Here is a 144179-nt window from a genome sequence, read left to right as displayed (position 1 = left end):
CAAAAATTCATCTGGATTTAAAAAAAGACCCCAAATAGCCACAGCAATCCTGAGAAAGAAGAATAAAGTAGGAGGGATCTCAATACCAGATTTCAAGCTGTTTTACAAAGCCACTGTCCTCAAAACAGCCTGGTACTGGCACAAGAACAGACATATAGATCAATGCAATAGAATAGAAAATCCAGATATCGACCCAAACCACTATGCGCAATTAATATTTGACAAAGGAGGCATGAACATACAATGGAGTCAAGACAGTCTCTTCAATAGGAAAATTGGACAGATACATGCAAAAAAATGAAACTAGACCACCAACTTACACCATACACAAAAATAAACTCAAAATAGATACAGGACTTAAACATAAGACGGGAAACCATAAAAATACTAGAGGAATCCACAGGCAGAAAAATCTCAGACATATGCTAAAAGAACTTCTTCACTGATACTGCCCCTAGGGCAATGGAAACCAAAGAGAAAATAAACAAATGGGACTACATCAAAATAAAAAGCTTTTGCACAGCAAAAGAAACCATCAACAAAACAACAAGAAAGCCCACTGTATGGGAGAACATATTTGCAAATGTTATCGCTGATAAAGGCTTAATCTCCAACATCTACAGGCAGCTTATACAACTTAATAAAAGGAAGACAAATGATCCAATAAAAAAATGGGCAACGGACCTAAATAGAATCTTTTCGAAAGAAGACAGAAGGAAGGCCAAGAGACACATGAAAACATGCTCAAAGTCACTAATTATCCAAGAGATGCAAATCAAAACGACAATGCGATACCCTCTCACACCTGTCAGAATGGCTATCATCAACAAATCAACAAACAACAAGTGTTGGAGAGGATGCAGAGAAAAAGGAACCCTCGTGCACTGCTGGTGGGAATGCAGACTGGTGCAGCCACTGTGGAGAACAGTAAGGAGTTTCCTCAAAAAACTGAAAATGGAACTCCCATTTGACCCAGTAATCCCACTCCTAGGAATATATCCTAAGAAACTAGAAACACCAATCAAAAAGGATATATGCACCCCTATGTTCATAGCAGCACAATTTACAATAGCTAAGATTTGGAAACAGCCTAGGTGCCCGTCAGCAGATGACTGGATCAGAAAACTATGGTACATCTACACAATGGAATACTATGCTGCCATAAAAAAGAAGGAATTACTACCATTTGTAGGCACCTGGATGGAATTAGAGAACATTATGCTAAGTGAAATAAGCCAGTCAATGAAAGAAAAATACCACATGATCTCACTCATTTGGGGATAATGAAAAACATTATAAACTGATGAACAAAAAGACAGATACAGAGGCAGTAAAGCATCAAACAGACTGTCAAATTACAGCGGAAAGGTTAGGGAGAGGTGGGGAAATAAGAGATCAACTGAAGGACTTATATGCATGCATATAAGAGTAACCAACGGATGCAAAACATTGGGGGGTGAGGGCATGTATGGGAGTGGGGTGGGGGGGGGCAATGGTAAGATATGTACACATATAATACCTTAATAAAAAAAATTGAAAACATGAAAAAAGAAAAAAGACTTGTTTGAGTTGTCTTGTACCCATGGTATGGGGAAGTATATTTTTTATATCTAAAGCCAACCTAGCACCAGGAATGTTCAGGGCCTACTCAAGAAGGCAAATAATCCTTCCCACCTATATTTACAGGGTAAAATAAGATTGTTGATAGAGTATTAAATTTGACAGTAAAATAGTAGTCAAGTTCTCAGACTAATTTAAATTGGCTAATTGAAATAAGTGAATATTCTAGAAAAATTATTGGTACTGGACAAAAAGCTGTTCCTAAAGTGTTAGCTAAAATTTTTATTGGTAGTTCATCTCATGGTATAATTGCATAACATGTAATGAACTTAAAGCAGTCATATTTTAGCGCAAAAAAATAAAATTTAAAAGCTATCAAGACTACATTATAAAATTTCCAAAAGGCTCCTAATATTTAAATCAAAAAAGGGGAGATAGTAGAGGAATATCATGTAAGGAAAAATATCCTGTAAGTAAATTACATCTAGAAAATTTTTACTTTAGAAAACTAACTCTCATTTGTAATGCTAACAGCAAGACACCCATGAAAAACACACATGGTGTCTAAACAAGCCAAAGGAAAATTGTTTGGGCAAAAAATGTAAAAGGATCCCAAGTCAAATTTATAAAAAAGATTCCTTTATTAACTTTTGGTCAAGAATATGTTTGTATATTTTCAGAAAACACCTCCAAGACTATGTGGATTCCTGCAACAGAGAGGAATTGACAGGACTGCTCCAGCCATGAAGACAGAAGAGGAACAGTCCAGAGATGGAAGACGCTGACAACGGCCTCACCATACTAGCAGTCAGCTGCTGTGCGTCGCGGCAGGTTGCCCAGGACCAAACCAGGGAGGGTCGGACCTGCATTACCACCATTTGTCCACCATCTAGAACTGAAATATCATTGCTGACATGTACACATAAGGAACTGTTTGAAAATGAAATTGGGACTCAAAAGAACTGTTGGCTCAGAAAGAAACTCACTACAGACTGACTCATTTGCCTCTCTGAATAACCATTATTGCTTGTCTCATTTTCGGTTCTTATAAGTGTATTTCTAGTATCACATGATCTCACTCATCTAGGGGAAATAATGAACAACATAAACTGATGAACAAAAACAGACCCGGAGACAGGGAAGCATCGATCAGACTGTCAAACCTCAGGGGGAAGGTAGGGGAGGGTGGGGGTTAGGGGGAGAAATCAACCAAAGGACTTGTATGCATGCATATAAGCCTAACCAGTGGTCACGGACAACAGGGGGGTGGGGGCATGGGTGGGGAGGGGTTTGGGATGGGAATGGGGGGATGAGGACAAATATGTGATACCTTAATCAATAAAGAAATTAATTTTAAAAAGACAGTCTCTTCAATAAATGGTGTTGGGAAAATTGGACAGATACATGCAAAAAAATGAAACTAGACCACCAACTTACACCATACACAAAAATAAACTCAAAACGGATACAGGACTTAAACATAAGATGGGAAACCATAAAAATACTAGAGGAATCCACAGGCAGAAAAATCTCAGACATATGCCGAAAGAACTCCTTCAATGATACTGCCCCTAGGGCAATGGAAGCCAAAAAAAAAAATAAACAAATGGGACTACATCAAAATAAAAAGCTTTTTCACAGCAAAAGAAACCATCAACAAAACAACAAGAAAGCCCACTGTATGGGAGAACATATTTGCAAATGTTATCACTGATAAAGGTTTAATCTCCAACATCTACAGTCAACTTATACAACTTAATAAAAGGAAGATAAGTGATCCAATAAAAAAATGGGCAACGGACCTAAATAGAATCTTTTCGAAAGAAGACAGAAGGAAGGCCAAGAGACACATGAAAACATGCTCAAAGTCACTAATTATCCAAGAGATGCAAATCAAAACGACAATGCGATACCCTCTCACACCTGTCAGAATGGCTATCATCAACAAATCAACAAACAACAAGTGTTGGAGAGGATGCAGAGAAAAAGGAACCCTCGTGCACTGCTGGTGGGAATGCAGACTGGTGCAGCCACTGTGGAGAACAGTAAGGAGTTTCCTCAAAAAACTGAAAATGGAACTCCCATTTGACCCAGTAATCCCACTCCTAGGAATATATCCTAAGAAACTAGAAACACCAATCAAAAAGGATATATGCACCCCTATGTTCATAGCAGCACAATTTACAATAGCTAAGATTTGGAAACAGCCTAGGTGCCCGTCAGCAGATGACTGGATCAGAAAACTATGGTACATCTACACAATGGAATACTATGCTGCCATAAAAAAGAAGGAATTACTACCATTTGTAGGCACCTGGATGGAATTAGAGAACATTATGCTAAGTGAAATAAGCCAGTCAATGAAAGAAAAATACCACATGATCTCACTCATTTGGGGATAATGAAAAACATTATAAACTGATGAACAAAAAGACAGATACAGAGGCAGTAAAGCATCAAACAGACTGTCAAATTACAGCGGAAAGGTTAGGGAGAGGTGGGGAAATAAGAGATCAACTGAAGGACTTATATGCATGCATATAAGAGTAACCAACGGATGCAAAACATTGGGGGGTGAGGGCATGTATGGGAGTGGGGTGGGGGGGGGCAATGGTAAGATATGTACACATATAATACCTTAATAAAAAAAATTGAAAACATGAAAAAAGAAAAAAGACTTGTTTGAGTTGTCTTGTACCCATGGTATGGGGAAGTATATTTTTTATATCTAAAGCCAACCTAGCACCAGGAATGTTCAGGGCCTACTCAAGAAGGCAAATAATCCTTCCCACCTATATTTACAGGGTAAAATAAGATTGTTGATAGAGTATTAAATTTGACAGTAAAATAGTAGTCAAGTTCTCAGACTAATTTAAATTGGCTAATTGAAATAAGTGAATATTCTAGAAAAATTATTGGTACTGGACAAAAAGCTGTTCCTAAAGTGTTAACTAAAATTTTTATTGGTAGTTCATCTCATGGTATAATTGCATAACATGTAATGAACTTAAAGCAGTCATATTTTAGCGCAAAAAAATAAAATTTAAAAGCTATCAAGACTACATTATAAAATTTCCAAAAGGCTCCTAATATTTAAATCAAAAAAGGGGAGATAGTAGAGGAATATCATGTAAGGAAAAATATCCTGTAAGTAAATTACATCTAGAAAATTTTTACTTTAGAAAACTAACTCTCATTTGTAATGCTAACAGCAAGACACCCATGAAAAACACACATGGTGTCTAAACAAGCCAAAGGAAAATTGTTTGGGCAAAAAATGTAAAAGGATCCCAAGTCAAATTTATAAAAAAGATTCCTTTATTAACTTTTGGTCAAGAATATGTTTGTATATTTTCAGAAAACACCTCCAAGACTATGTGGATTCCTGCAACAGAGAGGAATTGACAGGACTGCTCCAGCCATGAAGACAGAAGAGGAACAGTCCAGAGATGGAAGACGCTGACAACGGCCTCACCATACTAGCAGTCAGCTGCTGTGCGTCGCGGCAGGTTGCCCAGGACCAAACCAGGGAGGGTCGGACCTGCATTACCACCATTTGTCCACCATCTAGAACTGAAATATCATTGCTGACATGTACACATAAGGAACTGTTTGAAAATGAAATTGGGACTCAAAAGAACTGTTGGCTCAGAAAGAAACTCACTACAGACTGACTCATTTGCCTCTCTGAATAACCATTATTGCTTGTCTCATTTTCGGTTCTTATAAGTGTATTTCTAGTATCACATGATCTCACTCATCTAGGGGAAATAATGAACAACATAAACTGATGAACAAAAACAGACCCGGAGACAGGGAAGCATCGATCAGACTGTCAAACCTCAGGGGGAAGGTAGGGGAGGGTGGGGGTTAGGGGGAGAAATCAACCAAAGGACTTGTATGCATGCATATAAGCCTAACCAGTGGTCACGGACAACAGGGGGGTGGGGGCATGGGTGGGGAGGGGTTTGGGATGGGAATGGGGGGATGAGGACAAATATGTGATACCTTAATCAATAAAGAAATTAATTTTAAAAAGACAGTCTCTTCAATAAATGGTGTTGGGAAAATTGGACAGATACATGCAAAAAAATGAAACTAGACCACCAACTTACACCATACACAAAAATAAACTCAAAACGGATACAGGACTTAAACATAAGATGGGAAACCATAAAAATACTAGAGGAATCCACAGGCAGAAAAATCTCAGACATATGCCGAAAGAACTCCTTCAATGATACTGCCCCTAGGGCAATGGAAGCCAAAAAAAAAAAATAAACAAATGGGACTACATCAAAATAAAAAGCTTTTTCACAGCAAAAGAAACCATCAACAAAACAACAAGAAAGCCCACTGTATGGGAGAACATATTTGCAAATGTTATCACTGATAAAGGTTTAATCTCCAACATCTACAGTCAACTTATACAACTTAATAAAAGGAAGATAAGTGATCCAATAAAAAAATGGGCAACGGACCTAAATAGAATTTTTTTGAAAGAAGATAGAAGGAAGGACAAGAGATGCATGAAAACATGCTCAAAGTCACTAATTATCCGAGAGATGCAAATCAAAACGACAATGCGGTACCATCTCACACCTGTCAGAATGGCTATCATCAACAAATCAACAAACAACAAGTGCTGGCAAGGATGTGGAGAAAAAGGAACCCTCGTGCACTGCTGGTGGGAATGCAGACTGGTGCAGCCACTGTGGAGAACAGTAAGGAGTTTCCTCAAAAAACTAAAAATGGAACTCCCATTTGACCCAGTTATCCCACTTCTAGGAATATGTCCCAAGAAACTAGAAACACGAATCAGAAAGGATATATGCACCCCTATGTTCATAGCAGCACAATTCACCATAGCTAAGATTTGGAAACAGCCTAAATGCCCATCAGCAGATGAGTGGATTAGAAAACTATGGTACATCTACACAATGGAATACTACGCTGCTATAAAAAAGAAGGAATTCTTACCATTTGCAGCAGAATGACCTGGAAAGCATTATGTTAAGTGAAATAAGCCAGTCAATGAAAGAAAAACACCACATGATCTCACTCATTTATGGAAAATAAAGAACATTATAACCTGATGAATAAAAAGATAGATACAGAGGCAGTAAAGCACCGAATAGACTGTCAAATTACAGCGGGAAGGCTGAGGAGTGTTGGGAAGGGAGGAAAATAGATCAACCAAAGGACTTGTATGCATGCATATAAGCACACCAATGGACACAGACACTGGGGAGGGGTGGGATGAGGGCATGCGACAGGGGGTAGGGGAGGCTGGGGGAAGGTCAATGGGGAAAACAGGAGGTATATGTACTAATATATATAATACTTTAAACCAGGGGTCCTCAAACTTTTTAAACAGGGGGCCAGTTCACTGTCCCTCAGACCATTGGAGGGCTGCACTATAGTTTAAAAAAAAAACTATGAACAAATTCCTATGTGCACTGCGGGCCCGGGACGAGTCGGCTGCTAAGCTGGACAGGCAGTGGCACCCGGCGGGCCGGATAAATGTCCTCGGCGGGCTGCATGTGGCCCGTGGGCTGTAGTTTGAGGACAGCTGCTTTAAACAATAAAAAAAAGAAAAGAAAAGAATTTTTAAAACCCCAATAAATAAATACTTAACAGAAAGTAAAAAGAATAAAAACAATCCCATTTACTATTGCAACAACAACAAAAATAAAGTACTTAGGAATAAATTCAACCAAGGTGGTAAACAACCTATATTCAGAAAATTATAGGATATTGAAGAAAAAAATTGAGAAAGATACAAATAATTGGAAACATATAATGTGTTCAAGAATTGGAAGAATTAAATCTTTAAAATGTCCATACTACCCAAAGCCATCAATAGATTCAACAAAATTCCTATTAAAATACCAACAGCATATTTCACAAATTTAGAACAAATATTCCAAAAATTTATATGAAACCAAAAAAGTCCCCAAATAGCTTCAGCAATCTTGAGAAAGAAGAAAAAAGTTGGAGGGATCACAATACAGGATATCAAACTATACTACAAAACCACTGTAATCAAAACAGCCTGGTACTGTCATAACAATAGGCATACAAATCAAAGAAGCAAAACAAGGGGCCCAGAAATAAACCCACACCTTTAAGGTCAATTAATATTTGAAAAGGAAGCAAGAGCATACAAAGGAGTAAAGACAGTCTCTTCAATAAAGGCTGCTGGGAAAATTGAACAGGTACATGCAAAAAAAAAAAAAATTACCGCCAACTTATACCAGACACAAGAATAAACTCAAAAGGGATAAAAGACTTAAATGTTAAAAAAAAAATAAAAAATAAAAATCCTAGAAGAAAACAGGCCACATGGCCCTCTCCTGCTGGAATGCTCCCTGAATCTCTGCTCCTCTCTGTTGAAGACAGTGCCAGCAGCAACCTGGTTTCTCCTCTCTCCTAGCTGAAGTCCGAAGAGAGCATCAGGCTGCAGGGCTGCGTCCATGGCTCCTCTCAGTTCTTCTCCATGTCTGCCTTCCAGGTTCGCTGGCACTTGCCTTCAGATGTTTCAATGCATGGATATCTCAGATGTGTTTGTGCATTGAGCAGGAAAACCTTTGCTGAATTAGAGCAGCTCAAATCATTGAAACTTCGAGGAGAAATATCAAGGGGATCGTTCACACCACCATTCCTCTGCTGTCACTCTCCAGGCCTGTTGTAAGTGGCATTTCAAGCTAAATTTCACTCCTTCTTGCAATTTTGCCATCTCCGAATTTTTGCACCAGACACATGTAACACCAGCCCACAGGTATTGAAGAATTACGTCATATATACTTAATGATGTCTCTAGATAGTAGTTTCTGGCATCATCCCTACTGTGCAGGCTGGATCACTGGGGAGGCCCAAAGAGACACAATGGCTTTTCCAGGACACTAAACTGATCAGACCAAAAAAAAAAGAGGTCTGAACTCACTTAGCTCTTCTGAAAACTGAAACACTGGTTACTTTCCCAGGGAGGGCTGTGTTGGAGATCTGTGTATATTTATGGAGGTATCATGAGTTAACAGCCCTGAGTGGACTTCAGGTAAGTTGATCCAAAGAAAAGGCCCAGGTAACGGAAACTTGAAGAAGTTACCTTGCTTCCTTGGTGACAAAACAAAACAGAAGTTAGAGCTCTGGTAACCAGGCACCCACATTCTAGGGACAGGCCCCTATCTAGCTCACTTGACTGGAGACAGTTGAGAGAGTGCGATGTTCTCCTGTCGTGTCCAGACTTCCTTAGGCTGTGACTTTTGAAAACCCATAATACAAGCTGTTTCACTCCCTGTAGACGGTGACTCTGGCCTCCCCTCTAACTTCAGTGGTCATTTAACAATGTGTAGCCTCAGGTAACTTATGGCTGACAGAGGCAGGCCAATCGAGGTAAGCCTAAAACTGTGATCCTACGTGGGCAGCATTTCAGCCCTTGCCACTTCTTGTGTGTGTTGGGATGGGGGAAATGGCAGGAGGGAAGGGTGGCATTCCTGGGCAGGAGCAATTTGTTAGTTATTGGAAGACTGTAGGTCAGGGCTGGCAGAATAAGAAGTCAGTGCTTGGGAAGAAGCTCTTCCAACCATTTGTAATTTGGGGCCACTGAGGTGTGAATTTGTTTCCTTCATAGCTTAGGGTCTACACTATGTAGACCTCTATCTGCCCTCTATCTACACTATCTACCTAAGATGCCTTTCTGTACCTGATAAGAGAAGAAGAATTTATTGTGGGGATCCCTTCTGTAATGATGCCCAGGCAGCCCCCTGATGTTACCTGGCCTGGATACCAGACAGTCTTTATAGAGCTCCACCCAATAGATAATGGAGCAGCAAATGGACAGGTACAGCTTCGCCATCCTTGGACAGGAAGCAGATGCACGAGGCCAACAACATTCAGAGGTGAGAGTAGGCACAGAGGCATCTGTACACCAGGATGTTAAGATGATCAGGATGATCCCAGATCCCAGACTCCTATCTGGAAACTCTTTTGTGGGTCTCCCAGGTTTTGCCACTAGAGTGTCCCACTCCCAAAAGAATCTGGATCTCCATTCCCCCCACCACCAGCTACATGAAAAGATAGAAATCAGTCCTCAGGTATTTGTGGATATAATAGAAAAAGTGGTATGTTATTTGGCTCCACAGTAGACCATGAGCATCTGGCATTTTCCTAACTGTTGTTTGAACTCCCTGCTCCAGCTATCCTGCGTAGCAGTCAGCTCCACTGTTGCTCCAGGCCTACTCCTAGCCTTACTTGTTATCATACGTAATAGAATGATTTATATATAAAAAGGAAGAATGAGATTAAGCTCGTCTATAGGTTTGTATGCAACCTGCTACCTCACAGAAAAGGACCACCCAGGTCAGAAGCTAGGGCCTCGCTTATTTTCACGATGTCCCATGAGAGAGTCCATTTGCCACATGATGCAACCTTTTTTTTTATTTTTTTTTTTTTATTGATTTCAGAGAGGAAGGGAGAGGGAGAGGTAGATAGAAACATCAATGATGAGAATCATTGATCGGCCACCTCCTGCATGCCCCACACTGGGGATCGAGCCTGCAACCCGGCATGTGCCCGTGGCTGGAATCGAACCTGGGACCCTTCAGTCCTCAGGCTGACACTCTATCCACTGAGTCAAACCAGCCAGGGCATGATGCAACCTTTTAATGTCCTTGGCCCTCGGCATAATTTCATCTGGTGAAAGAAATAAACTTTCAATTGTTCCTCATAACTCTATTTCTTTCACCTCGGCATAATTCAATTCATTTGACGTGTCAGCAGTCAGTGGGAAACAACTAAAGTGTGTTTTAATGACATGTTATTAGCTTGCTTGTGCTGCCTAAACGTGGTGCCATGTTGGTTGGTGTAAACAACAGACATTTATTTCTTTACAATTCTGGGAGCTAAAAGGTTGAGATCGGGGTGTGGCAGAATTGGTTTTTCATGAGGCCACTCTTCTTCTCTTGTACATGAGCACCTTTCATATTCTTGTTCACGTCTGTTTAACTGGTGCTTCTCTGTTACCTGACCTATTCTTATAAGGACACTACCTATATTGGATTAGATTCCACCCCAATGCAACTCTATTAACCTTATTTCCTTAAAGACCATCAGTCCAAATACAGGCTCATTTTGATGTCATAGGACTTTAGACTTCCAATTGTGAATTTGGGGAACACAGTTCAGCTCTTAATGTGTGCTAAGTGTTGGCTGCTTCCTTCCATTCGGCCTGACTTGGAATTTTCCATTCTTTTACATTTCAACCAAACTGGCGTCAGGTCATCCAGTGCTATCCCGGTGGTCCTTGATGTGCACTTGTTTCAGTGACACTGAGTCACTTGTCAGCTTCATGCCAGCCACAGGGATTTCCTCCTTTCTCAGTCATCTGCTCAGAACCTTTCCTTGTGATGGGCAATCTCCCTTCCTGAAAGCTCCAACTATGTGCTCCTTTGCCAAATCTGGAATCTCCATAACCAGGGTATCAAAACTCGATTTAATATAAAAGGAAGAACAATCAGTGACTTCATTTGAAATCAAGAGAATTCTCATAGTAAGTGTCTATGTACACAGTCTCCAAATTCTTCAAAGGTTCTGGTTGTTTTTTTTTTTTCTTCATTTAAATCTTTATTGTTGAAAGATTACATATGTCCCCCCTTTCCCCCATTGACCCCTTCTAGCCTGCCCAAAGGTTCTAAGTTCTGACCTGAAGGAGCTTGAGCAGCCATTTGACATCCCTAAGTCTCTGTTTTCTCATCTCTATAATCAAGTTGTCGGTTGTGTACTCACAGGGACAATGCTCCTAATACAGACTATTCATACAGGAATATGTGCTGTTCCTCGGCTCTCGGGAATAATTGTATAATACTCCCCCACCCACTATACTCACATTGTACATAAAAAGCCTGACATTTTTTCCTGGCTGGGCGTTCCTGTCCCTCCACACAAATCCCTGAAAAACTAGGAGTTCCTGGTGAGATCCAGACCTTGATCCTTTCAGTGGCTCATGGTGATGTTGCTGACATTATGTCCCTTCTTGTTTCACTTAGTATGAAGATGACATAAGCTTGTCCCTGGTTGAGGCTTGCACCTTGAAGGCCCTCCAGAAAGGATAACACAGAAGGGTCTTGTACTCTCTATGGTATCAGCCTTCCCATTTAGAACCATCATTTACATAGCTACTTACCTGCTCACCTGTCTGGCATTCAACACCACCCAACATCTCCTGGACCAGCTTTTCACTAGATGAGCAATGGCCACCTCCTCTGCCCACCTCGAGCTTGTATCCTGGAAATATCTCCTCATCACTCTGAGCCTCGGGATGCTTCTCTGAAAACTGGAAAGTAGAAAATAAACCTTATATACTTTTGGTGGGGTTAACTGGTAATTACCTGTGCCGGGACCTGCAGAATATACTGCTGGACCTACATAGTTCTTCATCTTTATGCATTTTATTCCCTGATGAAAAGACCTCTGTCTTTTTCTTCAGTGGTCTGTGACCATTTTGACTTTGGCAAAGCACATGGAAAAAGCAACCTGTCAGAGAGATTGAAATGCCATCTATTTGGTGCTGGGTTTTGTCCTATATGTGGCCAGATTATGGAAACTTGGGATCAGCAGAGAAGCCCCAGGCTCACTCAGATATTTGAGATAATTTTGGATGGAGTTCATTCATTCAACGATACATATGATACACCTGCTACATGTGAGCACTTTGAGACATTAAGCATCACTCACTGAACAATCTCTGAACTTCAGTTTGGTCACAGAGTCAGAGAGTCAGACTGGACAACATTTGAGGTCTCTTCCCGATATATTACAGATGGTATCCTCATAGCATTCTCTGCATCGGGAGGTATTTTCCAAATGCTGGCCAGAATGATGGATCACAGGACTATATAAAAAAAATAAGTGATCTTTGAGTCCAGAAGAAGGGCCTCATGTTTCTACGGAAGAAATAGCATCAGAATACATGTGAAGTGCCAGCATATATGTGTGTGTGTTTTTAATAAATCTTTATTGTTCAGATTATTACAATTGTTCCTCTTTTTTCCCCTCATAGCTCCCCTCCACCCAGTTCCTAGCCCACCCTTTGCCCTTACCTCCCCCTCCCCACTGTCCTCATCCATAGGTATACAATTTTTGTCCAGTCTCTTCCTGCACCCCCCACACCCCTTTCCTCCGAGAATTGTCAGTCCACTTCCTTTCTATGCCCCTGATTCTATTATATTCACCAGTTTATTCTGTTCATCAGATTTTTTATTCACTTGATTTTTAGATTCACTTGTTGATAGACATGTATTTGTTGTTCATAATTTTTATCTTTACCTTTTTCTTCTTCTTCCTCTTCTTAAAGAATACCTTTCAGCATTTCATATAACACTGGTTTGGTGGTGATGAACTCCTTTAGCTTTTTCTTATCTGTGAAGCTCTTTACCTGACCTTCAATTCTGAATGATAGCTTTGCTGGGTAGAGTAATCTTGGTTATAGGTTCTTGCTATTCATCGCTTTGAATATTTCTTGCCACTCCCTTCTGGCCTGCATAGTTTCTGTTGAGAAATCAGCTGACAGTAGTATGGGTACTCCTTTGTAGGTAACTACCTGTTTTTCTCTTTGTGCTTTTAATATTCTCTCTTTGTCTTTTGCTCTTGGCATTTTAATTATGATGTGTCTTGGTGTGGTTCTCTTTGGATTCCTTTTGTTCGGGGTTCTCTGCGCTTCCTGGACTTGTAAGTCTATTTCTTTCACCAGGTGGGGGAAGTTTTCTGTCATTATTTCTTCAAATAGGTTTTCAGTATCTTGCTCTCTCTCTTCTTCTGGCACCCCCATAATTCGGATGTTGGTACGCTTGAAGTTGTCCCAGAGGCTCCTTACACTATCTTCATATTTTTTTATTCTTTTTTCTTTTTGCTTTTCCAGTTGGGTGTTTTTTGCTTCTTCGTATTTCAAATCTTTTTTTTTTTAATATATTTTATTGATTTTTTACAGAGAGGAAGGGAGAGGGATAAAGAGCTAGAAACATCGATGAGAGAGAAACATCGATCAGCTGCCTCCTGCACACCCCCCACTGGGGATGTGCCCGCAACCAAGGTACATGCCCTTGACCGGAATCGAACTCGGGACCCTTCAGTCCGCAGGCCGATGCTCTATCCACTGAGCCAAACCGGTTTTGGCTCAAATCTTTGACTTGATTCTTGGGATCGTCTAGTCTGCTGTTGGATCTCTGTATATTATTTTTTATTTCAGTCAGTGTATGCTTAATTTCTAGTTGGTCCTTTTTCATATCCTTGAGGGTCTCGCTAAATTTATCAGCGGTTTCTAGAAAATTCTTGAAAAACCTTATAACTGTGGTTTTGAACTCTATATCCAGTTGTTTGCTTTCCTCCATTTCTGTCATTTGTGACCTGTTTCTTTGTCTCCGCATTTTGGCTTCTTCCCTGTGTTGATAGAGTGGCTTTGTGTGCTAGGTGTTCTATAGGGTCCAGTGGCTCAGCCTCCCCAATTACCTGAAATGGACACTCTTGGTGCACCCCTTTGTGGGCTGTGTGCGCAGTCTTATTATAGTTAAGCCTTGATTATTGTTGGTATCACTGGGAGGAATTGACCTCCAGGCCAGTTGGCTGTGAGGATCAGCTGTGTCTACGATGGGAGAACTTCTGTGCTGGAGACACCCTATGGGGCAAGACTTGCTTCAGTGGGGCTTTGGTGCTTACTGAGTCTGCCCCCTGAGTGTGTCCCTTATGGATCTGAGGAGTTGTAATCTGTATGGTCCCACTCTGACCACTAGGAGATCCAAGGAGGTGCAAATTTCACCTCTGCCTGAGGCCACCCAGCAGGAGCTACAGAGAGGTCTGCAGATTCCTCTTCTTTGTTTGGGGTTTGGAGGTGCCCAGATGAGGACCAGCTGTGAAGCAGTGCAAGCTGCTGTGGGGCCTTGGGCCTTCTTTTGGTGGCTCTGGGGCTCTCTGACCCAGCTGCAGTTTGTTAGGTAATTTTAGGTTGCAAAGGGCCAGGCCATTCATATGCAAAAGCCTCTGCACACAGCTTGGGTGGGGTGGGGTCTCAGAGTGGAGCAATCAGCTATGGCTGATCCTCAGCCCTACCCTAAGAGGCCTGTGGGTCTCAGTGTCCCGCGGTAATCACTGCAAGCATCTCTGAGAGAAAGCCACCCTCAAGTTCTGCCCAAAGCCAGACAGTCCAGTTTCTCCCAGTATGAGTCTGGGTCCCCAGAGTCTCACCTGGAACCGGCGATCAGAGCAGTTGGGAGCTTGTGTCTCCCTCCCAATTGAAAAGGACAACAGTGTACTCAGTTGCCAGCCCTCACCTCTGCACTTTACTTCCACACCTCCTCTGAGTCTCAGTGTGCTTTTCTCTTTCCTTCTAGTTGTAGAATTTCCACTCAGCCAGCCTTCCTGTGGTTCTGGATGATGTCCGTTTAGTCTTTTAGTTGTAGTTTTGAAATGGTTGTGCGAGGCAGCAAGTTCAGGTGTTTACCTATGCTGCCATCTTGGTTTCTCTCAGCATATATGTGTTTATGTAGTAGTCGCTGTTCCTAATAATCTATACTAATAAAAGAGAAAGATGCAAATTGACTGTACCTTCGCAATGCCCACCAGCCAATCTGGAGTGAGTATGCAAATTAACCCAATAAAGATGGCAGGTTAATTTGCATATGCAGGCACCAAGTGGCAGGGGGCGGGGCAGGACACTTCTGTCATCGCCATGGCTATGACACAGGCATTCCGCACTGTCCCAGCCGCTCAGGGCCTCTAGGCAGCATGGGAAGGGGCCGGAGTGGAAAGAGGTGGCTCCGGGGCCAGAGTGAAGGCAGTGCCAGCAGCCAGGGAAAGGAAGGCCCATTCTTGCACGAATCTTCATTCGTGCATCGGGCCACTAGTGTTTTATAATTATTGCTGTTCATTTCAGTGCTTCATTTGACTCACACATCAGTCCTTTGACATAAAGAGTCTGATGCCAAGAAACCTCAAGCCCCTGAAACTCAATTTCAGATGACTCTAAGAAAAATAGTTCATTTTGAGTTTATCTACTTTTATTGTTGTTGTTGTTGTTGTAAGTTCCTGAGTGTTGTAAGCTCTTTACATGTCAGACCTGAAACCAAAAGTTGTCATTAATTATGTTTTAAAAGGGATTGTGAAAGGATTTCAATCTAAAATGGAACTGGAGGCTATGAAATGGAGAAAGAAGCTTATGTGCATGCTCTTAGAATGGAACTTGAGAAGTGAGAGACTGACTTCCTGAAAATGCCTGGTTTACAGATCACGAAGACTTACCTCCTGACCAAGGAACATCTGCCAAAAATTTCTCCCCACCTTCAAGGCAATACATTTACTGCTTGGACTCTGCCTGGAATTCCTCCTCTTTCTACTCCTTGCCCATAAATACAGCCCACCCCAAAGCCTCAGTGGATTCTCCTGTAGCTTGCTACCACATGCATTTCTCAAATTGCAATTCCTCTGTTATTCCCTAATAAATCCAATTGTTGTTAGTTCAAGCTTGCCTCAGTTTACCTCTTTATTTACGTTGAACAGGATAATTGACCCCAAATGAACATGTTTTCATGATTATAAGTTTGTTATTCTCATTACAAAAAAAATTAGAAAACAAACTCAATTGAGGATAAAAATAACTCTCTAGTAATTTCTACTACTAAGATTTTTTCAATATTCATGCATATACATATTTTATTTTCATTTCCCCTCTAAGCCTATTTAATTTTTTCTCACCATCAAAAAATCATGAAGAATTATTCATAAACATAATTCTAATGGATAGACCCTAAGCAGCTAGATGGTCCCTAATATCCACAGAAATGGGTGATTTCCCCCAAGGAAGGTGAGTGAGCAATGAGAGAAGCGATCTACTATGAGTGATTCTGTACAGACCATTTGGGTGCCAGTAAGAACCCTCCTTGCCTGTGAGCCTGGTGGGGGGACAATGGAGCCAGAAAAGACACTGGGAAGGATGTGGAGGTGACGCTGAGAAAAGAAACAGAAATTAAATCTAAAGTGTGCTATACCTGTATGGGAGTGGTGGTGGCTCTAATTATAAAAATGTATGCATCTCTCTATGCACCATTTACCCTGGAGTCAGGGCATCATCCTTGGTTGCATGTGGGGAAAGAGGAGTGAACCCTGACCCCCACAATTTAGTGCACATTTCTATGCACATCCTCTAAAGTCCTTCCCATCCAGTTGGGAGGCAGGTTCCTATTTTTAAGGGTGGGGATAACAGGTACACAGGTGTTTGAAATATTCACTGTTGGGGTGGTGAGTGATGCCATATGGGTATAACCTATAAGGATAAGGAGAGATTGTGAGGAAGGGGAAAAAGAGATCTTTAATGAAGAGACAACTCACCCATTAGAGTGATGGTGGCTGGACCATCTCAGCTGGGATTCATTAAAAGACAGAGTACTCACCTGGAAGACAGAAAATCCACCCTCCCAGCCAAAGGGAGGCAAAAAAGCTTTGCTCAAAGCACTTTGAAATGTGAGGCCAGAAGCCTGCTGCCACAGAGCCCACTCAAGGGAAGGAGACCCACACAGCCCCTCACCAATGATGTAGACACTGACATCACAGAAGCTGGGGAGAAAACATCTCAAGTACTTGGGTTGAGAACCTCATCATTTCAAAGATGGCAGGGAAAAGATACCTAGGTCTAGGGCTCTATAAGTATTGGTCCATGTTCTCCCACACCTGGATGTGAGGTTGGGGTGGGGAATGGCCCTTTTCATTACTAGGTGCTTGGGCTTCTGTAGCCTCCTAATACTCACTGCTGGGGGGTGGCCCAAGTCTGGTGAGTATGAACCACACAGGCAGAGAAAGATAGGGTGAGGAGGAGATGGAATGAGGAAAAGGGAGGAATAAAAAAGGAGCATATGGGACCAGCTAAGATGAAAAAAAAAATAGCAGCGTCTCACCATTGAAGTAGAAACTATCCTGGACAAGGGTGAGTGGCCCAGTGGGGTCAGCTGGCTCAGCTCCCAGTACAGTCATTTCCTGTCCAGCTTTGGAACCATGGTTTCAGGGTGATGGGTGCAAACAGCGTCCAGTCCAGTGGCTGTTCCATCCTTCTCAGGCCTAAGGAGAGTAGATGGGGAGGATGATAATAAAATTCCTAGGGAAGGGTCCTGAGACCCCTGGGGCCAGGACAGGAAGGGGCCAGAGAAAATGAGGAGGCTGGCAAAGAGGTGAGAATCCAGATTAGATGTTCGGAGTGCACTGACTACAGGCCATGCTGAGACTGTGAGCAGAATCAATGGGTGAAAGAATTCCTGTTAAACTGAAGAAAACTTTATCTTCACGGCATGGGAATAGGACACGTGAAGAGCTGAAATTGGGATTAAACCAAGTGAAAAGGGGATGTTTGTCTTGAGAGAAATCCTGGGGACAGAATTGAAAAACTAAAGGAAATGCCCTCATTGATCAAACAAAGGGGAGAAAAAAATACAGAAGGATGGCCAGGCTAGGGGCTGTCTCTAGCATGTGGGTGCCTGGTTACCAAAGTTCTAACTTCTGTTTCATTCAGTTACCAAGAAAGTGAGGTCACTTCTTTAAGTTTCTGTTACCTGGGCCTCTTCCTTTAATTAGACCCACCTGGGCTGCTTGCTCTTCTTGCCCATGTCATCTCCATAACTACACACAGATACCCAAAGCAGCCCTTCTCACTGCTCCCCGGGAATGTAACCAGGGCCCAGCTTTGAGGAGACAGAGCTGAGTTCAGACCTCTTTTTTCTGATCAGTTCTATGTCCTAAAAAAAGCCATCTGCCTCTCAGGGCTTCCCCAGTATCCCAGCCTGCACAGTGAAGATAATGCCAGGAACTATTTCCTAAAGTTAATGTCAGGTGTATCTGACACAAACCCTACAACACCAGTGGGCTGGTGTCACAGGTGCCTGATGCAAAAATTCAGAGATGGCAGAATTACAAAAAGGAACTGGATGGAGCCTAGAATACCACTTAAAACAGGCCTGGTTTTCAGCCATGTGGCCTGGTAAAAGTCACACCTTCCTTGGGCACATTTTAAGGCTTTCACCTTTAAAGGGTTATCATTCATACCATATAACCTTCTATGATCTCCTGTTATAGTTAGAATCAGACCTGTGCCTCCTGTAACCCTACATAGCTTCCACAATGGCTCCCAGTGGTCCCTGCCTCCTTGTATGCACATCTTTGTGTCACCACTAAGTGGTTAACAACCAGCTTCTGAACAACAGAAAATAGCCAAAGTGATGTCATTTTGTCCCTAGTAATATTTGCATGGGGATGTGAGGCTCAAGATGACAGAAAGATCCAGAGAAGGGCCTGGGGATCAGTAATCCAAGGGACAGTGGCTGTCCCAGGTGGAATGCTGGAAAGAGCTTGAAGCCAAAAAAAAAAAAAAAAAATAGTCCTAGAGAAATGTGGGTAACTATTTGACATCAGTCTGGATACATCCAAATGCAATTCCATGTCAAGTTTCACTTACAAATTATGTCACTTCCCTCTTATTTACTTTGAGCTCGTTTCCTTTTTCTTTCCTGCTGTTTTAATTCCTTTCTCTCTCCCTGTCTCTAGCTCCCTCTCTCTTTTCTTTATCTGTCATGTCTTTTGGGGGGAGGGAGTTAGGGTACTACAAGCATCTAGAGGGTATGGGACAATATGCTGCTAATTATCCTACAATGCAGAGGACAGCCTTCAACCACAAAACTATGGGACTAGAACAGTGGTCGGCAAACTGCGGCTCGCGAGCCACATGCAGCTCGTGAGCCGCAGTTTGCCGCTCTGTTGACTAATGAGTTTGCCGACCACTGGCATAGGGGCTTAATCACAAGGAACAACAACAGCCTGTAATTATTGGAATTGAGAGTCTAGGTCAGTGGTCGGCAAACTCATTAGTCAACAGAGCAGCAAACCGCGGCATGCGAGAATGTCAATAGTGACCATACACCAAGAGCTCCCATGTCAGACAATGTCATGCCTTTGTGGTAAGAAAAGATGGTTGGTATAATTTCAGTCTTCTTGAACTTATTGAGGTTTGATGTGTGGTCTAGTATGTAACCTATTCTAGAAAATATTGCACGTGCACTTGAGAAAAATATGCAAGCTGCAATTTTTGGATGAAATGCTGTATACATGTCTATCAAATCAAACTGTTATACTATGGTAGTTACGGCCATTATTTCATTATTAATTTTCTAAAACACAATATTTTTTAAAACAGCTGACTAATCATCTCATGCAACATTTAACTCTCAAAATAACCCACTAAGTCAAGTGCTTTTATCTTCATAGTTATTACAGATGAGAAAATAAAGCCAAAAGGCCAGATCACTACTTCACAGTCAAATCACTTGTCTGTGGTAGTTCCAAGTTTTAAAGATGGAACTGTCTGCCTCCCCAGCCCTCTATACACTCAAAAAGGTGGAGGGGAAGACGGGAAAAATAGTGAGCAGAAAAAACTCTCACCAGGTAATGTGCAACTAAGTCTGAGTAGCTAAACTTCCCAGAGAATGGCTGCATGTCCTCTGCATGGCACAGGTTGCTGTTGGTAAAGTTGAGGGTGAAGGGGACCAGGCCAGGGCCAGCAGCTGTAGTGAAGGAAGAAGGGAGAGGCCATGCCCTCAGTCAGATTGGACCACTGGGGCAAAGGGTCACTGGCACACAACCCTTGCCTGCGCAGAGAACCCCATCATCTTGGAGATACCAAAGAAAAAGTGTTCACGCCTTGGGCTTTTTATACGTATCATTTTCTGTTCATCAGAGGCTGGACATGGAGTGGGGGTGGGAAGTGAAGGCTGTGGTATGTTTCATTTTATATGGTTTCCAATTATGACCACAGACAGAAACCAAAAGATGGTGTTATCAGGGTGTTACACAAATGAGCAAAAGATGGTGCCTGTATATGAGCCCCTATGTTATTTATTTATTTATTTACAGCAGGATGGGATCCATTAGCACTAAAGACTTCAAGACTAAACTCAATTTTATGTGTCCAATTGTTTCACAAAGAGCCCAAACAAGTGTATATTAGCCATTATACAACCAAAGACTCTATTTTGTGGTTAAGGAAAATAAAATTGAGTACGTTTTTTAAAAAAAAAAAAAGTGTATATTAGCCATTTAGAGCCTGCCCGCTTCGCGTAACATGAAACTTTGAACCTAACATCTGATAGCTATACAAAGGATAAACCTTATTCTTAGTGATCCTATGACCCGGCTCTGCAGACCGGGACCTTAAAGATAGCCACGGTGGCTTAAAATGGTGATGAAAAAATGGCTGCTCTGGAGGCCAAAATCTGTCATCAAATTGAGTATTATTTTGGTGACCTCCATTTACCACGGCACAAATTTTTATTTTATTTTATTTTTTTAATATATATTTTATTGATATTTCACAGAAAGGAAGGGAGAGGGATAGAAAGCTAGAAACATTGATGAGAGAGAAACATCGATCAGCTGCCTCCTGCACACCTCCCACTGAGGACGTGCCCGCAACCAAGGTACATGCCCTTGACCGGAATCGAACCTGGGACCTTTCAGTCCGCAGGCCGACGCTCTATCCACTGAGCCAAACCGGTTTCGGCTACGGCACAAATTTTTAAAGGAATAAATCAAAGTAGATGAGGCTGTGTATCTTTGGAAATAATTTTAAAATTCCATAGGTTAAACTGTCTGACAACAGACTTTAGTGTAATAGTAGAAACATTGAGTAAGTGAAAGGCAGAACCGGAGATCAAAAAAATGGTGGTGGAATAGACAGACGTGTCCCGAGCCTTGTCTCGGAACAGATATAAGGAACAACTGAGGGTCGCACAGGGAGTGTTAGTTGGTGAGTTGAGGGACAGCTATACTCCAGGAGAAGGTGGGGGACTGCTGGATGGGCTCCCCTGACTGAGCAGCCCCCACTGCTGCTGGGTCCCCTCCCAGAGCCACCGGCTCGGACGCGGAGACCGTGCCATCTTGAAGGGGAAAGTGGATGTTATCGGAAGCCTGAAAATCTACAACTATGGCACCCACCGAACAGCTATGAACCCCAGAGCACCAGTCTCCAGTTGGCGCAAACATGAGGATTCAAAGGAGCTCTACACTCCACCACGATAAGGTCATATTTCGCCTGGGATAAGGTGAGGTCTCTGGTCCCGGCAGGAGAGAGAAGCACACGCACTGCGGGAGCTGGAGGACCGGGGGAAGTCTGCGCCTAGAAAAATCCGTGGCTGTTGGGGCTGGCGTGATACGTGCATGTGGAAGGGGGTCCTCAGAACTGCTAACAGAAGGGAACTCTAAAAAGCAACCCATTTTAATCTGACGCAAAAGGACAGCCTAAAAATTTTAAAAGTATGCAGGCTGTTTAGACCCAAGGGGGTAAAAAACTGCACAGACTTGCGTGCAGCCACGCAGTTCGCACACTTACACAGGCTCTTTTTTTTTTTTTTTTTTTTTTTACTTTTTCTTCTTTAAATCCTTGCTTCTGATTACTAAACCCAATACATAGGATCACCCAATTGGGGACACAGTAAGAGACTGCAGGGGAAAGTTGTTTGTCTGGAATCTGGGGATCAGAGTGGGGAATAACCATCAGAGAACCAGCTCTGGGGCAACCCACTCCCACAAACCAGTATTGAGTGCCACAGGGAAAGCAGGATCTAAGCACTGGCTAGAGAGGACCTATAGACCCAGAGGTCAATCCAGAAACACTGCCACCCAGGGGCTGAATCACAAATTGACACTTGTGTAAACAAAAATAAAGGAATACAAGAAATTAAGACACACTGCCTGCTTAAAAATCAGGACTGGCTTACAACACTGAGGAGCAGTGGAACACAGGGAACTGCAATACTGTCCTGACTAGGAAACAGGCATGCCAAATAGAACAGTAGAGGAAGTGAATGACCTTCACTACTGCACATTTTTATTTTATTTTTTTTTATTTTTTTCATCTTTTCCTTAAGAAACTAATTTTTTTCTTTTTTCCTCACTTGATTTTACCTTTTTAATTTTTACATTTTTAATTCCAATCAGTATTATTACTACTACTATTTTACCTTTTTTTTTAAAAAAAGTGTCATTTTATTTTCTCTTTATTTTACTTAGCGATTAGTGCTCTTTTTTTAATTTATGTATTAAGGTATTACATATGTGTCCTTATTCCCCCATTTTCCCCCACCTCCCATTACTGATCACACCCCCCTGTTGTCTGTGTCCATTGATTAGGCTTACATGCATGCATATAAGTCCTTTGATCTTTCCCCTTACCCCCACCCTCCACTACCTTCCCTGAGGTTTCATGTTCTGATTGATGTTTCTCTGTCTCTGGATCTATTTTTGTTCATCAGTTTATGTTGTTCATTATATTCCTCAAATGAGTGAGATCATGTGATATTTATCTTTCTCTGCCTGGCTTATTTCACTTAGCATAATGCTCTCCATCTCCATCCATGTTGTTGCAAATGGTAAGAACGCCTTATTTTTAACCGCAGCATAGTATTCCATTGTGTAGATGTAACACAGTTTTTTAATCCACTCATCAGCTGATGGGCACTTAGGCTGTTTCCAAATCTTAGCTATGGTGAATTGTGCTGCTATGAACATAGGGGTGCATATATCCTTTCTGATTTGTGTTTCTACTTTCTTGGATATATTCCTAGAAGTTGGATCACTGGGTCAAATGGGAGTTCCATTTTTAGTTTTTTGAGGTAACTCCATACTGTTCTCCACAGTACCTGCACCAGTCTGCATTCCCACCAGCAGTGCATGAGGGTTCCCATTTCTCCACATCCTCGCCAGCACTTGTCATTTGTTGATTTGTTGCTAATAGCCATTATGACAGGTGTGAGATGGTATCGCATTGTTGTTTTAATTTGCATCTCTCTGATGATTAGTGATTTTGAGCATGTTTTCATATGTCTCTTGGCTTTACTTCTGTCTTCTTTTGAAAAGTGTCTATTTAGATCTGTTGCCCATTTTTTGATTGGGTTGTTTATCTTCTTTTTGTTAAGCTGAATGAGTTCCCTGTAAATGTTGGAGATTAAAACCTTATCATTGATATCATTGGCAAATATGTTCTCCCATGCAGTGGGCTTTCTTGTTGTTTTATTATGGTCTCCTTTGCTGTGCAAAAGCTTTTTATTTTGATGTAGTCCCATTTGTTTATTTTCTCTTTAGTTTCCATTGCCCTAGGAGCAGTATCAGTGAAGAAGTTCTTTTGGCATATGACTGAGATTTTTCTGGCTGTGGATTCCTCTAGTATTTTTATGGTTTCTCGTCATATGTTTAAGTCCTGTATCCATTTTGAGTTTATTTTTGTGGATGGTGTAAGTTGGTGGTCTAGTTTCATTTTTTTGTTTGTATGTGTCCAATTTTCCTATTGAAGAGACTGTCTTGACTCCATTGTATGTTCATGCCTCCATTGTCAAATATTAATTGAGCATAGTGATTGGGGTCGATTTCTGGGTCCTCTATTCTATTCCATTGATCTATATGTCTGTTCTTGTGCTAGTACCAGGCAGTTTTGAGGTCAGTGGCTTTGTAATACAGCTTGAAATCTGGTATTGAGATCCCACCTACTTTGTTCTTCTTTCTCAGGATTGCTGTGGCTATTCGGGGTCTTTTTTTATTCCAGATGAATTTTTGGAGATTTCTTTCTAGGTCTGTGAAATATGCCATTGGTATTTTAATGGGGAGTGCACTGAATTATAGAATGCTTTGGGTAGTATGGACATTTTAATGATGTTGATTCTCCCAATCCATAAACATGGTATGTTATTCCATCTGTTTATGTCTTCCTCTATCTCTTTTTTCAGTGTCCTGTAATTTTCCACTATAGGTCTTTTACCTCCTTAGTTAAGTTTATAACTAGGTATCTTAATGTTTTTGGTGCTATGGTAAATGGCATTGCTATTTTAGTCTCTCTTTCTGTAAGTTCACTATTGGTGAATAGAAATGCCATAGATTTCTTGGCATTAATTTTGTATCCTGCTACATTGCTGAATTCATTTATTAAATCTATTAGTTTTTTGATGGAGTCTTTTGGGTTTTTTACGTACAATATCCTGTCATCTGCAAATAAGGACAACTTTACTTCTTCTTTTCCAATTTGGATGCCTTTTATTTCTTCTTCTTGTCTAATTGTAATGGCTAATACTTCCAGTACTATGTCGAACAGCAGTGGTGAGAGTGGGCATCCCTGTCTTGTTCCAGTTCTTAGGGGAAATGGTTTTAGTTTTTGCTCATTGAGTATGATGTTAGCTGTGGGTTTATCATATATAGCTTTTATTATGTTGAGGTATAATCCTTCTATTCCCACCTTGTTGAGAGTTTTTATCAAGAAAGGGTGTTGGATTTTGCCAAATACTTTTTCTGCCTCAATTGATATGACTATGTGATTTTTATCTCTCAATTTGTTTATGTGATGTATCAAGTTTATTGACTTGCAGATATTGTACCATCCTTGCATTCCTGGGATAAATCCTACTTGGTCATGGTGTATGATCTTTCTGATGTAGTGCTGGATCCAATTTGCTAGAGTTTTGTTGAGGATTTTGACATCTATGTTCATGAGGGATATTGGCCTGTAATTCTCTTTCATTGTGTTGTCATTATCTGGTTTTGGTATTAGGGTGATGCTGGCTTCATAGAAGGAGCTTGCAAGTGTTCCTTCCTCTTGAATTTTTTGGAATAGTCTGAGGAGGATAGGTTTTAGTTCTTCCTTGAATGTTTGGTAAAACTCCCCTGTGAAGCTGTCTGGCCCCGGGCTTTTGTTTGCTGGAAGCTTTTTCATGACTCCTTCAATTTCTTCCATATCTTTTGGACTATTGAGATGTTTAGATTCTTCCTGATTGAGTTTTGGAAGGTTATATTTTTCTAGGAATATGTCCATTTCCTCCAGGTTGTCCATTTTGTTAGAATACAGTTGTTCATAGTACTTTTTAACAATCCTTTGTATTTCAGTGGGGTCTGTTGTTACTTCACCTCTTTCCTTTTTTATTTTGTTTATTTGGATCCTCTCTCTTTGCTTCTTGGTGAGCCTGGCTAGAGGTTCATCAATCTTGTTTATCCTTTCAAAGAACCAGCTCTTGGTTTTGTTGATCTTTTGTATTGTTTCTTTGGTCTCAGTGTCATTTATCTCCGCCCTGATCTTTATTATTTCCTTCCTTCTGCTTACACTGGGCTTTTCTTTTTGCTCTCTTTCTAACTTTTTGAGTTGTAGGGTTAGGTAATTTATTACCATTGTTTCTTGTTTTTTGCAGTAGGCTTGTAGAGCTATGAACTTCCCCCTCAAGACTGCTTTCTCTGTGTCCCATAGATTTTGGATTGTGTGTTTTCCTTGTCATTTGTTGCCATGTTTTTTATTTCTTCTTTGATCTCTCTGGTAACTCAGTCATTGTTTAATAGCATGCTGTTTAGTCTCAATGTGTTTGATTTCTTTGGATTGTTTTTATTGTAGCTGATTTCTAGTTTTATGCCACTGTGGTCTGAGAAGATGCTTGATATGATTTCTATCTTCTTGAATTCTAAGAGACTTTGCCTATGTCCCAACATATGGTCTATCTTTGAAAATGACCCATGTGCACTTGAGAAGAATGTATATTCTGTGGTTTTGGGGTGAAATGTTCTAAAGATGTCAATTAATTCCATCTGGTCTAGTGAGTCATTTATGATTGATGTTTCTTTGCTGATTTTTTGTTTAGAGGATTTGTGCAGTGGTGATAGCGGGGTATTAAAGTCTCCTACTATGATCCTATTTCTGAGAATCTCTCCTTTGATATCCTCCAGGAGTTTTTTTTTTATGTATTTGGGTGCTTCTGTATTGGGTGCGTATATGTTTACCAGAGTTATTTCTTCTTGTTGGATTGCTCCCTTAAGTATTATGAAGTGGCCTTCCTTATTTCTTTTTTTTTTTTAACTTTTTTTTTACTTTTTAATTTTTTTTAATTTTAATAAATCTTTATTCAGATTATTACAATTGTTTCTCTTTTTTCCCCCCATAGCTCCCCTCCACCCAGTTCCCACCCCACCTTCTGCCCTTACCTCCCCCCCACTGTCCTCATCCATAGGTGTATGATTTTTGTCCAGTCTCTTCATGAACCCCCCATACCCCTTTCCCCCTGAGAATTATCAGTCCACTCCCTTTCTATGCCCCTGATTCTATTATATTCACCAGATTATTCTGTTCCTCAGGTTTTTAATTCACTTGATTTTTAGGTTCACTTGTTGATAGATATGTATTTGTTGTTCATAATTTTTCTCTTTACTTTTTTCTTCTTCCTCTTCTTTAAGAATACCTTTCAGCATTTCATATAATACTGTTTTGGTGGTGATGAACTCCTTCAGCTTTTTCTTATCTGTGAAGCTCTTTATCTGCCCTTCAATTCTGAATGATAGCTTTGCTGGGTAGAGTAATCTTGGTTTTAGGTTCTTGCTATTCATCACATTGAAAATTTCTTGCCACTCCCATCTGGCCTGCATAGTTTCTGTTGAAAAATCAACTGACAGTCGTATGGGTGCTCCCTTGTAGGTAATCAACTGCTTTTCTCTTGCTGCTTTTAATATTCTCTCTTTGTCTTTTGCTCTTGGCATTTTAATTATGATGTGTCTTGGTGTGGTCCTCTTTGGATTCCTTTTGTTTGGGGTTCTGTGGGCTTCCTGGACTTGTAAGTCTATTTCTTTCACCAGGTGGGGGAAGTTTTCGGTCATGATTTCTTCAAATAGGTTTTCAGTATCTTGCTCTCTCTCTTCTTCTGGCACCCCCATAATTCTGATGTTGGTACGCTTGAAGTTGTCCCAGAGTCTTCTTACACTATCTTCAACTTTTTGGATATTTTTTTTTGCTTTTTGCTTTTTCAGTTGAGTGTTTTTTGCTTCTTTGTATTTCAATTCTTTGACCTGATTTTTGTGTTCCTCTTGTCTGTTTTTGGGTCTCTGTATAATATTTTTTATTTAAGTCAGTGTATGTTTAATTTCTAGTTGGTCCTTTTTCATATCTTCGAGGGTCTCGTTATATTTATCGGCCTTTTCTAGGATATTCTTAAAAAGCCTTATAACCGTGGTTTTGAATTCTATATCCAGTCGTTTGTTTTCCTCCATTTCTTTCGTTTGTGATCTGATTCTTTGACGCCGCATTTTCACTGCTTCCCTGAGTTGGTAAAGTAGATTTGTGTGCTAGGTTTCCAAAATGGCCCAGTGGGTCTGCCTCCCCAGTTAACCTGAGGTGGACACTCTTGGTGCACCCCTTTGTGGACTGTGTGTACAGCCTTGTTGTAATTAAGTCTTGATTGTTGTTGGTATCACTGGGAAGAATTGACCTCCAGGCCAGTTGGCTGTAAGGATCAGCTGTGTCTATGCTGGGAGAAGTTCAGTGCTGGAGACAGCCTGATAGGATTAGACTTACCAAATTGCAATAGCCTCTGTGCTCAGCTTAGATGGGGTGGAGTCTCAGTGTTGGCTTCCCGTCAGCCTTGCCCTTGCGCGCACGAGGCACCTTCAGACCTCTGCCTTCCTGGCTCCCGAGTCTCCGCCCGAGAGTCCAGACTCCCCCCACAAGAGCGTGGGTCCCCAGGGGCTCGCCTGGAACTGGGGTTCACTGCAGTCAGAACTGGGGCTCAGTGTAGTCAGGAGCCTCTGACTCCCTTCCACTAGGGAAAGCCTGTGGCAACCTCCGCAGCCTTTGTGCACACTGGCACGCGCACACCTTCAGACCTCCGCCTTCCCTGGCTCCTGAGTCTCCGCCCGAGAGTCCAGACTCCCCCCACAAGAGCATGGGTCCCCAGGGGCTCGCCTGGAACCGGGGTTCAGTGCAGTCAGAACTGGGGCCCAGTGCAGTCAGGAGCCTCTGACTCCCTTCCACTAGGGAAAGCCTGTGGCAACCTCCGCAGCCTTTGTGTGCACTAGCACACGCGCACTTTCAGTCCTCCGCCTTCCCCGGCTCCCGAGTCTCCACCTGAGAATCCAGACTCCCCCCACAAGAGCATGGGTCCCCAGGGGCTCGCCTGGAACCGGGGTTCAGTGCAGTCAGAACTGGGGCCCAGTGCAGTCAGGAGCCTCCGACTCCCTTCCACTAGGGAAAGCCTGTGGCAACCTCCGCAGCCTTTGTGCGCACTGGCACGCGTGCGCGCTTTCAGTCCTCCACCTTCCCCGGCTCCCGAGTCTCCGCCCGAGAGTCCACACTCCCCCCGTAAGAGTGTGGGTCCCCAGGGGCTCGCCCGGAACTGGGGTTCAGTGCAGTCAGAACTGGGGTTCAGTGCGGTCGGGGGCTTCCTTCACCCTTCCACCAGAGAAAGTCAGCCAGGCTCTCAGCCGCCCTTCCTCTCTGCGCGCACAAAGACCCTTTGCCCTACCTCCAATTCTCTGTGAGCTTTTCTCTTTCCTTCTAGTTGTAGAATTTTCACTCAGCCAGCTTTCCTGTGGTTCTGGATGTTGTCCGTTCTGTCTTTTAGTTGTAGTTTTAAAATTGTGCGAGGCAGCAGTTTAGGTGCTTACCTATGCTGCCATCTTGGTTTCTCCTTATTTCTTGTTATGTCCTTCACTTTGAGATCTAATTGTCAGATATAAGTATTGCTAGCTACCCCAGCTTTTTTTCATTTCCATTCGCCTGAAAAACCTTTTTCCATCCCTTCACCTTCAGTCTGTGTGCGTCTTTTTTTTTTTTTTTTTTTGATGTGGGTTTCTTGTAGACAGCAGATATATGGGTCATGTTTTCTTATCCAATCCGTTACCCTATGTCTTTTTATTGAGGCATTTAATCCATTTACATTTAAAGTTATTATTGATAGGTACTTGTTTGTCGCCATTTTTATTCTTTTCCCCTGTGTTCCTTCTTCGCTTCCTCTTTCTTTTTTATTTTTCCTTTTTTTTTTTTTTTTTTTTTACAGCAGACTCTTTAGCATTTCTTGCATTGCTGGTTTGGTGGTAATAAAGTCCCTTAGTCCTTTTTTGTCTGTGAAGCTCCTGATTTCACCTTCAATTTTGATTGATAGCCTTGCTGGGTGTAGTATTCTTGGATTCAGACCCTTCCTTTGCATGACTTTGTATATTTCATTCCATTCCCTTCTGGCCTGATGAGTTTCTGTTGAGAAATCAATCGCTAGTCTGATGGGGGTTCCTTTGTAGGTAACTTTCTGTCTCTCTCTGGCCGCTTTTAAGATTCTTACTTTGTCGTTGGTGTTTGCCAATTTAATTATAATGTGCCCTGGCGTCAGTCTTTGGGGTTCATTTTGCTTGGTACTCTGTGAGCTTCTTGGATTTGTGTGGGTTTTTTCTTTCCTATATCAGGGAAGTTTTCTGTCATTATTTCTTCAAACAGGTTTTCTATTCCTTGCTCAGTTTCCTCTCCTTCTGGAACCCCTATTATGCGGATGTTGTTTTGTTTCTTGTTGTCCCAAAGTTCCCTTAGGCTCTCCTCCTGCTTTTTAATTTTTTTGTTCTAGAAGCTGCTCTACTTGGGTATTTTTTCCTACCTTGTCTTCTAGCTCACTGATGCAGTCCTTTGTTTCTTCTAGTCGACTCCTGATGCATTCTATTGAGTTCTTTACAGCAGCGATGTCATTTTTCATTTCTTCTTGGTTCTTCTTCATTTCTTCTTGGTTCTTACACATATTGTTGAATTTGTCTTCTATTCTTTTCAGCCACCTTATGACCATTTCTCTGAATTCTTTCTCTGGAAGGTTGCTTGCCTCCATTTCGTTTACTTCCTTTTCTGGTGATGCCTGCTTTTCTTTCATATGCAGGCTGTTTCTTTGTCTCCCCATTGTCTCTCTTCTCCGGGAGTCTGGTTATGTAGTTCTCTCTCCTGCGTTGATTTAAAGGCACAAAATACAAGACAACCAGGTACAACACACAAGGCACTGAACAGAAATGTATTCACGATATTAATAACCCCAAATAAAGGTGACCACCATAGAAAGGCAAATTAGGGGATAGGAGAGAAAGAAGAATAAAAAAAACAGGAGTGCCAAAATGAAATTGGGAAAAGGAAAAAAAGAGAGAGAGAGAGAAGAAAGAGGATAAGAAAGAAACGGGGAACAAACTATATATATGGGGAGAAAACTCCAATAGAACAGCCACTAATCCCAGCAAATACCAGCAACATGTACCTGGAGATGAATACAAACTACAAACAACAACTAATATCAAGCGAGGTGAGGGAAAACAGAAGCAAAAAAAAACAAACAAAAACAAAGCAAACAAAAAAAAAACAAAACAAAAGAATAAGCAAAACCATCTCACAAACAAGCATAAAAATCGATATAATCAACATTCAATCAAACAACAACAAAAGGACAGAGAGAAAAACAATTTTGTGTATAGTGAAGACAGAGAAGAGTGAGGGGTGTATGAACTCGGAGTGGGGGATTCAAAATTAGATATATAAGTAGGGGGAAATTTTAACAGGGGTTAAAAAGAATAGGGAGAATCTAAAGCAGGAGAAGGGTAAGAGAAACAGGACAACAAAAGGGAAAAAGTTAGGAAGAGAGTGATGGCATAAAGGTAGAGTTGAGATAGAGTAGAATGATGCTAAAGGAAAGATGAAAATAGAATGTAGAACACTAATCTCAAAGTCAAATAAAGAAAAAATGAAATGACAATTTTTTTTAAAAAAGGTAAAATAGTAGTAATAATACTGATTGAAAATAAAAATGTAGCCCTAACCGGTTTGGCTCAGTGGATAGAGCGTCGGCCTGTGGACTCAAAGGTCCCAATTTCAATTCCAGTCAAGGGCATGTACCTTGGTTGTGGGCACATCCCCAGTGGGGGGTGTGCAGGAGGCGGCTGATTGATGTTTCTTTCTCACCGATGTTTCTAACTGTCTCTCCCTCTCCCTTCCTTTCTGTAAAAAATAAATGAAATATATTTAAATAAATAAATAAATAAATAAATAAATAAATAAATAAAAATGTAATAATTAAAAAGGTAAAATCGGAGAAACCAAGATGGTGGCATAGGTAAACACCTAAACTGCTGCCTTGCACAATAATTTCAAAACTACAACTAAAAGACAAAACGTCTATCACCCAGAACCACAGGAAAGCTGGCTGAGTGGAAGTTCTACAACTAAAAGGAAAGAGAAAAGAGCATTGAGACATGCACAAGCACTGAAAAGCTGAGGTTCGGAGGCGCACAAATCGGGCTGGCGGCGGGCAACTGGGTGCGCTGCTTTTTTCAACCTGAAGGGAGACAAGCTCCAAATTACTCAAAACTCCAGTTTCTGGGGAGACGCTGGGGAACCCAAACTCCTACGGGGAGAAGCTGGACTGTCTGCCATTGGGTCGGAAAGTGAAAGTGACATTATTGCAGAGGTGCACCCAGCAATCATTGTTTACTGCGCTGGGGCATGGGGCGCGGGGACTTGGAAACGTGGAGACGCAGAGACGGCTCACTGGCAGCCATCACTGTTTGCCATGCCCTAGCCTAGTGACTCCCTGAGACCCCGTCCCGCACAATCTACAAACCCACCCAAGCTCCATGCAGCAGCTTTTGCATATAAATGGCCTGCCCTATCACAGCTTAACCTAACGAACTGCAGCCCTGGACCGACAGCTCCAAAACCTCCAAAACCCAAGCAAAGAGGAGAAAACTGTAGTTCTTGCTGTAGCTCCTGCTGGGTGGCCTCAGACAGTAGCTGACCTGCACCCCATTGGAATCCAGAGGCCAGTGTATCTAGTGGTCAGTGTGAGACGACACCAGATTTCAACTCCTCACATCCATAAGTGACACATTCAAGAGGCAGACTCAGTGAGCACCAAAGCCCCACTAAAACAAGTCCTGCCCCATAAGCGTGTCTCCAGCACAGCAGTTCTTCCATTAGAGACACAGCAGGTCCTCACAGCCAATTGGCATGGAGGTCAATTTCTCCCGGTGACAGCAACAACAATCAAGACTTAACTACAACAAGGCTGTACACACAGTCCACAAAAAGGTACACCAAGAGTGTCCACCTCAGTTAACTGGGAGGACAACCCACTGGGCCATGTAGGACACCTAGCACACAAAGCCACCCTACCAACTGAGGGAAGCAACGAAAATGTGGAGACAAAGAAACAGATCACAAACGAAAGAAATGGAGGAAAACAAACGACTGGATATAGAGTTCAAAACCACGGTTATAAGGTTTTTCAAGAATTTCCTAGAAAAGGCCAATAAATTAAATGAGACCCTCAAGGATATGAAAAAGGACCAACTAGAAATTAAACATACACTGACTGAAATAAAAAATATTATACAGAGACCCAACAGCAGACTAGAGGAATGTAAAAATCAAGTCAAAGATTTGAAATACAAAGAAGCAAAAAACACTCAACCAGGAAAAAAAAAAGAAAAAAGAATCCAAAAATATGAAGATTGTGTAAGGAGCCTCTGGGACAACTTCAAGCATACCAACATCAGAATTATGGGGGTGCCAGAAGAAGAGAGAGAGCAAGATACTGAAAACCTATTGGAAGAAATAATGACTGAAAACTTCCCCCACCTGGTGAAAGAAATAGACTTACAAGTCCAGGAAGTGCAGAGAACCCCAAACAAAAGGAATCCAAAGAGGACCACACCAAGACACATCATAATTAAAATGCCAAGAGCAAAAGATAAAGAGAATATTAAAAGCAGCAAGAGAAAAACAGTTAGTTACCTGGAAGTGGGCACCCATACGATTATCAGCTGATTTCTCAACAGAAACTATGCAGGCCAGACAGGAGTGGCAAGAAATACTAAAAGTGATGAATAGCAAGAACCTACAACCAAGATTACTCTACCCAGCAAAGCTATCATTCAGAATTGAAGGGCAGATAAAGAGCTTCACAGTTAAGAAAAAGCTAAAGGAGTTCATCACCACCAAACCAGTATTATATGAAATGCTGAAAGGTATTCTTTAAGAAGAGGAAGAAGAAGAAAAAGGTAAAGATAAAAATTATGAACAACAAATGCATATCTATCAACAAGTGAATCTAAAACTCAAGTGAATTAAAAATCTGATGAACAGAATAAACTGGTGAATATAATAGAATCAGGGGCATAGAATGGGAGTGGATTGATAATTCTCAGGGGGAAAAGGGTGTGGGGGGTGCAGGAAGAGACTTGACAAAAATTGTACACCTATGGATGAGGACAGTGCTGGGGAGGTAAGGGCAGAGGGTGGGGTGGGAACCAGGTGGAAGGGAGCTGTGGGGGGAAAAAGGAGAAACAATTGTAATAATCTGAACAATAAAGATTCACTTAATTTTTTTAAAAAGGTAAAATCAAGTGAGGAAAAAAGAAAAAAATTAGTTTCTTAAGTAAAAGATGAAAAAAATAAAAAATATAAAAATAAAATGTGCAGTAGTGAAGGTCATTCACTTCCTCTATTGTACTGTTTGTCATGCCTGTTTCCCAGTCAGGACAGTATTGCAGTTCCCTGCGTTCCACTGCTTCTCAGTGTTGTAAGCCAGTCCTGATTTTTAAGCAGGCAGTGTGTCTTACTCTCTTGTATTCCTTTATTTGTGATTACACAAGAGTCACTTTGTGATTCAGCCCCTGGGTGGCAGTGTTTCTGGATTGACCTCTGGGTCTATAGGTCCTCTCTAGCCTGTGCTTAGATCCTGCTTTCCCTATGGCACTCAATACCGGTTTCTGGGAGTGGGCTTCCCCAGAGCTGGTTCTCCAATGGTCACTCCCCGCTCTGATCCCCATGTTCCAGAAAAACAACTTTCCCCTGCAGTCTCCTAGGGTGACCCCAACTGGGTGATCCCATGCACTGGGCTCAGCAATCAGAAGTAAGGATTTAAAGAGGAGAAAGCGTAAGTGTGCGAACTATGGATCTGCATGCAAGTCTGCGCCTTCCTTCCTTCCCCCCATGTCCAAGCAGCTGGCACACTTTTAATATTTTGGGGCTGTCCTGCGTCAGATCAAAATGGGTTGCTTTTTAGAGATCCCCTCTGTTAGCAGCTCTGAGGACCCCCTTCCACATTCACGGATCATGCCAGCCCCAACAGCCACAGATTTTTCTAGGCGCAGACTTCCCCCGGTCCTCCAGCTCCCGCAGTGCACACATTTCTCTGTCCTGCCAGAACCAGAGACCTCACCTTATCTCAGGTGAAATCTGACCTTTCCATGGTGAAGTGTAGAGCTCCTCTGAATCCGCGTGTTTGCGCCATTTGGGGACTGGTGCTCTGGGGTTCGCAGCTGTTCGGTGGGTGCCGCAGTTGTAGATTTTCAGGCTTCCGATAACATCCACTTTCCCCTTTAAGATGGCACGGTCTCCATGTCCGAGCCGGTGGCTCGGGAGGGAGCCCTGTCCAGCAGTCCCCCACCTTCTCCTGGAGTATAGCTGTCCCTTAACTCTCCAACAAACACTCCCCATGCGACCCTCAGCTGTTCTTTCTATCTACTTCGGGACAAGGCTTGGGACACATCTGTCTATTCTGCCGCCATTTTTCCCCCCACTCCCTCTTTTAAAAAAAAAAAATCAATGGTAAAATAAATAAAAATATTTTTTAATGATCCAATCTTCTATATATAAAAGCATAATCGACTGAAAGACCCAACAACTGGCCGCTATGGCACACACTGACCACAGGGGGCAGACGCTCAACACAGGAGCTGCCCCCTGGTAGTCAATGCACTCCCACAGTCGGCCCACCAGTCCTGCAGCAGCCACTCAGTAGTCCTGCAGGTCCAATCTCCGGAGAATGGGCCAGGCACCAACAGGCTGGTGCCACTGGCATGATCCTGACCGTGCCGCCAGCCTCCTGGAAGTCAGCCTCGGGCACCACGGCAGCTGTCCCTCCCTAGACACTCCACAAGGCAGAAACGATATAAAAGCGCCTGCCAGGTGGCTCCCAACAACCGAAGCAAAGGTCAGCAGGATGGATCCCAGGCCAGCCAGGGCGTCCTACCGCCCGCCCAGAGGGCCAATCTCACATCCCAGCCTCACTCCCACCCCCCTCAGGGCGGGTGCCAGACACAGGGCTCATGGCTACTACTGTGACACAAGCCTCTCCCAATCAGTACTGACTGGGTGTGAGCCCGCAGCCAGCATAGCGGGCCGGGATGAGCAGGAGTGGCAGGCGGAATTGGACTGTCAGTTTCGGCCCAATCCCTGCAGGCCACACCGAGGGATCCCACCCGTACATGAATTTGTGCACCAGGCCTTTAGTAAACCTTACCTAATAATAGACAAACATGTAAATTGACCATACCTCCACTACGCCCACAGCCAATCAGAGTGAGTATGCAAATTAGAAGGCCAAAGATGGCGGCCGCCCAGCTGCTCCAGGTGTGGAGTGGCCAGGTGGGGCAGGACGCCTGCTATGAGAGGGAGGGTGGGGAGCGAAGGGATCTACAGGAGCAGAGTGCCCCAGCAAAGACAAGACTGCAAACTCGAGTCTGCAGCGAAGACAAAGATGGCAGACTCCAGCTGGATCCTGGAGCAAAGACTAAGACGGCAGACTCCGGCCGGAGTGAAGGTCTGGGTCCCGGGTGCTGGAGGAAAACCGGTGCTGGAAGCCAAGAGAAGAAAGGCCTATTGCACGAATCTCTTTGCGCAATGGGCCTCTAGTAAATACATAAAGAGAAAGAAAGAAACCATGGTGCTGGAGGAGGTCTCCCTCCTCCCAGATTCCTTAGTTCCCTGGGTTGTTCCTTGGGATTCACTGAATGCACAGCACTGCAGAGTGCACACACATTCAGGAGGACAATACACATTCCTACATGATGGAACTCCTTGGAGAGTTGCTCCTCCTATTCATTCATTCTTCCCTCCAACCCCTAAATTCTTCAAATGCAAAAATTTTTATTGGCTCATAATTTTGTCTGATCCAGGTTATCATATACTCAGAACATATAATGTGTGGCCTTGTCGGCTTGGCTTCTTTCACTTAGCAATGTACTTTTAAGTTTCCACCTATGTTTTCATGGCCTAATTAATTCCCCATTTTTTGTTATAACTGAAAAATATTTCATTGCATGAATTTACCACTGCTTGTCTGTTTGCTTCTTTTTTTAATATATTTTTATCGATTTCAGAGAGGAAGGGAAAGGGAGAGAGAGATAGAAACATCAATGATGAGAGAGAATCATTGATTGGCTGCCTCCTACTGGGGACCGAGCCTGAAACCCTGGGCATGTGCCCTTGACTGGAATCAAACCTGGGACGCTCTGGTCCACAAACCGACGCTCTATCCACTGAGCCAAACCAGCCAGGGCTGTCTGTTTGCTTCTTGAAGGACATCTTGCTTAACTCTAACTCCTGCCAATTATGAATAAGGCACCTACAAATATTCATGTACAGGTTTTGGTATGAGCCTCAGGTTTCAATTCATTTAGATTTATACCAAGGAGTGTGATTGCTGGATCTTACTATACATAGTAAGAGTACTAGTACATTTAGTATTGAAAGTTCCTGTCTCCAATTCCATTCCCACCAGCAATGAATGAGGATTATCTGCAGCTTCACATCTCCACCAATATTTGATGTTCTGAGTGTTTTGAATTCCAGCCATATAATAAGTGCATATTGATACCTCATTGTTCTTTTATTTGCTTCTAGAATTTCTTATATGTTATCTTAAAGGAGCTTATTACTTTTGCATTTTACATTTTAATCTACAATGTGTGTTGTTGTTGTTCTGTTTTGCTTTTTGTTCTTTTTTTTAATCCTCACCCTAGGACATATTCATTGATTTTTAGAGAAAAGGTGAAGGAGAGAGAGAGAGAGAGAGAGAGAGAGAGAGAGAGAGAAACATCTATGTGAGAGAGAAACGTCAATCAGTTGCCTCCCATACCAAGAACCAAACCTGCAACCTAGGTATGTGCTCTGATCAAGATTCAAACACAACCTTTAGTTGTACAGGATGACACTCTAACCAACTGAGCCACACAAACCAGGGGTGTGTTTTGAGTTAATTTTTGTGTAAAGTGTAATATCTGTGTCTCTATTTGTTTTTGTGATTTCGTGTGTGTTTGTATGTGCATCTTCATTATTTCCAGCACGATTTATTTAAAATACTTCATATTTCCATTGAATTGTCTTTCTTCCTTTGTTAAAGATCAGTTCAGTATATTTGTATGGGTCTATAGGAAAACAGTTAACTTGTGTATCCTTAATCCTTACTATACTCGCATTAATTTCAGGAGTTATCTCTGTTGTTGTGGGCTCTTTCACATAAACACTCACGTCATAAGGAACAAATGTGATGAGTTTACATGTTTTGAACATGTTCTTTCTCAAGAAGTGGAAGTTTCCCTCTATTGCTAGTTTGTTATCATAAGTGGGATGTTCAATTTTATCAAATCCTTTATTTTTTATTTCCCCCTCCTTTACTTTCTAATATTAGTAATTTGTTTTTCCTTTTTTCTTAGCTATATTATCTAGATGTTTACCAATTTTATTCACCTTGTCAATACAGCAACTTTTAAATGTTTTTCTTCCATTGATTTTCCAGTCATATTGATTTCTTTTCTAATTTTTATTATTTCTTTTATTCTGCTTACTTTGGGTTTAATTTACTCTTCTTTTTATTAATTCCTAAGGTAGATGCTTACATTATTGATTATAGATCATTCTTTTTTCTAGTATATTTGATTAATGGCCTAAATTTCCCTGTAGGCACCACTTTTGCTATATCTCACAAAGTTTGATTATAATGTACTTCTATTTTATTTGGTTCAAAATATTTTTTTGTTTCTCCAGAGATTTCTTCCTTGATCCTATATGTTATTTAGAAATGTGTGGTTGAATCTCCACATATTTGGGGCATTCCTGATTATCTTTCTGTTACTGATTTCTAGATTAATTCCTGTGTGGCCTAAGAGCATATTTTGTATGATTTCTGTTCTTCCATATTATGGTGTGCTTTATGTCCCAGGATCTCTTGTGTCTTGGTTAATGTTCCATGCGAACTTGAGAAGAATGTGTATTCTGCTGTTGTGGCATGAAGTATCCCACAGATTACAGCTAAATTCAGTTGTTTCATAGTGCTGCTCAGTTCCACTCTGTTCTTCTTGATTTTCTGCTACTGGAATTTATAATTCACAATAAGGGGATATTGAAGTCTTTAGCCATAGTAGTAGATTCATGTATTTCTCCTGCATTCTATCAACTCTTGCCTTATGTAGTTTGACCCAGGTTCATACACTTAAAGGATGGCTGTGCCTTCTTGGAGGTGGGCCCCTTAGTCGTTATGTAATGTCCCTCTTTATCTCTGAGTTTTCCTTGGTTTGAAGTCTTTATTGTGTATAATTCATATATCTGTCCTTTGATTTCTGTTGGTATGGCCTACTTTGCTTCGTTCCTATACCTTTTTTAAATCTATCTGTGTCTTCATATTTAAAGTGTGTTTCTTATAGGCAACAAATCTGATATTACTCTTTCAGTGGTATTGAGAGCATTGGTAATTTAACTGGTTATTGATGCGATTGGATTAATATTTGCCAAACCTTAACTGTTTACTATTTGTTGCCCTTGTTTATTGTGTCTGTATTCAATCATTTTCTGCCTTCTTTGCTTTAATTAAGGATTTTGCTAATTGTTTTTTCTCCTCTTTCAGAAAAGCAGTCACATTTTTAAAAAAACAAAACATTTTTATTGGTTTCCCTTGAGTTTTAGGTATACATTTACAACCAACCCACATCCTCTGTCAAGTCACACTGTACCACTTCACTGTTTACGCAAGTACCTCCTACCACACTACTCCCAATTCCCCCATCACTATCCCTTGTCACATTATTGTCATTTATTTCCATTACCCGTGAGCTTATAATATTTAACACATTATTGCTAATATTTTAAGAAGTACAAAAGATTTTTACCTCCATTTATTTTTCTTACTAGTGGCCCGGTGCACAAAATTTGTGCACATTAAAAGGGGATTAATTAGAGGAAATAATTTATTTTTTTTAATATATTTTATTGATTTTTTACAGAGAGGAAGGGAGAGGGATAGAGAGTTAGAAACATCGATGAGAGAGAGACATCGATCAGCTGCCTCCTGCACAGCCCCTACTGGGGATGTGCCCGCAACCAAGGTACATGTCCTTGACCGGAATCGAACCCGGGACCCTTCAGTCCGCAGGCCGACGCTCTATCCACTGAGCCAAACCGGTTAGGGCTAGAGGAAATAATTTAATATTGCTATTTGCCCTTTCTCTATAATAGAAGTGTCAGAGATGAAAGAAAATTAGTAAATTGTATATGAAAACCTTCCTCCTGTCAGAGTCTGGGGCACACCACGGGACCCAGAGTCAAGTCCCCGCCCACACACATGCACCTCAAAATCGCATGAGACCCAGACCCGGCTGGCCCCCCTCCCATTGGGATAGATCCAGACCTGGCTAGTCCCACCCTTGTCAAACCCCACCAGGCAGGGAACGTAGCCTCAGGTCCCCTGGCCCGGCGCCAGGACGGGGAGCGTGGCCTGAGGTCCCCCAGCCCAGACCGGGGTGGGGGGCGTGCCTTGAGTTCCCCCGTAAAGCCCTGCCAGGTGTGGGACATGGCCTGAGATCCCCTGTCAAGCCCCGCTGGGTGGGGGGCATGGCCTGAGGTCCCCCATTAAGCCCCGCCAGGGCGGGTGGCGCAGCCTCAGGTCCCCCGGCCCGGCACCAGGAGAGGGGAATAGCCTCAGGTCCCCTGTCAAGCCCCGCCAGGCAGGGGGGCACAGCCTCAGGTTCCCTGGCTCAGTGCTGGGGTGGGGGTGCAGCCTGAGGTCCTCCAGCCTGGTGCCAGGGTCGGGGGCATGGCCTGAGGTCCCCCAGCCTGGCGCTGGGGCCGGGGGAGCAGCCTGAGATCCCCTAGCCCAGTACCAGGATGGGAAGCACACCTTGAGGTCCCCTGTCAAGCCCTGCCGGGTAGGGGGTGTGACCTGAAGTCCCCTGTCAAGCCCCCCCTGGTGGGGGGTGCGGCCTGAGGTCCCCTGGCACTGGGGCGGGGGGAGCAGCCTGAGGTCCCCTAGCCCAGCACCAGGACAGGAAGCGCACCTTGAGGTCCCCGGTCAAGCCCTGCCGGTTGGGGGGTGCGGCCTGAGGTTTCGCGGCCTGGCACTGGGGTGGGGGGAGCAGCCTGAGGTCCCCTAGCCCAGCACCAGGATGGGAAGTGCACCTTGAGGTCCCCTGTCAAGCCCTGCCAGGTGGGGGATGTGGCCTGAAGTCCCCTGTCAAGCCCCACCTGGTGGGGGGCGCGGCCTGAGGTCCCCTGGCACTGGGGTGGGGGGAGCAGCCTGAGGTCCCCTAGCCCAGCACCAGGACGGGAAGTGCACCTTGAGGCCCCCTGTCAAGCCCTGCTGGCCTGAGGTCCCCTGTCAAGCTCCACGGGGGTGGGGGAGGGCATAGCCTCAGGTTCCTGCTGATTGCTTGTTAAGGCTCCTTATGGGAACTTGGCCTCAGCTGTGGGTGCAGCCATCTTTGTGACGGAGTGATGGTTAATTAGCATATTCCCTCTTTATTAGATAGGCTTTTTTTTAATCTTCCACCTTTTATCATTTATATCTTTGTGATGAATTTTTGAATGTTTCATTTAAAGTAGGGGTACTAGTGACTAATCCCCTCAATTTTTGTCTCAAGAAATTCTTATTTCTTCTTTATTTTTGAAAAATTATTGTCCTTGATATAAAATTCTGCAGTGTTTTGTCAACTCAAAATGTTCAATATTTTACTACACTGTTCTTACTTGCATGGTTTCTAAAAAGAAGTTGAATTTAATTCAGATCTTTGTTTCTCCATACCTAAGATCTGTTTTCACTTCTGACTTCTTTCAATATATTCCCTTTGTCTTTGATTTTTGTCTAACTTGAATATGATATACTTGGGTGGATATTTTTAGTGTTTTAGAGCTTTCTTGATCCACAGTGTATCATCTACTATTAATTTTAGGAAATTTCAGTGATTATTACTCCACTTACCTGCTGTTTCTTTCTGTCTTTCTTTTTTTTTCAGGTTTCCCATTATGTGTATTTCAATGCTCATGTTAAGGACGGTTGTTTTAGGCTTCATGGATATTGTGTTCTGTTTGTCTTGTTCTTCATTGTCTTTGCATAGACTCTGGTGAAATGAAATTTTTTTTAGTACAGACCTCATTGAAAACAGAATGTTTGGGGCATAGTTCAAGATACCATATTTTCTCTTTCCTAATTATGGAGATACCATTTCCCCAGTGAGCTCAAAGATCTGGTGGATCTAAGAAGAGTAGTTTATTTCAAGTTATTTTCTTTTTCTTTTTGTTTTGTTATTGTTGTCATTAATCTTCACCCAAGGATATTTTTCCATTGTTTTTTGAGAGAGAGTGGAAAGAAGGAGAGGGAGGGAGGGAGAGGGAGAGAGAAACATCAATGTGAGAGAAACACATCAATTGGCTGCTTCCCACACCCACCCTGACCAGGGCCCAGGATCGAATCTGCAACCCAGGAATGTGTCCTTGACCAGGAATCAAACCCAAGACCCTTTGGTGCTCGGGCCAGCATTCTTACCACTGAGCCACACAGGCCAGGATATTTTTTTAAACAAGATTGAGTATGACAGCTACTAAGTTCCTTAAGTGCCAGAAGATGGTTGGCAGCCTCTACTGACTTGTCAGAAAATTTTCTTCTCCTAAAATTGGAGAATGGAAATTTTGTATACGTTTAGTAATCCTCACCTGAGGATATTTTTCCATTGATTTTTAGAAAGTGGAAGGAAGAGAGACAGATTGAGAAACATAGATGACACATCGATTGGTTGCCTCCTGCAACTAACCTGACTAGGGCAGGGATTGAGCCTGCAACTGAGATACGTGCCCTTGACCAGAATCGAACCTGCAACTCTTCAGTCCAGACTGACACTCTATCCACTGAGCCAAAATGGCTAGGGCCATTTTGTGTTCTTTTAGAGGAAACCACTGTTCCTTTATGTATTCTATAATCGTAGGCAAATTCATCATCAAATGCTGTGGACTTAAATGAATTCCCATACAATCTACAGCTTTTAACCTCTTCCTCAAGGGCAGCAAGTCCCAGGGTACACTGTTAGAAGTTGACCAGATAAAGCTCCTATGGCCCATTCTCTCACTAAGTGTTCTAAAATTTGGCTGGAAGCAGTCCTGAGCACATAACTATAGGGGTTTTGTGGTCTAACTTTTCACGCCTTCGTCCTTGTGTCTGAGCTCTAAATTCCAAATAACTCTCCAGTCCCATTAAACTGAACAGAGAGAGAAGGAAGCACTGAGTCTGTGATAAATACTACACAAGTTACAATGCTTCTCCACAAGCATATTTACACTGAGCCAGCTGCCCCTGATTAGGGTAAAGGCCCAGAGAACTTTAGGACACATGGTCAGATGGCTTTGTTGGAAGTGATTTTCACAGGCCTCCTGGACTCTCATGTTTGGTGATGGAATAAGAAGGAAAAGCTTCCAGTTCTTCACTAAGTTTTATTTACTAAGACCTCATGCAGATTTAAGCCTCTACATCATGGAATGCTGAAAATGGTGGGTAATAAAGAAGATGAAAGAATTTTTCTCAAAGGAATTCATGATCTTAGATGAAAATATTTGCTGGGGGTGGCCGGGGAGAGGTCAATGGGGGGGAAAGGAGACATATGTAATAATATATGTAATACCTTAAACAATAAAGAATTTTTAAAAATTACAATATTTGTTTTGTTTGAATAGCATTTCTGTCATTTCCAAACATTCTGTGAATCCTGTCATTAGAAAAAAAAAATGTAATGTGATCACAGTAACAATGTGTAAGTCATTTCCATGTGTTCATGATGGTGTTAAATTTATAAGAAAATAAGTATGAACAGAGTACATTTCTGATGATCAAGTCATAAGAATAATATTTAGAGACAAGAAACTCATATGTAACCTTCCTATAAATTGAGTCTGGGTGTCCAGTGCTGTCAGTCTCACACATCAACTCTATACATATTGAGATGTTTTAGGACTCAGTAGCCTTTGAGGATGTGGCTATGAACTTCACTCAGGAGGAGTGAGCCTTTACTGGAGCCTTCACAGAAGAAGCTCTACAGAGATGTGATGAGGGAAACCTTTAGGAACCTGGCCTCCATAGGTAAGGACGACATTCCTTCATTTGTCAATTACAGAATAAGTGTTTCTTGCACATCAGCATTGTTCTAGATGTGTAAGGTGAAAAGGGAAGACGTTGGTAAATTAATTTGGCCTGGTCACAGTTTATCATAATTCTAGAAAATAATTATTTTTCTATAATATGAATTCTTTGGACTCATTTTCTGGGTCTGGATTTTAGGAAAAATATGGGAATAACATGACATTGAAAATCACTACAAAAACCAGGGGAGAAAACTAAGGTGAGTTGGACAATAGAAAGCAGAATTCTAGTATGTTATGAAATTTTTAAAAGAAGCAAACAAAACTAATAAACTCTGCTTTAAATGTCTTCTTAGAAAATTTGTACCAAAAATACTTTATCAAATGTACCATATGTGTTCAGAGTTTGCAAAATAATTCACTTGGAAACAGTATTAATAAGATGTATATATGCATATATATCACAGTTTGATAATAGCAAGGGTGAAGTCTTCTTAGAAAACATTCAGCATTTTTAATTTCAGAAAATTCAGACAGCACAGAATACCTATACTTTTCCTATAAATCATAATAAATATAATATAAAATCATTAATGAAGAATCATTGCCCTGGCTGCTGTTGCTTAGTGGTTAGAGCATGGGCCCATGCACCCAAGGGCCATGGGTTGATTCCTGGTCAAGGCCACATACCTGGGTTTCAGGTTCACTCCCTGCACCTGGTGAGGATTAATCAAAAATAATAATAATCATTAATACTGTGCTTTTCATTGTTTACAGAAGTCAAATGGTAGAGAAAGTCTGTGGAAGTAAAAAGAGTACTCAATGTGGAGAAAACTTCAGCCTTATTTCAAATCTCAGCCTGAACAACAAAACCACTGGAGTGAAACCATGTGAATGCAGTGTGTGTGGAAAAGTCTTCTTGCAGCATTCATCCCTTAACAGGCACATCATATGTCACACTGGACACAAAGCATATAAATTTCAAAAATATGGAGAGAAGCCTTATAAGTGCAAAGAATGTGGTAAAGCCTTCAGTTATCTCCAGTATTTTGAAAAACATGAAAGAAATCACAGTGTAGAAAAAAAACCTATAAACATAAAGAACGTGGGAAAGCCTTTAGTTGTCCATGTTCACTTGGATTACATGGAATAATGGTCACTGGAGACAAACCCTATGTGTGTAAACACTGTGGTAAAGCCTACACATATTATAGTTTCTTACTGAGACACAAAAGGATTCATACAGGAGAAAAGCCTATGTATGTAAAATATGTGGTCAAACCTTCTATTGCTTTAGTCATGTTCAAGCACATGAAAGAACTCATACTGGAGAGAAACCCTATGAGTGTAAACAATCTGATAAAGCCCACAGAGATCCCAGTTCCTTAAAAATACATGAGAGAATTCATACTGGAGAGAAACCCTATGAGTGTAAACAATGTGGTAAACCCTACAGAGATCACAGTTCCTTAAAAACCCATGAAAGAATTCATACCAGAGAGAAACCCTATGAATGTAAAATCTGTAGCAAAGCATTCACTTATCCCAGTTCTCTTCAAAAACATAAAAGGACACATACTGGAGAGAAGCCCTATGAATGTAAAATATGTGGTAAAGCCTTTAGTTCTTCCAGTCAAGTTCAAGTGCATGGAAGAACTCACACTGGAGAAAAACCCTATGAATGTAAAACATGTGGTAAAGCCTTCAGCTCTTCCAGTTATGTTCAAATACATGAAAGAACTCACACTGGAGAGAAACCCTATAAATGTAAAATCTGTAGCAAAGCATTCACTTATCCCACTTCTCTTCAAAAACATAAAAGAACACATACTGGAAAGAAACACTATGAATGCAAACAAATGTGGCGAAGCTTTCCATCTTCATGACGATTTCCAGATGCATAAAGGAACTCACACTGCAGAGACACTATGAACTTAAGATGTGTGGTGACATTCAGGTGTTCCATTGGTCTTGGAATACATGAAAAAACTCACACTGGCAAAAACCCTATGAATGTTAGCAATGAAGTTAAAGCCTACAGTCCCTTAAAAACACGTGAAAGAACTGGAGAGAAACCTTGTAAGTATGAAGAGCATGTGAAAGCCTGAAGACATAACAGTACCTTTCAGAGAGGTACAAAAGGACTCAGTCTAGAGAAAAAAAAAACCGTGAATATAAGTAATTTAGAAAAGCATTCAGATATTAAGTTTTTAGACCCATGATAGGAATCAAGCTAGAGAGAAATCATATGTATTTTTAAAATATAGTAAAGCATTCAGTTGTCTTAGTTATCTTTAAAAACATGAAAGAAATCTCACTGGAGAGAAACCCTTTGAATGTAAACAATGTGCTAAAGCCTACGGAGATCACAGTTCCTTCAAAACATGCAAAAGAACTAACACTGGAGAGAAGCCCCACGAATGTAAGAAATATAGAAAAGCCTTCATTGATCACAACCTTTAGAAAACCACATAAAAGTGAAGAATGTGGGGAAGGCTTCTGTTATTCCAGTTCCTACCAAAAGCATAAAATGACTCACTGAATAAAACTTGAATGTACACACAATGGGAAACATTTTAATTGATCCACATTCTTACATGTGAAAACTCCCATGGAAGACAAATAGAAATGTAAGTAACATAAGAAAGCTTGATAGAAATTAACCTCAGCCATAAAAAAGAATGAAATATTGCCATTTGTGGCAACATTGATGGACCTAGAGGGTGCTATGTTAAGTGAAATACGTCAGAGAAAGACAAATACCATATGATTTCATTTATACATGGAATCTAAAACACAAAATAAATGAGCAAACAAACTCATAGATACAGAGAACAAATTCATGGTTGCCAGATGGGAGGAGGTTTGGGGGATTGGTGGAAAAGGTGAAGGGATTAAGAAGAACAAATTGCCAGTTATAAATATAGTCACAGGATATAAAACACAACATAAGGAATGTAGTCAATACTATTGTAATAACTATGTATGTTGTCAGATGGGTACTAGGCCTATCAGGATGATCATTTTGCAAGTTATATAAATGTCTAATCATTATGTTGTACACATGAATCCAATATAATATTGTATGTCAACTGTAACAAAATTTTTTTGAAATTTTTTTTATTTATCTTCACCTGAGGATATTTTTACCATTGATTTTTAGAGAGAGTAGAAGGGAAGGGGAGAGACAGAGAGAGAGAAACATCAATGTGAGAGAGACACATGGGATTGGTTGCCTACCTCATGCACCCTGACTAGGGCCAGGGATTGAGCCTGCAACCGAGGTACATGCCCTTGACCAGAATTGAACCCAGTTCCCTTCAGTCCTCAGGCCGAAGCTCTATTCTCTGAGCCAAACTGGCCAGGGCTTTAAAAATTTTTTAAAGATGAATAAAGTTCTGACATCAGTTTCCCAATGTCAGTGTACTGCTCACTACTGCATTGTACACCTAACATGTAAATTTTAGCCTTGACCAGTGTTTCTCCATGATTAGAGCATCAGTCCACACACCAAAGGGTTGAGGGTTCTATTCCCTGTCAAGAGCTCATACCTGGGTTGCAGGTTTAATCCCTGGCCTCAGTCAGGACACATGTGGGAGGGAACCAATCGATATGAGACACAGTGATATTTCTCTCTTCCCCTCTCTCTCCCTGATGCTCTCCTTTTCACTCTCTGAAAAGCAATGGAAAAAATATCCTCAGGTAAGAATTAACACACAAAAAAAATTTTAAGATATAAATTTTATACTATGTGTATATTACCACAATTAAAAGTAAAAATTTTAAAGCAAGAGGATGAAAACAATTCACTGAATGGGAGAAAAAATTGCAAATCATATATCTGATAGGGATTTGTATCAAAAATATGTAACAAACTCTTACAACTCAATAATAAAAAATAACCAAATTATAAAACATTAAAGAATGCAAATAGACATTTTTCCAAGAAGATATATAAATAGCCAAGAGCACATGAAAAGATGCTGGACATCATTAGTCCTCAAGGACATTTAAATCAAAACCCCAATGGGATACCATGTCACAACTACTAGGATGGCTAAAATAAAAAAGTGAAATAAGTTTTGTCAAGGACATGAAAAAGTTGAAACCTTCATCCACTGCTGATGGGAATATAAAATTGTGCAGCTACATTAGAAAACAGTGTGGTAACTTTATTCCAGGGATGCAAGAATTGAAGATCCTTATGGACCACAACTTTGTCGTTTTCATCACTGTAATCCTAGCACCTGAATCTGTACCTGACACATTAAAGATGCTCCAATATTTAAAAATAAAAAAAGAGAAAACTGTGGCAGTTTCTCAAAAATTAAACCTAGAATTACCATAGCACCCAGCATTTCATTCCTAGGTATATGCCTCAGAGAAATGAAAATATACATCCAAACAAATCTTGTACTTGACAGTTTATTGCAATATCATTCATAATAGCTAAAAGGTAGAAATAAAATATCCATTAGGGATAAATAGATAAACAAAATATGTTTTACCCATATAAGTCCACATTATTTGGCCATAAAAACAAAGTATCCATACATATTACAACATGGATGTTCCTTGAAAAATTATGCTGATTGAAATCAGTTGCAAAGATATGTAAGTCTAGAAAAGGAAATCAATGGACAGTAAACTTAGAGGTTGCCTGGAACTGTGGCTCAGAGTTAGAAGATGGGAAGATAGAGAAATGACAGCTAAAGCACACAGGGGTTTGGTGTTGAGGTGACAAAAATTTTTTTTCAAAAATTGTGGTGCTTATTAGCACTTACCTGTGAATATACTAAAACCCAACAAATTGTACCCATTAAAGGGATGCATTGTATAATATGTGTATTCTGTCTCAATAAACCTTTCAAATAGAGGAGAATAATGGCGGCGGAATAGACAGACGTGTTCCGAGCCTTGTCCCGGAGCAGAAAGAAAGAACAGCTGAGGGTCGCGCAAGGAGTGTTTGTTGGCTGGTTGGGAGACAGCTGAATTCCAGAAGGAGGTGGGGGACTGCTGAACGGGGTTCCCCTGACCTGGCAGCAAGAACTGCGGCTGGGTCCCCTCCCGGAACTGCGGGCTTGGACGCGGAGTCTGCGCCATCTTGATCCGGAAAGTGGAGCTTATCTGAAGCCTGAGAATCCACAACTGCGGCACCCCAGGAACAGCTGCGAGCCCCAGAACAACGCTCCCCAACTGGCGCAAGCACACGGGTTCAGAGAAGCTCTACACTCCACCACGGAAAGGTCAGATTTCGCCTGGGATAAGGTGAGGTCTCTGGTCCCGGCGGGAGAGAGGAACGCGCGTTTTGCGGGAGCTGGAGGACCAGGGAAGTCTGTGCCTAGAAAAATCCGTGGCTGTAGGGGCTGGCGTGATCTGTGACTGTGGAAAGGGGTCCTCAGAGCTGCTAAGAGAAGGGCACTCTAAAAAGCAACCCATTTTGATGTGAAGTGCAGGGACACCCTAAGAATTTCAGGCAGTCCAGACTTACGCGCAGCCCGTGCGCTCCCTGGGTGCCTGGGCTCACTCGCAGTCCCGGAGTTCGCACACTTGGGCTTTTTCCTCTTCAAATCCTTGCTTCTGATTACTAAGCCCAATACATAGGATCACCCAGTTGGGGACACCCTGGGAGACTGCAGGGGAAGGTTGTTTTTCTGGAACCTGGGGATCGGAGCGGGGAGTGACCATCAGAGAGCCAGCTCTGAGGCAGACCACTCCCACAGGCCCGAGTGCCACAGGGAAAGAAGGCTCTAACACTCCCTAGAGAGGCCATAGATAGACCCGGAAGTCAATCCAGAAACACTGCCACCCAGGGGCTGAATCACAAATTGACTCTTGTGTAATCAAAAATAAAGGAATACGAGAAATTAAGACACACCGCCTGCTTAAAATCAGGACTGGCTTACAACACCGAAGAGCAGTGGATCGCAGAGAACTGCAATACTGTCTGGACTGAGAAACAGGCGTGCCAAACAGAAAAACAGAGGAAGTGAATGACCTTCACTACTCCACATTTTATTTTTACCTTTTATTTTTTTTATTTTTTTATTTTTTTTTAATTTTCATTTTTTGCATCTTTTAATCAAGAAACTTTTTTTTTCATCACTTGATTTTGCCTTTTTAATGATTACATTTTTATTTTCAATCCGTATTATTACTACTGCTATATTATCTTTTTTTTTTTTTTTTAAAGTGTCATTTTATTTTCTCTTCATTTTATTTTGGGATTAGGGTTCTACATTCTATTTTTTATCTTTCCTTTAGCATCGTTTTACTCTATCTCAACTCTACCTTTAGGCCATCACTCTCTTCCTAACCTCCCCCTTTTCAGTGTCCTGTTTGTCTTACCCTTTTACTGCTTTAGATTTTCCCTATTCTTTCTGTTTACCCCTTGTTAAAATTTCACCCTACTTACATATCTAATCTCCAATCCCCTGCTCCAAGTCCACATACACCTCTCCCTTCGCTGTCTGAGTTATCCATAAACTTGTCCTTATCTCTGTCCTTTTGTTGTTGTTTGCTTGAATGTAGATTATATCCAATTTTTATGCTTTTTTTGTGAGATTGTTTTGCTTATTCTTCTTTTGTTTATTCTTTTGTTTGTTTTGTGCTTCAGCTTAACCTTGCCTCACTCCATATTAGTTGGTGTTGTAGTTTGTACTAATCCCCAGGCACTTGTTGCTGGCATTTGCTGGGATTAGTGATTGTTCTATTGGAGTTTTATCCCCAATATATATATAGTCTGTTCCCCTTTCTCTCTTAGTCAATTTCTTGTCTCTTACTTTTTTTTTTTCTCTTTACTTTCCCTTTTCCCAATTTCATTTTCACACTCCTTTTTTCTTTTTTTCTTTCTTTCTTTCTTTTTTCCTCTTCTTCTTTCTCTCCTATCACCTAATTTGCCTTTCTCTGGTGGTCACCTTTATTGGAGGTTATTAATATCGTGAATACATTCCTGTTCAGTGCCTTGTGAGTTGTACCTGGTAGTGCTGTATTTTGTGCCTTTAAATCAACCCAGGAGAGAGAGAACTACATAACCAGACACCCAGAGAAGAGAGACCATGGGGAGACAAAGAAGCAGCCCGCATATGAAAGAAAAGCAGGCATCACCAGAAAAGGAAGTAAACGAAATGGAGGCAAGCAACCTTCCAGAAAAAGAATTCAGAGAAATGGTCATAAGGTGGCTGAAAAGAATGGAAGACAAATTCGACAATATGAGCAAGAACCAAGAGGAAATGAAGAAGAACCAAGAAGAAATGAAAAATGACATCGCTGCTGTAAAGAACTCAATAGAAAGCATCAAGAGTAGACTAGAAGAAGCAGAGGACCGCATCAGTGAGCTAGAAGACAAGATGGAAAAAAATACCCAAGAAAAGCAACTTCTAGAAAAAAAAATTAAAAGGCAGTAGGAGAGTCTAAGGGAACTTTGGGACAACACGAAACAAAACAACATCCGCATAATAGGGGTTCCAGAAGGAAAGGAAGCTGAGCAAGGAATAGAAAACCTCTTTGAAGAAATAATGACAGAAAATTTCCCAGATATAGGGAAGAAAAAACCCACACAAATCCAAGAAGCTCACAGAGTCCCAAGCAAAATGAACCCCAAAAGACCGACGCCAAGGCACATTATAATTAAATTGGCAAACACCAACGACAAAGTAAGAATCTTAAAAGCAGCAAGAGAGAGACAGAAAGTTACATACAAAGGAACCCCCATCAGACTAGCAACTGATTTCTCAACAGAAACTCATCAGGCCAGAAGGGAATGGAATGAAATATACAAAGTCATGCAAAGGAAGGGGCTGAATCCAAGAATACTGTACCCAGCAAGGCTGTCAATCAAAATTGAAGGTGAAATCAGGAGCTTCACAGACAAAAAAGGACTAAGGGAATTTATTACCACCAAACCAGCAATGCAAGAAATGCTAAAGGGTCTACTGTAAAAAAAAAAAAAAAAAAAGAAAGAAAGAAAGAAAGAAACAGGAAGCGAAGAAGTAACACAGGGGTAAAGAATAGGAATGGCGACAAATAAGTACCTATCAATAATAACTTTAAATGTAAATGGATTAAATGCCCCAATCAAAAGACATAGGGTAACAGATTGGATAAGAAAACACGACCCATATATCTGCTGTCTACAAGAAACCCACCTCAGAAAAAAAGACGCACACAGACTGAGGGTGAAGGGATGGAAAAAGGTTTTCCAGGCAAATGGAACTGAAAAAAAAAGCTGGGGTAGCAATACTTATTTCTGACAAATTAGATCTCAAACTGAAGGACATAACAAGAGATAAAGAAGGCCATTTCATAATACTAAAGGGAGCAATCCAACAAGAAGAAATAACTCTGGTAAACATATATGCACCCAATACAGGAGCACCCAAATACATAAAAAAACTCCTGGAGGATATCAAGGGAGACATTGACAGCAATACAATCATAGTAGGAGACTTTAATACCCCACTATCACCATTGGACAAATCCTCTAAACAAAACATCAGCAAAGAAACATCAATCCTAAATGACTCACTAGACCAGATGGAATTAATTGACATCTTCAGAACATTTCACCCCAAAGCCACAGAATATACATTCTTCTCAAGCGCACATGGGTCATTTTCAAAGATAGACCATATGTTGGGACATAGGCAAAGTCTCTTCAAATTCAAGAAGATAGAAATCATATCAAGCATCTTCTCAGACCACAGTGGCATAAAACTGGAAATCAACTACAATAAAAACAACCCAACGAAATCAAACACATGGAGACTAAACAGCATGCTATTAAACCATGACTGGGTTACCAGAGAGATCAAAGAAGAAATAAAAAACATCATGACAACAAATGACAATGAAAACACTACAACCCAAAATCTATGGGACACAGCGAAAGCAGTCTTGAGAGGGAAGTTCATAGCTCTACAAGCCTACTGCAAAAAACAAGAAACAGGGGTAATAAATTACCTAACCCAACAACTCAAAGAGTTAGAAAAAGAGCAACAAGAAAAGCCCAGTGTAAGCAGAAGGAAGGAAATAATAAAGATCAGAGCACAGATAAACGACATAGAGACCAAAGAAACAATACAAAAGATCAACAAAACCAAGAGCTGGTTCTTTGAAAGGATAAACAAGATTGATGAACCTCTAGCCAGGCTCACCAAGAAGCAAAGAGAGAGGACCCAAATAAACAAGATCAGAAATGAAAGAGGTGAAATAACAACAGATCCCGCCGAAATACAAAGGATTGTTAAAAAATACTACGAACAACTCTATTCCAACAAACTGGACAACCTGGAGGAAATGGACATATTCCTAGAAAAATATAACCTTCCAAAACTCAATTAGGAAGAATCTAAACAGCTCAACATGCCAGTAACTATGGAAGAAATTGAAGCAGTCATCAAAGAGCTTCCGGCAAACAAAAGCCCGGGGCCAGATGGCTTCACAGGAGAGTTCTACCAAACATTCAAGGAAGAACTAAAACCTATCCTCCTCAGACTATTCCAAAAAATTCAAGAGGAAGGAACACTTCCAAGCTCCTTCTATGAAGCCAGCATCACCCTAATACCAAAACCAGATAAAGACAACACAATGAAAGAGAATTACAGGCCAATATCCCTCATGAATGTAGATGCCAAAATCCTCAACAAAATTCTAGCAAATAGGATCCAGCAGTACATCAGAAAGATCATACACCATGACCAAGTAGGGTTTATCCCAGGAATGCAAGGATGGTTCAATATCCGCAAATCAATAAATGTGATACATCACATAAACAAATTGAGAGATAAAAATCACATAGTCATATCAATTGATGCAGAAAAAGCATTTGACAAAATCCAACACCCTTTCTTGATAAAAACTCTCAACAAGGTGGGAATAGAAGGATCATACCTCAACATCATAAAAGCTATATATGATAAACCCACAGCTAACATCATACTCAATGGGCAAAAACTAAAACCATTTCCCCTAAGAACAGGAACAAGACAGGGATGCCCACTCTCACCACTCCTGTTTGACATAGTACTGGAAGTATTAGCCACTGCAATTAGACAAGAAGAAGAAATAAAAGGCATCCAAATTGGAAAAGAAGAAGTAAAGCTGTCCTTATTTGCAGATGACATGATATTGTACATAAAAAACCCGAAAGACTCCATCAAAAAACTAACAGACTTAATAAATGAATTCGGCAATGTAGCAGGATACAAAATTAACACCAAGAAATCTATGGCATTTCTATACACCAACAATGAACTTACAGAAAGAGAGACTAAAAAAGCAATCCCATTTTCCATCGCACCAAAAAAATTAAGATACTTAGGAATAAACCTAACCAAGGAGGTAAAAGACCTATATGCGGAAAACTACAGGACACTGAAAAAAGAGATAGAGGAAGATGTAAACAGATGGAAGAACATACCATGTTCATGGATTGGTAGAATCAACATCATTAAAATGTCCATACTACCCAAAGCAATCTATAGATTCAATGCACTCCCCATTAAAATACCAACGGCGTATTTCACAGACCTAGAAAGAACTCTCCAAAAATTCATCTGGAATAAAAAAAGACCCCGAATAGCCACAGCAATCCTGAGAAAGAAGAATAAAGTAGGAGAGATCTCAATACCAGATTTCAAGCTGTATTACAAAGCCACTGTCATCAAAACAGCCTGGTACTGGCACAAGAACAGACATATAGATCAATGGAACAGAATAGAGAATCCAGATATCGACCCAACCCAATATGCGCACTTAATATTTGACAAAGGAGGCATGAGCATACAATGGAGTCAAGACAGTCTCTTTAATAAATGGTGTTGGGAAAATTGGACAGATACATGCAAAAAAATGAAACTAGATCACCAACTTACACCATACACAAAAATAAACTCAAAATGGGTACAGGACTTAAATATAAGACGGGAAACCATAAAAATACTAGAGGAATCCACAGGCAGCAAAATCTCAGACATTTGCCAAAAGAACTTTTTCAGTGATACTGCCCCTAGGGCAATGGAAGCCAAACAGAAAATAAACAAATGGGACTACATCAAAATAAAAAGCTTTTGCACAGCAAAAGAAACCATCAACAAAACAACAAGAAACCCCACTGTATGGGAGAACATATTTGCAAATGGTATCACTGATAAAGGTTTAATTTCCAACATCTACAGGCAGCTTATACAACTTAATAAAAGGAAGATAAATGATCCAATAAAAAAATGGGCAACGGACCTAAATAGAAGCTTTTCGAAAGAAGACAGAAGGAAGGCCAAGAGACACATGAAAACATGCTCAAAGTCACTAATTATCCGAGAGATGCAAATCAAAACAACAATGCGATACCATCTCACACCTGTCAGAATGGCTATCATCAACAAATCAACAAACGACAAGTGTTGGCGAGGATGCGGAGAAAAAGGAACCCTCGTGCACTGCTGGTGGGAATGCAGACTGGTGCAGCCACTGTGGAGAACAGTATGGAGTTTCCTCAAAAAACTGAAAATGGAACTCCCATTTGACCCAGTAATCCCACTCCTAGGAATATATCCTAAGAAACCAGAAACACCAATCAGAAAGGATATATGCACCCCTATGTTCATAGCAGCACAATTTACAATAGCTAAGATTTGGAAACAGCCTAGGTGCCCATCAGCAGATGACTGGATCAGAAAACTATGGTACATCTACACAATGGAATACTATGCTGCCGTAAAAAAGAAGGAATTACTACCATTTGTAGGCACTTGGATGGAATTAGAGAACATTATGCTAAGTGAAATAAGCCAGTCAATGAAAGAAAAATACCACATGATCCCACTCATTTGGGGATAATGAAAAACATTATAAACTGATGAACAAAAAGATAGTTACAGAGGCAGTAAAGCATCAAACAAACTGTCAAATTACAGTGGTAAGGTTAGGGAGAGGTGGGGGAAATAAGAGATCAACTGAAGGACTTATATGCATGTATATAAGAGTAACCAACGGATGCAAAACATTGGGGGGTGAGGGCATGTATGGGAGTGGGGTGGGGGTGGGGGGCAATGGTAAGATATGTACACATATAATACCTTAATAAAAATTTGAAAAAAATAAAAATAAAAAAAATAAACCTTTCAAATAAATAAGTGTATTCAGAGTTTTGAATCAATGTATTAAATATATTGAGTTTCCAGGTACCTCCCACATTTCCAGAACCTTTATTGTTTTTTCTTATATTGGTGATAATATGAGTTCGTTTGCCTTAGGGATGCCATAGCTGTTTACGTTTCAAAATCTCTGGGCACGGGCACACACTCAAAAACCATTTAAATTGCCTGGCCTGCAATGCTCAGTAGTTGTGGTGTAACTCTGAACCAGGAGGTCACGGTTCGATTCCTGGTCAGGGACATCAATGATTCTCTCTCGTCATTGATGTTTCTGTCTCTCCCTCTCTCTTCCTCTCTGAAATCAATTTTAAAAAATATGTTTTTAAAAAACCACTTAAGCCAAAACCGGTTTGGCTCAGTGGATAGAGCGTCGGCCTGCGGACTCAAGGGTCCTGGGTTCGATTCCGGTCAAGGGCACGTACATTGGTTGCGAGCACATCCCCAGTGGGAGGTGTGCAGGAGGCAGCTGATCGATGTTTCTAGCTCTCTATCCCTCTCCCTTCCTCTCTGTAAAATATCAATAAAATATATTTTAAAATTAAAAAAAAAACCACTTAAATAAATTTCCCTGTATTGTAAAATGTACACCTGAGAGTTTTATTGAACACATCGTACAATTCGTGGTTAGTCAGGGCCTGGGCTTCGAAGTTCCAACTTCCCAGCAGAATCAAGACCTTGGGCGGCCATGGGACTCATTTGCTAAAATACCACATGTGTGGAGGTGAAGAAGGGATTGGTAGAAGCCACACGCTGACAGCAAGGATCAAAATGGAGCCAGAATCTTTATTGCATATGGTGAGGTCATTTTTAAATAGGTTTGTAAACAACGATCATCGTTCGATGGATGACCTCCCAGCCTAGGTCAACCCCTGACCCAGGGAGGCCTTCTGACCCTCTGGTCCCAGGGGCTTGGTCTCCCCTGTACGCCCCTCTTGCTCGGACATGGGCATCGCTCCGTCTGGAAACTGCAATTCCCTGCGCACACCTGTGTTCCGCGTTCAGGTAAACAGCACAGCCCCTCTAAGGCCAGGAACAGGTTTTATTTAAAAGCAAACGTCGCTCAAAAATAAAAAATAAAATTAAAAAAGCAACCGCCTCTCGAGGGGACATGTCCCGCCCACCCGCAAAAGCTACTCCCGGTTACCCCACTGACCTTCCCGGTTGTCACTCAGGAAAATGGGGGGCGGGCCCTTGAGAGCTGTCCAATCAGGGCGCATCATCAGGCACGCTCCTGAAACCGCGTGGACGCTCCCGGCGGCGCTCGGGGCCACGTCCAACCTGCGGGTAACAGTCCAGGTGTCTCTGCCGCAGCATCAGCCCAGCCCACCTGGACCTGCACCCGCAGCGGAGCCTTAGGGATGGAGCCCGGGGACCCCCGACGCCGGGAGGTGGTGAGCGTGGGACCCGGGGGTGCCGGGACAAGGACAGGGGCTGCTTGGAACCGGCTGTTACCAGACGTGGCCTCCGGCGGTCAAGTCCAAAGTCTGCGGACCCGAGTTCCCCGAGTTCCGCTGGGACCTCGGTCCTCTCGGGCTCGCAGCGCGGGGCTGGGCGGGCAGCCGGGACCCCGGTGTCCTGTCCGGTCACAGGCGCGGCGAGTTCGGCCCGGAGACTCTCGGCAGCTCTGCGCCCGCAGCCCCGCGTCTCCCCAGATGGTGCGGGGACCACGGAGAGGGGGAGGGGGAGGGTCACCGGGGGAAACCGTGACTCGGTCTGCGGGGTTTGTGCAGAGGAGGCGCTGTGGTCTGTAGGGTCTTCAGCCCCTCCTTTCTCCTCAGGGGGACGCGTTTTCTCCTCGGTTGTCCAGATGCCTGGGAAGCAGGGTCACCAATCCAGGACCCGTCTCTCCCCGCCCCCTAACCCAGGGCGGAGCGATACATTTCTGAATTTCCGGATTCCTTCCTCGCGTTCCTGAAGGCTAACTTGGTCTGTCCTCTTCACAGCATCATTACCAACTATTTATCATTTTTCCACAGGGCCATGGATTGCTCTTTTTAAAGATATATTTATTTTTTTCTCTGTGGATATTTTACATGAGAGGAAGGCCGAGAATAGCCATCTGGAATCGTTGAATGAAATCCCCGTCCCCCTCCCCCAGGATCTGCCCTGGGCACAGACACGCAGGGGAAGTCCTTTGGGTGGAGGTTCCTCTTCGGAAACTTTCCTGGGTGTCTTGTCCCGTGAGCACAGTCCCTCCCTGTGTTTGTCACCTGAAAAGACTTGCCGACTTAGGTATGTTTTTGCTTTTCATTAAGGGTTAAATATATTCCATCAGTAGATCTTGAAAGACAACATAAAATAGTTCCAATCAGGCAAGAAAGAGGTGGATTTCGGGAAAATTTTTTCAGTATTGCTTTACATTTGCATAGAATCTTCTTTGACTCTTTCTTCCCCTGTACTAAGTTTCTGACATCTGTTTTTTTATTTTGGGGTGTTTTCAAATAAAATTCCATGTTCAGACTTGCAGAGCAGAAGTGTTCAAGTGTGAGAAATTATTTACAAACCAATTACTTTTCATCTAAATAGAAATAATTGACACCTTTTTCTTAAAAGAATACATCTTAGAGGTTTTCTAATTGAACTAGTAAAAGACACTTATTCCTCCTTCCTTTCCCCATAAATGCTGGGATTATGTGATTTTGGTGGATTGTTTAAAAACGGTATTTATGTTATTCAAAATATCAAAGTGTGTTGCAAAGCAACTCCAGTGGTGTGTAGAGACCTGAGGGCAGTGTATCTAAGGCCCCCTTGAGCCTGCAAAGGGAAGTACTTGAAGTCCCAGTGGTTCTTCCTGGAGAGCCTCCCCTACAGGTGTCCTACCTGCTCACACCCACCAGGGAAGGAGACTTTACAGTGAGAAGCTACAGCCCTGAAAGGTGGGGGTGCAGGTGCACCTGGGCGAGGGGGTGAAGCCCCTTCTGAGGTTTTAGTTGTGCTTCCCCTGGGCCTGTTTCTAGACGTAGGTTGGAGTTTTGCAGCCACAGTGTAGGTGCACTCGGAGTGTAATTCATGTGCGTTGAGAAAGTCTGGAGTTCTGTGTCCTGAATTAGGGTTCATGAATTTGGAGTTAATTTGGGTCAGAACCTTAAACTGAATCTAGCTGGGCATTTGCTCACTGTGGAATGAGAGTGTTGGAGCTCCCAGACTTCATTCCTGGGGCTGCTCAGGTGTCCCTCCCCTCCTTCCTCAGGGACTGGCCCACTCCAGGGGTTCTTTCTGTCTCAACCTGGAGAGTCTAGGTAGGATGTGGAACCTTCTGAAAGTGGCTTTCCTTCTGTCCTGTGGGAAGCAGGTTGCTCATCTAGCTGATTCCAATGCTTGTGTTTCTTTACTTTGGATCCTTTATCCATTGAATACTGCAACCCTTTGGCTCTAGTTTCCCAGAGCACCTTGTAAGAACTAAATAGAATTTTTGTTCCTTTTAGGCAAGAGAATTTACAGATGAGATGAATGTACTTAAGTGCTCAGGTTAATTTTTCGTTTTTACATCAGTGTTTGTATGTGCACATCCCTGGAGAGCATTGACATTTAAAAGGCTAAAGCAATTGAATTTCTGTTTTAAGTGATGTGAGGTAAACTAATCAAAGTTTATATAAGTCTTTGAAAATCCTACTACATTTTAAAAAGCTACACGAAAATGCCTATTGCATAGTAATATGCTACTTATTCCTTAAACTACCCCTGTGTAGAGACCTGAGGGCAGTGTATCTAAGGCCCCCTTGAGCCTGTGAGATAAAGGGGAAGGATAAACTGGGATGCAATTCGTCCTTTTAGTTAGCAAGGTATTTGAAATTTTCATTTTGTATGGTTACACTTTTGTAACCCTTAGTGTTTGTGTGTGTGTGTGTGTGTGTGTGTGTGTTTGTAACCCTTAGTGTTTAAAGGAACTAAATCTTAGAAGGGGTTCCTATGTACAAAAGTTGTAGTTAAAGAAAGACTAGTAAAATAGTAGCATAACTTTCTCTGTTTATTTTAAATAAATCTGTAAGATAGAAAAAGTCTAACTTAAGAAGTTTCACCGAGCAACCAATTCAAAGTTGGACAGCTGGTACTGCTCATTTGACAGTCAGCTGAAAGACTCACTGTTCACAGGGCCATGGATTGCTCTTTTTAAAGATGTATTTATATTTATACTAGAGGCCCGGTGCACAAAATTTGTGCACGGGGGTTTGTGTCCCTCAGCCCAGCCTGCACCCTCTCCAATCTGGGACCCCTTGAGGGATGTCCGACTGCCCGTTTAGGCCCGATCCTACTCGGATCCTACTCGGATCGGGCCTAAACGGGCAGTCGGACATCCCTCTCACAATCCAGGACTGCTGGCTCCCAACTGCTCGCATGCCTGCCTTCCTGATTGCCCCTAACCGCTTCTGCCTGCCAGCCTGATCACCCCCTAACCACTCCCCTGCCAGCCTGATTGATGCTTAACTGCTCCCCTGCCAACCCGATTGCCCCTAACTGCCCTCCCCTGCAGGCTTGATCGCCCCCAACTGCCCTCCCTTGCAGGCCTGGTCCCTCCCAACTGCCCTCCCCTGCAGGCCCGGTCGCCCCCAACTTCCCTCCTCTGCCGGCCTGGTCACCCCTAACTGCCCTCCCCTGCAGGCCTGGTCACCCCTAACTGCCCTCCCCTGCAGGCCTGGGTCCCCCCCAACTGCCCTTCCCTGTAGGCCCGGTCGCCCCCAACTTCTCTCCTCCGCCAGCCTGGTCACCCCTAACTGCCCTCCCCTGCAGGCTTGATCGCCCCCAACTGCCCTCCCTTGCAAGCCTGGTCCCTCCCAACTGCCCTCCCCTGCTGGCCTGATCTCCCATAACTGCCCTCCCTTGCAGACCTGGTCCCTCCCAACTCCCCTCCCCTACTGGCCATCTTGTGTCCACATGGGGGCAGCCATCTTTGACCACATGGGGGCAGCCATCTTGTGTGTTGGAGTGATAGTCAATTTGCATATTACTCTTTTATTAGATAGGATTGTCCACAAATCCTGGTCCCGCCAGTGCTGTTACTCTAGCCACCTCCAAATACACAGTTTTGATCATTTCTTGAGCTCCTGTTAGTATTCCTTTCTATAAAAACAAGTCACCGCAAATACATATTGTTCTTACCCATGATTGTCCTTATAATGAGCAATCAGTCTGAATTGTTTGGTATTTGCTGACAGCTTAAGCCTCCTTCCCCCTCCCTCTTTCCTTGTGTCCACACCTGGACAGGCTGATGAGAAAGTCCAGGGCTCCCTCCTCTGGCACTGGCTTCAGATTGCAACCACACAAGCCCCAGTCTGTGTGTAGAATTCTTGCCTTGGCCCCGCCCCTGACAAGGAATCTTGGCTTGAACAACTTCAGTCTGGCTCCTGAACTTTTTCCTAGCCCTGTCTTTGCACTTCTTTGTAAAATCCAGTTTTAGCAGGAACCTTGCTAAGTTGAGTGAAACTGAATCCCCCACCCTCCTATCTGACCACCCTCCATATCTGATCACTTTCCTCCTCTTCCACCATCAGGTGATGCCTGATCCCCCTGGCATATCTGCAGTAGAAATCCTGTTTGGTCGGGTTAGCCAGAACACCCTCACCCCAATTCCTTTTTTAGTAATATTCTATCCACTGAACCCCACCCTATTCTCTGGCAGTGGATTCCCACTTGTATTCAAAATTGAGCCCAATCTCATTTCTCACTTACTGTGAAATCCCGTCACAATGGTCTGTATACCTTTTGCAATGGTTCTGAATTAACCCTGCTTTACCATCTTTGACAGATGTCATTAAATATTTTTTCTTTAATACCCCAGCTACAATAAAATCTCAGGCCAGGCTCCTTTCCTTGCTCTCTCAAGCCACTTCAGAGCTTCTTAAGAAGCCCACCCTATCCTACCCTGAGACCTCAATTCTGAGAATCATAGGCCTTTTCCAATGCAGGTGACCCAAACTATTGGCACTGTGAACAGCATGTCCCCATATGACCATCCTCATGGGTCTATCTTCTCTTGCTCTGACTAACCTGCTCTACTGCCTGAAGGTGACCTCCACTGTGGGCTGCTGAGTGCTGGGGAGCTGGTTCTATGAGCTGTGCTAACCCATGTGACAGTGTTGAACCTACCAAGCCTCAGTTCTAGATGCAATGGACCAGAGCTGGCTGTTTTAAGAATTACTAGGCATGTTAAGGATTTTTACATCTATGTTCATTGGGGATATTGGCCTGTAATTTTCTTTTCTTGTGTCTTTCCTAGCTTTGGTTATCAGGATAATATTAGCCTTGTAAAATGAGTTTGGAATTTGTTTGCTCCTCTCCAAGTTGTTGGAAGAGTTTGAAAAGGATTGATATTAATTCTTTTTTAAATATTTGGTAGAATTAACCAGGGAAGCCATCTGTTCCTGGACTTCTCTTTGTTGGGAGGTTTTTTATTACTGATTCAGTCTCCTTATTATTGGGCTGTTCAGATTTTGTATTTTTATAATTCAGTCTTAGTAGGTAGTATGTTAATTTTAAAAATGTATTGAATAATACTAGGTTGTCACATTTGTTAGCATATAATTTTCATAATATTATCTTATGATCCTTTGTATTTCTGTGGTATCCATTATAAATTCTCCTTCTTAGTTTTTATTTTATTAATTTGAATCTTTTCTTTCTTTTTCCTAGCTAAAGTTTTATCTATTTTGGTTTATATTTTTAAGCAACCAATTCTTATTTAGTTTATTTGACCAGTTAGTTTTATACTTTCATATATGTTCATGTGATTAATTAGCAATCTTTCATTTTAGTTTGAAAATCCTTGTAGCATTTCTTGTAAGGCAGGTGTAGTGGTGATAAACTCCCTCAGGTTTTATTTGCAAAAAATGTTTTCCTTCGTTTCTGAAGGGCAGCTTTGTTGAGTAAAACATTCTTGATTAGTAGTTTAATTTTCTCAATACTTTGGGTGTATTATGTCCCTCTCTCATGTCCTCAAGATTTCTGCTGAGAAATTTGTTGATGGTCTAATTGGGGCTCTCTTGTAAGTGACCAGTCATTTCCTTCTGCTACTTTCAAAATTCTTCTTTATTTTTGATATTTTGATTTTTTAAAATTTCTTTATGAAGTATTTTTCTAGTTTCAACCTGTTTCAGGATCTTTGAGTTTCATGTAGCTGGATGTCCATATCTATCCCAAGAGTTGGAAAGTTTCCAGCCATTATTTCTTTAAATGAGATTTCTATCCTTCTCTATTCTCCTCTAGGATTTCCATAATATATTTATTCTTTCTTTTGCTGGTATCCTTGAAATCAAATAAGCTTTCTTCATTGCTTTTCATTATTTTTTTATTTTTCTCCTCTGAGTAATTTCAAATGACCAGTCATCAAGTTCACAGATTCTTTCTTTTGATTCATCCAGTCAGCTCTTTAAATTCTCTTACATTTTTCATTTTACTTATTATACTAGTGGCCCGGTGCACAAAATTTGTGCACGGGGGCGGGGGGTGTCCCTCAGCCCGGCCTGCACCCTCTCCAATCTGGGACCCCTTGGGGGGTGTCCGACTGCCAGTTTACACCCATTTGGGCCTAAACTGGCAGTCGAACATCCCTTTCGCAACCCGGGACTGCTGGCTCCTAAACACTCACCTGCCTGCCTGCCTGATTGCCCCTAACCACTCTGCCTGCTGTCCTGCTCGTCCCCAACTGCCCCCCCTGCCGGCCTGCTCACTCCCACCTGCCCTCCCCGCTGGCCTCCTTGCCCCCAACTGCCCCCCTGCTGGCCTGCTCACCCCCAACTACACCCCCCTCTGGCCTGACTGCCCCCAACTGACCCCCACTGACAGCCTGCTCACCCCCAACTGGACCCCCTGCCAGCCTGCTCACCCCCAACTGCCCCCCCCGCCAGCCTGCTCACTCCCACCTGCCCTCCCTGTTGGCCTCCTTGCCCCCAACTGCCCCCCTGCTGGCCTGCTCACCCCCAACTACACCCCCCGCTGGCCTGACCGCCCCCAACTGACCCCCACTGACAGCCTGCTCACCCCCAACTGGACCCCCTGCCAGCCTGCTCACCCCCAACTGCCCCCCCCGCCAGCCTGCTCGCTCCCACCTGCCCTCCCTGTTGGCCTCCTTGCCCCCAACTGCCCCCCTGCTGGCCTGCTCACCCCCAACTACCCCCTCGCCGGCCTGACCGCCCCCAACTGACCCCCACTGACAGCCTGCTCACCCCCAACTGGCCCCCCCCGCCAGCCTGCTCATCCCCAACTGCCCCCCTGCCGGCCTGCTCGCTCCCACCTGCCCTCCCCGCTGGCCTCCTTGCCCCCAACTGCCCCCCTGCTGGCCTGCTCACCCCCAACTATCCCCCCGCTGGCCTGACTGCCCCCAACTGACCCCCACTGACAGCCTGATCACTCCCAACTGGCCCCCCCTGCTGGCCTGCTCGCTCCCACCTGCCCTCCCCGCTGGCCTCCTTGCCCCCAACTGCCCCCCCTCCAGCCTGACCGCCCCCACTGATCCCCACTGACAGCCTGCTCACCCCCAACTGGCCCCCCTGCCAGCCTACTCACCCCCAAATGCCCTCCCGCCAGCCTGATCACCCCCAACACCCCCCCACCGGCCTGATCACCCACAACTGCCATCCCATCCTGGCCTGATCACCCACAACTGCCCTCCCCTCTTGGCCCCTAACCGCCTCCACCTTGGCCCCGCCACCATGGCTTTGTCCAGAAGAACGTCCGGAAGGTCTCCTGAAAGGTCTACCAGTCTAATTAGTATATTACTTTTTTATTAGTATAGATAGAGGCCTGGTGCACAGGTGGGGGCTGCCTGGTTTGCCCTAAAGGGTGTCCCAGATCAGGGTGGGGGTTCCCTAGGGGGCGGGGCGGCCTGGGCAAGAGGCCTGTGGTGTTTTGCAGGCTAGCCACTCCCCCATTGGGGTGGGGGTTCCCATTGTGTATGGTGCCGGCCTGGGCAAGGGGCTGGGGCAGTCTGCAGGCCAGCCATGCCCCCATGGGGTGAGGGTCCCCACTGGGGGGCATGGCCAGCCTGGATGAGGGGCTGAGGGCTGTTTTCAGGCTGGCCACACCCCCTTCAGGGTGGGGGTCCCCGCTGGGGTGCCTGGCCAGCCTGAGTGAGGGGCTGATGGCTGTTTGCAGGCTGGCCAGGCCCCCCATGGGAACCCTCTACCCCAGGGGTCCTCAAACTTTTTAAACAGGGGGCCAGTTCACTGTCCCTCAGACCGTTGGAGGGCCGGACTATAGTTTAAAAAAAAAAACTATGAACAAATTCCTATGCGCACTGCGGGCCCGGGACGAGTCGGCTGCTAAGCAGGATAGGCAGCGGCACCCAGCGGGCGGGATAAATGTCCTCGGCGGGCTGCATGTGGCCCATGGGCTGTAGTTTGAGAACGTGTGCTCTACCCCATGGGGGTGTGGCCAGCCTGGGTAAGGGGCTGAGGGCTGTTTTTAGGCTGGCCACACCCCCTTCAGGGTGAGGGTCCCCGCTGGGGGGCTTGGCCAGCCTGGGTGAGGCGCTGATGGCTGTTTGCAGTCTGGCCACACCACCTATCGGGGACCCTCACCCAATGGGGGTATGGCCAGCCTGGGTAAGGAGCTGAGGGCTGTTTTCAGGCTGGCCACACCCCCTTTAGGGTGGGTGTCCCTGCTGGGGGGTCTGGCCAGCCTGGGTGAGGGGCTGAGGGCCATATTCAGGCTGGCTACACCCCCTTCAGGGTGGGGGCCCCGCTGGGGTGCCTGGTCAGCCTGGGTGAGGGGCTGAGGGCCATTTGCACGCCCCTCCCTCAGCAGCTGGCCCGGGCGACCCAAGCCTCCCGTGCACTCAGGCTGGCTCTGTGGCCGCCACCCACAGGCCCCTCCTTCAGCGGCCAACCAGGGCAGGCGGGAAGCTTGGGTCACCCCCGGTGACGGAGGAAGCCAAGCTTCATCGCTGGGGGCAACCCAAGCCTCCCACTCGCTCTGGCCTGCTCCGTGGCCACCGCCCACAGGTCCCTCCTTCGGCAGCTGGCCCAGGTGGGCGGGAAGCTTGGCTTCCTCCATCGCCAGGGGCGACCCAAGCCTCCCGCCCGCTCTGGCTGGCTTAGTGGCTGCTACCATCTTTGTCCCACTAATTTGCATATTCCCTCCTGATTGGCTGTGGGCATCACGGAGTGATGGTCAATTACCATATTACTCTTTTATTATATAGGATTCTTCAGCTTCAGAACTTTTGTTTGGTTCTTTATGATTTCTGTCTACCTATTGAATTTCTTATTTTCTTAATTTCCATTGTTTTGGGTATCTGTATTCTTATGAAGCTCACTGAGCTTCCTTAGAACAAGTAATTTTAATTCTTTGTCAGGTAATTTGTAGATCTCCATTTTTATGGTATGGGGTACTGGAAAGTGGTATCATTTTTCGTGTGTGTGTGTGTGTGTGTGTTCCTTGAAGCATTGCATTGCTGTGCTCACATTCAAAGCAGCCACCTCGTGCAGTCTTTCCTGGCTTTGGGAGAGAAACACTTTCACCAGTCAGCCCCATAGGGATTCTGAGGCTCTCTCTAATCTTTTCTGTGGATATGCTCACTTCACACCACTTATTCCCTCTTTATGGGGAATTTTTAAGGTGGTATGCCTTATCTGAATTCCTCAAAGCCACGTAGGGTGCTGAGAGCCTCCTGTTAGTTCTTCCTTAGGTAATCCCCTGAAATGCTCGAGTTTGTGTGTCTTCTTCCAATCACACTGAATTGAGCCAGTTGAATGTGTGTGCTAATAAGACATTGGAGGGAGAGAAACCAAGATGGCGGCATAGGTAAACACCTAAACTGCTGCCTCGCACAACAATATCAAAACTACAACTAAAAGACAAAACAGTCACCATCCAGAACCACAGGAAAGCTGGCTGAGTGGAAATTCTACAACTAGAAGGAAAGAGGAAAGCACATTGAGACTCAGAGGAGCTGCAAAAGGCTGAGGTATGGAGACGCATGTGCATGGAGAGGACGGGCGGCTGAGTACATGGGTGGCTGAGTGCGCGGCTGGCTTTCTAAAGCGGGAGGGAGATGGAAGCTCCCGACTGCGCTAAACTCCAGTTCCAGGCGAGTTTCTGGGAACCCAGACCCATTCGGGGGGAATCTGGACTGTCAGGAAAAGAGAAAGCACACTGAGACTCTGGGGAACTGCGGAAGGCAGAGGTCCAGAGGCACACGCGTGCAGAGAGGACTGACTGTGGAGTGCATGGGCAGCTGAGTGCGCGGCTGGCTTTCTAAAGCGGGAGGGAGACGGAAGCTCCCGACTGCGCTGAACTACAGTTCCGAGCGAGTTTCTGGGAACCCAGATTCATTTGGGGAGAAACTGGACTGTCTGGCAGCAGGCGAAACTCGAGGGCGGTTTTCTCTCAGAGGTGCTTGCAGCGATTACCGAGGGACACTGAGACCCAGGGGCTTCATAGGGCAGGGCTGATGGGAAGCCAAGGCTGTCTGCTCCACCCTGAGACTCTGCCCCATCCCAGCTGAGCATGGAGGCTTTTGCAATTTTGCAAGTCTTGTCTCATAAGGGTGTCTCCAGCACAGAAGTTCTCCCAGCATAGACACAGCTGATCCTCACAGCCAATTGGCCTGGAGGTCAATTCCTCCCAGTGATACCAACAACAATCAAGACTTAACTACAACAAGGCTGTGCACACAGTCCACAAAGGGGTGTACCAAGAGTGTCTACCTCAGGTAACTGGGGAGGCCGACCCACTGGGCCATCTAGGACACCTACCACACAAAGCCACTCTAACAACTCAGGGAAGCAGCGAAAATGCGGAGACAAAGAAACAGATCACAAATGAAAGAAATGAAGGAAAGCAAATGACTGGATATAGAGTTCAAAACCACAGTTATAAGGTTTTTCAAGAATTTCCTAGAAAAGGCCGATAAATTTAACGAGACCCTCGAGGATATGAAAAAGGACCAACTAGAAATTAAACATACACTGACTGAAATAAAAAATAATATACAGAGACCCAACAGCAGACTAGAGGACTGCAAGAATCAAGTCAAAGATTTGAAATACAAAGAAGCAAAAACACTCAACTGGAAAAGCAAAAAGAAAAAAGAATCCAAAAATTTGAAGATAATGTAAGGAGCCTCTGGGACAACCTCAAGCGTACCAACATCCGAATTATGGGGGTGCCAGAAGAAGAGAGAGAGCAAGATACTGAAAACCTATTGGAAGAAATAATGACTGAAAATTTCCCCCACCTGGTGAAAGAAATAGACTTACAAGTCCAGGAAGTGCAGAGAACCCCAAACAAAAGGAATCCAAAGAGGACCAAACCAAGACACATCATAATTAAAATGCCAAGAGCAAAAGACAAAGAGAGAATATTAAAAGCAGCAAGAGAAAAACAGTTAGTTACCTGGAAGTGAGCACCCATACGATAGTCAGCTGATTTCTCAACAGAAACTATGCAGGCCAGACAGGAGTGGCAAGAAATACTAAAAGTGATGAATAGCAAGAACCTACAACCAAGATTACTCTACCCAGCAAAGCTATCATTCAGAATTGAAGGTCAGGTAAAGAGCTTCACAGATAAGAAAAAGCTAAAGGAGTTCATCACCACCAAACCAGTATTATATGAAATGCTGAAAGGTATTCTTTAAGAAGAGGAAGAAGAAGAAAAAGGTAAAGATAAAAATTATGAACAACAAATACATGTCTATCAACAAGTGAATCTAAAAATCAAGTGAATAAAAAATCTGATGAACAGAATAAACTGGTGAATATAATAGAATCAGGGGCATAGAAAGGGAGTGGACTGACAATTCTCAGGGGGGAAAGGGGTGGTAGGAATGCGGGAAGAGACTGGACAAAAATTGTACACCTATGGATGAGGACAGTGGGGGGGAGGTAAGGGCAGAGGGTGGGGTGGGAACCGGGTGGAGGGGAGCTATGGGGGGAAAAAAGAGGAACAACTGTAATAATCTGAACAATAAAGATTTGTTAAATTTTAAAATAAAAAGACATTGGAGACTTGCACTTGCTGTCTGGAAAAGGCAGTGAGGTGCAGAACATTGGGTGTGCCCAAGAGGCTGAAATGTAAGCCTGCTGGTGGGGTAGCCAACAGTTGCGTCTGCAGCCATTTGCTAAGTTTAGAACCCTGGTTCTTGTGTGTCCTTGTAACTTTTTTTTAAAAAAAAATATTTTCTATTGATTTCAAGAGAGAGGAAGAGAGAGGGATAGAGAGATAGAAACATCAATCGGCTGCCTCCTGCACGCCCCCCCCCCACACACACACACACACACACTGGTGATCAAGCCCACAACCCTAGCATATGCTCTGACCAGGAATTGAACCGTAACCTCCTCATTCATGGTCAGAAGCTCAACAACTGAGCCACATGGGAAGAAGGGCTTCTTGTAACTCTTTCCTTCTCCCTGCCTTCCGGCCACTCAGCTGTGCTGATTCCCTCAGCATTCTTAGTAAGATGGGAAATTGGTGAGCCTCTTAGGCAGTGTCCCACACCACTGAGGAAGCCATGGCTCAATCACTGCACTGTCACTTTCCCCATGGGAAGAATCTCAGGCCAAGGTGATCTGGGCAGTGATCTGTACCACCTTTTGGAGGGGTAATATATGGAAAGTGAAACTGTTTTTACCCTGTCATAGTGTCTATTCTTAGATTTTATGCTCTATTTGTATGCAGGAACTTCTCCACTGGAGCCCCAGACTTCCACAAAGGTATACTCATCCTTGGCTGGTTGTCAAAATTAGTGCGCTGTGCATTGATGTTGGTGGAAAACTCCTATTCCACTATCTTGTTGGCATTACTCTCTTATTGACTTGTGTTATTTAGAAGTGTGTTGTTTAATCTTAAAGTATTTGGAGGTTTTCCAACTATTGTTCTTGTTACTGATTTCTAGAAAAATGCTGCTGTGGTCTGCAGCATATCTTCTTTTCATAATTTTGTTATTTCTGCATTTATGTTTTTAATATGTTTTTATTGATTTTGAGAGAGAGAGGAAGGGAGAGGGATAGAGAGATAGAAACATTGATGAGAAAGAAACATCATCGATTGGCTCCCTCCTGCATGCCCCCCACCCCCTGCCAGGGATCAAGCCTACAACCCAGGCATGTGCCCTGATTGGGAATCAAACCAGCAATCTCTTGGTTCCTGGGTGGATGTTCAACCACTGAACCACACTGACCGGGCTCTGCAGCATATCTTATATGATTTCTCTTTTTCCAAATTTGTTGAGGTATGTTTTGTGTCCCAGAATATGGTGTGTCTCGGTGAGTGTTCCATGTAAATCTAAAAAGAATGTATATTCTGCTATTTTTGGATAAAGTGTTGCATGGATTTCAGTTAAGTCCACTTGTTTGATGGTGCTATTTCATTTCACAATGTCCTTCCTGATTTTCTGCCTGCCAGAATTCTTCATTATTGACGAGGACAGGTATTGAAGTCTCCAACTATAATAGTGAATGTATTTATTCCTCCTTGCAGTTCTCTCAGTGTTTGCCTTGTGTATTTTGCCCCTGTCTGTTTTGCATGTACACATGAAGAACTGCTATGTCCTCTTGGAGAACTAACCCTTTTATCATTATGTAATGCCTTTTTTATCTCTGTGAATCTTACCTGTTCTGAAGTCAGTTTCGTCTGAAATTCATACACCTATGCCAGCTTTCTCTTGTTGGTATGGTATATCCTTTTCCATCCTTTTAATCTGTCTCTGTCTTTATAACTAAAGGGTGACTCTTGTAGACAATATATAATTGTTATTTTATTATCTGCTGTCACAGTTTGTCTTTCCTTTGTTGTATTTAGACCATTAATGTCTAAAGTGATTACTGGTATCATTGAATTAACATCTATCATATTTTTTACTATTTTCTATTTTTTGCCTTTGTACTTTGTTTCTTTTTTTTAAATTTTTTTTAATATGTTTTATTGATTTTTACAGAGAGGAAGGGAAAAGGATAGAGAGCCAGAAACATCGATGAGAAACATCGACCAGCTGCCTCCTACACACCCCCTACTGGGGATGTGCCTGCAACCAGGATACATGCCCTTGACCGGAATTGAACCCGGGACCCTTCAGTCCGCAGGCCGACACTCTATCCACTGAGCCAAACCAGTTAGGGCCTTTTTTTTTTTTTTACTTCAGTCTTTGTTCTGCCTTCTCTGCCTTTTTGTTGCATTTGAAGTAAATTTTTTAAATAAATTTATCGGGGTAACATTTGTTAATAACATATAAATTTCAGGTGTACGACTTTATAATACAACATCTGTATACACCTTTGTATGTTAACCATGTAAAGTCATCATCCTCACCTGGCCAGTGTGGCTCAGTGGTTGAGCGTCGACCTATGAACCAGGAGGTCATGGTTCGATTCCTGTCAGGGCACATGCCCAGGTTGCAGGCTTGATCCCCAGTGTGGGACTTGCAGGAGGCAGCTGATCAGTAATTCTCATTGATGTTTCTATCTCTCTATCCCTCTCCCTTCCTCTCTGAAATCAATAAAAATATATTTTTTAAAACATATTTTTTAAAAAATAAAATAAAGTCACCATCCTTCTGTCACCATGTATTTGACCCCCTTGACTTTCTTCCTCCCCCCTTTGCTAACCATACATCTATTGTCTGTATCTATGAGTTTGTTTGTTTGTTTTGTGTTGCTTTTTATTTTATATCCCACATACGAGTAAAATCATATACTTATTGTCCTTTTCCATCTGATTTACTTTATTTAGCATAATACTCACGATTCACCCATGTTGTCACAATGGCAGTATTTCATCATTTTTATGGCAGAGTAATAGTCCATTGTATATATGTATCACATTTTCTCTATCTTCATCCATCGAAGAGCACTTAGCTTGTTTCCATGTCTTTGCTATTGTGACTAGGGCTGCAATATACATAGAGGTATTATGTCTTTAAGTGTTTTCAGATTTTTCAGGTAGATACCCTGAAGAGGAATTTCTAGGTCATGTGGTAAATCTATTCTTAATTTTTTGAGGAACCTCCATATTGTTTTCCATAGTGGCTGTACTAATTTATATTCCCAGTAGTAGTGGGCCCTTCTCTTCCTTTTATTGAGCATTTTATCTGATTCCATTTTTCTCCTCTCTTAGTATACCATTTTACATTTTTTCAGTTGGGCTTGAGTTTGCAGTATGTGTATACTAACCTAAGTTCTCTGTAAAGTAATACTGTACCTCTCTACTGGAGGTGCAAGAGTATTTCCAATCCCTCCCTCCCTGTCTCTTGTAACATTGCTGTTACTCATTTCACTTATCTATAAGCTATAATTACTGAATATATTGTTACTATTAGGACTTTGAACATAGTGTTATTTGTCAGATTAAATAACAAAAATAAATTATTTTACTTTCATTTATTCTTTCTCTGCCTTTCTTTATCATTACCTTCTTCCTGACAAATTTAACATTTCTTACAAAGCAGGTGTACTTTATTAGGTGACAAATTCCATAATTCTTGTTTGTCAGAAAGTCATCATTTATCCCTCTTTTTTTAATCCTATCCTAGAGACCTGGTGCACAAAATTTGTGCACGGGTAGGGTCCCTAGCCCTGCCAGCAATCAGGGCCGATCTGTGGGGCGACTGACGGGGCGATTGGGAAGGCCCCTACTGGTCACCCGCCTTGGCTGGCCTGGGGCCTGCAGTCTGGAAGCAGCTCCTACATTGAGCGTCTGCCCCCTGGTGGTCAGTGCACGTCATAGCAACCAGTCGTTCCGCCAGTCATTTGGTCGATTTGCATATTTTTTAATATATTTTATTGATTTTTTACAGAGAGGAAGGGAGAGGGAGAGAAAGTTAGAAACATTGATGAGAGAGAGACATCGATCAGCTGCCTCCTGCATACTCCCTACTGGGTATGTGCCTGCAACCAAGGTACATGCCCTTGACCAGAATCGAACCTGGAACCCTTGATTCCGCAGGCCAACGTTCTATCCACTGAGCCAAACCGGTCAGGGCCGATTTGCATATTAGGCTTTTATTATATTGGATATAATAAAAGCCTAATGGGCAATTTGTCCCCTTGGGCAGTCGTTCGACTGGGAATTCGAGCAGGAGACCAGGAGTTTGACCGCTTGCTATGATGTGCGCTGACCACCAGGGGGTGGCACAGAACATGGCGGGCATCGGGGACATGGCGCTGGCAGCGGGTGGCAGTGGAGGCGCTGCCAGCCCCAATGGGCCCCAACGAGAGTGGACCACGACAGGATGGTGGTGCAGGTGAGCAGGCGGCACCAGGCCAAAGTGGGGGCCCAATCATCCTGCCAGTTGCCCCACAGATGGCAACCTGCGGGGGCAGGGGGCGGGGCTGCCACCTAGCTCCCAGGCGCTGAGGGAGCTGGGCAGGGGGCCCGGCCCCGATTGATCGTCCCACAGGGAGGATGGTGGGCGGCACCAGGCCAAGGCGGGGTGCCAGGCAGGGCTGTGGGGCTGCGAGCCTGGGGGCGCGAGCTGGGGCGTGATCCCTGCAAGCCACCCCGAGGGACCCCATCCGTGCACAAATTCATGCACCAGGCCTCTAGAATGTACTTTTTTTCTTGATTTCGGAGAGGAAGGGAGAGGGAAAGAGAGAGAGAAACATCAGTGATGAGAGAGACTCATTGATTGGCCGCCTCCTGCATACCCCCTACTGGGGATTGAGCCCACGACCCAGGCATGTGCCCTTGACCAGAATTGAACCTGGGACCCCTCAATCCGCAGGCTGACGCTCTATCCACTGAGCCAAACAAGCTAGGACTATCCCTTATATTTAAAAGATAAAATTGCTCTACACCGACTTCTTGTGTGGTGTTTCTTTCAACATTTATTTCACAGACTCTCTTCCTGTTTGCATAGTTTCTGAAAATAAGTCTGATTTCATTCTCATCCTTACTTCTCTATAAATATGGTTCCTCCTCCCCAGCTTCATTCACAATGTTCTCTTCATCTTTGGTTTTATTTTTCTCAAGTTTGAATATGATAATTCTAGGTGTGCATTTTTTGGTTTTTATCTTGTTTGGTGACCTCTGAGATTCCTGGGTTTGTAGTTTGGTGTCTATCATTAATTTGGGGAAACTCTCAGTCATCATTGCTTTACTTATTTACTGTTTTTAAAAATCTTTATTCTCCTTCGTGTGTATGTTGCACCTTTTGTAATTGTCCCAAAGTTCTTGGGTTTCTGGGGGTTTTTTTCCTTTTTTTTTTTTTTTTTTCTGTGCATTTTAGTTTTGGAAGGTTGTATTCACATTTCCCCTGTATCAATGAGCTGCTACTGCCCCCAACCCCCAAGGAATTCATTTATGTTCTGTTGTTTTAACATTTTCTTTTATTTTTGCTTGCATTTCCCATTTTTTTATTTCTTAGGGTTTTCATCTCTGCTTACATTACCTATCTGTTCTCCATGTTATCCACTAGTTCCATTAGCACTTGGCACATTAATCATGGTTGCTTTACATTTCTGGTCTGATCATTCCAACATGTCTGCTACATCTAAATTATGTTCTCTTACCTGTTCTGTCTTTTCACACTGTGTTTTAATTTTTAGCATGCCTTGTAGTTTTTGTTGAATGCTGGACATGAGGTTATTTGCCAGATTAAATAACAAAAAGGAACTGAAAGAGGAACTGAGGAAAGTAGGCCTTCAGTGTGAGGTTTTATAGTTATACTAGAGGCCCGGTGCATGAAATTTGTGCACAGGGTGGGGAGGTCCTTCAGCCTGCCTGCACCCTCTCCAATCCAGGACCCCACGGGGGATGTCCAACTGCCTCCCGGACCACTGGCTTCTAACCACTCGCCTGCCTGATCACCTCTACCCCCTCTGCCTGCCTGATCACCCCTAACCACCTCTGCCTGCCTGCCCGATAGCCCCTAACTGCTCCCCTGCTGGCCTGATCGTTCCTAACCGCCTCTGCCTCGCCCCACACCCAGGACCCAGGATTCCCTCCTCTGGCCAGTTACAGGCACCCGGGACCCGGGCTTCCCTCCCTCTGGCCGGCCGCAGGCACCCAGGACCCTGTCCGGCTTCGCTCAGGCCGGCCAAAGCCGCAGGGGATCGTGGGCAGGCGGCTTTGCCCAGGCTGCAGCCACAGGTGCTGGTGCCTGGGATCGCAGGGCGGGCAACTTGTCCCTCTCCCGGGCCGCAGCCACAGGCGCTGGTGCCTGGTACCATGGGGCAGGCAGCTTGCCCCTATCCCGGGCCACAGGCACTGGTGCCCAGGACCGCGGAGTATGCGGCTTGTCCCTCTCCTGGGCTGCAGCCTGGCTGGTCTCCATTCCTCTCTCACGAGCTCATTTGTGCCTGGCTGGTCCCCATTACGTCATGAGGGTGTGACGATCATTTACATATTAGCTCTTTATTATATAGGATGACTAGGGTTTAGTCTGTGTTTACTGTTTGCTGTAACAGAGGCAAATATCCTCAGGTGTCCTTGCTTTTGTCTCCATGTCATCTTTAGGGTTCTACAGAGGCTTCTTAAATAAGTTCTGAAACTATAGTTCTTCCAGTGTGTTCCACTGCTGTTAAACAGGAGTGTTGCTGCTATAGTGCTGTGTTGTGGTAGAGAGGAAGTGTTCTATAGTCCTAGGATTTGGTCTCAGTATTTTATTTTATTTTTATTTTTATTTTATTTTTTGGTCTCAGTATTTTAATGAGCCTGTGTCCTGTGCAGTGTCCTTCTGTGATATAATGAGAAAGATGTTATATCTTTGTCCATGGTTCCTAGCAAAGACCTCCCAAAGCCCTTGGACTATCAGAATGATAAGGGTGATAGGAGCATAGTATGTTCTAACTAGTGGCCCAGCCGAAACCGGTTTGGCTCAGTGGATAGAGCGTCAGCCTGCGGACTGAAAGGTCCCAGGTTCGATTCCGGTCAAGGGCACGTACCTTGGCTGTGGGCACATTCCCAGTGGGAGGTGTGCAGCAGGCAGCTGATCGATGTTTCTCTCTCATCAATGTTTCTAACTCTCTATCCCTCTCCCTTCCTCTCTGTAAAATATCAATAAAATATTTTTAAAAAAGTTATAACTAGTGGCCCAGTACACGAAATTCGTGCACCGCGGGGGGGGGGGGTCCCTCAGCCCGGCCTGCACCCTCTCCAATCTGGGACCCCAACCCCTGTGGGATCGGGCCTAAACTGGCAGTCGGACATCCCTCTCGCAATCTGGGACCACTGGCTCCTAACTGCTCACCTGCTTGCCTGCGTGATCGCCCCTAACCACTCTGCATGCTGGCCTGCTCGCCCCAACTGCACCCCTGCCGGCCTGCTCGCCCCCAAATGCCCCCCCTGCCAGCCTGCTCGCCCCCAACTGTCCCCCCCCCCCGCGCCGGTCTGATCACCCCCAACTGCGCTCCCCTCCTGGCCTGATCACCCCTAACCACCTCTGCCTTGGCCCCACCACCATGGCTTTGTCTGGAAGGATGTCCGGAAGGTCTCCCGGTCTAATTAGCAAATTACCCTTTTATTAGTACAGATGAGGTGACTGTTCACAGGCCTCTCAATCGCTTCAGGATGGGGGTTGCTCACCAGGAAGATCAAGCTTTGATTAGAGGCTTTGAACTTTCAACCTAGCCCTAACCTCTGGGGAGGGGAGAAGGCTATTGATTGAGTTATTCACCATTGGTCCGTGATTTGATCAGTCATGCCTACATAAAGAAGCCTAATTTGAATCCTAAACCTTGGGGTTCAGAGAGATCTGATTGGCAAACACATCAGTGTGCTGGGAGAGTGTCTTGCATGGATAGTGCATGGAAGCTCCTACTGTACCCACCCCCACTTGCCTGGAGCACCCTTTCCATTTGGCTGTTCCTGACTCCTGTGTTTTACAATAATGTGATAATAATAAGTAAAACACTTTTGTTAGTTCTGATAGTAGTTTTAGCAAATTAGCAAACATGAGGGAGTGTCCTTCGAATTTGTAGTTGGTTGTGGCCTGAGCCTCATTTGCAGCTGACATCTGACATGTGGCAGTTTGTGGGACTGAGCCCTTAAACTGTAGAGTCATGTTAACTCTGGTTAGTGGTAGAACTGACTTGTAGGCCATCCAGTTGATGTTGGGGAGATGGAGAAATGGTTTGGAAAACACACTACATACTTGCTGTCAGGAGGAAAAAAATCGCCTGTGGACCTCACAAGTGTTTCTGAGTCTGTGCCTCCAGCCTTAAGTTAAGTCAGGCAGAAAGGCTAGAGGGGACTTCAGCTGGCAACTTCCGTCCCCATGTCAGATTGGCTCTGGTAAAATCCCAGTCAGTTCAGCTCTGGTGAAACAGAATCTTTGAGGAAAGGCCTTGTTAAGAAGAGAAGAATATTGTGGGCACATTTCAGAGTGTCTATTTTCCTCTCTCTCCAATTTTGGAGACAGCGGTTTGCCCTGTGACCTCAATTCTTTGATAGCTCTAGAAAGAGTTGTTGATTTTAAGTTTGTTTGCTTTTTTCTGGTGAAGATGGGACTGTCACTTGAGCTCCTACAATGCAGACAAGAAACCAGAGGTCTCTGACTCCACGTTTTAATATTTGACTGCTGGTCTGTTGGAAAAACCAGTATTACTCCTGAGTAGAGAAAACCCATTTCTTTCCTCCACTTTTACTCAAAACACTTAAATTCTGACAGTTCTGGTCACCAAATATGTAAAGTTTTTTCCCTCACAACAAGCAATTATCTGTGATACCAGCTGGTATCCTGCAATTTTATCATAACACTGTCTCTCTGGAGATATTGTCATATCCTACAGGTTAAGGTCTCAGTCCCAGGAGACTGCCCCACCCACCCCACCCCCACTTCAGATGCCAGTCACAAGTAGGTCTGCAGGTTACTCACAACGTCTTTCTGACTTGGTTACAAATCAAAGGTTCCTATAAACCCGCTCGTTGGGTTTGATTAATTTTCTAGAACTCCGGGAAACACTTAAGTTTACCAGTTTATGAAAGGATACAGATGAATAGATAGGTGAAGAGACACTCTCAGCGAGCGCTGTAAGCTCCCTGTGAATTTGGGTGCATCACCTTCCCGGTACATGAATGTGCTCACCAACCCAGAAACTCTCCGAACCCCATACTATTGGGAATGTGCAATCTTCCTCACGTAGGCATGGTCAATTATTAACACCGTTTTCAACCCTTCTCCCCGCTCTGGAGGACAGAGGGGGGTAGCTGAAAATTCCATGCTCCAAATCATTGCTTGGTCTTCTGGTGATAGTCCCCCTCCAGGAGCCATCAGCAGCCCAACCAGAGTCTCCTCATTAGAACAAAAGATGATCTTCCTGCCAGGAATCAGGGTCAGAGATGAATATACAGGCAGACCTCATTTTGTTGCACTTATGTTGCATTTTTTACAAATTGAATACAAGACCCTCAAGCAGTAAAAAGATTCTAACTCACTCTATTGCAGTACTCACGTATTGTGGTAGTCTGGAACTAAACCTGCAATATCTTTGAGGTATATATTTTCTGTTATCTAACATCTGACAACTTGAAAGCCTTAGCCCTCCTTCTTCCCTCTTGTGTCCCATGTCTGTACAAGGTGATTAAAAAAAGCCTGGCTCCTCACTTCTTTGGTGCTGACAAGATATTCAGTCCATGAAAGCCCTCTCTGTGTGTCTGTGTGTGTGAACTCTCACCCTACCCCATACCTAACCTCAATTTAAAAAAACCCAGTCCAGCCCAGCTGGTGTGGTTCAGTGGTTGGGCATGGACCTGTGAGCCTGGAGGTCACGGTTCAATTCCCAGTCAGGGCACTGCCCAGGTTGCAGACTCAATCCCCAGTAGGGGGCATGCAGGAGGCAGCCAATCAATGATTCTCTCTCATGATTGATGTTTCACTCTCATTCTCTACCTCTATCTCTGAAATCCATAAAAAAATATATATATATATATATATATTTTAATCCAGTCCAGGCTTCTTTCCTTGCTCTCTCAAGCCATTTCCCACTTGCTTGAGAGGCCTGCCCAGCTCTCCCTAGAGACCTCAGTTACAGAAGTTATAAACCCTTTCATACGTTCCTGGTAGGTGTGTATTGGTCTCAACTATTTATCCAAACTTTGGGTGGGGTTGGGGGTCCACCTTTCAATGCAGGTTATAGGAAACGTAATATAGTGTATATACATATTGCAACACACTTGGCTTTTTTTTTCCTTTTGATAAATCCTCCAGATCTTTTCATAGCAATACCCTTTGTTTTTAAAAAGTACATATAGTGAATTTATGTAACCCATTCTTTCTAAATAGACACTTGGCTTGGTACCAATTTTTGCTGCCAAAACCGTGAATGAAAACTCAGATTGCAACTTTACAGGGCAAACAAACATATACAAATTATGTTCTTTTCCAATCTTAATTACTTCTTAATTTTACCATAAACTATATTCAGAAAAGATTGTACAAATTGAGTTATTGTAAGACTTAGTAATAACAGAACAAACACCCTTGGAATCATCAAGATTCATAAATGGCCTGTGGGCAGTGGTGAGGGTCTCCTGATGTTCCCATCCCTGACTCTCATTGCTGTCCTGCCCCCTAGATGACCACTGTCCTGATCTATTCTTCGTGCCTTTGTCCCCCTAGATGACCACTGTCCTGATCTATTCTTCGTGCCTTTGTCATATATTGTTTTTCACTAAGCAGTGTTCTTTCCGTTTTGCCTCCTTTTACCTTCCAAAGAATGAGTATTAATGGAGTTCCTTGAAAAGGTTTTCCCTTGGATACTTAGCCTCTGTGGACAAAAAGGGGACACATGCTAACCTGACAAGCTCAGGAAATGCCTGCATGGTGGCCTTGCAAACTCAGAGACCTAAAATAACAACAAAGGATAGTCTGAAATTAAAACTTTTTAACTAGCCTTAGCTGGTTTGGCTTAGTGGATAGAGCATTGGCCTGCAGACTGAAGGGTCCCGGGTTCTATTCTGGTCAAGGGCACATAGCCGGATTGTGAGTTTGATCCGCAGTGGGGGGTGTGCAGGAGGCAACCAATCAATGATTCTCTCATCATTGATGTTTCTATCTCTCTGTCTCTCTCCCTTCCTCTCTGAAATCAATAAAAATATTTTTTAATACTTTTTTAACTAAAAGCAGTTTATGGCAGGTAGTCATGTCCTAGGCTAGAATCTTCCCTAACAAAAGTCAGTCTTTACCTTAACTGAACTTGTCTAATGTCTTTTGCATCTAAGATAACATACCTTTGGAATGTCAGGGTAACTTCTCTTTTTCCGGACTCCTGTGGGTACCAGAGCAGAGACTACAAATCCTCTCATTGTTATTTTTGTCATATTAATTGTTTACTATTAACTATCCTGTGCCCACCTATGTAAAAGATGTATATGTCTGTCATTTTATCTTTTGTTCAATCCCAGAGGCCCCCCCCCACTATGTCTTTGCTTTCTACCACCTCCCTAATCAATCACAAATGAATTTCTTTTCTTTTTTAATATATATTTTTATTTATTTCAGAAAGGAAAGGTGAGATAGAAACTTCAGTGATGAGAATCATTGATCGGCTGCCTCCTGCACGCCCCCTACTGGGGATCCAGGGCAAACCCAGACATGCGCCCTGACTGGGAATCCCGTGGTGACCTCCTGGTTCATAGGTTGATGCTGGCATCTGGGGCTTGGGGCCTGGTCTAGGACTATGGGCTTCAAACTTCCCACCGGAGCCAAGTGCCCCCGAGACCACCGGATTCTTTAAAGTACCAGATAAGTGGGGGTTGGGAGGCGGAAGGGCGGACATCTCCTTGTGGAAATGGTCAACCATCAAAATGGAACCAGAGTCATCATTACTTATGAAGAGGTCATTTTTAAGTGTCTCTGTTTTTGAAGAAGGGTCGTGAGTGGCCTGACAGCCTTATGGTTAAAGGTCAGATTCAGACCCAGTGCTAAGACAAGGTCGGCTCAAAGACGTAACCTCCAATTTGCTGTCGCTCGGGCATGAGGGGGCGGGATCTCGCAAACTGTCCAATCAGGGGAGTCGCCGGTAATGTACGTGAGGGCGGCGCTCTGATGACGGCATGGACCGTGGTTTCGTCGCTTCTCTCGCCATCGCCGGCTTTTAAAGGCGTCAGGTAGCTTCTCCACACCCTCTGCCACTGAGACCCGCAGCTGCTGCGAGAGTCAGTGTGGACAACAGGGACCCCCCTGAAGTCGAAAAATGGTGAGTGTGTGGGCCGGCCGGCTGTGGGAAGTCAGGGAAGGGGGGTTGGTGGAACCACCGTGGCTGGACCCGGCCTCCCAGAGGACACTCCGGAGTTTGGGAATGTGAGGTTGCCAGTGGCGCGGCACGCAGCCTGGGGGCTCGGCGGCAATCAGACCCGCCGGTGTTTTCTCCGGTCACCGGTTGTGTCTCCCCGAGAATGTTCAGTGGTCACAGGGAGGACCATCAGGAGACAATCGTGACTCAGTCTTGGGGGTTCCTATGTGGGAAAAACTGTGGTCTCTGTGGTCCCCAGGCCGTTCTTTCCTCCCTAGTCCACGGCATCATTAACTGTTTGACCGCCATGGTGCATTTCACACTAGATAGTATTTTAATTGTGTCATTTCTCCACACAGCCATGGATATTTATCTTTTTACAAGAATTTTTTTTTTTTTTTTTTTTTTTTTTTTTTTTTTTGCCTATGGATGTTTTATGGAAGAGGAAAGTGGAATGACCACCTGGAATTGTGTTGTGTAAAAAGCCTTGTGTCTCTCCCCCAGGATCTTTCGTGGGCGCAGACATCCTATGGGTGTCCCTGTTTGGAAACTTCCCTGGGTGATCTGCCCTTTTCATCACAGTTCCAGGTCTCTGAGTTTGTGGTTTTATTCACTTTAATTTTCCTTTTTTTCAATAAATATAAATGTATTTAATCGATAGATCTTGAAAGACTATAAAATATTTCCAAGGAAAAGTTGAATTTCAGGAAAAAATTCCACTATTACATTCATTTGTTAAAATTTTTTTCCCTTTCTCTTTTTCCATGAGCAGGTATAGAAACATTATGAGATCTGTTATTTTGGTTGATTTCAAATGCAATCAGGGCTTAGACTCGCAACATCTAACAGTGTGTTTAATATGATCGTTTCCCAAACAGTTACTTGCCATGGAAATAATAATTAACTAACATTTATTATCTAAAGGAATAGATATTTGCAGAATTTCTTGTTGAACCAGAAAAATGCCTTACAATATTCTCCCATCCTTTACACACAAACACTGCATTTGAGTCATTTTGCTGGATTGGTCAAACACTTGGTTTGTGTATTTAAAATATCGGTGTCCGAAATAAATAAATAAATAAAATATCGGTGTCCAGAGCAACTGGGTGGGAAGCAGAAGCCTGAGGTTGGTGTCTCCAAGCTTAGGCCAGCTTGAGCCTGAAAGGGAAGTACTTGAAGGCCCAGTTTCTTCTTCCTGGGGAGCCTTCCCTCATAGGTGTCCTACCTGCTCACACCCACCAGGGAAGGAGCCTTTATGCTGAGAGAAGCTACAGCCCTGAAAGCTGGCGATAGGGAAGGAGGGGGAGAGGGCGGGAGGATATTCTTTCTAAGGTTGTAACTGTGATTTCCTTGGTCCTGTTTCTAGATACAGGCTTGAGGATTGCATCCACTGTGTAGGTGCACTCAGTAATTTGTGTACATTGATAAAGTCTGTGAAGGTCAGTTCTGTCTTGGTTTATGAATTTGGGAGTTTTTTTGAGGGGGTGAGACCTTAAATTGAATCTGACTAAGAGTTTCCTCACTTGTGAAAAGTAAAGCCTGGGAGAGGAAGCCTTTCCATTACCTCAGGAGAGGGGTGTGTAGAGCTCCCAGAGTCCCCCAACCTTCCATCATCAGGGACTGACCCACTTTAAGAGTTGTATTCCACCTGGCCAATGGATGCTCAGTGGTTGAGAGTCAGCCTTGAACCAGGAGGTCACTGTTCCATCGATTCCCAGTCAGGGCACACAGTCTCGGGTCACAGACTCTATCCCCAGTAGGAGGCATGCAGGAGGCGGCAGATGGATGATTCTCTCTCATCATTGATGTTTCTATCTCTCTTCACCTCTGAAATCAATAAAAATATTTTTTTCTTAAAAAGAGTTGTATCCCAATAGGGGTGTATGGACTGCAAGCTTCAGAATGTGGGTTTTCTTCTGAACTATGGGGAAGAAGGCAGTTTATCTTACCGGATTTGAAGATTTACATTTCTTTCTTTGGATACTCACAATATTGCATATTGAAGCTCTGTACTCTAGTTTTCCATAGCAGTCTGTAATATTATTTTCTGGATGAGTGTGTAAGATTTTTAGTTCTTGGGCTTTCAAAATGTAAGTTAATTGAGAGAGACATGGGAGTAAGGTAAGAAAATCTGGAACCAAACAAAATATGTTTCTTTTAGGCAAGAGATCCTCAAGATATGAGATGAGTGTATTTGAGCTCTTAGGTAGATTTTATATTTTAGGTCAGTTTTTGTATGTGCATGTCCCTGGAGAGCTTTAAATTTTAAATGCTGTAATATTGCTTAGGCAAAAGGGGAATGAAATCCTATTTTAATTAATAGAAGAAAAACAACTCAAAACTTAAATAAATCTTTGAAAATCCTGATACATCTAATGGATAGGCCCAAATAAAATTATGGTATGCTTTGCCCTGACCAGGCAGCTCAGTTGGTTAGAGCATTGTCCCACTAGCCAAGGTGGCAGATTCCATCCTAGTCAGGGCACATACAAGAATCAATCAACCAATGCATGCACAAATAAGTGGAACAACAAATCGATGTTTCTCTCTCTCTCTCTCCTCTCCTTTCCTCTCTCTAAAATAAATAAATAAAAATTGTTTAAAAGTATGTTTTCCCAGCCTATGTGGCTCAGTGGTTGAGAGTCAACCAATGAACCAGGAAGTCACGATTCGATTCCCAGTGTAGGACGTGCAGGAGGCAGCCGATCAATGATTCTCTCTCATCATTGACGTTTCTATCTCTCTCCCTTCCTCTCTGAAATAAATAAAAGTATTTTTTAAGTATAATATGGCCCTAGCCGGTGTGGTTCAGTGGATAGAGCATCGGTCCATGGACTGAAGGGTCCCAGGTTCGATTCCAGTCAAGGGCACATATCTCAGTTGCAGGTTCCCCGGCCCTGGTCAGGGTGCATGCAGGAGCCAACCAATCAATGTGTCTCTCTCACATCAATGTTTCTGTCTCTCCCTCTCCCACCCTTTCTAAAAATCAATAGAAAAATACCCTCGGATGAGGATTAACAACAACAAAAAGTATAATATCCTTTTATACCTGAAATAATACCCCAGTGTGATATGTAAGGAGAAGCTATAATGCCTCTGGTTAGTTCGGTTAGAAAAGATTTGAGATTTCTCATTTTTTTGTGGTTTAAACTTTCATAAATATTAGTGTTTAAAGGATTATATCTTAGAATGGTTTTCTATGTTGAAAAGAAAAACAATAAATTTTAAATTAAAATTTAAAAAGCAAAAGTTTAATTTAAAATAATGACTATTAAATAGGAAAAATATGATAGATAGATAGATAGATAGAGATATATACACACACACACATATACACACACACACACTAGAGGCCCAGTGCATGAAAATTCATGCACTAGAGGGGTAGTCCCTCAGCCTGGCCTGCCCCCTCTCACAGTCTGGGAGCCTTCACTCAGGGGCGGGAAGCAACCTGGCGATCAAGGGAAGGCGACACCCCATCACACCTCTGCTGCTGCCACGGCTGGCAGCGCAAGCCTCGGGCGGCCCTGGGCGGCTGGGCAGCCACCATCTGAGACTTGCCTGCGCCTCGGGCCGGTCCTGGGCAGCTGGGGGGCTGAGGGGACTGGGGGACTCCAGAGGCAGGTGCGTGGAGCGGCTGGACCTGCCTGGGAGCAGGCGTGGCCATGCTGTGCACCTGCCGCCCTGGCAGGGCTGAGGGGACTGGGCACCACCATCTTGTGGCTGTGTGCGCCACCATCTTTGAGGGCATGGCTGTCAATTAGCATATTCCCTCCTTATTGGCTGTGGGCACCGCCATCTTTGAGGGCGAGACAGTCAATTAGCATATTCCCTCCTTATTGACTGGGCACCACCATCTTTGAGGGTGGGGCATTCAATTAGCTTATTCCCTCCTTATTGGCTGTGGGCACTGCCATCTTTGCGAAAGCATGAGGGTTAATTAGCATATTCCCTCTTTATTAGATAGGATTACTTGCCAAAACCGGTTTGGCTCAGTGGATAGAGCGTCGGCCTGCAGACTGAAGGGTCCCGGGTTCGATTCCGGTCAAGGGCACGTACCTTGGTTGCGGGCACATCCCCAGTAGGAGGTGTGCAGGAGGCAGCTGATCGATGTTTCTCTCTCATCGATGTTTCTGACTCTCTATCCCTCTCCCTTCCTCTCTGTAAAATATCAGTAAAATATATTTTTTTAAAAAAATAGATAGGATTACTCAGAAAAATAATGCATGCAATGGCTAGCAAAAGTCTATGTAAGATAAGGTTTAAAGCAGGGGTGGGCAAACTTTTTGACTCGAGGGCCACAATGGGTTCTTAAACTGGACCGGAGGGCCGGAACAAAATCATGGATGGAGTGTTTGTGTGAAGTAATATAAATTCAAAGTAAAGGAGCGGAGGGGAGAGCAAGAGAACCCTCCGCTCTTTCGGCTCCGTGGGCCGGATAGAACAGCCGAACGGGCCGGATCGGGCCCGCGGGCCGTAGTTTACCCACGGCTGGTTTAAAGTCAACTCACTGCTCAAACATCCTGGTCCCCTCCAAGCTCTTGTTTCAACCATCCACAGTAACCAATGTTAAATTTCTTAAGCATCTTGTTAGTGTTTCTTTATAATGAGCAGTTGAACCCCACACTTTTTAATATTTGACTGCTCATGACTGATTCCCCCTCCCTTTGCCCTGCAGGCTCCCACCTGGACAAACTGATGAAAAGGTCTGAGTGGTCTTTCCTCTAGAGATGGCAGGAAATTCAGATCACACAAGCCCCTGCCCTTGGACAAGGATTCTTGCCCCAGCTCCACCCCCAACCGACTATAACAGTTGGTGCCACAAGCCACCTGGTGCATCTGTCTTCTCTTGCTCTGACCTGCTCTGCTGCCTGATGGCAGCCCTCGCTGTGTGCAGCTGGAGAGCTAGTGCTGTGAGCGGTGCTAACCCCTGTAGCATTGCTGAACCTACCAAGCTTTAAATTGATGTTCAGCCTACCAGAATTGACAGTTTGAAGAATTCCAAGCCCTGGTCAGTGTGCCCCAGTTGGTTGGGCGTCGTCCCAGGCACAGAAGGTGCTGGGTCTATTCCCAGTCAGGGCACATGCACATATTTCGGGCTCAATCCCAGGTAGGGGGCATCCAGGAGGCAGCGGATGGATGATGTTTCTCTCTCATCGGTATTTCTATCTCTCTAGCCCTCCCTTCCGCTCTCTCTAAAAATCAGTACTTTAAAAAAAAAAATCCAAGGCATTTGGAAACAGGAGTATGGGATCGGGGCCCTCCTTAACTTAATCCTGGGTCTTTGTTGGGATATATCTATTAGAGTGATTCTGTGACAGAGGCTGGGTTGGCCCCAATGTGTAGGGCACAGGTGGGAGAGGGGGTCTGTCCCCTGGGCAAGAGGTGGACCCATCAGCTGGTTGTTCCTAGAAGAGCAGTTTTTAAAGAGAGAAAAGAGGGGGAAAGGCAGCCAGTAAGTGGCAGACTGATCTACACTCCTAATTCCAGAGGGATCCCACTAAATTTAATAAGCAAATACCCCGATAAGGGAGTTATTGAATATAATATAGAATACAAAGAGGGATATTTCACCTTAACCATGAAAACTATGGTCTTACCTAATTTCTCCATGGTCATAGCACCCATTTTCTTAAAGTAAACCACAACCAGCAGGGAAGGTTTAAACCACTGAGTTACAAGTTAAATTGTAATTTAGTCTTTGGCACTTTCAAATTATAACGAAGTGGGACTCCACTGTCCTTAACACCAGTTAAAGTCATGCGGCCTAATGTAAACTAAACAGGACCTTGAAGGATTGAAAACCACTGTACACCGTTTTAGTGAAGAAGTGATTATCCCCTCTGCTTTACCTATGAACAGCTAAATTTGTCCTTTTTTTTTTTTTAAAGATAGCTTGAATTTAACTTAATAGAATAAATTCCTAAATGAGCTTAACATGCTTGAAGATCCTTCATTGACTGATGGAAGAGCAGTCTTTAATTGCATTGGTTATAATAACTGGATAGTTTATAACTTTCTATTAAAATCATAGTTTTATGATTTCACTATGGTTGGCAAAGGTGAATTTTTACTTGGCTTGTTCTTCAAGAAAGAATGATTCCTCACAGTGGATTACTGCAACCTTGAGGCTGTGGTCGAACCAAATAAGCCCTTATTTTCCATCCCCAACATTATAGAAATTACTGCCTCTATCCACTCAGCAACTGGTAAATATCCTGTCATCACAGATTTGACTGTTTGTTCTGCTCAGTACCTATGTCAGCAGCCTCTCAGCTGCAGTTGCCCTTCACCTCTGAAGGGACATGATACTCCTTTACCTGGTTACCCTCAGGGAACCTCAGCACCTTTGTCAGCACCCACAGTCTCCGCAGCAGGATCTGAACAGTTTTCACTTGCTCCAAGAGCACAGGTATGACACTACACCAATGACATCCTCTTCTGAGAGTGTTCAGGACATAAAAATAGTGACAAAAAGAGCTCATAAAAAGGCGAGAGGCCATTGCCATATAAAAGAGGTGAGTGCCTTGTTTAAATTCCCAAAAAGTATTCAGTAACCTGGACACAGTGAAGAAATCGCTATTATCTCTCTTAGCACCCATATTGTCTAGATTCTTTTGGTGCTCTGGAGGCAACATAGTCTTTGTTTACACATTTTACTTGAATCTATTTCTGTTATTACTTGCAAGCTGGCCCACCTTGAATAGGTACCCCTAAAAAGGGGGGGGGGCGCCTCTGGATTTGATCAAATTGCCATACAACAGGCACTCCCTTAGCGCCGTCAGACACTGTTTCCCAAAGGAGGCTTCAGCGACTTCCTGTCATGCCTCCTGGAGTTACCCATGATGGCTCCAAACTGTATGCCCTTAGAACTACAGTTGTCACTGCTTTTACAGAGCTATCCTAAAAATAACCCTGAAAATATCAGCTCTTGGGAAGCTACCCATTATGCCCTGGGACCTGTAAACATCACCTCAAGAACTCAATTCCACTGTAGAGACTCCTTCAGACAAGATATGGCTAAACCTATGCCCTTTGGCCCAGCTGGCATGCCTCGGTGGTTGAGCATCAACCTATGAACCAGGAGGTCACTGTTTGATTCCCAGTCAGGGCATAGTCCCCAGGTTGCAGGCTCCATCCCAGTGTGAGGTATGCAGAAGGCAGCTGATCAGTGATTCTCTCTTATCATTAGTATTTATATCTCTCCCTCTCTCTCTGAAATCAATAAGAAAATATTAAAAATAATAATAAACCTGTGCCCTTCGGCATATCCTACCAGCAGGAGGGGGTGGCCTCTCCTCAGTTCCTTGCCAGGTGCCATGGAGCTGAAGGATGTCACCCCTTTCTAAGACCTCCAGACTTACTGGGGAGCTTCTCAGGATTCCCTGAGTTAAAAGCAATGGGAGTTTACAGACTTCTGGGATGACATCACCTCATTCCTACATGATGGAGCTCAGGCAGACTTACTACTGTTATCCCTTAATTGGAACATCCTTTTAAAGGATGGGACTCAAGGGTCAACATGACTGACCAAACATCAGGCAATCATCTTAGCACTGACCAGCAACTGGCTTTGCTGGCCATGTTTACAGACTCTTGGATGATTGCCTACAACTTGCCCTTTTGTGGTATACAAATTCTATGATTTTCCTTGCTTGCCACAGTATAAATGAAGGTAATACCTGTCTCCACATTTACTAAGGCCATAACGTGAGATCTTCCCAAGACGCTCCTCCTCCAGGTGGGAGTTCTAGACATTAGGACTGGTAACAAAGGAACTCACTTCACTTCTCAGAATATAGGGTAGTAGGCTCTTGAAAAAGGCTTCAGTGGAAGTTTCTCTTCTCTTCCAAGTCTCAGGGTGCAGTCCTCATAGAACACCATAATGGCTTATTGAAATAACTTCAAATCAGTTGAATGAAAGATGGCTTCTTTCAGCCATCAGTCATCAGCAATCATTATTAATGTATGTATTGCCTTTTTTTTTTTCTTCTTCTTAATGGACTTGGCTTTTCTTTATAGCAGTTTTAGGTTTGCAGAAAACTTGATCAGAAAGTAGAGAGTTCCCACATAACCCCTCTGCATCCACATAGTTTACCTTATTTTTTATATCTTTCTAGAGGCCCGGTGCACAACATTTGTGCACTGCAGAGGGGTCCCTCAGCCCAGCCTGTGCCCTCTCACAGTCCGGGACCCCTCGGGGGATGTCCATTTGCCGGCAGTGAGCGGGCCTAAGCCAACAAGCTGACATTCCCCAAGGGGTCCTTAGCGCTGCCCTGGAGGCAGGAAAGGCTCCCGCCACTGCCGCTACACTCACCAGCCTTGAGCCTGGCTTCTGGCTGAGTGGTGTTCCCCCTGTGGAAGTGCACTGACCACCAGCGGGCAGCTCCTGCATTGAATGTCTGCCCCCTGGTGGTCAGTGTGCGTCATAGCAACCTGTCATTCCCCCGTTTGGTTGATATGCATATTAGGGTGTTATTATGTAGGATATTACTGTGGTACATTTGATATCAGTGCATTAAAGTCCACAGTTTATATTAGTGTTGAGTGTTGTACAGTCTCTGGGCTTTGGCTAATGTAAAATGATGTGTGTCCATCTTTTCTACATCATGTAGAAAACTTTCACTGCCCTAAAAGGCCCGTGCTCCACCTATTCATTCGTTTCTTCCTCCCACCCCCAAATCCCTGGCAACCAAAGATCTTTCACTGTCTCATAGTTTTGTCCTTTCCAGAAGTATGCTTGGAATCATACGTGGGTAGCCATGTCATATTGGCTGCTTTCACTTAGTAATATGGTTTCAAGGTTTTTCCATGTCTTTTTGGCTTGATACCTCATTTCCTTTTATCACTGAATATTTCATTGTATGGATGTTCCAGTGATTAATTTTTAAATATATTTTTATTGATTTCAGAGAGAGGAAGGGAGAAGGGAGAGAGAGAAACATCAATGATGAGAGAGAATCATCAATCGGCTGCCTACCACACGCCCCCCACCAGGGATCGAGTCTGCACCCGGGCATATGCCCTGACCGGTAATCGAACCATGATTCATGGGTGGACACTCAACCACGGAGCAACACCGGCTGGGCCAGTGATTATTTTTCCATTCACCTATTGGAAGATATCTTTGTTACCTGTAAGTCTTAGTTGTCGTGAATAAAGCTGTTATAAACATTCAGGATTTTTTATAAACGTAAGTTTTCAACTTATTTGGGGAAATAAGGAGTATGATTGCTTGCTTGTATGATAAGAATAGGTTTAGTTTGCCCTAGCTGGTTTGGCTTAGTGGATAGAGTGTCAGCCTGCGGACTGAAAGGTCCCGGGTTTTATTCCAGTCAAGGGCACATGCCTATGTTGCGGGCTCAATCCCAGTAGGGGGCGTGCAGGAGGCAGTGAATAACTAATTCTCTCTCATCATTGATGTTTCTCTCTCTTCCTCTCCCTTCCTCTCTGAAATAAACAAAAATATATTTTTTTAAAAAAGAATAGGTTTAGTTTAAGAAATTGCCTATCTTCAAAAGTAGGCATACTGTCTTCCATTCCCCCAGCAGTGTATGAAGGTTCCCGTTGCTCCACATCTTTGCCATTATTCAGTGTTTGCTCTCAATGTTTTGAATTTTAGTCATTGTAATAAGTGCCTAGTAATATCTCATTCTTCTTTTATTTGCAATTCCTAAAGATATATGATGTTGAGCATTTTTTCCTATGCTTATTTACCATTTGTGTGTCTTCTTTGGTGAAGTGGATGTTCAGATCTTTTGTCCATTTGTGTTGCTTATCTTCTTATTGTTGGATACCAATCCTTTATCAGATAAGTGTTTTGGAAAGATTTTTCTCCCAGTCTGTGGCTTGTGTTTTCAATCTCTTAACACTGTTTTCGCAGAGCAGGTTTTATTTTAATGAAGTCAAACTTATTTTTTTCTCTCATCAATCTTGCTTTTGGTGTTGTATCTAAAAAGTCATCACAAACCTTGGGTCACCTAGATTTTCTCCTATGTTACCTTCTAGGAGTTTAGTTTTGCACTTTATATAAGATCTATTATCTGTTTTGAGTTAGTTTTTGTGAAAAGTGTAAGATCTGTATCTAGATTGATTGATTAGATTGATTTTTGCACATGGATATCTAGTTTTCCTGGCACTCTGTGTTGAAAAGACTATGTTTTCTCCATTGACTTGTCTCCAATCCTTTGTTGAAGATCAGTTGATCAGCCCTGGCTGATGGCTCAGTTAGTTGGGGCGTTGTTCCATACACTAAAAGGTTGTGGATTCAGTTCCAGGTCAGGGCACATACCGAGGTTGCCGGTTCAATCCCTGGTTGGGGCGCGTACCAGAGGCAACTGATTGATGTTTCTTTCTATCTCTCTCTCCCTCTCTCCCTTCCTCTCCCCCTTCATCTCTCTCACTAAAATCACTAAGAACATATCCTCAGTTAAGAATATTTTTAAAAGATCAGTTGATTATATTTGTTTAGATCTACAGGAAAAAAATTGACTTGTGTGTATTAACCATTTAATTTTTCAGTCTTACTCTATTACTAGTTCAAGGGGTTTTCTTTGTTGTTGTTTTCTTTGAGATTTTCTCCATAAATAATCATGTCATATGTGACAAAGACAACTTTAATTTCTTCTCATTCTGTATACCTTTTATTTATTTTTCTTGTTTTACTGTATTAGCTTAGACTTTATAGTGTTGTCTAGTACTGATGTGAGGGGACATCATTGCCTTCTTGATCTTACCAGGAAAGCATCCAGTTTCTCACCATTAAGTAGGTTAAATGCAAGTTTCTTATAGAGGGTGTTTCTTAAGAGGGTGTTTCCTAGTTTGTTACCATAAATTTATTTGAATTTTGTCAAATGCTTTTTTTTTACATTTCCACAGCCCCTTCCTCATTCTTTTTTTTTTTTAATATCTTTTTTATTGATTTCAGAGAGAAAGGAAGAGAGAAACATCAATGATGAGAGAGAATCATTGATTGTCCACCTCCTGCATGCCCCCTACTAGGGATTGAGCCTGCAACCCAGGCATGTGCTCTTGACTGGAGTCGAACCTGGGACCCTTCAGTCCACAGGCCGACACTGTCCACTCAGCCAAACCAGCTAGGGCTCATTCTTGATATTAATAATTTGTCTTTTCTCCTTTTTTCTTGGCTTGTATAGTGTTGCTCAATTTTATTAATATTTTCAAAGAACCAACTTTTGGTTGTGTAGATTTTTTACGATTTCCCTGTAATTTCATTGATTTCTTTGGTTTTTATTCCTATTCTTGTGCTTACTTTAGATTTAATTTGCTCTTCTTTTTCTAGATTTGTAAGGTAGAGGCTTAGGTAATTGATTACAGATCTCTTTTTTCAATTGTATACCTTCAATACTATAAATTTCCCTCCAGGCACTGTTTTTTGGAAATTGTATTTTCATTTTCATTTAGTTCAAAGGTTTTCATTGCTTTTGAGACTTCTTCTTTGATCCATGAGTTATTTAGAAGTGTGTTGTTTAATCTCCCAAGTATTTGAGGGTTTCCCAATCTTTCTGTTAATGGTTTCTAGATTAATGCCTTTGTGGTCTGAGAGCATATTTTGTATTATTTCTTTTCTTTCAAATATGTTAAGGTGTGTTTTATGTTAGAATGTGTTCTATCTTTATGTATTTTCCATGTGAACTTGAGAAGAATGTATATTCTGCTGTTGCTTGACGATAAAGTATTCCACAGTTCTTAGTAAATCCAGTTGTTTGATGGACCTGATCAATTCAGCTGTGGCTTTTCTGATTTTCTTCTTGCTGGTCCTGGTAATTGCTTTTTTTTAATTTACCTCTTCTTAATTTTTTAAAATTTTGTTTTTATTGATTTCAGAGAGGAAGAGAGAAGGAGAGATAGAAACATCAATGATGGAGAGAATCACTGATTGGCTGCTTCCTAAACACCCCCGACTGGGGATAGAGCCCAAAACCCCAGCATGTGCTCTGGCCAGGTATCAAACCATGACCTCCTGGCTCATGGGTTGATGCTGGTGAATGCTGTGTCTCCTTAAAGACTTGACCACTTGATCATACTGTAAAGCCTCTCTTTTCCCTGTGCTTTGTCTAAAAATATAGACATGCCAACTTTCTCTTAATGTTAACATACATCTTTTTCCATTCCTCAATTTCAATCTGTCTTTATTGTTAACGTGACTTTAGTATTATAGACAACATATAATTGGAAGTTATTTCTTATTCACTATGACAGTATCTTTCAGTTGGTTTTTTTTTTATATAACATTGACTTTTAAAATGATTGTTGATATAGTTGGATTAACATCTACCATAATGTTTGGTGTTTTCTATTTGTTGTCCTTGTTCTTTGTTTCTTTTTTGCCTTTCACTTTTTTTTTTTCCTTCTCAGGCTTTGAGCATTTTACCTGATTTTATTTTTTCTTCTTTCTTGGCATATTTATACTTCTTTTTTAACTTTCTTATTAGTTGCCCTTAAATTTGCTGTATATAGTTACAGTTAACCCAAGTCCTCTTTCAAGCAATGCTAAACCATTTCACTGGTTGTATACATTTCTCATAACAGAGTATTCCCAATTCCTCTCTCTCTGCACCTTATAACATTGTTACTGTTCATTTCACTTATCCATAAGATATAATTACTGAATACTTCGTTGCTAGTATTATTTGAACAATATTATCTTAGAAATTGAGAATTTTTAAGGTAATGTTATTTTACTTTCATTTATTCCTTCTCAGATGCTCTCCCTTTCTTCATCATTTTCCTTCCTTTTTTTTATTCAGAGATGAAGGAGAGGGAGGGAGAGATGGAAACATCAATGATGAGAGACATTCATTAATCGGCTGCCTCCTAAACGCCCCACACTGGGGCTCGAGCCACAACCCGGGCATGTGCCCTAACTGGGAATTGAACCATGACCTCCTGGTTCATAGGTCAGTGCTCAACCACTGAGCCACGCAGGCTGGTCTCATTTTCCTTCCTTTTGAATAATTTCCTTTAATACGTTTTGCAAGGTAAAGCAGATGTACTGGTGAAAATTTTTCTCAATATTTGTCTCAGAAATTTCTCTCACTTTTGAAGGATAATTTCATTCAACACAGTTTTAGTTAGGTTGTTTGTTTTTCCATCAACACTTTAAATATTTCATTCCAGTCTCTTCTTGCTTGCATTATTTAAGACCCAAAAAAAAAGTCTGACTTAATTCTTACTGTTGTTTATTCATAGCTAAGGTGTGTTTTCCCCCCTAGCTTCTTTCAAGAGTAAGTCTTTTAGTGTGCTATGTGATTTTGGTGTTGTTGGAAGCTAGACATGATGTACTGTGAAGAAGGAATCTTGGTAAATAGGCCTTTAGTGTGAGGTTTTTATATTTATCTAGCAAGGATTTAACCTGTGTTTACTATTTGTATACTTGTAAGTATCAGGCTACATCTGGTGTCCTTTCTTTTCTCTCTCCTGTCATCTTTGGGATTCTCTAAAACAGTGGTTCTCAACCTTTCTAATGCCGCAACCCTTTAATACAGTTCCTCATGTTGTGGTGACCCCCAGCCATAAAATTATTTTCGTTGCTACTTCATAACTGTAATTTTGCTACTGTTATGAATCGTAATGTAAATATCTGTGTTTTCTGATGGTCTTAGGCTCTACAGCAGCAGTTTTCAACCTGTGGGTTGCGACCCACAGGTTGAGAACCGCTAGCAGGGTCGCCTAAGACCATCAGAAAACACAGATATTTACATTACGATTCATAACAGTAGCAAAATTACAGTTATGAAGTAGCAACCAAAATAATTTTATGGCTGGGGGTCACCACAACATGAGGAACTGTAATAAAGGGTCGCGGCATTAGAAAGGTTGAGAACCACTGCTCTAGAAGCTTCTTAAATAAGGTCTGAAATGTGGTTCTTTCTGTGAATTCCACTAAAGCTGAACCTAAACAATGGTCTCTGTATACCCACCAAGAAGTGGGGATTTCCTATTCTGTTCTTTAATTGAATGGGTAAATTATACCATCATAATTACTGTGGAAAGCATTTTCTCTATCCTCAGCATTTAGATGTCAGTGGGTTAATGATCTTTTTCAGAGACCAGTGTTTAGGGAAATTATGTGCCTGAAAGATTGAAGATGCTATTTTTTTAAGCTTTATTAAATCTTTATTGTTCAGATTATTACAGTTGTTCCTCTTTTTTCCCCCCATAGCTCCCCTCCACCCGGTTCCCACCCCACCCCATGCCCTTACTACCCCCCCACTGTCCACATCCATAGGTATAAGATTTTTGTCCAGTTTCTTCCCGCACCCCCACATCCCTTTCCCCCAGAGGATTGTCAGTACACTCCTTCCTATGCCCCTGATTCTATTATATTCACCAGATTATTCTGTTCATCAGATTTTTTATTCACTTGATTTTTACATTCACTTGATAGATATGTATTTGTTGTTCATAATTTTTATTTTTACCTTTTTCTTCTTCTTTTCTTAAAGAATACCTTTCAGCATTTCATATAATACTGGTTTGGCAGTGATGAAGTCCTTTAGCTTTTTCTTATCTGTGAAGCTCTTTATCTGACCTTCAATTCTGAATGATAGCTTTGCTGGGTAGAGTAATCTTGGTTGTAGGTTCTTGCTATTCATCACTTTGAGTATTTCTTGCCACTCCCTTCTGGCCTACATAGTTTCTGTTGAGAAATCAGCTGACAATTGTATGGGTGCGCCCTTGCAGGTAACTCTTTTTTTCTTGCTGCTTTTAATATTCTCTCTTTGTCTTTTGCTCTTGGCATTTTAATTATGATGTGTCTTAGTGTGGTCCTCTTTGGATTCCTTTTCTTTGGGGTTCTGTGCACTTCCTGGACTTGTAAGTCTATTTCTTTCACCAGGTGGGGGAAGTTTTCTGTCATTATTTCTTCAAATAGGTTTTCAATATCTTGCTCTCTCTCTTCTCTGGCACCCCCACAATTCGGATGTTGGTACGCTTGAAGTTGTCCCAGAGGCTACTTACACTATCTTCATATTTTTGGAATTTTTCCTTTCTGCTTTTCTGGTTGGGTGTTTTTTTGCTTCTTTGTATTTCAAATCTTTGACTTGATTTTTGCATTCCTCTAGTCTGCTGTTGGATCTCTGTATATTATTCTTTATTTCAGTCAGTGTATGCTCAATTTCTAGTTGGTCCTTTTTCATATCCTCGAGGGTCTCTCTAAATTTATCGGCCTTTTCTAGAAAATTCTTGAAAAACCTTATAACTGTGGTTTTGAACTCTATATCCAGTCGTTTGCTTTCCTCCATTTCTGTCATTTGTGACCTGTTTCTTTGTCTCCACATTTCGGCTGCTTCCCTGTGTTGATAGAATGGCTTTGTGTGCTAGGTGTCCTATAGGGCCCAGAAGCTCAGCCTCCCCAGTTACCTGAGGTGGACACTCTTGGTGCACCCCTTTGTGGGCTGTGTGCACAGTCTTGTTGTAGTTAAGCCTTGATTGCTGTTGGTATCACTGGGAGGAATTGACCTCCAGGCCAATTGGCTGTGAGGATCAGCTGTGTCTACCATGGGAGAACTTCTGTGCTGGAGACACCCTTATGGGGCAAGACTTGCTTCAGTGGGGCTTTGGTGCTCACTGAGTCTGCCCCTGGAGTGTGTCCCTTATGGATATGAGGAGTTGTAATCTGGATGGTCCCACTCTGACCCCTGGGTACACTGGCTCTTGGATCTCCAAAGAGGTGCTAATTTAGCCTCTGCCTGAGGCCACCCAGCAGGAGCTCAGAGAGATCTGCAGATTCCTCTTCTTTGTTTGGGTTTTGGAGGTGCCCAGATGAGGCCCAGCTGTGAAGCAATGCAAGCTGCTGTGCGGCCTTGGGCCTTCTTTTGGATGTTCTGGGTCTCTCTGACTCAGCTGCAGTTTGTTAAGTAAGTTTAGATTTCAAAGGACCAGGCCATTCATATGCAAAAGCCTCTGCGCACAGCTGGGGTGGGATGGAGTCTCAGGGCAGAGAAAACAGCAATGGCTTCCTGTCAGCCCCGCCCTAAGAGGCCTGTGGGTCTCAGTGTCCCTTGGTAATCGCTGCAAGCACCTCTGAGAGAAAGCCGCCCTCGAGTTCCACCTGATGCCAGACAGTCCAGTTTCTCCCCATATGAGTCTGGGTCCCCAGAGTCTCACCCAGAACCGGAGTTCAGAGCAGTTGGGAGCTTGTGTCTCCCTGCAGATTGAAAAAGCCAGCCGCGTACTCAGTTGCCAGCCCTCTCTGCGTGTGCACGCGCGCCTCCGTACCTCTGCACTTTACTTCCGCAGCTCCTCTGAGTCTCAGTGTGCTTTTCTCTTCCCTTCTAGTTGTAGAATTTCCACTTAGCCAGCCTTCCTGTGGTTCTGGATTATGTCCGTTTGTCTTTTAGTTGTAGTTTTGAAGTGGTTGTGCAAGGCAGCAAGTTCGGGTGTTTACCTATGCCGCCATCTTGGTTTCTCCTCGATTGAAGATGCTATTAAGTAAGGAGGAAGTGGTTTATGTATAGAGAATATGAATTCTGGTGACCAAGTCATAGAATTTTTTTCAAAAAAAAAAGCATCTTAAATATAATAATGTTACAGGCAATAAACATTAATATCTGAAGAAAAATGATTTTTAAATATGATGTTACATGCAATAAACACCAATTATTCAAGAAAAATGATCTTACATATAATATTACATGCAGTAAACATTAATATTTCAAGAATAAAAGGATTTTAAGTATAATAATATCACCAAAACTGTACTAGCATAGTATGCTATCACAAAAGTTGTAGGAAATATTAAAAATCTGCAAGTAACAGGATTACTTCTGTTATATTCTAGAATATTTTCCACCCCTCTGGCTCTATTTTTGTTCATCAGTTTATGTTTTTCATTATATTCCACAAATGAGGGAGATCATATGATATCTTTCTCCAGCTGGCTTATTTTGCCTAGCATGATGCTTTTAAAGTCTACTTTTTCGGATATGAATATTGCTACTCCAGCTTTTTTTTTTTTCTTTTCCATTTGCATGGAAAATTTTTTTCCATTCCTTCACTTTCATCCTGTGTGTGTGTTTTGTTTTGAGGTGGTCTCTTGTAGACAGCATGGAGTTGGGTCATGTTTTTGTATCCATTCAGCAATCCTACACCTTTTGATTATTTAATCCATTTACATTTAGGGTTATTATTGAGAGGTATTTATTTATTGCTATTTTAATTCTGTATCGCTAGGTTTCTCTCTCTCTTTCTTATTCTCAGAAATCCCTTACAGCAATCCCTTTAGCATTTCTTGTAATTCTGGCTTGGTGGTGATGAGCTCCTTTATCCTTTTTTTTGTCTGGGAAGCTCTTTATTTGACTGTCTATTTTGAGTGATAGCCTTGCTGGATATAGTAATCTTGGTCTCAGATCCTTGCTTTCCATAACCTTGAGTAGTTCATGCCATTCCCTTCTGGCCTATAGAGTTTCTGATGAGAAATCAGGGTCAGCCTTATGGGAACTCCTTTGTAGGTAACAATTTTCTTTTCTTTTACTGCCTTTAAGATTCTCTCTTTGTTTTTAATTTTTGGCATTTTAATTATGTGTCTGGGCGTGGGTCTGTTTGGGTTCTTCTTGTTTGGGGTTCCCTGTACCTCCTGAACTTGTGTGAGTTTTTCCTTTGCCAGGTTAGGGAAGTTTTCTACCATTATTTCTTCAAACACCTTTTCTATTCCTTTCTTCCTTTCAGCCTCTTCTGGCACAACCACTATTCTAATATTGTTACGTTTCACATTGTCCCACAGCTCCCTTAAGCTGTCCTCCTATTTTTTAATTGTTTTTTTCTTTTTGGTTCTCTAATTGAGTGATATTTTCAACTCTGTCTTCTAATTCACTGATTCAATCCTCAGCTCCCCCTAATCTGCTGTGTATTCCTTACAATGTGTTCTTTATTTGTGTTATGTCATTCTTTATCTCAGACTGTTCTTTTTTCATAGCTACTATATCTTTTTTCATACTGTTGAGCATTTTTAACATCATTACTCTGAACTCAGTTTCAGATAAATTTCTTATCTCTGCTTCATTTATCTCTTCTCCTGGAGAATTTGCTAGTTCTTTCATTTGGGGGTTGTTTTGTTGTTTCCTCATTTTGGTTGTCTGTTTGGGTTTGTGACTATGCTTTAGGTAGATCCTCTATACCTCTCAATCCCTAGTGCAGGACAATGTTAAAGGCTCTTTCTGACTAATTGGATCAGGCAAAGACTCAAAGCCTCCAGAGACTGCCTCTGTCTACAGACTAATAGAATTCTGACTTGAATTGCCCCCAGGCAATCGTCCTCGGGTGTGGTGAGTTTTTTCAACAGGGTGGGGCAGTTGCTTCTGCCTGGAGGCTAATTGTTATTTTTAATCTCTTTAAGTGGCCTCAAGGCAAGGTGTTTTTCAGTAGGCTGTGTCCACTGTCTTCCCCTCAGGCAAGGCAGATGTCTGTGTGGGAAAGATGTCCTCTGCTGTGTGAGGGAATGACTCAGCCCAGGAAACTTGGGCTTTCTGCCTTCTGAGCTCTATCTCCTGAGTCCCCAGTCCTGGGTTCTGCTCTCACAGCTCCAGTCCATTTTTCCCTCCTCCTGCCAGAGCACAAGGTGGATGGCTCCACAGGGAATTTTTGTGCATTGGCCCTTTAAGAGGGTGCCCGAACTTTCAGCTGCCACTCCCTGGCAGACACTTTTCACAGCTAGTTGTTATGTGGGTACCCTCCTCAGTTTGGTGCTCTCTGCTGTGGATTAGACCCCAGAGTTTGGTGCTCCAGCTTGTGGATTAGACCCCAGAGTTCTCAGTGGCACCCCCCCCCAACTGAGATATCTCTCTGGGACTTCAGTTGCCGCCTGTGGTTGCCCATCCAGCCCTTTTGTGCCTCTGCCCTTCCTACCAGTCTCTATGTGGTCTCCACCTTTGGTCCTTGGGTATCAGGGTTCTCTCCTTTGAGTTTTTCATTGATTATTCAGGAAGCCTTTCCATATTTCAGTTGTAATTCCAGCTTGTTCTTGGGAGCATGTCCATGTAGCATCCTCCTACTCTGCCACCATTTTTCTAGAATATTTTGGTATCACAACATATGTGAACTTCTTATCAATACATATGTGGGATGCTTTAGGATTCAGTGGCCTTTGAAGATGTGGCTGTAAACTTTACCCTGGAAGAGTGGGCTCTGCTGGATCCTTCACAGAAGAAACTCTACAGAGATGTGATGCGGGAAACCTTGAAGAACCTGGCCTCAATAGGTAAGGGTGTCAACATTCCTTCATTTAGCAACTTAGAGAACAGATGTTTCTTGTCTCTCAGCATTGTTCTCTGATTTGGAATGGGGAAGAGAACACTTTTGTAAACAAACCAGGCATAGTCAGAGCTCATCACAGACCTGCAATGTAATAATTCTTCTGTAACTTTTTTAATTTTCTGGGTCTGCATTTCAGGAAGAAAATTGGAAGACCATAATATTGACGATCAGTACAAAAATCAGGAAAGAAATCTAAGGTAAGTTATATTCACAATAGAAATCAGTGTCCCACAAGGGGATCTTCGTACGTCATGAAAATTTAAAAACAAAATTTAAAGACACTCCTCAAAAAATTAAAAATGGAATTGCCTTATGACCCAGTGACTCCACTTCTGAGTATATATCTTAGGAAACCCAAAACATTAATTCAAAATACTATATGCACTCCCATGCTCATTACAGCACTCTTTACAATAGGAAAGATATGGAAGCAACCCAAGCGCCTATCAGTGCACAAGTGGATAAAAACATTGTACATATATACAGTGCAATACTACTCAGACATAAAAAAAGAATGAAATCTTATCACTAGCAACAGATGGCCCTAGAGCAGCCGTGGGCAAACTACGGCCCGCGGGCCGGATCCGGCTGTTCTATCTGGTTCTCTTGCTCTCCCCTCCGCTCCTTTACTTTGAATTTATATTAGTTCACACAAACACTCCATCCATGCTTTTGTTCCGGCCCTCCGGTCCAGTTTAAGAACCCATTGTGGCCCTCGAGTCAAAAAGTTTGCCCACCTCTGCCCTAGAGGGTATTATACTAATGGAAATAAGTCACACAGAGAAAGACAAATACAATATGATTCCACTTATATGTGGAATCTAAAGAACAAAATAAACAAAATAGAAACATACTCATAGATACAGAGAACAGACTGGTGGTTGTAAGATCAGAGTGGGGTTGGGGGCTGGGTGAAAAAGGTGAAGGGATTAAGAAGTACAAATTAGCCCTAACCGGTTTGGCTCAGTGGATAGAGCATTGGCCTGTGGACTCAAGGGTCCCAGGTTTGATTCTGGTCAAGGGCATGTACCTTGGTTGCAGGCACATCCTCAGTAGGGGGTGTGCAGGAGGCAGCTGATTGATGTTTCTCTCTCATTGATGTTTCTAACTCTCCCTCCCCTTTCTTCTCTGTAAAAAATCAATAAAATATATTTTTTTTAAAAAGAAGTACAAATTGGTAGTTACAAAATAGTCATAAGGATGTAAGGTATAACATAGGAAATGTGGCCAATAGTTTTGTAATAGCTATGTATGAAATATCAAGGGGACAACCACTATGCTGTACACATGACACTAATACAAAATAATAATATATGTAAACTGTAATTGAAATAATAATTAATAAAAACAGACATAGCTTTAAATTTATTTAATTTTAGAAAAATTTTACCAAGAATGTTTTCTAAATTGTGACATAAGATGTTCAGTGTTTCCAAAATAGTTTACTTGGAAACAGTATTCAGAAACTCCATATATGAATAGTACTATTTTAATAATAGGTCAAACCTTCTTTAAGAGCATTGATTATATTCAGTTTCAAACAATTCAGACAGGGCAGAAAACCTACTCTTTCCCTATGAATTGTAAAAACATAATTCTAATATTTGTGAATAAATGTAAATTAATAAAGAAATCACTAATCATGTACTCCTGGTTTTTTTATAGACATCATATGGTAGAAAGACTCTGTGAAAGTAAAGAAGGTAGTCAATGTGGAGAAAACTTCAACCGTATTTCAAATCTTAATCTGAACAACAAAACTTCTAAAGTAAAACCATGGGAGTGCAGTGTGTGTGGAAAAGTCTTCATGAGTCGTTCATCCCTTAACAGACACATGAGATCTCACACTGCACCCAAATCATGCAAGTATCAGGAATATGGAAAGAAACCTTACAAATGTAAGATATGTGGGAAAGCCTTCAGTTATCTTCAACCTTTCCAAAAACATGAAAGAAATCACAGTGTAGAGAAATCATATAAATGTAAGGAATGTGGGAAATCCTTTAGGTATCGTCAATCTGTTCGCAAACATGAACGGACTCACACGGGAGAGAAACCCTATCAATGTAAACAATGTGGAAAAGCCTTTAGGTATCATCAAACCTTCCAAACACATGAAAGAACTCACACAGGAGAGAAACCCTATGAATGTAAGCAATGTGGTAAAGCCCTCAGTTGTTCCAGTTCCTATCGAAGTCATGAAAGAACTCACACTGGAGAAAAACCCTATGAATGTAAAAAGTGTAGTAAAGCCTTCAGTTGTCCCAGTTCTCTTCGAAAACATGAAAGAACTCATACTGGAGAGAAACCCTATGACTGTAAGGAATGTGGGAAAGCCTTTATTTCTCTTGGAAGCTTTCAAAGACACATGATAACACATACTGGAAATGGACGTTATAAATGTAAGGACTGTGGGAAAGCATTCAATTGTCCCAGTTCATATCGAATACATGAAAGATCTCACACTGGAGAAAAACCCTACAAATGTAAACAATGTGGTAGAGCCTTCAGTTGTTCCAGTTCTTTTCGAACACATGAAAGAACTCACACTGGAGAGAAACCCTACCAATGTAAGGAGTGTGGAAAAGCTTTCCATTGGCTCACTACTTTTCAAGTCCATGTGAGAACTCACACTGGAGAGAAACCCTATATATGTAAGCTATGTGGTAAAGCCCTTAGTTGTTCCACTTCCTTTCGAAGACATGAAAGAACTCACAGTGCCGAGAAACCCTATGAATGTAAACAGTGTAGGAAAACCTTCAGTTCTGCTCTAGGTTTGCAAATACATGAAAGAACTCACACTGGAGAGAAACCCTATAAATGTGAGGAATGTGGGAAAGCATTTGTGTCTCTCACAAGCTTTCGAAGACACATGATGACACACACTGGAGATGGCCCTTATAAATGTAAGGACTGTGGGAAAGCATTCAACTGTCCCAGTTCATTTCGAATACATGAAAGAACTCACACTGGAGAGAAACCTTATGAATGTAAAATATGTGGTAAAGCCTTCAGTTGTTCAAGTTATGTTCAAGTACATGAAAGAACTCACACTGGAGAGAAACCCTATGAATGTAAAGAATGTGGGAAAGCTTTCATTTATCGCACAACCTTCCGAGGTCACATGAGAGTGCACACTGGGGAAAAACCGTATAAATGTGAAGAATGTGGGAAAGCCTTTAGTCGACCCAGTTCATTTAGAAGCCATGAAAGAATTCACACTGGAGAGAAACTTCTTCAGTGTAAGCATTGTGGGAAAGCATTCAATTGGCCCACATCCTTACATAAACATGTCATGAGAATGCACACTGGATAAATTATAACTGATAAATGCAGGAAGGTCTTCGCTCTTTACAAATACACTCAAAGTTATGTGAAAACTCCACTGGAGAGAAATAGCTATAAATGTAAGTTATGTGGGAAGGCCTGATGCAAATTAATTCACATATAATACTCCAGTGACATGAAAGAAATGTTTCAAAGCTAAAAATACATTTTCTTTATCAGAGACTCATCCTGAAATTCATTCTCTGGACTATGAAACTCAGTCTCTGGGTGTGTTACTTTTGCAAATGAGCAATTAGTACAGACAATTCTGTAAGTATTCTTTAAGCAACAGTATAAGCTTTTAGTAGGTAGTTTTTCTTAAATCAGCTTATAAACTTTTTGTTTTTCCATTTTAAAGTTTGTTGGATCCATGGGTGAGTTGAAATATAATTGTACTACATACTAGTAGGATTAATTTTTATACAAAAACCTAACTCTGTAAGTTAAGGGGAATAGTGACACGTTGGTATTTGTTAGGGTTTTCCGATTGGCTTACGTGGCAAGTACTGGATATTTCTTAACCATAGTAAATATTCCTCTTTTCTTAGGAGAAAAACTTTTCTTTCATCAAAAGAGCCTTACTAATTTTCCTTACTAAAGGATAGTTGGCATAAATTTGTAAATATGCAAAGTTTATTAAAGACTATAATATCACTTGAATTACTATTTACATCTTTCCCTGCACTCTGTCATTCCCTCTGACTGTGATTTGGAAAGCAGACTTCACATTAAGAGCTTCCTGGCTGTAGCCAATTTGGCTCAGTGAATGAGCATTGGCCTGTAGACCAAAGGGTCCCAGGTTCAATTCCAGTCAAGGGCATGTACCTTGGTTGCAGGCTCCTCCCAGGCCCAGGCCCTGGTCGCCTCGTGCAGGAGGCAACAAATCAATATGTTTCTCTCACATCAATGTTTTTCTGTCTTTCCCTCTCTCTTCCACTCTCCCTAAAAATCAGTGGAACAATGTCCTTGGATGAGGATTAACAAAAACAAAGAAGAAGAGCTACCTGTATTAACATCAGCTTCAAATTTACAGAATAATCTTAAGATGATTACAAGTATATTTTATATTTAAATTCACAGCTACAATATATTTGCACCAAAGCTACATTTTCCCCTCCAATAAATCCTCCTATGATACTCTGATGTCACTATTTAAGGTATTGTTTGCCCATAATACAATTAGAATGATTATTTGCTATCATTCAAGTCAACCAGTGGCATCGCCATCCCTCTATTCATATTGAGTACCTACTATGTGCCTGAGCTGGACACTAGAAATACAACAGTGAACATAAAGTGGTTACTGCTCGCAGTGTTTCAAGTCTGTGAGATTAAAATTACATTTCTAGCTACTTTCCTATGTATTTTTAACACTTAAACTCTGATTCATTTTTCATAATAACATTATCTTAGGTAGACCAATAAGCTTTTATATTTTCCACACACATAAAAAAAGATACCTGTGACATGACAATAAAATGTAGAATTGGAGATAGCTCTCCTGAAATGTGTTATGTCAACATGAGTAAGGTTGTGCCCTATATTTTCTAGAACATTTCCTGTTCTTTTTATGCTTTCATGTTAAAATTCACTAATAACCTCATTTGCATGAGATTCAGAAGGCCTGTTTTTGAACCATAGAGCACAGAGAGACAGATGCATAGACGTTTCATATATACCTGCTTCCAACCCATTGTCATTATTTGTCCTGCCAGTCAAGAGTGTCCTCAATGCCACCAGCAACTACATGACTTCCAGTTTCTCAGAACTGTAGGTTTCCACAGATGCCTCCACAAGATCCATAGCAAAGATCTGTCCTTTTGGCTTTTTCTACAAGCCTTCAAGTGTCCACCAAAAAACAAATTCAGACTGTTGTGTTTGAGAATGTTCGCTGAAACGCTGACTTCTCTAGACTGTACTTGTATAAGGTCTAAATTGCAAAGTAAACAACTCATTCTGTTAATATTGCTAGTGACTATGTGTTCCTGATTCCACCAAGACAGCTACAGAGGTGCTGTCAAAAAGAACTACATGGAGTCTTCCCCTGCTGCAGTGTGCAGTGACTGCTCTGACTCAGTCCTTCCATGTGAGAACTACCACCTTTCTCACATCAGGCAGATTGTGGATATTTCCAGTTACTCACAGCTGAACATAAGTCCTTAGGACATTTTCAATTATGTTTGTATGTGATTTAAAACTATGTTGTTTTTTATCAAACAAATGCTTCTATAGATGTTCTTAGAAATGTTTTCAATTGTTTCAAACAGCTTATGTACTAACATATATGTTACACTTACTGACAACATATATTAATAAAACATCCCATTGCGCCAAAACCGGTTTGGCTCAGTGGATAGAGCGTCAGCCTGCGGATTGAAGGGTCCCAGGTTCGATTCCGGTCAAGGGCATGTAACTTGGTTGCGGGCACATCCCCAGTAGGAGGTGTGCAAGAGGCAGCTGATCGATGTTTCTCTCTCATCGATGTTTCTGACTATCTATCACTCTTCCTTTCTCTCTGTAAAAAATCAATAAAATATATTTTAAAAAAATAATAATAAAACATCCCATTGCAATTGTGGATTTTTAGATCAATTTTGTGATTTTTGTCAACTTAATCATACATTTTAAATCAGTGTTATCATGTATTTTTTCCTCAGGCAAGTTTATTTTCCTATAGTTAAAAATGTTCGTGATTAAACTAACCTCTCATTAAATCTTCAATAAAACCTTAAATCATGGTTTTGTTGGTGCCTTCTTGCCAAAAACTGTAGGATCACATCTATACTAAAGAAAACGGTGTAATGAATTGTGATAAGGATGACCATAAATGATAAATGGACTGCATCAGTGAGAAATCTTACGCAGTTTGGGTTTGTGGTAAGTGATGGGATAGGTATTCCAGGAAGGGAAATGTTCCTGTGTATTGGATATTGTGAGGAGGAAAACTAAATTCTGTCTTTGATAATCATATTCTTACCTAAACATGGGAATATTACCTATGGTATATGGGACACTTATATAAAGTACCTCAGTTAAAATGTATAAAGTTGCTTGCTCTTTAGCAAACTTTATAATATCAACTGACCCTTTGGATTCAGATAAATTGTCAGAACAAACCTAGCAAGAGAGAAAGGTAAGGTTCCTATTCCATTTGAGCCTTTTTTGCTCAGAAACTATGGTCTTGATGCAGTTTTTTAATGTTCCTCTCCTGTCAGGCACTAGATTCAAAATACCCACCATTTTTTGTAAAGCCACTATGGAAAACAGTATAGAGATTCCTCCAAAAACTAAAATGAAACTCATATGATCCAGCAATCCCACTTCTGGATATATGAAGAAAATGAAAACACTCAAAAAATATATATATATGGACCCTATGTTAATTGCAGCATTATCCTATATAATAAAAGGGTAAAATGCAAATAGACCAAATGGCAAAACAACCAAAGCATAATATGCTAATTATATGCTAAGGCTGCTCAACCACTCGCTATGATGTGCACTGACCACCAGGGGCAGATGCTCCAACTGGTAGGTTAGCTTGCTGCTGGGATCCAACCAATTGGGACTGAGCGAGATGGGCCAAACATGCCCTGGAGCCCCCCACAGCCCCTCCCTGGCCTGATCGTGCACCAGTGGGGTCCCTCAGCCTGGCCTGTGCCCTCACAATCTGGGACCCCTCAGGGGATGTCAGAGAGCGGTTTCAGCCCGATCCTGCAGGCCACTCCCCATGGGAGGGCACCAGACACAGGGCTCATGGCTGGCAAGAGCTTGAGCCTCTCCTGATTGAGATTGATTGGGTGTGAGCCCATGGCAGGCACAGTGGGGCCAGGATGAGCGGGAGCAGCAGGTAGGAGCTGTAGGCAGTGTTGGACTGTGGGTTTCAGCCCAATCCCGAGGGACCCCACCTATGCACGAATTTGTGCACTGGGCCTCTATAATAGTCAAGACATGGAAACTAAGTGTCCATTTGATAAATGAATGGATAAAGAAGTGGTGCATATATACAATGGAATATTACCAATGAAAATGAATGAAATCTTGCCATTTGCAACAACAATGGACCTAGAGCAGGGGTGGGCAAACTTTTTGACTCGAGGGCCACAATGGGTTCTTAAACTGGACCGGAGGGCCGGAACAAAAGTATGGATGGAGTGTTTGTGTGAAGTAATATAAATTCAAAGTAAAGGAGCAGAGGGGAGAGCAAGAGAACCCTCCGCTCTTTCAGCTCCGTGGGCCAGATAGAACAGCCGAACGGGCCGGATCCGGCCCGTGGGCCGTAGTTTGCCCACAGCTGACGTAGAGGGTATTATGCTAAGTGATATAAATCAAAGAGATAAATATATGGTTTCACTTACATGTTGAATCTAAAAAAAAAAAAAGATTAAACTGATGTTTGATAGGAGAGAAGTGGGGGAATGGGTGAAAAGAAGATAAGGGAAATATAGTTAATATGATAAATTTGCATGGTGATATATGATTATTAGGCTTAATGTGGTGATCACATTGTAAGCTATATAAATATTGTACATCTGAAACTAATACAGCATTGTATGCCAACACTTTGGGTATATAAGAAGGAAATAAAGGCTTTGAAAAAAAGTAAACAGTATCTTGTGAGGTCATAGATGGCTGGATATGTGTGTGTCTCTCTTCTCTATGAAGGGTCAGGGCCTCAGTGAATGAGGATGTCCTTGTTGATCATTTTTACTTCCACCATCTAATTAATTTTAAACACTGAGGAGGAATTACTCCAGTGCAGATATCAGCATGGGGAGCAATACAGGCAGTTGATGGCTGTGATTAACAGTAATGGTTCCAATAAAGGTATAGATGTGGTTAAAAGTTTTATTGCATGCCCAGCCGGAGTGGCTCAGTGGTTGAGCGTAAACCTATGAACCAGGAGATCATAGTTCTATTCCCGGTCATGACACATGCCTGGGTTGCACTGTGGGGCATGCAGGAGGCAGCCAATCAATGATTCTCATCATTGATGTTTCTCTCTCTCTCCCTTGCCCTTCCTCTCTGAAATCAATTTTTTTAATTAATAAAAGTTTTATTGCATGTAATAGTAATCACAAGTTTAGACATGGGTAATCTGAGACAAGACTTCCTATTGCTTTGGGCCACAGGTATTTGCCTTTTTTGTTTCCATTATCATTTTGCTGCTACACAGACTGAGCGAGGGAAGGGTTCTGGTCGTCCGCACAGTTGTAACCCATCATGGGTTTTCCTGTGAGTCGAGTGATACTCAAGTCCAATGTAATTTTCTGGTTAAAACGCCAAAATGGTCTACAGAAGTTTAGAGGAATGGTTAAGGTAAGCTGCAGACAGTGAGTGCATAATCTTGAGTAATACCTTATTTAATGGAAAAGAGGTATGTTTGACAACCTCAAAATGAGACTTTTCATGTCTTTCATAAGAGGAGAACTGGAAGCTTTTTGTTTCAATGGCCCACAAAGTTCCAAAGTCCATTTTGCTGTTCACAGAACTCATTTCCATATTCTTAGACTTCCAGCACTTATTATGGAAGGGGGATGGTGGATATTGCCAGCTTTGTGTTTTATTAAAGAGCAAAGGAAATCCAAAGTTCACCCACTTTTCCAGTGATGTTTGCTATGCATGGAATAGATTATGTGATTTCATAATTATTGGTCTCAGTTGTTTTGCCTCCTTCCAATCATTCAACTCGTCTTACAAATGAAAGTTAAATGCAGGCCATAACAGGAGAGGGTCCAAGATGGAGGCGTAGGTAAACACCTAAACTGCTGCCTCACAAAACAATTTCAAAACTACAACTAAGACAAAACGTCTATCACCCAGAACCATGGGAAAGCTGGCTGAGTGGAAGTTCTACAACTAGAAGGAAAGAGAAAAGAGCATTGAGACGTGCACAAGCACTGAAAAGCTGAGGTACGGAGGCGTGCCATCCGGGCTGGCGGCAGGCGTAGCTTTTTTCAACCCGAAGGGAGACAAGCTCCCAATTACTCTGAACTCCAGTTTCTGGGGAGACGCGGAGGACCCAAACTCCTACGGGGAGAAGCTGGACTGTCTGCCGTGGGGTCGGAAAGTGAGGGTGGCTTGCTTGCAGAGCTGCGCACAGGAATAATTGTTTACTGCGCTGGGGCGCGGGGCGCAGGGACAGGTCGGAGACAGAGAGCTGGCTAACTGGCAGCCATCGCTGTTTGCCACGCCCCAGCCTAGTGATGCCCTGAGACCCCGCCCCGCACAACCTACAAACCCACCCAAGCTCCAAGCAGCGGCTTTAGCATATGAATGGCCTGCCCTATCGCAGCTTAACCTAGCAAACTTGCAGCCCAGGTCAGACAGCTCCAAAACCTCCAAACCCCAAGCAAAGAGAAGAAAACTGTCGTTCTCGCTGTAGCTCCTGCTGGGTGGCCTCAGACAGTAGCTGACCTGCACCCCATTGGAGATCCAGAAGCCAGTGTACCTAGTGGTCAGTGTGAGACACCAGATTTCAACTCCTCACATCCATAAGTGACACATTCAAGAGGCAGACTCAGTGAGCACCAAAGCCCCACTGAAACAAGTCCTGTACCATAAGCGTGTCTCCAGCGCAGCAGTTCTTCCATTATAGACACAGCGGGTCCTCACAGCCAATTGGCCTGGAGGTCAATTCCTCCCAGTGTACCAACAGCAATCAAGGCTTAACTACACCAAGACTTTGCACTCAGCCCACAAAGGGGTGTACCAAGAGCGTCCTCCTCAGGTTATTGGGGAGGCTGAGCTACTGGCTCCTATAGGTCACCTACCACACAAAGTCACTCCATCAACACAGGGAAGCAGCCAAAATGGGGAGACAAAGAAACATGTCACGAATGAAAGAAATGGAGGAAAGCAAACTACTGGACGACATAGAGTTCAGAACCACATTTATAAGGTTTCTCAAGAATCTTCTAAAAACCTCTGAGAAACTTAGTGAGACCTTTAAGGATCTTAATGAGAAAGCCAAAAAAATGGAAAAGGACCAGTCAGAAATTAAGCATACAATGTCTGAAATAAAGAATATACAGAAACTCAACTGTAGATCAACGTACCCCAAGAATCAAACCAAAGATCTGAAATATGAGGAAACAAAAAACACCCAACCAGAAAAACAAAAAGAAAAAAGAATCCAAAAATATGAAGATAGTGTAAGGAGCCTCTGGGACAACTTTAAGCGTACCAACATCCGAATTTTGGGGGTGCCAGAAGAAGAGAGAGAGCAAAATATTGAAAACCTATTAGAAGAAATAATGACAAAACTTTCCCTACCTGGTGAAAGAAATAGACTTACAAGTTCAGGAAGCACACAGAACCCCATACAAGAGGAATCCAAAGAGGACCACACCAAGACACATCATAATTAAAATGCCAAGGGCAAAAGACAAAGAGAGAATCTTGAAAGCAGCAAGAGAAAAACAGTTAGTTACCTACAAGGGAGCACCCATACGACTGTCAGCTGATTTCTCAGCAGAAACTATGCAGGCCAGAAGGGAGTGGCAAGAAATATTCAAAGTGATGAACAGTAAGAACCTACAACCAAGATTACTCTACCCAGCAAAGCTATCATTCAGAGTTGAAGGTCAGATAAAGAGCTTCACAGACAAGAAAAAGCTAAAGGAGTTCATCACTACCAAACCAGGATTACATGAAATGCTGAAGGATATTCTTTAAGAAGAGGAAGAAGAAGAAAAAGGTAATGATAAATTATGAACAACAAAATGACATCAAATACATACCTAACAACAAGTGAATCTAAAAATCAAGTGAATAAAAAATCTGAAGAACAGAATGGACTGGGGAATATAATAGAATCAGGGACATAGAAAGGGAGTGGACTGACAATTCTCAGGTGGAAGGGGGTGTGAGGGGTGCGGGAAGAGATTGGACAAAAATCTTACACCTATGGACAAAGACAATTGAGGGGGGGTAAGGGCATGGGGTGGGGTGGGGAATCAGGTGGAGGGGAGCTATGGGGGGAAAAAAAGAGGAACACCTGTAATAATCTGAACAATAAAGATTTATTAAATAAATTAATGAATGAATGAATGAATGAATGAATGAATGCAGGCCATACCAAACTCATATAGCTTAGAATAATGCCATCTCTGTTTTAAAGGCCTGCAACCACCTCTACTGGGTACTGTCCAAAATTTTAGGGATTCCAAGATGGTGGTGGAATAGGTGGAAGCTGCACTGACCTTCTCCCAGAACCCAACTGGAATTACAACTAAAATATAGAAAAATCATCCTGAATAACCAATTGAAGACTAGCTAGAAAGAAGCCTTATAACCAAGTACTTAAAGAGAAGGCCACATTGAGACTGGTAGGAACGGCGGAAGTACGAGAGGGCTGGCCAGGCTCCCACAGACAGCACCTGAAGTTCCAGAGGGACCTCACTTGTGCACGAATTCCCTCATCTGTGGAGGGGTCCCCTAGGGAGTCTGGGGTCTAAACTCTAAGCTGGGCGCCCCAGCTCAGAGCACCAGAACTGGGAAAGTTAGCCACATAACATCTGGCTGTAAATAGCAGAGGGGTTTCTGTCTGCCAGTGAGAGATGGCTAGAAACACATGCACCCTCTTGAAGGGCCAACACAAAATTTCGTTTGCAGTCACTCATCTTGGGTTCTGGTAGAGTGAGGGCAGGGTGGACCACAGCTGCGTGAGGAGAGTCTGGGGTTCATGGCTCTGGGAAGCAAGCTGAAGGACAGCCAAATCTCTGTGCTGAGTCATTCCCCCATACTACAGAAGCCATCTTTCTCAGACAGAGCTTTCCCATCTGCAGTATTAGCCTGGGGGAAGCAATAGTCCCACCCATTGGAATCTCTCTTGCCCCACCCTATCCAGCTTATGCCCTGCTGAGGACTACAGCCAGAGACTCAATAAGTGACTGAGACTAACAGACAGCGAGGATCAATAGTCACTTTACTAGGAAATGTAAATGGCTAAGAAAACAAAACCCACATATATACTGTCTTCAAGAGACCCACCTCAGAACGAACGATACAAACAGACTAAAAGTAAAGGGATGGAAAATATATTTCATGCAAATGGAAAGAAAAAAAAGCTGGAATAGCAATATATATATCTGAAATAAATAGACTTTAAAACCAAGGCTATAGTGTATTTATCTGTAATAATAAAAGCATAATACACTAATTAGACCAGATGTCCTTCCGGATGACCTTCCAGACAAAGCCGGAGCTGCCTGGGTCCCAGGTGCCTGCAGTGGACGGAGGGAAGCCCAGGTCCCAGGTGCCAGAGCAGCCGTGGGCAAACTAGGGCCCGTGGGCCGGATCCGGCCCGTTCGGCTGTTCTATCCGGCCCGCGGAGCCGAAAGAGCGGAGGGTTCTCTTGCTCTCCCCTCCGCTCCTTTACTTTGAATTTATATTACTTCACACAAACACTCCATCCATGCTTTTGTTCCGGCCCTCCGGTCCAGTTTAAGAACCCATTATGGCCCTCGAGTCAAAAAGTTTGCCCACCCCTGTGCCAGAGGGAAGACGGTGCCGGCAGCCAGAGGAAGGAAGGCCTACTATTGCACGAATTTCATGCATTGGGCCTCTAGTCAGTACATAATGATAAAGGAACCAATCCAACAAGAGGATATGACCCTTGTAAACATTTATGCACCCAACATAGGAGCACCTAAATATGTAAAGCAAATTTTGATGAACATAAAGGGAGAGACTGACAGTAATACAGTTCTAGTAGGAGATTTTAACACCCCATTGACATCAGTGTATATACACTGAGTGGCCAGATTATTATGATCTCTGAACGCATAATAATCTGGCCACTCAGTGTACTTATGTATAAGGGAAAGCTTGCAAATCTTGATATGTCAAGGGACCAGGAGATAGTGGCCCCCAGCCTCTGGCTAGTAAGTCCTCTGCTTCTTTCTAACTACCCACAATGCAGTTCTTATACATGGAAAAACCTTATTTTAAAATCCCAATTCTGTGGTCAGTCTACATTGAGTGGCCAGATTATTATGAGTTCAGAGATCATCATAATCTGGCCACTCAGTGTATCTTCCAGACAGAAAAATCAACAAGGAGATGGTGGCCTTAAATGACACACTGGGTCAAATGGATTTAATTGATATCTTCAGAGCAATCCATCCCAAAGCAGAAGACTATGCATTCTTTTCAAATGCACATGGAATTTTTTCTAGGATAGACCATATGTTAGGACACAAAACAAGTCTCAGTAAATTTAAAATTGAAATCATATCAAGCACCTTTCTCTGACGATAATGCTATGAAACTTGAAATCAATCACAAGAAGAAAACTGAAAAGCACAAAGACGTGGACACTGAACAATATGTTACTAAACAATGAATGGGTTAACAAGGAGATCAAAGAAGCAATCAAAAAATACCTTGAAACCGATGAACACAACAACCCAAAATCTGTCGGACAGAGGGAAAGCAGTCCTAAGAGGAAACTTCATAGCCTTACAGGCCTACCTCAAGAAACAAGAAAAAGCTCAAATAAACAATGTAATTTTATACTTAAAGGAACTTGAAAAAGAACAAACAAAGCCCACAGTGAGTAGAAGGAAGGAAATAATAAAGATCAGAACAGAAATAAATGAAATATAGACTAAAAAGCAATACAAAAGATCAATGAAACCAAGAGCTGGTTCTTTGAAAAGATAAACAAGATTGGCAAACCTTTAACCAAACTCATCAAGAAAAAAAGAGTGAGGCCCCAAATAAAATCAGATATGAAAGAGCAGTAACAACTGATACCAAAGAAATACAAAGGATTGTAAGAAAATATTGTGAACAACCAAACGCCAACAAATTGGACAACCTGGAGGAGATGGATAAATTCCACCCTAGACAGTTTGGCTCAGTGGATAGAGTATTGACCTGCAGAACTAAGGGTCCCAGGTTCGATTCTAGTCAAGGGCACATACTTCGTTTGCAGGCTCCTCCCCAGCCCAGGGCCCTGGTCAGGGTGAGTGCAGGAGGCAACCAATCAATGTGTTTCTCTCATATCAATGTTTCTGTCTTTCCCTCTCTTCCACTCTCTCTAAAAATCAATGGAAAAATATCCTCAGTGGTTGAATGTAGGTCTATGAACCAGGAGTTCACCATTCAATTCCCGGTCAGGGCACATGCCCAGTTGCAGGCTCCATCCCATGTGGGGCATGTAGGAGGCAGCCGATCAATGATTCTCTCTCATCATTGATGTTTCTCTCTCCCTTCATCTCTGAAATCAAAAAAATGTATTTTTTAATTAAAAGATTATACACCATGATCAAGTGGGATTTATTATGGGGGTGCAAGGTTGGCACAATATCCACAAAACATAAATGTGATATACCACATACACAAATTAAAGGTTAAAAACCACATGATCTTTTTTTAAAATATATTTTATTGATTTTTTTACAGAGATGAAGGAAGAGGGATAGAGTCAGAAACATCAATGAGAGAGAAACATCAATCAGCCACCTCCTGCACACCCCCTACTGGGGATGTACCCGCAACCAAGGTACATGCCCTTGACTGGAATCGAGCCTGGGACCCTTCAGTCCACAGGCAGACGGTCTATCCACTGAGCCAAACCAGCTAGGGCCACATGATCTTTTTTTTTTAATATATTTTTATTGATTTTAGAGAGGAAGAGAGATAGAAACACCAATGAGAGAATCATTGATCAGCTGCCTCCTGCACGCCCCCTACTGGGGATCAAGCCCACAACCCAGGCATGTGCCCTTGACCAGAATCGAACCTAGAACCCTTCAGTCTGCAGGCCAACACTCTATCCACTGAGCCAAACCGGCTAGGGCCACATGATCTTAATTGCTGTAATTTCATCATAAATTCTTTTTTTTTTTAATATATCTTTATTGATTTCAAAGAGGAAGCGAGAGGGAAAAAGAGATAGAAACATCAATGATGAGAGAGAATCATTGATTGGCTGCCTCCTGTGCGTCCCTTAATGGGGATCAAGCCCGAAACCCAGGCATGTGCCCTTGACTGGAATCGAACCTGGGACCCTTCAGTCCGCAAGCTGACGCTCTATCCACTGAGCCAAACCAGCTAGGGCTCATCATAAATTCTGATATATGACAGGACATGTCTCCTCTCCTAGCTTCTTTAGACATATCCTAATTATTGTTGGCCCTTCACATTTTGATAAAAATTTAAGAATCTTGCCGAAACCGGTTTGGCTCAGTGGATAGAGCATCGGCCTGCGGACTGAAGGGTCCCGGGTTCGATTCCGGTCAAGGGCATGTACCTTGGTTGCGGGCACATCCCCAGTGGGGAGTGTGCAGGAGGCAGCTGATCGATGTTTCTCTCTCATCGATGTTTCTAGCTCTCTATCCCTCTCCCTTCCTCTCTGTAAAATATCAATAAAATATATTAAAAAAAAAAAATTTAAGAATCAGCCTTGTTCAAAGTCTGATTATGTAAGAGATCAACCAAAGGACTTGTGTGCATGCATATGAGCATAACCAATGGACACAGACAGTGGGGGGTGAGTGCATGTGCTGGAGGGTAGGGTGGGGACAGCCGGTGAGAGGTCAATGGGGGAAAAAGGAGACTTATGTAATACTTTAAACAATAAAGAATTTAAATTTTTTTTAAAAAACAACACATGATCATATCAACAGATGCAGAACAAGCATTTGATAAAGTCCAGCAGCTATCCTATATAATAAGAGAGGAATGTGCTAATTATCCGTTACGCCCTGAGGCATAACGACCAACAGGGAACCACCAGATCACGGATCTGCAGGAGGGTGGGGCAGCGAACTACAAGTGGGCTTCGGAGAGCTACAGCGGGGGCAGGGCAGTAAGCTATGAGGCGGGGAGGAGGGGCCAGGGGGAGCTACAGGAGGGCAGGGCAGCAAGCAAGTGGGAGGCAGAGAGCTACAGGAGGGGGCAGGGCAGCAAGCTATGAGAGGCGGGTAGGGGGAGCTACAGGAGGGTGGGGCAGCGGGCGGAGAGCTACAGGAAGGTGGCAGCAACCTACTGGCGCACAGGTTCGTGCGCAGGGCTACTAGTTTATGATAAAAACTCTCAGCAGCCGAAACCGGTTTGGCTCAGTGGATAGAGCGTCAGCCTGCGGACTGAAGGGTCCCAGGTTTGATTCCGGTCAAGGGCACGTACCTTGGTTGCGGGCACATCCCCAGTAGGAGGTGTGCAGGAAGCAGCTGATCAATGTTTCTCTCTCATCGATGTTTCTAACTCCCTCTCCCTTCCTCTCTGTAAAAAATCAATAAAATATATTAAAAAAAAAAACTCTCAGCAATAGAAAAGATCCCTTTATTAACTTTTGGTCGAGAATATGTTTGTATATTTTCAGAAAACAGCTCCAAGACCATGTGGATTCCTACAACAGAGAGGAATTGCTCCAGCCATGAAGACAGAAGAGAAATAGTCCAGAGATGGAGGACGCTGACGACGCCTTGCCATACTAGCAGTCAGCAGCTGTGCATCGCTGCAGGTTGCCCAGGACCAAACCAGAGAGGGTCGGACCTGCATTACCACCATTTGTCCACCATCCAGAACTGAAATATCATTGCTGACATGTACACATAAGGAACTGTTTGACATTGAAATTGGGACTCAAAAGAACTGTTGGCTCAGAAAGAAACTCACTACAGACTGATTCATTTGCCTCTCAGCATAACCATTATTGCTTGTCTCATTTTCGGTTCTTATAAGTGTATTTCTAGTATCACATGATCTCACCCATCTAGGGGAAATAATGAACAACATAAACTGATGAACAAAAACAGACCCGGAGACAGGGAAGCATCGATCAGACTGTCAAACCTCAGGGAAGATAGGGGAGGGTCGGGGTAAGGGAGAGAGATCAACCAAAGGACTTGTATGCATGCATGTAAGCCTAACCAGTGGTCACAGACAACAGGGGTGTGGGGGCATGAGTGGGGAGGGGTTTGGGATGGAAATGGGGGGATGAGCACAAATATGTGATACCTTAATCAATAAAGAAATTTAAAAAAAAAAAACTCCCAGCAAAGTGGGAATAGAGGGAACACACCCCCCAGAGGTTCCTAGCTGGCCTAGGCCCATGCCTATCCTCTCCAACCCCCCAATCCTGCCCCAAAGAGGCCTTAGAAATATTTTCTGAAGGCACATCCAACTTGGGGAGAAGGTGCAATGCTGGTCTCTCATGGGCTGCAGGTGGAACCCGCCCCCACCTGACACCACCTTTTCCCGGGGTCCAGCCCCACCTCCTTATTGGTTCAGCCATCCCCTTCCCAGCTGAGCTCAGACCTTCCCCAATTAAACTCTGCCCTCTTGACAAGGGTTAAGCCCTCCGTGGCCTCAATGAGCCTTCAAGGGGCCTGCACACCAAGTCACTTCCTTTTTACTCTAAACTGTAGAGGGCCCCCTGGGAAGGCACATGGGCATTTCTTTAATTATTGTCAGCTAAACTCAGGGTGACAGGCAGAGTCACACCCTGGGAACATGCTTCCCCAAAAAGGCGGAGGTGTTATCAGTACTGACTTCTTACCTTTGTCCAGGTGTGGGTGGTGGGGGGGGGCTTTGATGTGTAAATCCAGTCAAGCACCAGGAATGCTCGGGCCTACTCAAGAATGCAAATAAGCTCCTTTAATCCTAAATTCTGGTGAAACCCCCTGGTATTTGGGGGTATAAAATAAACTTGCTGCGTGGGCTCTGGGTCCCTGCCTCTCCATCAGAGGTGGCAGCGGTTCCACCCAGCTCCCAGCTTTTTCCTTCTATCTTCGTGTCAGGTCTCTTTCTTTCCTTTATTTCTCAATCCCCAGCTCCTCTACTCAGGAACTGGACCCACTCTCTTTCCGCGCTGGATGTGGAAAAGAGAGAAACACCTACACTAAACCTCCTATTTCATCACAAGGTCTCCTTCCAAAATTGGCCCCAGAGCACACCAGAACGAGGGCAGGCCAGACTCTGTCTCTGCCTCCTGGGAAGTCTGCAACTCCAATATCCACCTGTCCCAGTCCCCACTTTGGGACCTACTTCTGAATCCACTTCCTCCCCCAGGACCTCCCAGATTCCTCTCTTCAGGGCCAGGCCTAGGAGGCCCCAGGTGTGTCTGGTTCACTGAGTGTGTGGTGTGGTGGACAATGAGGCGGGTGTGAACAGTATAGAGTCTGATGTAAGGATCCAGGCAGTGACCTTTCTGCAAGGCCTCAGGTCTAGGGTCAGCTCAAGTCTGGAGACCTTTCTGGGTCATAAATTCTATCACCCTCAAAAAAAAAATTTCAGAGGGTCGAAGATGGAGACCGGCAGGAAAGCAGGGAGGGAGAGAGTGTGAGAGAGTGAGGAACCCACAGAGGAGAGTGTGTGGTGTGTGTGTGTATGAGCTAGGGACAGTTAGATTCTGCAGGTCCTCCAAGGGGCTGCCAAACCGGGCAGTCTTAAACGACGGAGCCCCGTGCACAAAGCGGACACTTCTGGGCGGCCGGTGCGGGCACGGAGACCACGCCATCTTGAGAAACAGAGCTGCTTGAGACTAGGATCCTGATCTCAGACACAAACCAGGACCCTGCAGCCACTGGGGACAGAGAACTGCGACCACAGGTTCAGACCAACAGACAACAAGAATCCAGACTTCCCGGCAGCAGATTTCTGTGAGTCAAAGAGCCTATCCCCCTCCTTGCAGGCTCTCGGATAGCGCCATAGTAACTGATAGACCCCCTACCGGGAATTCGAGCTTGAGAGAGCGCGCGCGGACTGCAGCGCTGCTACTGGAATTTGAGAGACTGGAATCTGCTCCCCGCGACGCAATCGGGCGACCAAACCCGAAGCCCACGCAGGGCGGCAGTGCCACCTGACTTTGATTCTGGGCAAGCGCACACGGAAGTCTGTTTTCTGCAGCGCAGGCACGCCACAGAGCTATTGTGCAACCCAGTCTCCCATGGTGACCGGGACCCACATTCTCCCAGCAAGAGGCAGCACTGAGCACCACCGACTTGACTCTGTTTCTTACCCTGTGTGCCTGGGATCACTGACCCACAGCGCATTCACACTAAGAGCCAGTGACTCCAATTCTTGGTGCATGCGCACACGGAGCCCATGCTTCTCAGCGAGAAGCCGCACGAGGCAACAGAGACTCTGATACTCGATTCTTGGTGCAGACACAGGGAAACTCTGACTCCTGGCACGCGCTAGGGGACTCATTTTCGGCACACGCCAACAGCGCAGTGCAGGCGGGGTCCCTGACTCTAAGTGTGCACACAAGACCACACTGAACGCTGGGAACACTGACCCTGGGCAAGCCTGGTTCCCACCAACCCACGGCAGCCACACGTCCTAGTGTCGGAGCACTTCAGTGACACTCGGGTGGTGCGAAGTTCCCACAGCACACGGCCCAGGTCCACGCAACTTGAAGCTTGAACCTTCTGGTGATAGTCAGAATGGGGAGACGACACAATCCCCAGAGGAAAGAAAATGAGGAGTCGCCAAGAAAGGAAATTAGTGAAATTGAAGCATGCAACATGACTGAAAAGGAGTTCAGAGTAATGGTCATGGAATTTATACATCGGATGGGTGAGAAAATTAACAACCTATGCAAGAATCAGGAAGAAATGAAAAGTGATATAGCTACAATCAAAAACACCATGGAAAGTTTCAACAGTAGACTAGAAGAAGCAGAGGACCGAATTAGTGAGTTAGAAGATCAGGTACAGAAACAAGCTCAATCTGAACAGCAATTGGAGAAAAAAATTAAAAAGCAGGAGGAAAGCCTAAGGGAGCTTTGGGACAACATGAAACAAAGTAACATACATATAATAGGGCTGCCAGAAGGACAAGAAGAGCAGCAAGGATTAGAAAATCTATTTGAAGAAATAATGACAGAAAACTTCACAGATATGGGAAAGAAAAAAGTTACACAAGTACAGAGAGTCCCAAGCATGATCAACCCCAAAAGACCCACACCAAGACACATCATAATTTCAATGGCAAATATCAACGACAAAGAGAGAATCTTAAAGGCAGCAAGAGTGAGACAGAGAGTTACCTACAAAGGAACCCCCATCAGATTATCAAATGATTTCCCAACAGAAACACATCAAGCTAGAAGGGAATGGAAGGAGATATACAAAGTGTTGCAAAGCAAAGGACTGAATCCAAGAATACTCTATCCAGCAAGACTATCAATCAAAATTGAAAGGGAAATCAGGAGTTTCACAGACAAAAAAAGGCTAAGGGAGTTTATCACCACCAAACCAGCAATGCAAGAAATGCTAAAGGGTCTGCTGTAAAAAGAAGAAATAAACAGGTAAGAAGGAACACAGACATAAAAATAGATATGACTACAAACAAATACCTTTCAGTAATAACTTTAAACATAAACGGACTAAATGCTCCAATCAAAAGACATCGAGTGGCTGAATGGATAAAAAAACACGACCCATATATATGCTGTCTACAAGAGACCCACCTCAGAACAAGAGACTCACACAGATTGAAAGTGAAGGGATGGAAAAATATCTTTCAGGCAAATGGAAATGAAAAAAAAGCTGGGGTAGCAGTACTTATTTCTGACAAAATAGACCTCAAAGTGAAGGCCATAAGAAGAGATAAGGAAGGCCACTTCATAATACTAAAGGGATCGATACAACAAGAGGATATAACCCTGATAAACATATATGCACCCAATGCAGGAGCACCCAAATACATAACAAAACTCCTGGAAGATATCAAGAGAGAGATAGACAACAATACAATCATAGTAGGGGACTTTAATACACCACTGACATCACTGGATAAATCCTCTAGACAAAAAATCAGCAAAGACACAGCAATCCTAAATGACTCACTAGATCAGATGGTCTTAACTGACATCTTCAGAACATTTCACCCCAAAGCCATGGAATATACGTTCTTCTCAAGTGCACATGGGACATTTTCAAAAATAGACCACATATTGGGTCACAAGAAAAGGCTCCCCCAAATTCAAGAAGATTGAAATCATACCAAGCATCTTCTCAGACCACAATGCCATAAAATTAGAAATAAACTACAATAAAAACATTCCAAAAATCTCAAACACTTGGAAGCTGAATAGCATGCTACTAAATAATGACTGGGTTACCAAAGAGATCAAAGAAGAAATTAAAAGCATTCTGGAAACTAATGACAACAAAAACACAACAATCCAAAATCTATGGGACACAATGAAAGCAGTCCTGAGAGGGAAGTTTATAGCTCTACAAGCCTACCTCAAAAAACAAGAAAAAATGGTAGTAAATCATCTAATGCTACAACTCAAAGTATTAGAAAGAGAGCAACAAGAAAAGCCCAGAGTGAGCAGAAGGAAGGAGATAATAAAGATCAGAGCAGAAATAAATGACATAGAGACCAAAAAAACCAATACGAAAGATCAATGAAACCAAGAGCTGGTTCTTTGAAAGAATAAACAAGATTGATGAACCTCTAGCCAGGCTCACCAAGAAACAAAGAGAGAGGACTCAAATAAACAAAATCAGAAATGAGAGAGGCGAAATAACAACAGACCCCACAGAAATACAAAGGATTGTTAAAAAATACTATGAACAACTCTACTCCAAAAACTAGACAACCTAGAGGAAATGGACATATTCCTAGAAAAATACAACCTTCCAAAACTCAATCAGGAAGATTCTAAAAATCTCAATAGGCCGATAACTATGGAAAAAATTGAAGCAGTCATCAAAAAGCTCCCAGCAAACAAAAGCCTGGGGCCAGATGGCTTCACAGGGGAGTTTTACCAAACATTCAAGGAAGAACTAAAACCTATCCTCCTCAGACTATTCCAAAAAATTCGAGAGGAAGGAACACTTCCAAGCTCCTTCTATGAAGCCAGCATCACCCTAATACAGCCGTGGGCAAACTACGGCCCGCGGGCCAGATCGGGCCCGTTCGGCTGTTCTATCCGGCCCGCGGAGCCGAAAGAGCCGAGGGATCTCTTGCTCTCCCCTCCGCTCCTTTACTTTGAATTTATATTAGTTCACACAAACACTCCATCCATGCTTTTGTTCCGGCCCTCCGGTTCAGTTTAAGAACCCACTGTGGCCCTCGAGTCAAAAAGTTTGCCCACCCCTGCCCTAATACCAAAACCAGATAAAGACAACAGAATAAAAGAGAATTATAGACCAATATCCCTCATGAACATAGATGCCAAAATCCTCAACAAAATTCTAGCAAACCGGATCCAGCAATACATCAGAAAGATCATACACCATGACCAAGTAGGATTTATCCCAGGGATGCAAGGATGGTACAATATCCGCAAATCAATAAACGTGATACATCATATAAACAAATTGAGAGATAAAAATCACATAATCATATCAATTGACGCAGAAAAAGCATTTGACAAAGTTCAACACCCCTTCTTGATCAAAACACTCAGCAAGGTAGGAATAGAAGGATCGTAACTGAACATAATAAAAGCCATATATGACAAACCCACAGCCAACATCATACTCAATGGACAAAAACTAAAACCATTTCCCCTAAGAACAGGAACAAGACAGGGATGCCCACTCTCACCACTCCTGTTCAACATAGTACTGGAAGTACTAGCCATTGCGATCAGACAAGAAGAAGAAATAAAAGGCATCCAAATTGGAAAAGAAGAAGTAAAACTGTCCTTATGTGCAGATGACATGATGTTGTACATAGAAAACCCTAAAGACTCCATCAAAAAATTATTAGACTTAATAAATTAAATGTGGCAATGTAGCAGGATACAAAATTAATGCCAAGAAATCTATGGCATTTCTTTACACCAATAGTGAACTTATAGAAAGAGAGACTAAAAAGCAATCCCATTTACCTTCGCACCAAAAAAATTAAGATACCTAGGAATAAACTTAACTAAGGAGGTAAAAGACCTATATGCGAAAAACTACAGGACACTGAAAAAAGAGATAGAGGAAGACATAAATAGATGGAAGAACATACTGTGTTCATGGATTGGTAGAATCAACATCATCAAAATGTCCATACTACCCAAAGCAATCTACAGATTCAATGCACTCCCCATTAAAATACCAACGGCATATTTCACAGACCTAGAAAGAACTCTCCAAAAATTCATCTGGAATAAAAAAGACCCCGAATAGCTGCAGCAATCCTGAGAAAGAAGAACAAAGTAGGTGGGATCTCAATACCAGATATCAAGCTGTATTACAAAGCCACTGTTCTTAAAACAGCCTGGTACTGGCACAAGAACAGACATATAGATCAATGGAATAGAATAGAGAACCCAGAAATCGACCCAAACCACTATGCTCAATTAATATTTGACAAAGGAGGCATGAACATACAATGGAGTCAAGACAGTCTCTTCAACAAATGGTGTTGGGAAAATTGGACAGATACATGCAAAAAAATGAAACTAGACCACCAACTTACACCATACACAAAAATAAACTCAAAATGGATAAAGGACTTAAACATAAGACGGGAAACCATAAAAATACTAGAGGAATCCACAGGCAGAAAAATCTCAGACATATGCCGAAGGAACTTCTTCACTGATACTGCTCCTAGGGCAATGGAAACTAAAGAGAAAATAAACAAATGGGACTACATCCATATAAAAAGCTTTTGCACAGCAAAGGAGACCATCAATAAAACAACAAGAAAGCCCACTGCATGGGAGAACATATTTGCCAATGACATCACCGATAAGGGTTTAATCTCCAACACTTAAAGGGAACTCATACAACTTAACAAAAGGAAGATAAACAATCCAATCAAAAAATGGTCAACGGACCTAAATAGACACTTTTCGAAGGAGGACAGAAGGAAGGCAAAGAGACATATGAAAACATGCTCAAAGTCACTAAGTATCCGAGAGATGCAAATCAAAACAACAATGGGGTATCATCTCACACCTGTCAGAATGGCTATCATCAACAAATCAACAAATGACAAGTGGTGGTGAGGATGCGGAGAAAAAGGAACTCTTTTGCACTGCTGGTGGTAATGCAGACTGGTGCAGCCACTGTGGAGAACAGTATGGAGTTTCCTCAAAAAACTAAAAATGGAACTCCCATTTGACCCAGTGATCCCACTTCTAGGAATATATCCCAAGAAACTAAAAACACGAATCAGAAAGGATAAATGCACCCCTATGTTCATAGCAGCACAATTCACCATAGCTAAGATTTGGAAACAGCCTAAGTGCCCATCAGCAGATGAGTGGATTAAAAAACTGTGATACAGCCGAAACCGGTTTTGGCTCAGTGGATAGAGCGTCAGCCTGCTGACTGAAGGGTCCCAGGTTCGATTCCGGTCAAGGGCACATACCTTGGTTGCAGGCACATCCCCAGTGGGAGGTGTGCAAGAGGCAGCTGATGGATGTTTCTCTCTCATCGATGTTTCTAACTCTCTATCCCTCTCCCTTCCTCTCTGTAAAATATCAATAAAATATATTTTTAAAAAAACAACTGTGATACATCTACACAATGGAATACTACGCTGCAGTAAAAAAGGAGTTCTTACCATTTGCAACAGCATGGATGGAACTGGAGAGCATTATGCTAAGTGAAATAAGCCAGTCAGAGAAAGACAAATAGCACATGATCTCACTCATTTGTGGAATATAGTGAACAACATAAACTGATGAACAGGGACAGATCCAGAGACAGAGAAGCATCGATCAGACTGCCAGACCTCAGAGGGAAGTAGGGGAGGGTGGGGGAAAGGAGGAGAGATCAACCAAAGGGCTTGTATGCATGAATACAAACCTAACCAATGGACATGAACACCAGGGGGGTGAAGGCATGAGGGGGGAAAGGGGTTAATGGAGGGATGAGGACACATATGTAATACCTTAATCAATAATGAAATTAAAAAAAATTTTTTCAGTCACACCTTGACCCAAGGCTTGGTAGTGGCATTTTAATGGCTTTCACTGGTGTAACAGCAGCAAGAAGAGAAGAGGAAGGTGGCCTGACCCCTGCAGGAGGGGGCTCAGTTGGAAAGGGGGCAGCCTGCCCCCAGCAGGTCTAGCTTTCCTCTTCCCATTGGACGGAGGCCAGGAATGTGCGGATTTCCATGGGCTTCAGTGTGATGCTGGCAGGGTCCAGCCGGGAGGGAGAGGGCTTGAGTGTGGGGCCTGGGGAGGTGCAGGGGAAGAGTGAGGGGCGCAGACTTACTCTGCCTCACTCCCCCACCCCTGTGCTCCCTCCCCTGGTGGACACAGCCATACACCCTCAAATCTGTCACCAGGGCCTCACTTCCAGACTCTTCAATTGCTTCCCAGGGCCTGGATACCACCCCCAGATCCCCAAATCCCTCCCAATGCCTGGCCACTGCCCTCACACCCTCAAGTCCCACCTCAAGGATTGTCGAGCAAACCCCAAGGTTGATGAAAAGCCCCACCCCACTCACAAACTAGACACTGGCAGAGACTCAGATCTTGTTCTTGGGAATGCACTCCAACCTCAAACACCGAAGATCCACCACTAGTTTGCTGTACTTATTTAGGACCCTTATACCCCCAGCCTGGGTCTGAACACCACCACAGACCCTGGAGCTGCACTGGGTCTTGGCCAACACTCCCACACCTTCCACACAGACCCTAGCTCCCAACCCCAGGGGCAAGCCCTCACCCGTGCTCGGTGTCCACTGGAGCCTGGAGGCCCTGGCCCGGAGCTGGTTGGCAGCCAGCGTGGTCTCCTTAAGGTCGGTGATGGTGAAGGCCGAGAACAGGTCCTGCAGGCAGCGGATGGGCGGGGCTGAGCGGCGGAGGGTCCACGCGAGGTTTCCCCTTTCCCTTCTCTGGCTTCTCTCCTGTTTCCTTCCCACCTCTGCCCTCCTCACCCTCAAGTCCAAGGTAACTGGAGAGCTCAAGTTGCCGTCCATGTCCTCCCCTAGGGCGAACTGGTGCTCCAAGCGCAGCAGCAGCATTTCCCGGCCCCAGCGGGCTAGTGTGAGCAGGTGCACATTGGGCGGCAGCTCGCGCCGCAATCCCGTGAACTGAAGGAGGGAATGAAGGAAGGGGACGGGGCGGGGCTGAGCCAGAAGGCGAGGACCCGACGTGAGGGGATGGGTTTAGTGAGGGGAGGGGTTTAGCCGTGGACATGGGGCAGGATTTAACATGGGACGGACGGGGCCCAGCCAGAAACGGAAAGGCTGAGCTAATGAGCGGATGGGGCAGAGCTGGGCTGGGGCCAGTCCAACTGATCTGGCCTGAGACCCCAGAGAGGGCGGGGCTGGCCGAGGGGCGGGGCGGAGCCTGGGGGAGGTAAGAAGGGCGAGCAGAGGTGCCCGAAGGGGCAGGAGCGGAGGGTGTGAACCCAGTCCACGAGGGGTGGGACTGAGCTGCGACTGGATGCTAGCTAGATCATGGCCTCCCCGGGAAGAGTTGGGGGCCGGCGACGTGGGTCAGGCTGAGCCTAGAGAGATCTGCCCCCACCTCAGGCTTCATCCAGCTCCTCTCTTGCTGCGGGCCCCCCAGCCCTCACCTGCTTGCGCGGGGCGACCTCCAAGTGGTAGGGGGTGCCGCCGCCCCTGGCCAGCACAAGCTGCGGGGCCAAGAGCTCCTTTTCTGCCTGCAACCGGTGCCTTATGGCCGCGGTCCGGGCCTTGTCCAGCAGCACGAGGTGCCGCCCTCGTACCCACAACCCCGCCACCTCTGTCTCTAGCAGTGGCTCCCCAACTCCGCGATCGTCGTCTCTCAGCAGCCTTCGGTGCACCTGCGGGGAAAGTGGCCAAAAGAGGGTGAAGGCTCCTCTGGCCAATTTCAGGGCCAGAAATGGTGGGAACTTCCAGATAAATTGAACATTGGGGTGATCAGATGAGAATGAAGGTGTGTATGGGGGGTCCCAGCAGATGAGGGGATCCTACCTACCAGAAGAGAGGGAGGTAGTGACCTAAAGGAAGCCTGGGTAGAGCAGGTCAGGAATTGGAGGGGGCGCCTGAGTGAGGATTGAATAAAAAGTATGGAGTAGCTCACCCTAACCCTAACCCTCAATCACATCCTCAAAAAAATTTTTTTTAAAAATGGAGTAAACTTCTTACATAGGAATGAAGGTCTCAAGCTTGGTGGGACCCCAAACAAAAGGATGCAACTGGCAGAGAACTGGAAGAGAACCTAACTTCAAGGCCCAGCAGGGGCCAGGGGGGCACTGGTGGGAGAAGCCTGGCTTAGATGGGGCTGGGACCACTCACCATGAGCTCTATGGAGCCATCGCTCACGCTGCTGCCCCCCTGGGAGCGGTCAGTCAGCACTGTCAGCTGCATGTTCCCATCCTGGGAGCAAGGGATGAGAGTGAGGAAGCACACTGCCAGCCAGCCCGGGCCCCCAGGCAGGCAGCACAGGGCATGGTGGACACGGCCAACGGCAGCTGGGAGATGATAAGAATGAGGGGTGACACCACTGGGTAGAAGTGTCTGGAAAAGGTGGGGAGCAGGACAGGGGAGAAGGTACCGTAATGTAAATGCGGCTGTTGACTGGATAGTAGTTTCCTGCCACTGGCTCAGTCTGGTTCAGCTTCCAGGTGGGACGATAATCCCGCCTGGGGAGGGGAAGGGTTTGGTCAGACCTGGGTTCTGGCTCCCCTTCCCCAACTCCCTTTCCCAGGCTCACCCACTCCTCACTCCCCCTTCATACTCTCCCACCCACACTCATAGGATTGGCAGGTGCCCCCATCACCCATGGGACCCAACAAACCACAGTCCACTCCTGGGTGCCCCCAGTCACCCCACCTCCTCTCCAGGATCTCCCGGCCATTGCTGTCGGTGAAGAATAGTCCCTTTGTCTCCAGCACAGTGTCAAAACGACTGATGACTTCCTTCCCCCAGCCATCGCTAAACCCAATGGAATAGCAAAATTGTGAGCCAGGCCTACCATCACTCTGCCCTGGCCCCACCCCCAGAGGCCCAGGCTGTGCCACTCACCCCACAGGTATTGGTCCCACCGTCCACTCCAGCTCCAGGTGCCGCTGTCCCGGGTACAGGCGAACCACCTGGGAACACCAGGCTGAGAAGTTCTGGTGCACCTCCTGCACCAAGGCTGTCTGCAGGCATATTGGGCAAGTGTGAGCTTGCACCTGAGCAGAGGGGAACCCTACAGATGTCCACCCCTGCTGTGAACCTCACAAACGCTTATATCAGGGTCAACCCCACTAAGAGCATGAGAACACAACCTACCTGCCTCATCTGCCTAGGTGTGAGACCCATACTTCCCGCCACAGTCAATGCCACATAATTCTTGCTTGCTACCCCATCCTCCTCCTTAGAATAGGATTCTAGCTGGGCATGTGGCTACCTAAAATAGCCTTCCCTGAGGCTATCAGTAGCTGTGGTCTGCCCAACATAAAGTGATTAAAGTGGTGTGAACAACATTTCTTGCCCCTCCCACTAGCTCAAATGCAAATGTAATGGCTGGAGCTTGAGCAGCCATCTTGGGTTAGGAGGTAGAAGCTGAATGCTGAGGAAGGCAGAGCAATGAAATAGAAGGGGCCGGGATGACTGCAGAACCACCCCATCTACCCTGGATGGTGCAGCCAGACTCTCTGTTCCATGGAAAGACCCTGTCTTGTTTTAGGCAGTTAATTTGGGTAATTCTGCTACAACAGTAAAACTATATCCTAACCTTCACGTCAAAGGTGAGTCTTACCATTACCTGCCCCATTACCATCCTAACAGGAAATGTCCACAAGAAGCCCCGGGAAACCCCACACGTATGAGCCTGTTCCCAACCAGATGCATACTCAGCTACCCACCTAGTGAGACCCACCGAAGCCCTATCCAAGTGTGAACTCTCCAATATCCACCACAAATAGAATCCTGTCCTAGCACAGATCCTTGGTGAACCCTTCAAGATACTCTACCTATTTCTCCCCATTCACTCCACACCCAGCTTCAAAAGCTAAGTATTCTACTGACCCCCGCAGCAGATGTGAATGCCTTGGTATGCCACAACATAAAAGCTGATGAATACCAGCCCTGTGGGAGGATTTCCAATCTTCCCCTTGGTCTTAGCCCTCCCTCTCCCCCACTCCCATCCCGCACATTGCATACCACCCTCCCAGGCTGCACACACACATACACACACATAACCCAAATGCCCACTCATCATTCCTGGCCCCGGACCTTCACCAGGCGGGTTTGAGCCCAATGGCTGATGAACAGTGGTTCCTGTCGGTTGGGTCTGAAGATGTAGGCACCTGAGGCCTGGGAGCTTAGTTTGTTTCCTGTACTGGCGTTGTACCTGGGGCCGGGAAAGGTAAGTGTCAGGTAAGAGACCCCAGCTCTCCTCCCAGCCCCTCCCTGGCCTAGTGGTCATCTCATCTCTCACCAGTAGAAGGCCTGGCGAACAGGCAGCAGGAGGTCCTGCTCCAGGTTCTTCATCTCCACCAAGAGCCCTGTGTCAGGGTCAAACCTGGCTGAGATGTACTGTGCAGAAGAGGGTGGACAGATGTTAATGACCATCCCTTCAACCAAGGGCAATTTCCTCCTTCCTGGGACTCAGGAGAAAACGCCAGAGTCACTCTTCCCTCCTCTCTCTTGCTCACTCCTCACTCCTGACCGTACTGGCAAATCCTAATAGCTCCACATTCTACCTTATCATCAGTCTGCCCTTTCTGGCCATCTCCAAGGCCTTCCTGGACTAGTGAGTGCTGCTGACCAATTCCTGGTCTCCCAGATCTGTTTCCCCCCATAGCTGCCAGAGGTCACTGTGAGCCCTAAATCCAATCTTTAGCTGGTCTGCTGGGGAACCAGGGAAGCTAGTGTAACTGACAAGAATCACAGTGCCAAGGTCCAGCAGACTTCTGAAGACTCTAGCCGATTTGGCTCAGTGGCTAGCAGGGGTCCTCAAACTACGGCCCGCGGGCCACATGCGGCCCGCCGAGGACATTTATCCGGCCCGCCGGGTGCCGCTGCCTGTCCTGCTTAGCAGTCAACTCGTCCCGGGCCTGCAGTGCACATAGGAATTTGTTCATAGTTGTTTTTTTTTAAAAACTATAGTCCGGCCCTCCAACTGTCTGAGGGACAGTGACCTGGCCCCCTGTTTAAAAAGTCTGAGGACCCCTGGGCTAGAGTATTGGCCCTTGGACTGAAGGGTCGCGGGTTTGATTCCAGCCAAGGGCACATACATCAGTTGCAGGCAGGATCCCTGGGCCTGGGCGCTGGGGGAGGCAACCATCAATGTGTCTCTCTCACATCAGTGATTCTCTCTCTCTGTCTCTCCCCTTCCCTTCCACTCTCTCTAAAATCAATGGGAAAAAAAAAAATCTCAGGTGAGGATTAACACCAAAAAAAAGAAAATTTATATATTTTATTTTAGCACTTTTGTCTGCTGTTCCCTGCCTGCCTGGATTCCTCTTCCCCCAAAATGTCCTCCAAGTGGCCACATGGCTTCCTCCCTCAGGTCTCTGACACACCTTCACTTAATTTGCAGGCCCCTACCACCATCAGCTTTGACGTATCTGTCAAGTGCCACCCATAATCACACCAGTCCCTCAAAACAGCCCCGGTAGAGAACACTGAAACTCAAAGGAAGGCAGTCACTCACTCAAGGACACACAATGGGAGGTGGTGACATTAGACCATGAACCCAAGACCTGCTGACCCAGAGTCAATGCAGCTCACTATGACATCTCAAACTTGTTGCTGGGGCAGAGTAGGGGATCTGAATGGGTTCTCACCTCATTTTGGATGGTCAAGTCACGAGACGAGGGCTTGACGTGTAATGAGGACTTTACGTAAGAAGAGGACTTGATCCAAGATAAGGACTTCCGGAATCTGGGCTCAGGGTGGTGAGCCCGTGGGCTCCAGCCAGGTACCTGGGTTACTGAGTAGATGCTGAAGCCGAGGGCAGGCACTGAGGCTGAGAAAAGCAGCTCCTGTATATTTGAGCTGGGCATTGTCACCACCTCAGGACAAGGAGAAGGGAGTCTGAGTCAAGAGGCTGTGTGTACACATATAGAGGCATATAACAGGGAGGGGTCACGCTCCAGAAGGGGAAGGAGTCCCAGGACGGGGAGAAGAAATGTAGGTGTTGGGCGGGATAATGAGGGGGGAGAGGAATTCTGAGTTCAAGATTGCAGAGAAGCCCTAGCCGGTTTGGCTCAATGTATAGAACATCAGCCTGTGGACTGAAAGGTCCCAGGTTCGATTCCAGTCAAGGGCACATGCCCGGGTTGTGGGCTCGATCCCCAGTGGGGGACTTGCAGGAGGCAGGCGATCCATGATTCTCTCTCATATTGGATGTTTCTATCTCTCCCTCTTCCTTCCCTCTGAAATCAATAAAAATAAAAAGATTGCAGAGATTTAGTAGATAGAAAACAACCCACAGGGAGGGTAGAGAGACTGTAGGAGGGGGGAAAAGTGAGGGAGTAAGTCGGGGAAGGGATCTTTGAGGCAGAGGAGTGAGGGAAAAACTAGATTCCTGGGGGAGGAAGAGGTTCCTGGGAAGAGGCCTTCCAGGATGAGAGGAATATCCATAAATAGAAAAATATTTCAGCCCCAGCTGGTTTGGCTCAATGGATAGAGCATCAGCCTGCAGACCGAAGGGTCCAGGGTTCCATTTCAGTCAAGGGCACAGACAGGCCTGGGTTGCAGGCTGGATCCCTAGTAGGAGGCGTGCAGGAGGCAGCCAATCAATGATTCTCTCTCATCATTGATGTTTCTCTCCCCCTCTCTCCCTTCCTCTCTGAAATCAATAAAAACATATTTTTTTAAAAAGAAAAATATTTCATGGGGAGATATTAAAAAGAGGGAGATACAGGGGAGGGATGTTCCCAGGAGATTTGATATTAAGGGGCAGATTCAGAGGAGGAAGAGAAAGTACTTGGTGGAAGGTACTCATGGAAGGGCAGGTATCCATGAAGACAGGTATCCAAGAAGTCAGGGCAGCCAAGAGAGGAGGCGTCCATGGGGGGAAGGGAGAAATGCCCATGAGGGGAGGTAGTCATTGGAGGAGGGTGTTCATGGGAGGAATATTCATTAAATGAGCTCACATCGCTGGGCACAACTGCACCACTGGGATCCTTCACAAGGAAAACGTGTTTGCTGACTGGAAGCCGCACCATCCAATTTACCTTCCGCCCCAAAGGGTTATAAACGATCACCTGGAACTGGGGTGGGAGGATCAGAGTGCGCATGAGTCACAGCAGGCCTTTTCCAAACCCATGCCCGATGCACTGCAACGACCCTGGGTGATCCAAGGCCCTATGTGGTCTCCATCCAGCTCCGGCTACACTGTGGCCCACGTGATCTGGCCCAGAGGGATCCTTCAAAATAATGTGGCTACCAGTCCCACCTCATCTTCTCCCAGTCATGGATTTGCAACTCTCATCCCACCCATTAGACCTGCCTTCCGGCCCCACCCCCCATCCCACCCCACCCCACCCCACCCTACCCTAGCCCACCCATCCCAAGCGTGGCTCACGCTCTTTGAAGTCTGGCTGAGCGGACACAGGCTGGTGTTGAGATTGTGGCAGAAAGTGAACACCTCCTTGGAGCCGCTGAGCCGCGCTAGCGCATTGCTCAGGAGAACCTGGGGAGGAACATAAAGGCATGGGTCCACTCTGCAAGCCCTCAGGGAGCTTCCTCGCCCCACCCAGGCCCCGCCCTACAAGACCTTCTGGGCCCTGCCCCATTTGTCTCCCCACTCCCACCCCCACCCCTACACCCCACCCCAGTAGCCCTTCCAGGCCTCGCCCCATTCAAGACCCCTCATTCCACGCCCCACCCCACTAGCTTACATAGGCTCCGCCCTGCTGCCTTGTCCTGCCCCATTCTTACCTATGCCCCTCCTGCCGCAAGCCCCACCCCACAAGTCCTTCTAAACTCCACCCCCTGCTTTGACCGCCCTTCCTGTCTCCGCCCTTATGCCCCAGACCCCCGACCAAGCACCTCACAGGGTTCCCAGCCTGCTGCCAGCTGGCGAGCATAGTCATTGGCCACATGTTGCTTGGAGGTCCCACTGACTGCATCGTGGTGCTGGAGCACAGCCATTGCCTCATCTGCAGGCAGATGGTAATGAGCGAGTGGTGAGCTGGGTGGGGTCTGTGCAGGACTCTGAGCCCTGATCTCAGAGAGATGCGAATGGTCACATGCAGGGCGCCAGGGTCCTTAGGGGCTTTCAGAAGGGACTCAAGGATGTGGCCATGGTCTGGTGTCCAGCTTGAGCCCCGCCCCCACCCCCTCACCAACCATACACCTACTGAGGGGTGCACTGTCTCCAGCACCATAGGGTCCCATGTTGGCCGCTGGACCTGCCAGTGCCTCCAGCTGGTTGCACACCTAGGAGGCAGGGAGTTATGTTGAGGCATGGGGCCAGCTGGGACCCCCTGGGCTGCCCCCTTTAGTCTAGCACCCACCTGCAGGAAGTTATAGCTGAGGCGCTCGTAGCGTTTGAGGGCCGGCCGGCTGGTAAAGAAGCCAGTCCAGAACATGTGGGGGCCATCGGCATAGGGGAAGAAGTCATCCTGTTTCACCGACCTGCAGCGGCAGAGGCATTGCAGGCAGAGTCACTACCCACAGGGCATGCAAACCCCCCTCAAGCTCCCCGGGCCCCCCAAATACCAGGTGAGGTTGGCCTTGTTCAGCTCCCAGAGGTAACAGGCCGGAGTGGAGTAGAGAACATTGACACGGCTCCCATTGGCCTGCTGCTGGGGGAAGGTGTTGCATGTGTGAGCCCTCTGGAGTCTGCAACTTCCTGAGGGGGTGGGCCCACAGGTGGGCAACACATACACACATTTATGCATCCAGTGGGTTCAGATTCTCTTAATACACATTTTGAATGCAAACCAGTAACCAAGTGTGAAAATGTATTTTGGCCAAACCTAAATATTACCAGCCTGAAAAGAATTTCAGTGATGCAAGAATAAATCTGAAATATTACTAAACTTTTAAATAACTTCAATTATATTATTAAAAACTTTCATGGAAAAATTAAATCTGACATATAGGGCAGGAATAATCATTTCTCAACACTGTCAGGTTATTGCTAAATGACACAACTGTCATAATGAATAGAGGCTCACTTTCAACTGAGGGAGGTAAAGAAACAAGCTTGGTTGGTTAGCGTGTCATCCCAATATGGCAAGGTTGTGGGTTCAATCCCCAGTCAGGGCACATACAGGAATCAACCAATGAATGCATCAATAAGTGGAACAACAAATCAATGTTTCTCTCTCTCCCTCTCTTTCTCTCTCTCTCTCTCTCTTCCTCTCAAATCAATCAATAAAAACTTTTTTTTTTAAAGAAGGTGACATCTTCCATGAGGAAAGGATGTTTGTACCAGTACCTGGTACAAGTAGATGCTCATTCACTCACTTGAAGGGAAGTGCATGAGACCACAAGCCTTTATGGGTGGACACACATCTACAATTCTTCAGCATAGTCATATACACCGTTACATATACAGACCCACATACACACTGTATTCACTCAGCAATCACTCGATTCTTCAACTCGATGCTCAGGATGGCTGACGCAATCTAGAACCACAGGCCAGCCCCACTCTCGTGGGATTCACAGCCAAGTGCAGGAGAGAGACTGGACAGATAGTCAGTTGGTTACAATCAGCCTGGATGTGACAGGTATTTGTGAAGACTGGTGTGAGTACAGAGGAAGAACAAGAGCTCTGCCTGGGGTTTGTGAAGGCTTCCTGGAGTAGGAGACATTGGATCTCAAAGGAGAAGCAGAATGTTTTCAGCCTCAAATCCTACCTAATAAAAGAGTAATATGCAAATTGACTGTACATCTGCTATACCCACAAGCCATGCCCACCAGCCAATCAGGAGCAAGTATGCAAATTAACCCAACCAAGATGGCTGTGGCCACAGAGAGAGCAGGAGGCTTGGGTTTCCCCGGCAATGGAGGAAGCCAAGCTTTCCGCCTGCCTTGGCCTGCCTTGGCCTCCGCTCAAGGCTACAAAGTTTCAATTATAGAAGATAAATAAATCCCAGATACCAGGGCCTCCATTTGGGCCACTGGGGGGAGTGGCCAGCCTGCAAACCACCACAGGCCCTTCACCCAGGCCACCCCACGCCCCAAGGAAACCCCCACCCTGATCCGGGACACCCTTCAGGGCAAACCAGCCGGCCCCCACCCGTGCACCAGGCCTCTATCCTATCTAATAAAAGAATAATATGCAAATTGACCGTGGCTCCAACACACAAGATGGCTGCCCCCATGTGGTCAAAGATGACTGCCCCTATGTGGACACAGATGGCCACCACAAAATGACCAGCAGGGGAGGGCAGTTGGGAGGGACCAGGCCTGCAAGGGAGGGCAGTTGGGGGTGATCAAGCCTGCAAGGGAGGGCAGTTAGGAGTGACCAGGCCAGCAGAGGAGGGAAGTTGGGGGCGACCGGGCCTACAGGGAAGGGCAGTTGGGCGGGACTCAGGCCTGCAGGGGAGGGCAGTTAGGGGCAAACAGGCTGGCAGGGGAGCAGTTAGGCATCAATCAGACTGGCAGGGGAGTGATCAAGCTGGCAGGCAGAAGCGGTTAGGGGCAATCAGGAAGGCAGGCAGGCGAGCAATTGGAAGCCAGCAGTCCTGGATTGTGAGAGGGATGTCCGACTGCCCGTTTAGGCCCAATCCTACCTGGATCGGGCCTAAATGGGCAGTCATACATCCCTCGAGGGATCCCAGATTGGAGAGGGTGCAGGCTGGGCTGAGGGACACACACCCCCGTGCACGAATTTCATGCACTGGGCCTCTAGTAATAATAATAAACTAAAACCATAATACTTATTATTTACCTAGCACTGTTCTAACTGATCTGTGTAAATGAACTCATTAAACTCTCATCCACAGCCTTATCAGGTAAGACCACTATTATGCCCTTTTTCTAGGTAAGAATATGGGAAGCCACTGAGTGCTAAACATTTCTGAAGGTCACAGAGCCAGTTAGTGGCAGAGCCAGGATTTGAACTGAGAGATTCCCACTTCCAGTAGAAAGGAGTGGTCAAAGAAGCCGTCAGTGGCGGGAGAAAAACCAAGAAAGTGCGATGTCCTGACAGCCCAGGAACATGGTATTTGCAGAAGGAAGTGATCAGGTTGTTCAAGGCTCCTCAGGGACAAGGGGAAGACTGAGAAAAGTCTTTTGGAAGGTCCTTGGTGATGTTCCTAAGAGCTGTTTTGGTGAAACAGCTGTGCAGGGAGCAAGTGGAAGTTGAGGACATGGAGATTGTGCTGGTAGACAATTCTGAGGATGGAAGTGATGGGAAGGGACATCTTATATGGAAGAGGTAAGACAGGTTCTGTGCTGATGGGAGAGTGACTGCCTGCCTACACAGCTACAAGCCACAGGCCAATTACAAGAGCCACACCAATACATCTGAATAATGGCCACCCAAAAATGTTCATGTCCTAATACCTGTGACATGGCAAACAGGAATTAAGTTTGCAGGTGGAATTAAGTTGCTAATCAGATGAACTTAAAACAGATATTATCCTAGATCAGTGGTCGGCAAACTCATTAGTCAACAGAGCCAAATATCAATAGTAAGGCGACTGAAATTCCTTTTGAGAGCCAAATTTTTTAAACTTAAACTGTATAGGTAGGTACATTGTTATTAACTTAATTAGGGTACTCCTAAGCTGGCCTTTGCTAAAAACTCAAGGGGCCAAAGAGCCAAATGTGGCTCGCAAGCCGCAGTTTGCCAACCACTGTCCTAGATTATCTGGGTGACCCCAATGTAATCACAAGGGTCTTTAAAAGTGGAAGAGGGAAGTAAGAGTGAAAGAAAGAGATGTGGCAGTGGAAGCAGGATCAGACTTTAAGATGGAGGGAGGGTGCCATGAGCCAAGGAATGTGGGTGGCCTCCAGAAGATGAACAAGGCAAGGAAACTTTCCCCTAGAGCTTCCAGAAGGAACGCAGCCCTGCTGACATGTTGATTTTAGCCCCATGAGACCAGTGTTGAACTTCTGACCTGTAGAACTATAAGATAACATATTTCTGTTATTTAGAGCTGCTACGTTTCTGGTGATTAGCTTGTTATAGGAGCAAAAGAAAACTAAGAGAGCACCCATAGCTACTCCTCTTGACCCAAGGCCCAGGGATATAAGCACGCATGTGCACACAGGGTGGACACACTCACCTGGGCATTCACCAGCTGGATGAGCTTGTCAAGGTTCTTGAACCACATGTTGGCATTCTCATATTGGAAGTCCGAACCCATGGTCATCACAGTGTGGTTGGTGCGGTAGAACTGGCCCTGCAGACAGAGTGGGGGTGTCCTCAGGCCAGAGTGTCCTGGCCACCCCTTGCACAGCTGTGTCTTGGTATATATGTGGTCAATTGTGAATGCACAGTAGCATGGGGAGAGGGGTGTGCAGAAGTATGTCACATGGGAACATAGGGACATGGACAGAAATAGCCACAAGTTGCTGAGTGATTTCTCTTGGGCCTGCCATGCTGTTTCATGACCATGGTGAGTGTGTGTGGTGGGGAAGGGCTCCACAGGCTTCTAATCAGGAGCACGCAAATCCAGAAGGAGGACATGGTGAGGTGAAGAGACTATCACCTTCCTCTGAGGGTATGAGGAGGTGTTAAGGAATCAATCCCTGGGCGTGAGAAGGGCCTGATGCATTATGTACCCCTGTTTTCCAGGTTCTGGACACTGGGGTTACCTGTTCTTTGGCTAACTTTAGGAAGTAATCAACCAGTTCTTTGGCGTTGTACTCAGGACTGCGGCGATCATCCACAATGGGTTTGTCAGCACACAGGACGTCCCAGCACAGGTTCTCCGGTGGGTTGTACATGTTGGGGAGCACACCTGTGGCCACACTTGACTCAGGGGGTAGCCCAGCACCCCGGACCTGCCCTGGAGTCATGGTCTGCCATGCCCCATCCAAGTCGGACTTCAGAATTTGCAGGGGCCCAGCGCAAAGTGCTGAGCCCTCGGTGGTAAATTATTAAAAACTTCAAGATGATGACAGCAGAGTGTAAAGCCATGCCTTTGGAGGCGGCCCTGCCCCCACCTATCCACCCCCTTACCGGTGAAGAGGTCGGCGGTGGGGGGCTTCAGGCTGGCACTGGCCCGCCACACCTGCTCCATCTCAAGCTTCATCTTCCGCACCAATTTATCTTGGTAATCCAGGCGCCCGAAGAAGAAGCCGTCAAAGCCCATCTGGGAGTAGTGGGGGATGAGGACAGGAATGGAGGGCAGGATGACTAAGTGCGAGGCCTTCTCACCACCACCCTCCAGCCCCCTCCGCATGAAAGGGGGGGGGGTCAGAGCACAGAAAAAAGCAGGTCTATCCCTCTCTTCCTCTCTCTGACATCTATACATATTTTTTTAATTTTTTTAAAATATATTTTATTGCCGGAACCGGTTTGGCTCAGTGGATAGAGCGTCGGCCTGCGGACTGAAGGGTCCCGGGTTCGATTCCGGTCAAGGGCATGTACCTTGGTTGCGGGCACATCCCCAGTGGGGGGTGTGCAGGAGGCAGCTGATCGATGTATCTCTCTCATCGATGTTTCTAGCTATCTATCCTCTCCCTTTCCTCTCTGTAAAAAATCAATAAAATATATTTAAATATATATATATATATATATATATATATATATATTTTATTGATTTTTTACAGAGAGGAAGGGAGAGGGACAGAGAGTTAAAAACATAGATGAGAGAAAAACATCGATCAGCTGCCTCCTGCACACCTCCTACTGGGGATGTGACCGCAACCAAGGTACATGCCCTTGACCGGAATCAAACCCGGGACCCTTCAGTCCGCAGGCTGATGCTCTATCCACTGAGCCAAACCGGTTTCGGCTTTAATTTTTTTTTTTTTTAAGTGTGTATATTCCCACTTCTGCAGGCTAAGGATGGAAGGGGTCATGGCACTGGTCAAGAAGCCTCTAGCAAAACAGGGCAGGCCTCCACCTGCTACCTGGCTTGGGGAGAAGCCAGGATCCTAGCAAATGGGGCAGGACCAGGAGAGGGGGAGTCAGCAGCTAGAGGCGGGGTGACCAGCCTGGGCTGGGGCAGAGAGAGGCCAAGGCCAGAGAGGAAAAGGAGTGGCACTCCAAAGGCAGGGTCTCAAGAAGTTAGAGAGACAGGTCCCAAGGATGGGCGGGGATTGAGTGGTCGAAGGAGGAGTCAAAGCCATGAAGGGGAAGGTCCAAGGGAGGCAGGGAAAGTACCTGTGCAAACAGTGAGGCCTGCTCCCGAGAATGGCCAAAGGGGTCGATGTGCCAGGCCACACGGGGGCGCCCGTCATTGCCAAACGTGTCCTCAAGGAAGCGGAGCCCTAGTGTCATCTGGTCTATGATGGCTCCGTAGTGGGTGGCCGCCTCGTCATTCATCACCCAGCCACCGTTGGCAAACTCCAGGCGCCCTGTGCCAATAGGGGCAAAATCCAGGTAGGCTGTCAGGGCCAGGAGTGGGGCTGGGGTTGGCAATGCAGGGTATGAGAAGACCTGCCTGCATGCCCAGGCCTGGAAGAAGAGAGGTATCTCCCAGGCCTGTCTAGCCAGATATGGAACAGAGGGCCTCCTGCATGGCAGGCTTCCCAGAAGATCTATTGGAGATGGGGCCTTGCAGGATGCATAAGAGTTCTACAAAGAAAGGGAAATTCCAGGCATGCAGATCACATGCACGTAGCATGATAAAATCTCAGAAGGCAGGGTAGCAAAAACAGAAGCTAGGCTGGGCTTCCTCTTTTCACTTCCTTGGGGCAGCTCACCCTGGCGCACCAGGTCCCGCACAACATCCTGTGTTGCATTTGTCTGTTGATGCCACCAACGGGAGAAGAAGGCCATCTCCACATAGACGAAGCGACGGGTGGGCTCCGCCAGCAGGGAAGAGATGACAGAGTCTAGGATGTACTGAACACCTGCATGTTGGATTCTATTGTGGACTGTGGACACAGGGGTCAAGCAATCAGGGACCAGCAAGCCAAAGGGGACATTCCTAGACACAGGACCCCAAGCTGGGCATTGCCTCCACCCTAATATCCAGGACCCAGAGGATTTGAAGAGCTCAGAGGGATCATGGGAGTCCCAAGCGTTAGTCCCCACCTCTACTCACTGCCATAAAAGTACTGGTCCACTGTCTTGAGCCAGCCCACGTCATCATGTGTGTGGGCCACCAGGTGCACATTGAGCATGTTCGGCTTCACGGTGGGGCATGTCTGCACAGGGACCCCAAATGCACACTCACACACCCTGTCACCTACCCCAAAGTTAAGAGGGCAGGTTGGGGTGGGAGTAGGGGAGGGGGCACGAGGGATCTAGAGGTGAGTAACTCAGAGAGGACAGGCACTCCCAGGGAGGACACACACATAGTTGTGCTGACAAATACAACTCCCTAGTGGCACACTCCTCAGGGCAGCTCTCATTCACACCCTGGGAAAACAATAGTAGTAGCTAATATTTATTACGCATTTATAAATGCCAAGCAGCCACCTTGCGGGACAGGGACACTATTATCTCCAGTTTTCAGATGAGAGCGCTGAGATCAGAGAATTGTAGTGACAGTCACGCAGACAGGAAGTGGAAGAGCCAGGCTGGATCTTCAGGCCGGCTGACACGAGTTCCAGTTCTCAACCAGCACCCGCCCCCCAACCCCCACACGCACACGCCCAATCACACGGTTCAATCAATGCATGCAAAGTCCAGGCAAACTGACCCACAGAAGCAGGAAAGCAGGTACCGGCAGCCCCATTCTCAGACGCGCAGAGCCAGACCTCCCACTGACACAAAGCACGCACTCAGACCACACAGTGATATTAGCAACCATAAACTAGGCAACCCCAGAACCTCCAGACCCTACTCGGGGCTTCCCTCTGGCTTGTGGACATTTCCGCTCGCGGACTTCGGCTCACCTCGTATCCCGCGGCGCGAACGCTGGGCGCAGCCAAAAACAAAAAAAGGAAGGAAAGAAGTGGGAGCGGTGGGCACAGTGCATGGGAGCTCGTCCAGGGCCACGCTGCGCCCCGGCCGCCGCCGGCGCGCTCCCGCAAAGGCCGCGCGTCGGCTCCCATGGCTGCTCCGCCGCTGCCGCCTCGCCGCCACCACTGCCTAAAGCCAGTTCCCGGCTCGCACAGGCCCAGCAAAGGCCCCGCCCCCATATTGCGGCCTAGCCAATGGGAGCTTGTAGAGGCGGGGCTAAGGCGCAACTCGGCCTGTTATTGGATTGAGGCCGTGGTTCTGGATACTCCTAGAAGCACTGGCCCGTCCCACCCTCGGTTTGGCAGAAGAGCCTTTAACGTCTCGCAGCCTTCGTGTGGACTTGGGGACCTCCTTTGTCCCTGTGAGTGCAGAGGTCTCAGGTTGTCCTCCCAGTGCCGGGTTGCCTAGGAGGTGGAAAGTGTGCCTGGGGTCCTCCGGCGTTACATTAACCTTCAAGGCTAGGAGCAGGGAGGGTTTGATGGGGGTCCTTTTCTGTCCAATGGGAATTGAGACGTTGGGTAAAGGAACTGTCCTTGAAGCGCTGGGAATGGGAGACATCTAGCCTACTTGAGAGAAGTTAGTACACGCAGACCCAGGAAAAAGCCCCAACGCTGAAAATCTATCTCCATAAGCAGACAGCAGGGGGAAACCAAAGAACGAGTCTTCCCACTAGTCTAATAATTAATGAAGCTTATTAAGGGAAACTTACCTAAGAGGAAATGGGTCCCTGTGCCGCTTGACAGGTGCCAACGAATTATATAGGGTAAGGGGAGGTGGGTGAACAGTCATAGGTACTAACTAGTACACGAATGCTACCAGGTGTGGAAATTATTTCACATGCTTGAACCGGTCAGAACAATAACCTGTTCCCGGAACCAGCGCATAGCAGGGGGCAAGGAGAGGTACTGGTTTATGTCAGAATGAACATCAAATACAGTCAGACAGTGTCTAAGGGAGGTTTGCAGTAAGCAATCTCCCCCTTCTGGCCCAGGTCCAGCTTTCGGGTCCAGCAGTGGTAACTTCATGGAACAGTCTCTCCTCCACACTCTACCCCTCATGACCAGCTCTTACAATCTCACATGACCCCCTTCCCCAAGGTGCCCTGAGTGGTCGGCAAGGGGCTTCAGTAGCAGGGAAGTAGCTCTCTTAGTTGCCAATTGACCTCATTGGAGACAGTCAGCAGCAACAGTACAGACACAGACAAGAAAAGAGACCAGTTAAAAGAAGCAGTCCAAGTATTAGTAACTTTTTCTTCTTTTAATATTTTTATTTATTTCAGAGAGGAAGAGATAGAAACATCAATGATGAGAGAGAATCATTGATCGGCTGCCTCCTGCACGCCCCCTACTGGGCATCAAGCCCGCAACCCAAGCATGTTCCCTGGACTGGAATCAAACCTGGCTGGGACTCTTCAGTCCGCAGGCCGTCGCTCTATCCACTGAGCCAAACCAGCCAGGGCTATTAGTAACTTTTTCCATCATGCTTCCCCTCTGTCAGGACCTAAACTGGTGGGTTAGTAAGTCACCTAGGTTTGGGCTGGGTCATTTAAGGCATTTACATGAGTTTTCATATGTACTAACAAAGAAGAAATATTAGCAGATTCATCTGGTATAAGAACACAACATTCAGGTTGGATAATGGCACAGGTCCCCTCACCCCCAACCCCCAACACACACATACACAGGCTTGTAAATGATTGCTACAGGAACAGCAGGAAGTCTAAGGTCAGAAAGACAAATATTTAGCCCTACCTGGTTTGGCTCAGTGGATAGAGCATCGGCCTGCAGACCGAAGGTTCCCAGGTTTGATTCCAGTCAAGGGCACTTACTTCAGCTGCAGGCTCCTCCCCAGCCTGGGCCCTGGTCAGGCTCATGCAGGGGGCAACCAATCGATGTGTTTCTCTCACAGCCACATCAATATTTCTGTCTTTCCCTCGCTCTTCCACTCTCTCTTAAAAAAAAAAAAAAAATCGCCCTAGACGCCTTGGCTCAGTGCATAAAGCAAACTGAAGGGTCCCGGGTTCAATTTTGGCCAAGGGCACATGCCTGGGTTGTGGGCTCGATCCCCAGTAGGGGATGTGCAGGAGGCAGCCGATCAATGATTCTCTCTCATCATTGATGTTTCTCTCTCTCTCTCCTTCTCCCTTTCTCTCTGAAATCAATAAAGAAATATATTTAATAAAATAAAAATAAATCAATGGAAAAATATCCTCAGGTGAAGATTTAAAAGGAAGACAAATATTTAGTAGGGACTTGAATTGGGAGATCTGTGAGAATTATACTTGCAGTCTGATCTTTAGATGTTAATATAGCCGCAGTGTTTGGAACCTGGCCAGGCTGTGTAAACCATATTTGTTGGTCAGGAAGAAGTGGTGCTCTTCCTGACCAAAAAATAAGGAGGTGAATAGGGGGAGGACTATATTAGATCAGGACCCCTCTTTCAATGGTGCATGTACCAGTCTAAGTATAGCCAGTCTCCATGGCTCCTGACTGCATGAGAATAACAGGGTCCTACGGGAGACTGAGCAGCTCCTCTCCCCCAGGTGTATGAAGTAACCAACCCATCACAGGGTAGTTAGTATCTCATTGCAGATTCCAGTAAATGTTCCAGGGACAATAAGGCCTGGTGCCTTCAATATCATGGCCCACTGGTCCATGACAAGCATCAAGACTATTATCGTGTTCTTTGTTTCTCACACCTTAACCATCTTGGGTGCCTCGTTTGAGCTTCCAGCCTGGCATATAGAGCAATAGGCCCCACTGCTGGTCATTTAAGAGTATTTACACTTGGGAAAACACCTTTGTATACTGGCCAAAGTTGGTTTTCCAGTTAGTAAATCTGTTAAGGACCCAATTTTTAAAAATATTTTTTTATTGATTTCAGAGAGGAAGGGAGGAGAGAGAGATAGA

The 144179-nt window shown here is 44.1% G+C and overlaps 2 protein-coding genes across 4 annotated transcripts; one reads left to right on the top strand and one right to left on the bottom strand.

Moving 5' to 3' along the window:
* The first annotated feature begins 56906 nt into the window (after nt 1-56906).
* Nucleotides 56907-106791, top strand: LOC308249718 (uncharacterized protein). 2 transcript variants are annotated; one of them, XM_080671467.1, is made up of 4 exons: nt 56907-57104; nt 99915-100041; nt 100234-100294; nt 101763-106791. In XM_080671467.1, the coding sequence occupies exons 1-4, from the start codon at nt 57072-57074 to the stop codon at nt 103411-103413; spliced, it is 1872 nt and encodes a 623-aa protein (XP_080527593.1). In that variant the 5' UTR covers nt 56907-57071; the 3' UTR covers nt 103414-106791. The 2 variants fall into 2 exon arrangements, with proteins under 2 accessions (XP_080527593.1, XP_080527594.1); XM_080671468.1 differs by lacking the exon at nt 56907-57104 and adding an exon at nt 80614-80783.
* An 18478-nt stretch (nt 106792-125269) lies between these two features.
* On the bottom strand, nt 125270-141433 carry MAN2B1 (mannosidase alpha class 2B member 1). 2 transcript variants are annotated; one of them, XM_080671846.1, is made up of 24 exons: nt 141204-141433; nt 140408-140510; nt 140064-140237; nt 139522-139715; nt 138373-138505; nt 138006-138151; nt 137474-137590; nt 133947-134032; nt 133742-133862; nt 133586-133664; nt 133275-133384; nt 132808-132915; nt 132377-132493; nt 131063-131290; nt 129712-129809; nt 129507-129624; nt 128310-128428; nt 128118-128219; nt 127840-127927; nt 127581-127661; nt 126875-127105; nt 126231-126386; nt 126020-126122; nt 125270-125523 (listed from the first exon to the last, which is right to left on the bottom strand). In XM_080671846.1, the coding sequence occupies exons 1-24, from the start codon at nt 141360-141362 to the stop codon at nt 125414-125416; spliced, it is 3081 nt and encodes a 1026-aa protein (XP_080527972.1). In that variant the 5' UTR covers nt 141363-141433; the 3' UTR covers nt 125270-125413. The 2 variants fall into 2 exon arrangements, with proteins under 2 accessions (XP_080527972.1, XP_080527973.1); XM_080671847.1 differs by having other exon boundaries at nt 133947-134029; nt 141204-141419.
* Between the last annotated feature and the right edge of the window lie 2746 nt (nt 141434-144179).

This window comes from Plecotus auritus (genome assembly GCF_963455305.1).
Source record: "Plecotus auritus genome assembly, chromosome: 6".
NCBI classification, from domain to species: domain Eukaryota; kingdom Metazoa; phylum Chordata; class Mammalia; order Chiroptera; family Vespertilionidae; genus Plecotus; species Plecotus auritus.
The sequence above is the reverse complement of the archived record's forward strand: the minus strand, read 5'-3'. Positions and strand labels throughout refer to the sequence as shown.

Coding starts and splice junctions, on each gene's coding strand:
- LOC308249718 (XM_080671467.1), top strand. CDS start 57,072: ATGGAGCCCGGGGACCCCCGACGCCGGGAGGTG. Junction 100,042..100,233: donor GAAGAACCTGGCCTCAATAG/GTAAGGGTGTCA, acceptor TCTGCATTTCAG/GAAGAAAATTGGAAGACCAT. Junction 100,295..101,762: donor AATCAGGAAAGAAATCTAAG/GTAAGTTATATT, acceptor GTTTTTTTATAG/ACATCATATGGTAGAAAGAC.
- MAN2B1 (XM_080671846.1), bottom strand. CDS start 141,362: ATGGGAGCCGACGCGCGGCCTTTGCGGGAGCGCGCCGGCGGCGGCCGG. Junction 134,033..137,473: donor TCCAGCTGGTGAATGCCCAG/GTGAGTGTGTCC, acceptor ACCTTCCCCCAG/CAGCAGGCCAATGGGAGCCG. Junction 133,385..133,585: donor TGGAGACAGTGCACCCCTCA/GTAGGTGTATGG, acceptor ATCTGCCTGCAG/ATGAGGCAATGGCTGTGCTC.